Source organism: Phyllobates terribilis, unplaced genomic scaffold (genome assembly GCF_046119375.1).
Source record: "Phyllobates terribilis strain yellow unplaced genomic scaffold, ASM4611937v1 Scaffold_9__5_contigs__length_417890890, whole genome shotgun sequence".
Classification (NCBI taxonomy): Eukaryota; Metazoa; Chordata; class Amphibia; order Anura; family Dendrobatidae; genus Phyllobates; species Phyllobates terribilis.
The window spans coordinates 143324079-143468257 of record NW_027362769.1 but is presented as its reverse complement, the minus strand read 5'-3'; the positions used below and the strand labels follow the sequence as shown (position 1 = coordinate 143468257).

The 144179-nt window shown below is 44.9% G+C and overlaps 2 protein-coding genes across 2 annotated transcripts; one reads left to right on the top strand and one right to left on the bottom strand.

Annotated features, from left to right (window-relative positions):
- Nucleotides 1–54774: 54774 nt before the first annotated feature.
- On the top strand, nt 54775–102673 carry GALNT5 (polypeptide N-acetylgalactosaminyltransferase 5). Its single transcript, XM_073647150.1, has 10 exons — nt 54775–56883; nt 77655–77821; nt 77958–78077; nt 83763–83898; nt 85787–85906; nt 87689–87806; nt 89039–89362; nt 91493–91573; nt 93837–93998; nt 95581–102673. The coding sequence occupies exons 1-10, from the start codon at nt 55088–55090 to the stop codon at nt 95719–95721; spliced, it is 3165 nt and encodes a 1054-aa protein (XP_073503251.1). The 5' UTR covers nt 54775–55087; the 3' UTR covers nt 95722–102673.
- Nucleotides 102674–106055: 3382 nt separating this feature from the next.
- Nucleotides 106056–119396, bottom strand: ERMN (ermin). Its single transcript, XM_073645687.1, has 3 exons — nt 118924–119396; nt 110221–110328; nt 106056–107105 (listed from the first exon to the last, which is right to left on the bottom strand). The coding sequence occupies exons 1-3, from the start codon at nt 119126–119128 to the stop codon at nt 106705–106707; spliced, it is 714 nt and encodes a 237-aa protein (XP_073501788.1). The 5' UTR covers nt 119129–119396; the 3' UTR covers nt 106056–106704.
- Between the last annotated feature and the right edge of the window lie 24783 nt (nt 119397–144179).

Genomic DNA, 144179 nt, shown 5'->3' with positions numbered 1-144179 from the left:
TTGGGGATTGAGGAGGCTACACATACCAGGGATTGTGGGGGCCACACATACCAGGGATTGTGGGGGCCACACATACCAGGGATTGTGGGGGCCACACATACCAGGGATTGTGGGATTGAGGGGGCCACACATACGAGGATGGGGAAATTTACCAGTAGCTGCTGCATTTCCCACCCTAGGCTTATACTCAAGTCAATAGGTTTTCCCATTTTTATGTGGTAAAATTAGGGGCCTCGACTTATATTCGGGTCGGCTTATTTAAAATATACAGTATTTTAAAATCAGTGAGTACGTGGTGCCCATAATACTGCAGGACTGTGGCGTGCATTATGCTATATGGGGGCTGCATTTTACCCTATGGGGTGTGTAGTATACTGTATGGAGGACTATGGGGAGTGCATTATATTCTATGGAGGACCATGGGAAGTTCATTATACTTTATGGAGGATTATGGGGGGCGCATTATACTATATGGAGGTTTATGGGGGGAGCATTATACTATATGGAGGATTATGGGGGCGCATTATACTATACGGAAGATTATTGGTGGTGCATTATATTATATTGAAGGCTATGTGGGGCCATTATAATATTTTGAGGGCTATGTGGGGGGCCATTATACTGTATGAAAGCAATTATACAGTGTGAATGTTTGTGTGGGGTCATTATACTGTTTGGAGGGCTGTGTGGGGGCCATTATACTGTTTGGAGGGCTGTGTGGGGGCCATGAGAGTGTATGGTGGGCTGTGTGGGAGTCACAGTTGGGGGATCATACTGTGTTAGGGTCACCATACTTTGCCGTGGGAGTTGAAGTGGGGTACAATAGGGTCATTATACTGTGCATGTGGAGGAATGCACCATAGGGGTATCATACTGTTTGGGGGGCACTTTTGTTGGTATCATACTTTATGGCGGCAACGAAGGAGGAATCTACGACTTCAGAAGGAGGTAAATTACTATGTAAAGGCTGGAAAGTTATGAGATCTGCTCTTCTGTGACACTGACAAATATTTATTTTTTTGTAGGGGGGGGGGCAATTAGAGCTTCTGCTATGGGGCCCCATGACTTCTATGTACGCCCCTGGCTGTGGCCCTTTTATCCCAAGATTGGTGGGGGATTAGAAGTCAGAACCTCACCGATCATAAACTGATTAAATCTCTCTGAGGCTGTAACCTCAAAAAAGGTATATAGCACAGATATCATAGGAATACTGGCCTTCAACCTTTAATCCTTATACAGGGATTTGGATATACAACAGGGCCCCTGGGTTGCATCTACCAAGTAGCTGCTGGCTAGAGGAGTCATAATTAGTGGCTCAAGGTACTGGATGGACAGAAATAGGAGACAAAACCACAGTCAGGGTCAGATATCAGGTGGTCATTAAAAGGAAAGTCAGGCTAGCGAGGGTCAGAGTCTGGAGGGATTAAGGAAAAAACTTGGCCATGGTCACAAGCTGGGTCAGAATCAGAATAAGGGCATCAGGAATAGCATCAGGAAAATCCAAGAAATAACTGGCAACTACTCACAGTGTTCTGCAAGACTATGTAGGGTCAGGTACGGCCCCATTGGCCACAGAAGGGAGTTGATTACACCTGTTGAGCTGCCACACCAGTATCTCTGGCTAGACAGTGCCGGTGCCTCCGAATAATAACATCTCCTCCATCATCAGCACTTCCCGCAGGGTGAATACAGTGGGTGCCTGGTGACAGAAGCAGACGTCGCTGGAACAGGTCCAGATAGATAGTGTATCCTAACGATAAGTCATCACTCAATGCGATGACAATGTCCCTTTAAAATTAGCTGTATAGTCCCCATAACATTAAATTAAAGCCAGCTGTACCCACCGGTATTGTTGGGATTGCCTACAATCTAATGTATGTTGGGACCCAATAGTTGAATCAACCATCCCTTTTGCGCTCTGGAGCTGTCTGGCAGCGGGTTGCTCTGCTCTTCCCATTGAAAACACATGAACGCTGGCTCCGATCACTTCTGGCTTATTTCTAAATCCTGATATTCATCCCTGAAAGCGACATTTAAATGATGAGATTGCCAATATGCACTCACTCTGGCTCCCAACGGCCCCACACGGCACGATCATGGGCTACCAAAGGGGTTGTCATATTAGCGGGAATCCTGCTGAAGTCCCCCATGGCTGCCATCTTTGTCTTCCTGTGAAGCCTAGCCACAGTAATATTGCAGTACATAGTACATCAAACGATCACAGGTTCAAACCCTCTAGGGAGAATAAAGAAAAAAAAGGTTAAAAATGTAAATAAGTAATGTAAAAATTTAAATCACCTCCCTACTATAAATGCTGTAAAGAGAAAACTATCAAAACGCCACACTACTCAAACAATGTAATGAAAAAGAATCACAACATCATATACACCACAAAATGGAAATATTAAAAAGTTCCGGGTCTAAAAAAATTCCAATACTAAACAATTATTTTTTTATAAAAGTTCTGAATTGTTTTTACTATTTTACTTAAAAAAAAGATAAGCAAGTTTAACCCCTTTACCCCCCAAGGTGGTTTGCACGTTAATGACTGGGCCAATTCTGACCACTGTCAATTTATGAGGTAATAACTCTGGAACGCTTCAATGAATCCCACTGATTCTGAGATTGTTTTTTTATGACATATTGTACTTCATGATAGTGGTAAAATTTCTTCGATATCGCTTGTGTTTGTGAACAAAACGGAAATTTGGCAAAAAATTTAAAATTTCACAATTTTCAAAATTTGAATTTTCATGCCCTTAAATCAGAGAGATATGTCACACAAAATAGTTAATAAATAACATTTCCCACATGTCTACTTTACATCAGCATAATTTTGGAAGAAAAAATTTAGTTAGCAAGTTATAAGGGTTAAAAGGGTTAAAAGTTGACCAGCGATTTCTCATTTTTCCAACAAAATTTACAAAACCATTTTTTGAGGGAGCACATCATATTTGAAGTGACTCTGAGGGGCCTTTATGACAGAAAATACCCAAAAGTGACACCATTCTAAAAACTGCACCCCTCAAGGTACTCAAAGCCACATTCAAGAAGTTTATTAACCCTTCAGGTGCTTCACAGGAATTTTTGGAATGTGGAAGGAAAAAATTAACATTTTTTTTTTGGACAAAAATGTTACTTTAGCCCCAATTTTTTTTATTTTCGTAATGGTAACAGGAAAAAATGGACCCCAAAATTTGTTGTGCGATTTCTCCTGAGCACGCAGATACCCCATAAGTGGGGAAAAAAATACTGTTTGGGCACATGGCGGGGCTCGGAAGGGAAGGAGCACCATTTGACTTTTTGAATGTAAAATTTGTTTGACTAATTAGCGGACGCCACAACGCGTTTGGCGAGCTTCTGATGTGCCTAAAGAGTGGAAATCCCCCACAAGTGACACCATTTTGCAAACTAGACCCCTCAGGGAACTTATCTAGATGTGTGGGGAACACCTTGAACCCCCAGGTGCTTCACAGAAGTTTATAACATTGAGCCGTAAAAATAAAATGTTCACATTTTTCTCACAAAAATGTTTTTTCAGCCCCCAATTTTGCATTTTCATAAGGGTAACAGGAGAAATTGCACCATGCAACTTGATGTGCAATTTCTCCTGAGTATGCTGATACCCCATATGTGGGAGAAAACCACTGTTTGGGCGCACGGCAGGATTCGGAAGGGAAGGAGAGTGATTTGACTTTTTGAATGTAAAATTTAAATAAAAAAGCGCATTTGCTCACTACTTGAGTTTGTATTGGGTACTCAGGTATACACCATGTATCACGGGTGGTCAAATGACATGCTCAAGTCCCCGTTCTGCATGTTTCACAATTATTAGACACCCCAAAAAAACATGGCAGGGATCGCTCGTACATTGCAGGCAATCCCTGCTAGGCTTTCTGGCTGTATAACAGCTGCAAAACATATGGGGCCGAGACTCAAGCATGTCACTCGAGCACCCGTGATACTCTGTGCATACCCGAGCACCCGATGAAAACTCAAGTAGCAAGCACTTGCACTCAACACTAGTCACCATATCGTCGTCATTTTTTTCTTTACTTTTGAAAACATCCCAACCCTTGCACAACCCTAACCCTAGCCCAACCCCAACCCTAACCCAACCCTAACCCTAGCACAACCTTAACCCTAACCCTAGCACAACCTTAACCCTAACCCTAGCACAACCTTAACCCTAACCCTAGCACAACCTTAACCCTAACCCTAGCACAACCTTAGCCCTAACCCTAGCCCAACCTTAACCCTAACCCTAGCCCAACCCTAACCCTAACCCTAGCCCAACCCTAACCCTAGCCCAACCCTAACCCTAACTCTAGCCCAACCCTAACCCTAGCACAACCCTAATCCTAGCCCAACCCTAACTCTAGCACAACCCTAACCCTAGCACAACCCTAACCCTAGCACAACCCTGACCCTAACTCTAGCACAACCCTAACCCTAGCCCAACCCTAACCCTAGCCCAACCCTAACTCTAGCACATCCCTAACCCTAGCACAACCCTAACCCTAGCCCAACCCTAACCCTAGCCCAACCCTAACCCTAGCCCAACCCTAACCCTAACTCTAGCCCAACCCTAGCCCAACCCTATCTCTAGCACAACCCTAACCCTAGCACAACCCTAACCCTAGCATAACCCTAACCCTAGCACAACCCTAACCCTAGCACAACCCTAAGCCTAGCCCAACCCTAACCCTATCCCAACCCTAACGCTAGCACAACCCTAACCCTAGCACAACCCTAACCCTAGCACGACCCTAACCCTAGCCCGACCCTAACCCTAGCCCGACCATAACCCTAGCATGACCCTAACCCTAGCAAAACACTCACCCTAGCAAAACCCTAACCCTAGCAAAACCCTAACCCTACAAAACCCTAACCCTAGAGTTTATTTTTTACTCCTTTCCTCATGCGGTATAAGTGATTAGACGACTTTATTCTTTGGTTCGGTGTGATTAGAGTGATGCCAGATTCATATCGGGTTTTTATGATTGACAGCTGTTGTAGCACCCTGAGGATTCGGCTGCTACAGGGGTATTGCACCTCAACCCAGAGGTGTGATATTCCACTCCCGGGTAAGGATGGAGTGTGGAACTGAGCTCGGTAGGCTGCATGCACTACACACATCCCATTTCCGAGGAGCAGACCGACGGTACTCCCACTTAGAAATGTGCAGGTACGACCGAGTCTGTTCCTGGCTGGAGTGGGAGGGGGGTGGTACATCCCAAGTAGTGTAGGGGCAGATAGGGGGAGCAGCCTGGGTAAAGTTAGGAGCTCATTGGGTGCTGGTCACCTGAGCTCACACATAGAGGGTGTATATAAGGTGGGCACCAACTAAGAACAGGGTCAGTTGCAGAGAGAAAGTCAGGAGCAGAGGAGAAGAGAGACCCAGAGTGAGAGAGGAGAGAGAGAGAGACCCAGAGGCACAGAAGAAAAGGACTCTAAGACCCCAAACTAAATCCCCGGGTGAAGAGTCGGCACAGGGTACCGGAACCCAAGCTGGTGGGGGTAAAAACACTCCCCAGCCAGAGACCGGAGACCGTGGGCAGCGTTTGCCACGGTCACCCACCACATCCACCACGAAGGCATACCACGTGGAGGGTCAGGGAACCCAAGGCCAAGGGTGTCCCAACAGAAGGCCCGAGGGAGCTGGACCTGGGTGGATCAATAGTGGGGACGGCCAGAGAAACGACTGAAGGAGAGCTCAGGGTCACGCTCCGGACTTATTTGGGAGTTGGCTGGATCCAGAACCTGGTGGACGCAGCACGGCTCGGGAGGTCACTCGAAGCTGGAGTGACCAGAACATCAGCAGTGAGTAAACATCCTAAACTGCATAACCCGACTCTGTCTCTGATTGCCGTCTACACTGCATCACCACAACTCCCATCCTCTGCACCTGATCCCCCTGAGGCTATACCCCACCCGTTGGGGGTTATATCACCAGAGCTGCACCTATACCATCAGCCTCAGCGGACCCTGCTGCAGCGGCGGCCACAGTGACCGCAACACAACGGGTGGCGTAGTCGACAAATAAAGAACTTATAACATCTGTAGGACTGCCACATACAACTCAGTTTGACACCCTGGGCACGGACCGGGTCACAGCCACTCGGAAGACTACAACCCCCATCTGATCCGGCTCCGGATATTCCCACTAACGAATATGGCCCAGGGGGCGCGTCAACTTTGGCGTAGTCGGCAGGATTACGTGCCCGCAACACCCGGGTACTGCGTGCCTGAAGAAAAGTGCAAGTTTACCTCAGAAAGAAGTCTCCCGCCGGTTCCGGAGGGTCCACGCCATCGGACCCCATCACAGGTCGTTTCCCGCCGATTGTCCGCCATTTCCAGCTTGTTCCCGCCATCTGCAGAGTTTCCCGCCACTGGGCGACTCTTCCCGCCAAATCCGAAGATTTCCCGCCTTGGAAGAGCAGCGGACGCCATTATGGGCGTGCCAAAGGAGGGCAAGAGGCCGCCTCCCATCGTGGGCCAGGACAGAAAATGGCGCCAAAAGTGGAAACCGCCCCCACCAACAGAGACTGTGATGCTGGAGGTGTCTGTCAGCGTGAAAGAACTACCCCTGGAGCTGACAGTCACCGAGTTGCCCCGGGACCGCCCTCGAAGTGGGAGGAGACGAAAGAAAAGAACGAAGATGGGTGCCGCCTGGAGCAGTCTGGAGCGAGCGCACCCGGAGGCAAGAAGCCTGGAGAGGAGTAGCGGAGGAGCTTACCCGGAGATGGAGAGAAAGCAGAACAGCACCGGCCCGCTGGCCAGGAGTCTGCTAGAGACCGAGGAAGGAGAGCGGAGCAGCACCGGCCCGCTGGCCAGGAGCCTGCTGGAAGAAGAGCAGAGCAGCTGACCCGTTGGTCAGGAGCCTGCTAGACACCACGACCCCACTAGGCCTAGTGGAGGTCCTTGCACAGCTCCCCCGAGACCGGGAGTGTGCACAGACTGCCCTAGAGGGCCTCGCACGGAGGATGGCCCGGGTACAGCGCGAGATATTGGCGGAATGGAGCCGGGAGATGGCCCAGCAAGCTGAGACCAGTCAACGGAGCACGCTACCCTGGAAGAGGAAACAGACCGCCTCTGAGGATGGCGCGGGAGGACCAAAGGCCGGAGACGGCGCCGAGAAGGGAGCCGGACGCAAGGAGGCAGGTAAAGGGGACGCCTATACCCCAAGCCGGGAAACCGCCCACCTGCCCCAGCTCCCCGTCGCAGAGCCCGAAAGTCCCCCTGCTGTGCCCGTAGCCGCCATGTCACCGCTATGGACTAGGCCCCGACCGGAAGCCGCCGCAGCGACCCCTGTGACGTCACGCGCCTCGACCCGGAGCGTGACAAAGCAGGAAATACCACCAGCCTGGTCGCAAGGCCTAGTACCCCCGGGCGCCGCATCACCAACAGCGCCCCCTACCTCCGCGGAGCCTCCGGCCTGGTCGCAAGGCCAGGTAGCCCAGGGCGCCGCCGTATTAACGGTGCCCTTCACCTTCCAGGTGCCCCAGGCCTGGCCGCAAGGCCTGGGCAATCCGGGCGCCACCACCACCGCGCCCGCGCCCGTAAAACCAAGGGTGCCACACCTGGGGGAGGACTTGTTCAGCCAGCTCACATGGCCGGACGGGCGGCCCTTCATCTGGCCCGAAGAATTCCATGAGCTGGAACGGCAGCAGAGACTAGGGCCCTTGTGTGAGCCCCTGATTCCGGCTCCGAAGCCCGTGGCACGGGTCTCGCCTCCTCTGGAAGAAGCCCAATTTGAGTGGGACCCCACCGGAGAAGACCTAATGGGGTTCACTCAGGAAACCAGGGCAGCTGCAGCGGAGCGTGCTGAGTGTTGCCGACAGCAGCTCGAAGAGTTTGCGAGGGAGCGGAGAGAGAGGCGGGTCCGGGAGCAACAGGCCCAAGTATGGAGCGCCGAGCAGAAGAGCCGAACCAGGAGGGACCCCCGTGCAGCGCACAGTCCCCGTACCACCGGGACTGTAATAAAGTTTAACCTGCAGCATGGGTGGGGCTTCATCAGAGACAACAACACCCCCGGCGGCGTCTTTGTCACGCGCAGAGATGTGGAGTCCCATCTGCCGGAGGGGCACAGAGGTCGTGACCTTTATATCGGGGACGAGGTCACCTTTACCCGGCACAAGTGTGCCAAAGGACCTTACGCCCTCCATGTGCATCGCCTGACGGAGGAGGAGTTGCGGTGCGAGGAGGAGGAGCAAGAGGACCCGGACGGGTCTGAAGTTACAACCAGCTACAAGCAAAGAGCAGGAGGAAGACGCCGTTGAGTGCGGCAGAGCAGTAGATGTAAATAGTTACCCGACCGGGTACCAAAGAAACTGTTGCTACATATATATAGTCCCCGTTGGGACCAGCATGAGTGAACTGTTTACCCGTTATTCCGTATTCATACCAGGCTGAGGACTGTGAGCAGCCATTCCCTTCCCTTTACCTGGCCGAGGACTGAGAGCGGCCAACTTCCCCTGTATATAGTTGCGCTTCCTAAAGCGCCCCCTACCGGTTTTATAGGAAAACCAGTTTTCCAGAGAGACTGTCGCACTTTACCCGGTCACACGTTGCACAGTGACCGGAGGAGGAGCCAGAGGCGACGAGAATGTTTTATATTGATATATATATATATGTTGTTTTATATGTTTTATATGTTTATGAAAAATTTGTATGTTTTTGGTGTTATGTCTTACAGCCCGAGGACGTGCTGTGATTTACCAGGGGGGAATGTAGCACCCTGAGGATTCGGCTGCTACAGGGGTATTGCACCTCAACCCAGAGGTGTGATATTCCACTCCCGGGTAAGGATGGAGTGTGGAACTGAGCTCGGTAGGCTGCATGCACTACACACATCCCATTTCCGAGGAGCAGACCGACGGTACTCCCACTTAGAAATGTGCAGGTACGACCGAGTCTGTTCCTGGCTGGAGTGGGAGGGGGGTGGTACATCCCAAGTAGTGTAGGGGCAGATAGGGGGAGCAGCCTGGGTAAAGTTAGGAGCTCATTGGGTGCTGGTCACCTGAGCTCACACATAGAGGGTGTATATAAGGTGGGCACCAACTAAGAACAGGGTCAGTTGCAGAGAGAAAGTCAGGAGCAGAGGAGAAGAGAGACCCAGAGTGAGAGAGGAGAGAGAGAGAGACCCAGAGGCACAGAAGAAAAGGACTCTAAGACCCCAAACTAAATCCCCGGGTGAAGAGTCGGCACAGGGTACCGGAACCCAAGCTGGTGGGGGTAAAAACACTCCCCAGCCAGAGACCGGAGACCGTGGGCAGCGTTTGCCACGGTCACCCACCACATCCACCACGAAGGCATACCACGTGGAGGGTCAGGGAACCCAAGGCCAAGGGTGTCCCAACAGAAGGCCCGAGGGAGCTGGACCTGGGTGGATCAATAGTGGGGACGGCCAGAGAAAGGACTGAAGGAGAGCTCAGGGTCACGCTCCGGACTTATTTGGGAGTTGGCTGGATCCAGAACCTGGTGGACGCAGCACGGCTCGGGAGGTCACTCGAAGCTGGAGTGACCAGAACATCAGCAGTGAGTAAACATCCTAAACTGCATAACCCGACTCTGTCTCTGATTGCCGTCTACACTGCATCACCACAACTCCCATCCTCTGCACCTGATCCCCCTGAGGCTATACCCCACCCGTTGGGGGTTATATCACCAGAGCTGCACCTACACCATCAGCCTCAGCGGACCCTGCTGCAGCGGCGGCCACAGTGACCGCAACACAACGGGTGGCGTAGTCGACAAATAAAGAACTTATAACATCTGTAGGACTGCCACATACAACTCAGTTTGACACCCTGGGCACGGACCGGGTCACAGCCACTCGGAAGACTACAACCCCCATCTGATCCGGCTCCGGATATTCCCACTAACGAATATGGCCCAGGGGGCGCGTCACTGTCACACACTAAAAAAAATATTTTTTGCAAAGACTAATTTTTGCATAGCCATATTTTGAGAGCTATAATTTTTCCATATTTCGGCCGACAGTCATGTGATGGCTTGTTTTTTGCGGGACAAGTTGACGTTTTTATTGGTACCATTTTTGGGCAAGTGACATTTTTTGATTGCTTTCTATTCCGATTTTTGGCAGGCATTCTAAACAAAAACCAACAATTCAGGAATTTTTTTTTTTTTTTTTATGCCGTTCTGCGTGTGGTAAAATGGATAAGGCAGCTTTATTCTTTGGGTCAGTATGTTTACAGTGGTACCATTTTTTTTTTTTGGCGCTTTTACACAATAAAAACTATTTTATAGAAAAAAATATTTTTTTTTGTATCGCTTTATACTGAGAGCTATAACTATTATTTTTGGGCTAATGGCACTGAATGGCAGCTTGTTTTTTGCGGGACAAGATGACGTTTTTAGCGGTACCATTTTTTTTTATATTCGTCTTTTTGATCGCGTTTTATTCCATTTTTTGTTTGATGGTATGATCAGGCATTGTTTTTTGCTTCGTCTTTTATTTTTATTTTTTACCGTGTTCACTAAAAGGGTTAACTAGTGGGACATTTTTATAGGTCAGGTCGTACCGGACGCAGCGATACAAAATGTGTACTTTTATTGTTTTTTTTGTTTTTTTCATAATAATATGTATTTATGGGTACAGTATATTTTTATTTCATGGGGGATTTTTTATATATATATATATATATTTACATTTTTTTTTTCACTTTCTAGCACTTTTTTTTACTTGTACACTATGTCCCACTATGGGACTTTCACTTTTTGCAGCCTGATTGCTTATATACAGTAGCATAGAGATGCAGCAGCATATACTGTATGTATTAGTACACCTTGGGTCAGAAAGGGGTTAATATTGTCGTAATCATACTGACCTGGAGAATTAGGTAATCAGGTCCATTTTACTGCAAAGTGAACACCGTACAAACAAAACCTCAAAAAACAATAACAGAATTATATATTTTCCAGTATTTCACCTCACTTGAAATTTTATTTGCATTTTTCAGTACATTATTTGGTAAAGGAAATGCTGTAGTTCAAAACGACAGAGAAAAACAAGACCTCACATGGGTATGAAATAGAAAAATAAAAAAAAGTCATGACTCTTGGAAAAAGGAGAAGGGAAAAAAAAACGGAAGTCCAAAAATTAAAACTGGCCTTGACAGTAAAGGGTTAAAAAATGAGAGTTGAGCTCTGATTAGTTGCTGTGGATAACAAAGACAGTTTTTCTCTTAGAAGGTTGAGATAAATGAAGTCCAATGAGTTATATTTCAAGCAGTCAAGCAGATGTCATTAGATTTTATAATATAAGATACATAAATTATTATGGATCTCTTGGACCTGATGAAGCTGATATACTTATTTTGAAAATTCCTGCAAGAGAAGCACTATAAATAATTCATTATGTAACTTTTCCTACCGAATATTAAAATAAGCATAAAACACTCATCTTAATATCAGTATTATACAATCTGATGTGGAGTTTCCAAGTAAGTACCCCAGAATCTATTTAATATCATTGCAGTTATTTTGAAATCTAGTGATAGATTCAATTTAAAGAGAATTTATATTAATGTTTGTGGTCGTGATCTACCAACTCAACACAATGTCATTACGGGACCTGTAGTTTTAGAGCAGTGATGTCATCAACATCGTCCCACCCAAAGTAAGCTACTGTGCAGTGAAAACAATGGGGGGCAACACAGCGGCTGCCCTTTCTCCAGACCAATCTGCCCTAAATTTGTCACATAGGTAGAACAGGCACTTGGTGGGGGGTTAACATCGGGTCTCAGCATTTTAGGATCTACTGTTTTCGACATATTAGCAAAAAAACAGCACAAAAGCAAATATTAATTTAAATAATTTTTGGACCGAGTTGCAAAGGAACTAGTCGGACAGGCGGATTCCCGGCGGTTTCTCCCCGCCTGCTACCCTGGAGTGACAGGTCTCTCCCTGTGTGCATGTATAGGGACAGACCTGTCAGTCACTGGCAGCGGGCGGGGAGAAACCACCGGGGATCCGCCCATCTGACTAGTTTCCTGTGTAGCTCAGTCCCCGGTGGCTTTTACAGTGTATATTATTCTCTGAAACGTTGCAGCATTTCAGAGTTAAACATACTGTAACGGCTGAAATCATGCTGCTAGTGTCTGATACATGATGACCATCTATCAACTGTCAGGTTCCCTTCAATACGGAGGTAAAATATTGATCAAATACTGAACGTGTGAACGTAGATTAAGCGTAAAATACAAATAAATACATATAGAATAAACAAAATAACTAAAAATATTTTTTCCTTTTCATGTGTGGGGATACAATTTTGGTATCTTAAATTAGCCCATAAGTGTGAAGTCATAAAACATGTCAGAAGATGAGAAAAACTTCAACTGTGCATGAAATGACAGAGCTAGTATTATAATAAACAGTATGAAATTATACTATATGGACAAAAGTATTGGGACACACTCTGAACTCAGGTTTTCATTCAGTCCCCTTTTCCCCCAGTGTATAACATCCGGCCCTCGCCCCCCAGTGTATAACATCCGGCCCTCGCCCCCCAGTGTATAACATCCGGCCCTCGCCCCCCAGTGCATAACATCCGGCCCTCGCCCCCCAGTGCATAACATCCGGCCCTCGCCCCCCAGTGTATAACATCCGGCCCTCGCCCCCCAGTGTATAACATCCGGCCCTCGCCCCCCAGTGTATAACATCCGGCCCTCGCCCCCCAGTGCATAACATCCGGCCCTCACCCCCAGTGTATAACATCCGGCCCTCGCCCCCCAGTGCATAACATCCGGCCCTCGCCCCCCAGTGTATAACATCTGGCACTCACCCCCCCAGAGTATAACATTCAGCCCTCGCCCCCCAGTGCATAACATCCGGCCCTCACCCCCAGTGCATAACATCCGGCCCTCACCCCCAGTGCATAACATCCGGCCCTCGCCCCCCAGTGCATAACATCCGGCACTCACCCCCCCAGTGCATAACATCTGGCCCTCACCCCCCGATGTATAACATCCGGCCCTCGCCCCCCAGTGCATAACATCCGGCCCTCACCCCCAGTGCATAACATCCGGCACTCACCCCCCCAGTGTATAACATCTGGCCCTCGCCCCCCAGTGCATAACATCCGGCCCTCACCCCCCAGTGTATAACATCTGGCCCTCGCCCCCAGTGCATAACATCCGGCCCTCATCCTCCAGTGTATAACATCCGGCCCTCGCCCCCCAGTGTATAACATCCGGCACTCACCCCCCCAGTGTATAACATCTGGCCCTCACCCCCAGTGCATAACATCCGGCCCTCGCCCCCCAGTGCATAACATCCGGCCCTCACCCCCAGTGCATAACATCTGGTACTCACCCCCCAGTGTATAACATCCGGCCCTTGCCCCCCAGTGTATAACATCTGGCCCCCGTCCCCAGTGTATAACATTTGGCCCTCGCCCCCCAGTGTATAACATCTGGCCCCCTTTCCCCTGTGTATAGCATCCGACCCTCGCCCCCCAGTGTATAATATCCATCCCCCATCCCCGGTGTATAACATCCAGCCCTCGCCCTCCAGTGTATAAGATCCGGCCTTCCGCCCCCTGTGTATAACACCCAGCCCTCGTCCCCCCGGTATATAACGTCAGGTACTTGCTCCCCAGTGTATAACATAAGGCCCCCCGTTCCTGGTGAATAACATCCTGCCTTCACCCCCAGTGTATAACATTCGGCCCTCGCTCCCCCAGTGTATAACATCCCGCCTCCCGCCCCCCAGTGTATAACATCCGGCCCGCCGCCCCCCAGTGTATAACATCCAGCCCTCGCCCCCCAGAGTATAACATCCGGCCCTCGCCCCCCCAATGTGTACAGTGTGTAACATCCGGCCTCCCGCCCCCCAGAGTATAACATCCGGCCCTCGCCCCCCCAATGTGTACAGTGTGTAACATCCAGCCCTCGCCTCCCATTGTATAACATCGGGCCCTCGCTCCCCAGTGTATAACATCCGGCCCCTCGTCCCAAGTGTATAACATCTGGCCTTCGCCCCTGGTGTATAACATCCGGCCCCTCGTCCCAAGTGTATAACATCTGGCCTTCGCCCCTGGTGTATAACATCCGGCCCCTCGTCCCAAGTGTATAACATCTGGTCTTTGCCCCTGGTGTATAACATCCGGCCCCTCGCAATGACTTCTGCCATTACTAATGTGTGAAAGAACTGCCAGTGATGCAGAGATCACTGATACCAGCGCGGTCCTGTAATAGGAGCCACCGGGGTAACAAGTCCGTTCATGACATTTCTTCCTCCTAAATCTTCCCCCATCACCTGTGAGGGATATTATTGAGAAGTGGAAGGAACCGCAGCAACTCAGCCACAAAGTGGTGACCCCGGGGGGCCGAGGTGCTCAGGAGCAGAGGGCAGAAAAGTCACCACCACTCTGCTGACTCCATAACTGAAGAGTCCAGACCTCCTCTGGTATTAACATTGGCACAAAAACTACGCCCCTGCCGGGAGCTTCATGGCCGAGCAATTGCATGCAGCCGTACATCACCAAGCACAATGCCGAGCGTTGGATGAAGTGGTGTAAAGCTGCCACCACTGGACTCTGGAGGAAACGTGTTCTGTGCAGTGATGGATCACACTTCTCTATCTGGTGTCTGATGGAGGAGTCTAGGTTTTGTGGATGCCAGGAGGACGTTACCCCCTGACAGCATTGTGCCCCTGTACAGTTTGGTGGAGAAAGGATAATGCTATGGGCTTGTTTTTCAGGGGTTGGAATAGGTCCCAATTGTAGTTTCCAGCTTTGTGGGAGTAGTTTAGGGAAGACCCTTTTCTGTTCCCCGTGACTTTGTCCAGCGCACAAGGTCCATACAGACATGTTAGGGGAGCTTGGTGGGAAGAACTAAAACAGAGATTATGAACTCTCATAGAAATCCTTTCCAGAAGAGTTGGAGCTGTTATATCTGCAAAGAGACTAACTTCATATTAATGTCTATGGAATTACAATTGGAGGTCAGAAAAGCTCCTGGAGGTGTCCTAATACTTGTGCTCATATAGTGTATGTTTTCCCATGCAGCAGACCAAGAGACGAACATAAATGTATATATGGCACTGCAGTGACACCCAGTGGCCACACAGTAATAAGACAATAATAAGAAAAATATTTCCTATGGCACACTGCCAGGATTCCAAAAGGTGTTTTCTTTTACCATTTGCTCCAATCCAAGTCTATTGTAATGGACAAATGAAAACTACTGAGAATCTCCATCTGAAAATACATTACAGATTATTTTTTTTATTTACTACCATTTAATTCTCATTAGTTCTGTTATCTACCTAGAAAAATCCCAATAATTAACCAAACAAAAGGCTTACAAAAAATTAGAACTATTGATAGTAACTACTATATGGTACAGCAAACATGTAACAAAGCTTTTCTTCACCTGGTGCACAGGTACAGTGGCCATCAACATAAAATGTACACATGCAAACATACCGTATATAACTTTTAGAATTGGTACACTAAAAGAAAAAGTGTTATACATAAATGTACATACTACTGTAATGTGATACATATATATTCACACACATATGTAATACACATGCAATTAAAATAATGCAAAATGCTAGCAAAACCTTTCACAGGCTGCAAAACAAATTACAACCACTGGATGGCGCCACATATATCATCTCGTGACAGAGTATTGCACAAACATGTATGTTTTTTTTCCATCTTAGGATATGTCACACTACACATACAAACACATCACACACATACATATGTAACTAGACACATTACACATATTTGCTTCACCGGCAGCTCTGTCACATCCTAGCAGTGGAGAAGGAGTTAAGCTGAGCAAAGGAATGGGTCCATGTAGATACAAAGCTGACATCACCGCTCAGCGATGGGAGCCATGATGCCGGAGTTCAGCATAGATATGACCTTTGCAGCAACTGATTGGCTGCAGCAGACACATGCCAGCGGCATGTAAACAAAGACATCATATTGATTTTTTTTAATATGGATATTTTTATTTTTTTTAACAAAAGTAACCTTATATCATTTTTACAAAACCATGTTTATACCAATAATGGTAACCTAGTACAATAACGTGTCTACTACACTTCTCTCTTTCTCTTCCTTCCCCCTTCTCTCTTGTGTACCTCTCTCTTCTGTACCTCTCTCTCTCTCTCTCTCTCTCTCTCTCTCTCTCTTTTCCTTTCTTCTTCTTTGTCTTTGTCTCTTTTTGCTCCTTTGCTCTTTCTCTTTCTTCTTTTTCTCACACCGCTCATTATTTCACTTCCACTGAAGGGGCTGCAAGGACTGTTGTGAAGGATGTGATCTGTTGGCGGTGTCGCAATCCGGGACAGGTAGCCGCCCAGTGTCATACATTAGCTGAGCCAATGGACTGCAGCCTAGGCAGACGATGTTCTTACTATGCTTACCCAGCCTGCAGTGTGGACTGTCAACCCGGCGAAGGGCCGCAGACGTGTGCCGTATCCGTTAATGGAGTGATGGTCCTGGGGCTGTTGGACTCCGGGAGTCTGGTAACCTTAATCAGTGTCACCATTCCCCACCAGCTGATCCCTACCAAATCTGTGGCCGTCCGCTGTATACATGGGGACACCAAGAACTACCCGGTGGCCAGAGTGACAGTCGGAACAGACTGTGGCGCCCAATCCCACAAGGTCGTATTGGGGCGCAATTTTCCCTTGCTCTGGGACTTGTGGGGGAAGGGATCCAGACTGAGTCACGGGGACAAAAGCCAAGACCCTAGAGAAATACCCCGGTTGACATCGGAAGTGGATGAGTTCCCACTGTGTGTCCTTGTCGGCGATGAGGACGAGACTGTGACCAAGGGAGTCGACGTCCCTGAATTAGAGGTGCCCGGAGAGAACTTTGGGTCAGCTCAAGTTCGGGACTTGACCTTGAAAGAGGCGTGGTACAATATTACGGTTTGTAATGGTGTTGCTCTAGAGCCAGGGGCGGACACCAGGTACCCACACTTTAGAGTTCAGGGGGAGCAATTATACCGGGTAGCCAAATTAAAAGGTGAAGAGGTAGTGGAACAGCTGTTAGTTCCAGGGCCATACCGTCGGAGGGTATTGGACATGGCCCACTCAGATATTCTGGGGGGACCGCTAGGATTTGAAAAAACTCAGGAGAAAATAGTGAGGAGGTTTTACTGGCCAGGATGTCACCTGGAGATCATAAACAATTGTAGATCCTGCCCCACCTGCCAGATAACCGTGCCCACCTTCCACTTCCGTAGTTCCCTTTGAGAGGATTTCCATGGACCTCATGGGTCCCTTAGTTAAATTGGCCCGGGGCCACCAGTACATCATGGTGGGCATGGACTATGTGACCCGGTACCCCGAAGTGGTACCCTTAAGGAACTCGTCCAGTAGTAACATAGCCCGAGGACTTGTCCACATCTTTGCCAGGACCGGCCTGCCGAATGAAATCCTGACGGACAAGGAACCCTATTGGTGAGCAAGGTGATGAAGGAGATGTGTAAAGTTCTTCAGATTACCCAGCTGTGAACCTCCGTTTACCATACGCAGACCGATGGCCTGGAGGAGCGCTTTAATAAGACCCTGAAAGCAATGCTCAAAAAGGTCGTCGAGAAGGATGGATGTGACTGGGACTATCTGCTACCGTTCCTGCTCTTCTCCATCAGAGAAGTTCCTCAAGCCTCCACTGGCTTCTCTGCGTTCGAACTTCTGTATGGCTGACATCCAATGGGTCTCCTAGACATAGCCAAGGAAACCTGGGAGGCTGAGGTCACGCCTCACCAGAGCATCTTCGAACATGTCGAACAGTTACAGGAGAGAATGGCGAAAGTGATACCCCTTGTGAAGGAACATCTCCGGGCGCAGGAAGCCCAGGCGAGGGTGTATAACCGGTCAGCCAGACTGAGACAGTTCCAGCCTGGGTATTGCGTTCTGGTTCTCATTCCCACTGTCGAAAGTAAGTTCCTGGCCAAGTGGCAAAGCCCGTATGAGTTGGTGGAGAAACTTAATGAAGTGAACTACCAAGTCCACAAGCCTGGCTGAAGAAAGCCGCACCAGGTGTACCATGTAAACCTTCTCAAGCTGTGGCGAGATCAGGAACCCGTGGGAGCTCCTTGTCTGAGAGCCGCTCCCGAAGGCAAGGTATAAGAGGTCACTATAGCAGAGACTATCGCCGGCCCAGAAGCAACAGTGTCGAGAACTGCTACAGCAGAATTGTGATCTGTTCTCAGAGTTGCCGGGGCATACTCAAGTGGTAGAGCATGACGTGCTAACAGAGCCACATATGAAAGAGTGAACCTGAAGCCGTACCGGATTCCTGAAGCACGCCGAGAGGTGATCTCGGCCGAGGTGAAGAGGATGTTAGACCTCGGTGTGATAGAGGAGTCAAAGACTGGTTGGTTGAGCCCAATCGCCCTCGTGCCAAAACCCAATGGATAGTGGAGGTTTTGTAATGACTACCACCGGCTGAATGAGTTATCTAAGTGCGACGCATACCCAATGCCCCGCGTCGACGAGTTCATCGAGAGGCTGGGACCAGCAAGGTATATCACCACCCTTGACCTGACGAAGAGTTATTGGCAGATCTCCATGTCACAGATGACCAAGGAGAAGACGGCTTTCACGACACCTGATGGGTGCTTTCAATACACTCGGATGCCGTTCGGACTACAGGGGGCCAATCCAGACCTGGCCGCAAACACTCTCCAAGAAGCAAGTAAGAGCGTTCCTGGGAATGGTGGGATATTACCGCCGGTCTATCCCAAATTTTTCCACGATGGCCACGCCACTGACGGATCTCCTAAAAGACACCAGATCAACCATGGTGAAGTGGACGGAGGAAACAGAGACGGCGTTTCAACAGTTGAAGCTAGCACTGTGTAAGAAGCCGGTCCTGGTTGCACCAGACTTTAAGAAAGAATTTGTGGTCCACACAGATGCTTCAGAAGGTGGCCTAGGAGCCATACTCTCTCAAGAGATAAATGGGTAAGAACATCCCATTCTCTATCTAAGCCGGAAGCTCTCGTCCTGCGAGAAAAACTACGCTATAGTAGAAAAAGAGTGTTTAGCCATAAAGTGGGCCGTAGATACACTAAGATATTACCTACTAGGCCAGAAGTTTAAGTTGATGTCAGACCATGCCCTTTTGAGATGGTTGAGGGAAAAGAGGGGTAAAAATGCCAGGGTAACTAGATGGTTCCTAGCTCTTCAGGACTTTAACTTTCACGCGGAGCATAGGCCAGGGAAGTTACACAGGGACGCTGATGCCCTTTCTAGAATTCCCTGTCTGGTATTGGAAGGTGTCCAAACCTGGGGCTTTGGGCAGAGGGGGGAAATATGTGACAGAGTCACAGGTGTGATATACGAGGGGAGGTATGTGTCACTCAGGTTGCTAGCCTGTGTGAACTAAACCTGCAAAATTTCTGCCAGCAAGTTATATGCTAGGGGTCAACTCACTAAAGGGTGTGTGGTTTTATGTGAATGGCAAAGAGGGTGGGAAGCCATTCACACTACCTCCCATCAGGGTGTGACTGAGCAAGGTTTAAATGCTCAGTCACCATTTTTTTTTTCTGTTGTTTTGTCTGGAGAGGCAAGGTCTCCAGACTGGAAAAGCCACAGATCAGAGAGGAGCTGAAAGCTGGGACTACAACCTGTGTGGGTGAATCCCACACTGCTATGGACTGTGCTATAGTTTATCTTTTGTTCTGTTGTTTTGCCAGTAAGGCTGGGTTTATTTCTGCTGGAGCTGCAGGGCTTTATGCCACATAATAAAGCCTGCAGAGAAAATACGGTTCCTGAATCTACTTCCGGAAGCAGACGACTTACCACAGCATACAGTATATAACTACTATTTTACAGAGCAGACACTGGCCAGTAACTTCTGTACTTGAAGCTAGCTGGTTTAACCCCTTAGATGCTGTGGTGAACAGACACCGTGGCATCTAAGCGGTAAAATAGGTGGGACCTTCTGTCACCCCCATTTAGCCATTGTGATATGAACGTGGGAACCCGATGGGTTGTTTAATGGCAGCCGGTGGCCCAGTCAGAATGTACGTATTTTATTTAATGGTAAAAGACTGAATGATGCAAAAGAGTCATCAGAGTCGCTTTATAATCCCAGTATTTATACCAGCTACAGATAGGAGTCTTTGGCCATGTTCCCATTTGTAGAAATGCTGCATTTTTTCTGCTTGTGTTCATTCATACCAAAATATGAAAAACAATCCGCTCTCTTCATTGCTTTGTTGCTTTATTAAATGCATTTTATCTTTTTCTAATGCAGAAACAATGTGGCACTTTTGCAATGCATTTTTTAAGAAGTAGTAATTCTGCACTGATCACCTTCCTACCATTTGACATACATTTGCTTCATACGTCAGGTTCTAGTCTTTGATGCAAGCTCAGAAACGGAGCTTGAATCATTGCCTACATTTAATGGGTGTGCTACACAGCCATCATCTGCCACTAACAGCAGCAAGCAGAGCAAAGCTCCACTCGCTGCTGGTAACTTTTTCAATGCTACTGTCAATCTCTGAGAGCAGCATTTACAGCACACAATCTGGGGGAAGCACCATTCCAAATGCTCATTGCCCCCCCCTGAGGGTCTGCAGAACATTCCCTTGCCCGTGGATGGTCTCATTGGAGACCGTGAGTTTTACCATATACTGCAATACTATAGTATTACTGTATATAGTACAAGCGATCGGACAATTGCAGGTTCAGATCCTATAAGGGGACTAACTAAGTAAAAAAAATAGATATATGCATATATACATTTATAATATATATATATATATATATATATATACATACATACATACACACATACATACATACAGTTGTAATGCAGCGACTTGCTGGCATTACGGTAATGGTCCAGGATGTGTTTCACCTGACCATGTACCTTCCCCCTCAGGTGACTGGTCACATGACTGTGACATAGCACAGGTCCTGGCCGCACAGAATGTCTGTCTGATCACATGACTGTGACATCAGCAAGGTCCTGTCAGTGTGTCTGTGTGTGCACGGGATGCATATATAAACCCTGCTTGATGGGAGACAGGTGTGTTCTGTGAGAGAGGCGTAAGGCCTGTTCCCGTGTGTGTGGGACACTGACCGCGTGAGGCCTAGTGAGGCCGAGTGAAGCCTGGTGCCTGAAAGGTCGAGACTGGATCCTGTGTGGATGCTAGTGGCCTTGGAAGGCAGAGGTTTTGATGAATAGTCCTTTGAGGGAACGACGGCTGGAGACCCCCACCTGGGAAGCCGCAAAGCCACAGTGGTGGCGGAGTAATGGACTGAGACAGCTAAACCCGGCAAAGGTAATACCCTGTGTTATATGGACATTAATATGGACATTGCTATGTTATTACCTTGCTGAAGGCTGTACCTGGAGCAAGTGGGCCGGTGGGTCACTTGGCTCGTGAATATTATATATATGTGTGTCGGCGTGCCACTGAGTTGGACCCGGTCATATGCGGTTTATGAAGTAATAAACTGCTGAGCACTGTTTAAAAAACGGAAAGACATTGCACATGTGCATTGATTGTCGCAGCGAAGCGAGCATTCCCCATTGTGATGTCTAGTGCTGCCTTACACAGTACAGACCAAAAGTTTGGACACCTTTTCATTTAAAGATTTTTCTGTATTTTCATGACTATGAAAATTGTACATTCACACTGAAGGCATCAAAACTATGAATTAACACATGTGGAATTATATACTTAACAAAAAAGTGTGAATAAACTGAAAATATGTCTCATATTCTAGGTTCTTCAAAGTAGCCACCTTTTGCTTTGATGACTGCTTTGCACACTCTTGGCATTCTCTTGATGAGCTTCAAGAGGTAGTTGTGGCGCCCCTGAGGGTTCAGTCGCCACAAGGGTACTGCACCTCAGATAGAGGTGTGGTATCTCTTCTTCCGGGTAAGGATGGAGCATCACTCTGGACCCCACTTCACCACTCAACACTACACCACTCCTGTCCTGTAGGGGGCCTGAATGCACCAGGGTGCTGCCCCGGCCCGGGATAGAGGAGATGGGGGGAACCAAAAGATAGGGGGAACCATGTAGTGGGTGAGAGTGGAGGACACACTTTTAGGAAACACTTATTGATTCATATTTAATCTACGGCCATCTTAGGTTCAACGTCTTTGATTGAGGGTCTTCTGTCAGGGTCCAGCAAGAGGCTGTAGCTGGCCGAAGGTTCGCGATCCTCGTACTCTGGCCTTGAGACGAGGAGCGGGTCAGATTTAACCACTGTTTCTACCCGGTCAAGGTCCTGTCCTAAGAAGGCCTGGGAGTGGAGCTCCACAGGCAAAAGGATCCCAGGGGGATACGGACGGAGCGGAGTTGCCACCTGTATTCTCTATTCTGGCCAAGCCAGAGGGATTCCTGCTGCAAAAGGGGTAACCAGCCCCCGACATCTGACTTTGTTACTTCACGTCTCAGTTGGAAGAGGCTTAGTGGATCCCAGGGGGATACAGATGGAGCGGAGTCGCCACCTGTATCCCTCACACTGCGTTTATCCAGTGGGACCCGGCCTTACACCACGTTCGTACCACACACAGTCAGGAGAAGACTCAGTGGGAGAACTTACCAAGGAGAGGAACACACACCAGCGGGGTCTCGACAGGTGCTCCTGATCTACCTGGGAAGTGCTGAACCCCCTTCCTAGTGGCCGCAGTACGCCGTGTGTAGCAGAGAGAAGCTTTGCGGCTGAAAGTTCACATAAAGTGAGTAAAGACCCGGATGACTTCATACACCGCCTCAGCTTGTTTATTCCTGCCCGGCACTGCACCCATCATACTTCCACATAGTCCTCCTACTCTCTCTGCCCTGAGGCCTACTCCGCCTGTGGGGAGTAGTAACATCTGAGCTGCTAGAACACCGGCCTCAGAGGACTGACGCAGCGCTGGTGGCCGTCACCAGGATCCGCAGGTGGCGTAGTCGAAATACCACTCATCCTTGAAAGCCCAATATTTTTATGTGACAGCCCTGGGCACGGACCGGGTCGAAGCCACGATTACATCCCTCCCCGCGACCCCGACACTGACTCGGCTCCGTGTAACCCCAAAGCTCAGGAAGGGCGTCACATTCACCGGAAATGGTCTTCCAACAATCTTGAAGGAGTTCCCAGAGATGCTTAGCACTTGTTGGCCCTTTGCCTTCACTCTGCGGTCCAGCTCACCCCAAACCATCTCGATTGGGATCAGGTCTGGTGACTGTGGAGGCCAGGTCATCTGGCGTAGCACCCCATCACTCTCCTTCTTGGTCAAATAGCCCTTACACAGCCTGAAGGTGTGTTTGGGGTCATTGTCTTGTTGAAAAATAAATGATGGTCCAACTAAACGCAAACCGGATGGAATAGATGCTGTGGCAGCCATTCTGGTTTAGTATACCTTCAATTTTGAATAAATCCCCAATAGTGTCACCACCAGCAAAGCACCCCCACACCATCACACCTCCTCCTCCATGTTTCACGGTGGGAATCAGGCATGTAGAGTCCATCCGTTCACCTTTTCGGCGTCGCACAAAGACACAGTGGTTGGAACCAAAGATCTCAAATTTGGACTCCTCAGACCAAAGCACAGATTTCCACTGGTCTAATGTCCATTCCTTGTGTTCTTTTGCCCAAACAAGTCTCTTCTGCTTGTTGCCTGTCCTTAGCCTATCCCCAAACACACCTCCAGGCTGTGTATGGGCTATTTGACCAAGAAGGAGAATGATAGGGTGCTACGCCAGATGACCTGGCCTCCACAGTCAACAGACCTGAACCCAATCGAGATGGTTTGGGGTGAGCTGGACCGCAGAGTGAAGGCAAAGGGCCAACAAGTGCTAAGCATCTCTGGGAACTCCTTCAAGATTGTTGGAAGACCATTTCCGGTGACTACCTCTTGAAGCACATCAAGAGAATGCCAAGAGTGTGCAAAGCAGTCATCAAAGCAAAAGGTGGCTACTTTGAAGAACCTAGAATATAAGACATATTTTCAGTTGTTTCACACTTTTTTGTTAAGTATATAATTCCACATGTGTTAATTCTTAGTTTTGATGCCTTCAGTGTGAATGTACAATTTTCATACTCATGAAAATACAGAAAAATCTTTAAATGAGAAGGTGTGTCCAAACTTTTGGTCTGTATTGTATGTATATATATACAGTTAGGTCCATATATATTTTGACGGAGCCAACATTTTTCTAATTTTGGTTCTAGACATTACCACAATGAATTTTAGACAAAACAATTCAGATGCAGTTGAAGTTCAGACTTTCAGCTTTCATTTGAGGGTATCCACATTAAAATTGAATGAAGGGTTTAGGAGTTTCAGCTCCTTAACATGTGCCACCCTGTTTTTAAAGGGACCAAAAGTAATTGGACAGATTAAATAATTGTAAATAAAATGTTCATTTCTAGTACTTGGTTGAAAACCCTTTGTTGGCAATGACTGCCTGAAGTCTTGAACTCATGGACATCACTAGACGCTGTGTTTCCTCCTTTTTGATGCTCTGCCAGGCCTTCACTGTGGTGGTTTTCAGTTGCTGTTTGTTTGTGGGCCTTTCTGTCTGAAGTTTAGTCTTTAACAAGTGAAATGCTGCTCAATTGGGTTGAGATCAGGTGACTGACTTGGCCATTCAAGAATATTCCACTTCTTTGCTTTAATAAACTCCTGGGTTGCTTTGGCTTTATGTTTTGGGTCATTGTCCATCTGTAGTATGAAACGACGACCAATCAGTTTGGCTGCATTTGGCTGGATCTGAGCACACAGTATGGCTCTGAATACATCAGAAATCATTTGGCTGCTTCTGTCCTGTGTCACATCATCAATAAACACTAGTGACCCAGTGCCACTGGCAGCCATGCATGCCCAAGCCATCACACTGCCTCCACCATGTTTTACAGATGATGTGGTATGCTTTGGATCATGAGCTGTACCACACCTTCACCATACTTTTCTCTTTCCATCATTCTGGTAGAGGTTGATCTTGGTTTCATCTGTCCAAAGAATGTTCTTCCAGAACTGTGCTAGCTTTTTTAGATGTTTTTTAGCAAAGTCCAGTCTAGCCTTTTTCTTCTTGATGCTTATGAGTGGCTTGCACCGTGCAGTGAACCCTCTGTATTTACTTTCATGCAGTCTTCTCTTTATGGTAGATTTGGATACTGATACGCCTACCTCCTGGAGAGTGTTGTTCACTTGGCTGGCTGTTGTGAAGGGGTTTCTCTTCACCATGGAGATTATTCTGTGATCATCCACCACTGTTGTCTTCTGTGGGCGCCCAGGTCTTTTTGCATTGATGAGTTCACCAGTGCTTTCTTTCTTTCTCAGGATGTACCAAACTGTAGATTTTGCCACTCCTAATATTGTAGCAATTTCTCGGATGGGTTTTTTCTGTTTTTGCAGCTTAAGGATGGCTTGTTTCACCTGCATGGAGAGCTCCTTTGACCGCATGTTTACTTCACAGCAAAACCTTCCAAATGCAAGCACCACACCTCAAATCAACTCCAGGCCTTTAGCTGCTTAATTGAAAATGACATAACGAAGGGATTGCCCACACCTGTCCATGAAATAGCCTTGGAGTCAATTGTCCAATTACTTTTGGTCCCTTTAAAAACAGGGTGGCACATGTTAAAGAGTTGAAACTCCTAAACCCTTCATCCAATTTTAATGTGGATACCCTCAAATGAAAGCTGAAAGTCTGAACTTCAACTGCATCTGAATTGTTTTGTTTAAAATTCATTGTGGTAATGTCTAGAACCAAAATTAGAAAAATGTTGTCTCTGTCCAAATATACATGGACCTAACTGTAATATATATATAAGATAAGATAAGATATAAGATATACTTTATTTTTATCCCGGAGGAAATTGCGGTATCACAGCAGCAGAACACAGATCTCGAACATGACACATATAATAACATAACATTTGGAATGCTTTAGACATTGCTTTTCAGACATTTGTTAAACACCCCCATAGCTGTTGGAACAAACGATCTCCTGTATTTTTCCTTTTTACACCTTAGTTGTATTAGGCGATTGCTGAATGTGCTCTTCTGTTTCGCAAACAGTTCATAAAGCGGGTGTGTGTTGTTGCCCATTATAGCTCTGCACTTCTTCTTAATCCTATCCTCTACCACCTCTTCAAAAATCCCAAGCTGTAGGCCCGCCGTCGCGCTAGCCTTCTCTATAAGTTTGTTGAGCTTGTTGGCGTCAGCAACACGCACACTGTTACCCCAGCAAATTATTGCCGCAAAGGTGGCACTAGCCACAATGGATTGGTAGAACACCTCAAGCATTTTGCCACACACATTAAAAGACCTTAACTTCCTTAGGAAGTACAATCTACTCATCCCCTTCTTGTAGACCTTCTCCATGTGGCACTTCCAGTCTAGCTTGCTATCCAGGTAAACCCCCAAATATTTGAAACTGTCCACCATCTCCACATCCTGACCGTCAATGGTAACAGGTAGGCATACCTTCTTGCACCTTCCATAGCTCATCACCAACTCCCTGGTTTTCTTAACATTTAGTTCTAGATAGTTAGCCGGGCACAATACTACAAAGTCCGCAACCACCATTCTATATTCCTCTTCATCCTGGTCCTTCCCAATACCGCCAACTATCACAGAGTCATCCGAGTACTTCTGGAGGTGACAACGGTCTGATTTATACTGAAAGTCAGCTGTGTACAATGTAAAGAGGAATGGCGACAGCACTGTTCCCTGCGGGGCTCCGACACTGCTCAGTACACTATCTGATGTAGCCGTCCCCCACCTAACAAACTGTGGCCTATCCGACAGGTAGTCAATTATCCAATTCACAAGTCCCTCATCCACCGCCATTTTAATCAACTTTCCACGCAGTAAGAGTGGCTGTAATGTGTATATATATATATACACAGTACAGACCAAAAGTTTGGACACACCTTCTCATTTAAAGAGTTTTCTGTATTTTCATGACTTTGAACATTGTACATTCACACTGAAGGCATCAAAACTATGAATTAACACATGTGGAATTATATACTTAACAAAAAAGTGTGAAACAACTGAAAATATGTCTTATATTCTTGGTTCTTCAAAGTAGCCACCTTTTGCTTCGATGACTGCTTTGCACACTCTTGGCATTCTCTTGATGAGCTTCAAGAGGTAGTCACCAGAAATGGTGACCCCCTGCCCCCCTTACAGTAAAGAAACTAAAAAAGAATATGAAGGTTTCTGGGTTTTTTTTGGACACTACAAAAAAATGACAGAATAAGTCATTAAAAATGTTGCTTGTAATCTAAAATGGTATTTGTTACACGCACGCCGCTAGGTTCAGATAGGGGCGAGACAGGTTTCATGAATTCTTTGGAATCCTGGGGGAACTGTTACTCAGGGTGATTATAGGCTGCAGCTTCTCACAGGCATACGTTAGATTCAATTGCTGACCAGACACATCTGACAAGAGTCTTTTTCAACAGTTTAACAGTGGAAACTAATCTGAAGCACGGCCAGTGCAATTCAGGGATATTACAGCAACAATCTTCATTACAGTACAGTCTGAGTTGCTTGAGCAACCGGCTCCAGTAACAATACAGTAGTTTCTTCACAAGGCACAGTATTACAGTCTCTTCAGTAGCATAATTCAGCATAGATTAGATTTCTTAACAGCACACTTCTATGCATACACAACCACAGGCTTTTCCTTCACAAGGACTCAATAGTAAACAGCATTCTTTATTCTGCATGGAGATGGGGTGGGGGGGTGATGAGGGAGATGATCCCTGTGACACAATTCCTTCCAGTCCTTATCTTCCTGCCCGATAATACTCTGCACTGTTAGTTCAGGGAGTTTATCTGACCTCTGTTTAGTTTCTCTCCTGATCTGAATCCTGTTCAGTTACATTTTCTCAGATCCATACAACATACCACCTTTCTCTTTGGCTTCAACCAGACTACAATAACAAGTTCCCCACAATCCCCCTGGGGCTCTGCTAAAACACTCTCCTTCTCCTGTGACTGTGCTAACCCCTCTAGTTGCTGGATGCTTCTGAAGCACAACACTTCCTGTCTCCTGTGCTTGTGTTATTCGTAACAGTTGCTGGATGCTTTTGAAGCAACAGCACTACTTCTGCATGTCACATATTTATTAAAATGTCAGCTCAGGGCGCAAAAAACAAACCCCCACACAGCTCCATCAGCCAGAAAATGGTGACACGTAAATCTTTTTATGAATTTCTGTTTTGTTTTTTTGACACTTAAAAAAATATACAAGTTTGGTATCGCCATAATCTTTTTTTTTTTTTTTTTGCGCAATTTAACCACACTTGACATTTTTTCACATTTTCTAGTACATTGAGTAATAAAATCAATGGCGCTATTCAAAACTTCAACTCATCCCGCAAAAAACAAGCCATCGGTTATGTGGACGAGAAAATAAAAAAAAGTTCTGGCTCTTGGAAAAAGTGGAAAAAAAAAATCATAAGGTCAAAAATGAAAATTTGCCCGATCAGCAAAGGGTTAAAAATGCACCGTGGGCACAACAAAATGTAGCACAAAAAAACATAACATTTGTGTTAAGTGGAAACAGTCTTATTTTGATTTCTTTATGGGGTTTTCATTCTCTGGGTCTAATCCTAGATAAAAAAAAATGTTTTGTACAATTTTGCATTCATTTTCTTTCTGTCTCATTTTCTTGCATCTAAAATGAAAAATAAAATGAAAAAAAAATGAAAACTTTGTATTTAGTAATCTGTAACCATGGCAACACATAGGTTTTCGTAGGAGCTGTATACACAAAACGGTAAGAGATTTTTAATCAAGACTGCTTGTACTGTAAAAACAGTAACTAATCCCAATCTAATAAGGTTGTTCAATATCATGGTTCTAAAATGAACTCATTAAGACTTTTCTATTAAAATGAACAATGAACAAGTAATTAATAAAACTGTTAATAAACATCCCATTATGCTGCAACAAATGACTAAATCATAATGTTATGCAACAAATTACAGATCACAATTATAGAAATTGACCTGCTTACTTAAATATTGCATAGGGCTAACTAGATTCTTTTTTTTCCCTCTTCTTTCCTAATTAATTCGCTAATTAATTTAATGATCACTTTCTGCATAATTTGAAATTTAAAAATGTCACTGTGTCAGATTTTACCATTCCTTTTTACACGCTGTCTGTTCCTACAAGATACATATTAACAAAACATGACCTCTATGCAAATGATAAGGACCCGCTGCTTTTTTTATTTGGAGTGCTGACGAGCACGTTCTGAGGAGGTGATTATATGATTATTCACAGAGAATCATTCACATATGTGCTGCAGACACTGATACAATGGCTGAAGAAGCAGTAAACGATTGTACTAGGATCAGCTGCGGATTATTTAGACACTATGTATTGTTTAGTTTGCTATTTCTCACCCGATGACGTGGATCCTCAGAGCCACTTAACCAAAAGACCAGTTTTTGAGCAGAACCAACAAGTGTTACTGGAGGATCAAGCAGAGGAGTGGGCTGTAAGGGTACTGCCAAGCTGATGTAGCAAAAGATTAGTAAAGCAGAGATGTATTGGGGAAGAAGATCTGGATCAGCAACGACTGGTGAAAGAAGATCTGGATCAGCAACGACTGGTGAAACAAGATCTGGATCAGCAACGACTGGTGAAACAAGATCTGGATCAGCAACGACTGGTGAAACAAGATCTGGATCAGCAACGACTGGTGAAACAAGATCTGGATCAGCAACGACTGGTGAAAGAAGATCTGGATCAGCAACGACTGGTGAAAGAAGATCTGGATCAGCAACGACTGGTGAAAGACTTGGATCAGCAACGACTGGTGAAAGAAGATCGGGATCAGCAACAACTGGTGAAAGAGTTGGATCAGCAACGACTGGTGAAAGAACTGGATCAGCAACGACTGGTGAAAGAGCTGGATCAGCAACGACTGGTGAAAGAACTGGATCAGCAACGACTGGTGAAAGAACTGGATCAGCAACGACTGGTGAAAGAGCTGGATCAGCAACGACTGGTGAAAGAGCTGGATCAGCAACGACTGGTGAAAGACCTGGATCAGCAATTACTTGTGAAAGAGCTGGATCAGCAACGACTGGTAAAGAAGAACTGGATGAGCAATGACTGGTGAAGAAGAAGTGGATCAGCAATGGATGGTAAAGAAGAGCTGGATTTGCGAAGGCTGTTTAAGAGCTGGATCAGCAATGACTGGTAAAGAAGAGCTGGATCAGAAATGACTGGTAAAGAAGAGCTGGATCAGAAATGACTGGTGAAGAAGAGCTGGATCAGAAATGACTGGTGAAGAAGAGCTTGTTTGGCAAAGGCTGTTAAAGAGCTTGATTAGCAATGACTGGTATAGCAAGAGTTTTTACCACAAAGGAACATTTTTGTTGGAAACGGTGCCTGCAAGGCAATCCTCTGCATGAAACAGGTTGCCCCATATGATAAATGATAAATACGTGATTTCTGGGGCTCCGATTCCAAAAATATGCTCACTAACAAATCATTTTCACAGAAGTCTTCACAACCCCGGTTACATAGCTCCAGAAGTCGGATACCCATATGTTTATCACCGGTCCTGTGGATATGCAATATATGATGTTTAGCGGACAATACTGGCTGGTCACCACATTGTATAGAACAAACATAAATACATGAAGCAGCTAGAGACTCGAACTGTACAGTCCTGTATACAGAGTATACAGAGTATCTGTACATTGCAGAAGTATGTAATGGGATACTCCCCACGTGCATTGTAAGCACAGGTCTATAACACTAATGTCTATCGCACATGAATACATCATCGCAGGAAACAGATCATTGCATTTGTGTCTGAAAACATATTTCACATGAGAGGAATCGCCGCGCAGAATTCCTACTGTTAGTTTAGATAACAACATCGGGTGCCATGTTCAGCGCTCTCATCTCACACTGCTGATAAATGATAGCACATATGGCATAGACACCTGCCGGAAATCAATCACAGCGAGAGAACTGCAGAGGAGTGAAGCTGCCTGCAGATACTGTATATCTGCAGGTAAGGTCACACTCTTACGCTAAGGCTACGTTCCCTCAATGATCTTGGGTGAGCTTTTGATGTTGCAGATTTTCTGCACCCATTAAAAAAAAAAAATTATTTTCATTTTTTAGAAAATACGCAGCATATAAAAAACTCACCGAAAACTCATTGTGGGAACGTAGCCTTAGGGAGAACTTAGGAAGTCTTTGCTCTGCAGTCACTTATCCAGAGTAAACCAGCCACTCTGCTACTTAATGTAACCATCATTTTATTTATTTTTTCATAAATTAATAGTACACATGAAAATAAGAAACTTTGTAACGTATATTATCAGAGAAACCTGCTTCTTTCTCCCCCTGGACTGATCTTTCATTCTCAAAATTCTGAATTCACAAGTAAAAATGTGTCTTCAGTGAATTCAGACTTTTCCATTACTGAGAGAGGTGATGACAGTTAGTGCTAATAAAGTTCTATAGAGAACTGTTAGGAAAGGTGCAGACGAGTGTATTTGGTGTCCGAGTGCAATCCGATAAAACATAGGATCACACTTGGACCAATGTTAGTCTATGGGGCCGTGCACATGTGCGATTTTTTACTCGGACAGACTTTGTCCAAGGAAATAAATCACTGCATGGCCGAGTTTGATCCGATATTCATGCAAGTCAATGATTCCGTTGGATGTCATCTGAGTGCAGTCCGATTTTCGTGTACTCACAGAATGGAGAAGATGGAGACATTTTTTAAGCAATGATTAAAGACCGGATGGTCTGAAATGCGTCTGGCCTACTTTGTCCCATCGGGGGTTGTGACTTTATGCTGACATCCATTATTGAATTTTTTAACATATTTAAATAAAACTTCTGATTTTTATGGGATCTCCAAAGCTGGATACTTTTTCTCCCTCATCTGAGTGCAGTCCGATATTTGTGCAATCACAGAATGGAGAAGATGGAGACATTTTTTTTCCTCCATCTTATCCTCATTCGAGAGAATCGGATCACACGATGCTCACACTCTGATTTGATCGGAGTGTTATTTGCATAATCGGCCCCATCCTCTCGGATGAGAGAATCTAAGGCCGTCTGCACCTACCCCAACTGTCTTTCTGGAGAACTTGCAGCAGAATGTCTGTCTCCGCCTCTAGCTCCTCCCCCTCCATAGAATTCTGAAAGCACCAACTGTCATCTCCTTTGTCATTAATGGGAAAATGTCTTTTCACTGAGCATAAATTTTACCCATGAATTGAGAATGAATGATGAATCCAGAAGGTAAAAGAAACAGATTTCTCTGCTGGGTATATACAGAGTTTCTTATATAACTGTACACTATGGAAATGAAAAAAATGACAATAAAAAATTACTGCATGTCAATCTGCCCGATCAGACACTACACATCTGTTCCAGGATATGAGCAACCTATATTGTTAAAGGTAGAGATGAGCAAATTGATTTGCCAGACCCTGGTCCAGCAGTCAGGTCTGTATTCTGTGGCTGCTGAATGGAAGCCTGGTGAACCACTTCGTAACTACACGCAACCCTGGTGCCTTTTTTGATTAACCGGCCTGGCACGACGTGTGTGTGTGTGTGTGCCATGCCACGATGATGACGACATTATGACATCCTACAAATCAAAAATGAGGGGCGAGCAGGAGTAAAATGCAAATAACCCTTCAAAAGGTGCACTCCACTAAATAAAACGGCGCATTGTCTCAGTGGCGTGCGCCTCCGTGCACCTCGCCAGAAAAGTTACTGGCATAAGTTATGCCACTAAAGTAGTGAATCCTTTGATAAATTTGGCAGGCAGTTGCCATGTCTTATCTTTCCCATGCTCCGCCCACTTTGGCGGAGACTGGTGCAAAAAATGCCAAAAGTCACAAAATTTTTGCGCAACTTCTCGTTGTGCAAAAATTTAGATGTTTTTTTAAAGTGTTTTAATCCCAGAAAACTGGGGTAAGACACATTGATGAATCAGCCCCTCCATCTGGAGCTAAGCGGCGACTTTGAACACAACATTGGTTGCACAGCTAAAGATCACTATATGCCGCTACTACAAGAAAGTAATTTTAACGAAAAAATAGGGCAAGAAAAGCATGGAGAAGTCAATGCTAAAACACAAAGAATACCAGCCATATATGGAAACACATGGAACTTTTTTTTTACTTGGTTGAAGATCCTGTGGACATAGACACAAGTCAAAAGTTTTGATTGGTGACAGTCCAGGTGCAGAGACCCCCATGATTGCTGAAACAAAGGCATAATGCACTCATCTGAGCGCTGTTCTCCTCCGAAACTGAAGACAGACAAATACATAATGATGCATCAAAATCCAAAAATCAGAATTATCACATAAAACACTTTGAAAAGTTACAAAATTTTTGAACAACACAAAGCTGCACAAAGAAATTGAGAATTTTGGGCTGGTGTTAAAGTGGGCGGAGCTGGGGAGGAGCCAGGACATGACTACACCCGCCCAACATATTTATCATAAGTGGCGGCATCTATGACTGGAGTAACATTTCTGGTGAGATGCATGCAAATTTATAATTCCTACACGGTCCACATTCGGACTGGGGTACGAAATGCCATGAACCAGGGCCATAGAATTTTTATTGGGCTCATCCTCAGTGTCGGAGACGGGCAGCTCCCGGCATCTTAGGCCACAGCCCCACTATCAGTATTTGGTTAGTATTCAGTCAGTATTTTTTCTCAGGAGTAGGAGCCAAAACCAGGTGAGGAACAATCAGAGAAAAAGTATAATAGAAACAAGTCACCAATTCTGCATTTATCACCCACTCCTGGTTTTGGCTCCCACTCCTGAGAAAAAATACTGACCGAATACTGACCAAATACTGATAGCGGGGCCGTGACCTTAGAGGAACCATTTATCGTGGCATATAAAAGGGTTGAACACTTTGAGGACTGGAAGTTTATTCAATCAAATGTGTTACCTTTGTTTATTGTTAACCGGGGAAAAGGGATGTGATTAGAATTTTTATATATTTTTTTTTAACTTTTTCAAAAACTTTTTTACTTTTTACTTTGTTAGTCCCCTTAGGGGACTTCAACCTAAGATCATCTGATCGCCTCTACTATGTACAGCAATACCACAGCATTGCTGTACATAGTAAAAATCACTGTCTTCCATGATGTCCAGCTACAGACTGGACATCACATAGTAGATCACATGACAAACACGGGGGCATGCAGCCGGCCCCTGGTTGTCATTGCAGCCCATCGGTTCCCCGCATTTCCATTGCATGGAAGCCAATGGCTGCCCAAACTGACATCTGGGCTGGATTGCAGCGCTTACATACCACTGTTAGCAATTGACAGCGGCATTTAAGGAGGTTAACAGCAGCAATCGCCAGGTTCACTGCCCGCTGTTGTTAGAAGCAGATGTCAGCTATATAGTACAGCTGGCATCTGTCCTCTGTGGCTATGCTTCTGAGCCCGCTCCGAAGTCCCTGACATGCTCCATGATGGATATATAATGGACATGCAGGGCACAACGCTGCCATCTTCTTCAGAAGCAAAGCTGTAAAAAAAAGGGGGCGTATTAGTAGAAGAAGCATAAAATATGGTACAGTTAGGTCCATATATATTTGGACAGAGACAACATTTTTCTAATTTTGGTTCTAGACATTACCACAATGAACTTTAAACAAAACAATTCAGATGCAGTTGAAGTTCAGACTTTCAGCTTTCATTTGAGGGTATCCACATTAAAATTGGATGAAGTGTTTAGGAGTTTCAGCTCCTTAACATGTGACACCCTGTTTTTAAAGGGACCAAAAGTAATTGGACAGATTAAATAATTGTAAATAAAATGTTCATTTCTAGTACTTGGTTGAAAACCCTTTGTTGGCAATGACTGCCTGAAGTCTTGAACTCATGGACATCACCAGACGCTGTGTTTCCTCCTTTTTGATGCTCTGCCAGGCCTTCACTGCGGTGGTTTTCAGTTGCTGTTTGTTTTTGGGCCTTTCTGTCTGAAGTTTAGTCTTTAACAAGTGAAATGCATGCTCAATTGGGTTGAGATCAGGTGACTGACTTGGCCATTCAAGAATATTCCACTTCTTTGCTTTAATAAACTCCTGGGTTGCTTTGGCTTTATGTTTTGGGTCATTGTCCATCTGTAGTATGAAACGACGACCAATCTGTTTGGCTGCATTTGGCTGGATCTGAGCACACAGTACGGCTCTGAATACATCAGAATTCATTCGGCTGCTTCTGTCCTGTGTCACATCATCAATAAACACTAGTGACCCAGTGCCACTGGCAGCCATGCATGCCCAAGCCATCACACTGCCTCCGCTGTGTTTTACAGATGATGTGGTATGCTTTGGATCATGAGCTGTACCACGCCTTCGCCATACTTTTCTCTTTCCATCATTCTGGTAGAGGTTGATCTTGGTTTCATCTGTCCAAAGAATGTTCTTCCAGAACTGTGCTGGCTTTTTTAGATGTTTTTTAGCAAAGTCCAGTCTAGCGTTTTTATTCTTGATGCTTATGAGTGGCTTGCACCGCGCAGTGAACCCTCTGTATTTACTTTCATGCAGTTTTCTCTTTATGGTAGATTTGGATATTGATACGCCTACCTCCTGGAGAGTGTTGTTCACTTGGTTGGCTGTTGTGAACGGGTTTCTCTTCACCATGGAGATTATTCTGCGATCATCCACCACTGTTGTCTTCCGTGGGTGCCCAGGTCTTTTTGCATTGATGAGTTCACCAGTGCTTTCTTTCTTTCTCAGGATGTACCAAACTAGATTTTGCCACTCCTAATATTGTAGCAATTTCTCGGATGGGTTTTTTCTGTTTTTGCAGCTTAAGGATGGCTTGTTTCACCTGCATGGAGAGCTCCTTTGACCGCATGTTTACTTCACAGCAAAACCTTCCAAATGCAAGCCCCACACCTCAAATAACTCCAGGCCTTTTACCTGCTTAATTGAGAATGACATAACGAAGGGATTGCCCACACCTGTCCATGAAATAGCCTTGGAGTCAATAGTCCAATTACTTTTGGTCCCTTTAAAAACAGGGTGGCACATGTTATGGAGCTGAAACTCCTAAACCCTTCATCCAATTTTAATGTGGATACCCTCAAATGAAAGCTGAAAGTCTGAACTTCAACTGCATCTGAATTGTTTTGTGTAAAATTCATTGTGGTAATGTCTAGAACCAAAATTATAAAAAATGTTGTCTCTGTCCAAATATATATGGACTTATCTGTATATACCATGGTCTTTAGTTAAGTGGATAAAATTAATTTAAAAATATTTATTTACAGGGCTGGTGATTCTGCTTCTCAGATACAGAACATTAAATTCCCTGCTTCACTTGTCACAGATGTAAATGATAAAATTCCATCTGCCTGTAGTCAACACTAGAGGGAGCTGAAGAGCTTACTGAAGACTGGTTTTCTTATTGATTTTAAAGAGAACCTGTCAGCTGATAAATGCTGCCAAATCCATAGGTAGCATGTATTAAACATTAGCTATATTATCTCTGCCAGGTACGTTCAACTCTGAAAACTTTGCGGCAATTCATAAAAAACATACTTTAAAAGCCGCCGGGGATTGAGACCGTGCTATAAACTAGTCGGACAGGAGTGTCCCCGGCATCTTCTCCCCGCCCACTGCCCAAGATTGACACGTCTCTCCTATATCAATGTAGCTGAAGGCAGACAAATAGATTGTGGAAATGCAAGGATTTGGAAGCCACTTGCAGGGTTGAAGACAAATCCTAGGGATTTGCAAAATTTCATTACTTTCCATGCTGGTCAAAATGTAAAAATAAAATAAAAATGAAAGTTTATTTTTTCTTTAAGAGTGAAGGATTTCCCTCCATGATAAAACATAAAAGTATATATAAAAAAAGTTGTAGTAATTTTCGTACTGAATAATTTAGGCCTCGGTATAATGTGCAGCTGTTACCAAGGATGTGCCTGTAATTTGGGATACAACAGATCTATTATTTATGTGCATTTATTTGAGAATTTGGCCTGAGGCAGCCTCATCAGCTCCCGCAGTAAGCCGGCCGTGTCACTGATTGCACAGCAGATTCACTACATGCAGGTATTCAATCACAAGCTATGTGAAACGCACATGCTATCAGCAGATCCATGATGGCGTCCGATATTACTAGGACTCGTTTCATAAATTCTCACCTTTTAGCTTTCACAGAAACAGCTTCCAGGCGTGCTGAGCGTTGTAGGTCTTCAACAGCTGGAGGGCCATAGGTTATAACAGCAAAACTTGTACTAGGGCCCAGTATGACCACCCTCAGCATGACACTGTGATGTAGTACATAGATAATGCACAATACAGGGATAACGCACACAGCGATGTCACAGTACAGGGATAACATACACAGCGATGTCACAGTACAGGGATAATACACACAGTGATGTCACAGTACAGGGATAATAAACACAGTGATGTCACACTACAGGGATAATACACACAGTGATGTCACAGTACAGGGATAATAAACACAGCGCTGTCACAGTACAGAGATAATAAACAGTGATGTCACAGTACAGGGATAATACACACAGTGATGTCACAGTACAGGGATAATAAACACAGTGATGTCGCAGTACAGGGATAATACACACAGTGATGTCACAGTACAGGGATAATACACACAGTGATGTCACAGTACAGGGATAATGTGCATCAAGGTATCAGAGCATAAGAATAATACACACAAGACATGTAACATGCATGTACAATGCACATGCACAAATTATGTCACTGAACAGGAAGAATGCAAAAAGTATCATCATTTACAAGGGATAGTACACCCATCAGCCGGAAATAAGGGGCTCCACAATAAAAAAACTTAGAATAGGGCCACATGCATTCCTCTTCCTCCCATCCCATGTCTATACTCATCACTAATTACTTTATCTCTGAGTAGACATTGACCCTCTTAGTTGTGGGTCTCCATAGTTGCTGCTATGACTGCACCCCGGTAGTGACACCCATGATGCAGGGATTCATTCTTATCACCATATTGGTATTGGGGATGAATTTTTCTTTAAGACGTAGCCCTAAAAAACTATGATGTGCTACTTGTTTTCTTGTGGTGGATATTGGGAACTAAACCAAGCATGTGCTGTGATTTCCTTTTTTTGTCGGGAGGCACAAGAATAACTACAAGGTTATTAAAGAGCTCCTTGCAGACAATTGTAATGACTGATTTACATTGTAATTTGCTAGATGATGAAAGTGTAGTTATGTGATTTACTATAGGAGTGGGACAATACAGTGCGATAGACATATAAAGTCGTATATACTCAAATTTTTGTTTTTCCAGAAGTGTCCAACAGGGGGTGCAAATCTCTTTTAGATCAGCAGCTGCCAGTATCACAGTGTGTAGGTCTTGGTGCTCATTCATTGCAAACCTGCATGATTAACTCACAGACATGAGAATGTCTTATAAAAGTGGGACCACTCTCCCCCCAAGCATGCACAATTCTGTACTTCCTAGACAGGAAACATTGTATGTTATGTTATGTTATGCTATGTATACACATTGTTTGTGTATGCTTCAAATTATACTAATCGCAGTAATAATTTCTACAATAACGATACTCCATAAAGCTTCACAATCAGACTTCCCATTGCAGCAAACTGTAAAATTCAATTATGTAGCATTGATTTTATAACTTGTGTACAAAAAACAACTTACTAAAATTGAAATATCCTATACTCAAAAGAGAAATTAAAGCTCTGATTCGAAGGGAATTTATCAGCGCTTTTTTAAATATATAAGAAGTGGTATGTCTGTCCCCCAATTAAAAAGATACCTTTTTTGTAGAGATCTGATGTACCAGTCATGAGAAATCAAGCGTAGAAGTCATATGCAAATCAGGCTGAAGGTGCACTGGGGGTGTGTCAGTGCACTTGGAAGAAGCACGCCTCCTTGGATCCACATAAGAAAATGAGTATTACAGATCCTATATGTCTAGGAGGACATCGGGGAGGGTGTCACACAGATCCCACTGCTGTCACCAGTTTGTCAAAGATGACACTGGGGAAATCGCATAAATCCCACCGCTGCCACCAGTTGTCAATGAGACGCAGCCGTGTGAGTCACACAGATCCCATTGCTAACACCAATTTATGAAGGGACGCTGCCTTCATTCGTCAGGACAATTACACAAATGACTGACAAGTAATGGACGAGGCCGCAACTGCTTCCACTACTAGGCCGGTTATTGGGGAAGTCACCGTGAGCGTATGGTAAATACACCTCCGATTCCAGCTCATGGAATATTAATATATACATACACACACACAGAGGGGGGGGGGAATAAGTATTTGATCCCTTGCTGTTTTTGAAAGTTTGCCCACTGACCAAGACATGAACAGTCTATAATTTTAAGGGTAGGTTAATTTTAATATTGAGAGGTAGAATATCCCAAAAAAAAAAAAATCAAGAAAATCACTTTGTATAAATTAAATATTTTTTTTTGCATTTTTAAGTAAGAAATAAGTACTTGATCCCTCTGGCAAACACTTAATACCTGGTGGCAAAACCCTTGTTGGCAAGCACAGCAGTCAGACATTATTTGTAGTTGATGATGAGGTTTGCGCACATGTCAGGAGGAATTTTGGTCCACTACTCTTTGCAGATCATCTCTAAATCATTACGATTTTGAGGCTGTCGCTTGGCAACTCGGAGCTTCAGCTCCCTTGATAAGTTTTCTATGGGATTAAGGTCTGGAGACTGGCTAGGCTGCTCCATGACCTTACAGTGCTTCTTTTTGGGCCATTCCTTTGTTGGCTTGGCTGTATGTTTTGGGTTATTGTCTTGCTGGAAAAGCACCGCCAAAGTATAATGTTTCCCCCACCATGCTTGACGGTTGGGACCATGTTCTTAGGGTTGTACTTCTTCTAAACACGGCGAGTTAAGTCAATATCAAAGAGCTAAATTTTTGTCTCATCTGACCACAGCACCTTCTCCCAATAACTCACAGAATCATCCAGGTGTTCATTGGCAAACTTCAGACGGGCCTGTACATGTGCCTTCTTGAGCAGGGGGACCTTGCAGGCACTGCAGGATTTTAAACCTTTAAAGGTATAATGTGTTACCAATGGTTTTCTTGCTGACTGTGGTCCCAGCTGCCTTGAGATCATTAACAAGTTCCCCCCCGTGTAGTTTTAGGCTGAACTTTCACCTTTTTCATGATCAAGGATACCCCACGAGGTGAGATTTTGCATGGTGCCCCAGATCGATGTCAATTGACAGTCATTTTGTATTTCTTCCATTGTCTTACTATTGCACCAACAGTTGTCTCCTTCTCACCCAGCGTCTTATTTATGGTTTTGTAGCCCTATTCCAGCTTTGTGCAGGTCTATGATCTTGTCCCTGATGTAGCATCGGCGTCTCGGCCCCCTGACAGGCAGAGACGCCATCCCCCTTACCGCCTGGCCCGGCGTCTTCTGGCTCTCCAGCTGCTGTCGCGCGCAGCTTCCCGGGCACTGTGCTTAGGGCGCGCACGCGCTCCCTCCCTCTTAAAGGAGCCGCGCGCGCCATCCTAAGGAGTCACCGGCCAATGGCCAGAGGACTTCTCATATAAAAGGCACCTCCTCCAAAATGGAGGTGCCCGTGCAAGGTTGTAGCTTTGCGTTCTAAACTCTGCTTCAGCCCTCAGGTCCCGCTGCTAGCCTGACTACCAGTCCAGTCCGCCAGCCTGACTACCAGTCCAGTCCGCCAGCCTGACTACCAGTCCAGTCCGCCAGCCTGACTACCTGTCTCCACCAGCCAAGTGCACTCTCCAGCCCGACGGTCTGCCTACGGTCCTAACCCGCCAGTCTGTCTATGGGCCAGGCTTGCCTGCCTACCCGGAGAATGTCCCTCTGCTCGGTCCTTCCCTGGTTCATGGAGTCGATTGAGCCACCGTGCGACCTTGGTCAGTCCGAGTCGATACCTAGTTACGCCCCTCTGGTCCCTCCTTGCACCGCAGCACTACCCGTATCTGTAACAGTTTGCATGGGCCATGGAACCCGGTGGTCCCCAGGCTCCTTCGCTTGCTGACCTGTACCAGGAGGTTTCTCATCAGAGATCCCAACAGGAAACCATCCTGACCTACCTGCGGTCTGTCAACTCTCGCCTGGACACGCTGTCTGTCCCACCTGTGCCCGCCTCGAGCCGAGCGACACCCGCTCCGGCGGCGCCGCGGCCTACCAGTACCACGGCATCCAGCTCTGGACCCCGGCTCTCTGCGCCTCCTCATTTTGGAGGTGCCCCCGTCTTATGTCGGGGTTTTCTGAACCAGTGCACGCTGCACTTTGAACTACTGGCACATCAGTTTCCCTCCGACCGGGCCAAGGTGGCATTCATCATGTCTCACCTCACCGGGGAAGCATTGGCATGGCTAAACCATCTATGGCAGAGAGGGGATCCCCTGGTGTCCGATCTTCCGGCTTTCCTCACTGCCTTCCGGAGGGTCTTCGATGAGCCCGGACGAAGGACTTCTACTGCCTCCTCATTGCTCCGTCTCCGCCAAGGGAGTCTCACGGTGGGCCAGTATGCCATACAGTTCCATACCCTCGCTTCTGAGCTTGCCTGGAACAATGAGGCCCTGGTGTCCACCTTCTGGGAGGGTCTTTCCGGTCGGATTAAGGACGAGCTAGCCGGCCGGGACATTCCTATCACCCTGGATGACCTAGTGTCACTAGCTACGCGGATTGACATCCGTTTCCTGGAACGTGCTAAGGAGACTACCCAGGAGAGAAGATTTCCTCGTCTTGCTCCTGTTTTCCAGAAACCTGCCTCCCAACCAGAAACTCCCCGGGCACGCTCGCCCGAACCCATGCAGATCGACCAGACTAAGATGGTCAAGTCTCGTCAAGAAACACGCCGGGCCGAGGGGAGCAGTTTCTACTGTGGTAGTAAGGAGCATCTGATCCGTTCCTGTCTGGTGAAGCCGGGAAACTCCAGTGTCTAGGACCGCTCAGAGAGGTCGTCCTAGGCAAGAGTAAACCCTCTCCGTTCTTGACTTTATCCGTTTCTATTTCCTGTGGAGAGAACCGCTTCTTTGAAACCGCCCACCTGGATTCCGGAGCAGCTGGGAATCTCATTTCCCAGTCCCTTGTAGAGAAGTATCAGATTCCTACCAAACCTCTGGCTGAACCATTGGCAGTCGCTTCCGTGGATGGAAGACTCCTTCTGGTGACCATCTTGCTCGTCACTGAGCCTGTAACCCTTCAGGTGGGAATGCTGCACTCGGAGAGGATCTCCTTCCATGTGCTATCCGGCCTCTCTCACTCCCTTTTGCTAGGTCTACCCTGGCTACAGAGACATGAACCCGTTCTGAATTGGCAATCTGGTGAGGTGCTCCGTTGGGGGCAGGATTGCCATGAGACCTGCCTGGTCCCAGTTCGCCCGGCTCGACCTCCGTCTACTCCGGCTAATTTACCTGGTCTACCGGCACCTTACTGGTCCTATGCAGTTGTCTTCGACAAGAAGGAAGCCGAGACACTGCCACCTCATAGGCCATATGATTGCCCTATTGACCTGGTACCCTGTGCCACTCCACCCCGTGGGCATATCTACCCTTTGTCGTTGGCCGAAACCCGGGCCATGTCGGGAGTACATCGAAGAAAATCTGGCTAGGGGATTCATCCAGAAATCTACCTCCCCGGCTGAAGCTGGATTCTTCTTCGTAAAAAAAAAAAAGACGGTTCACTACGCCCCTGTATCGATTATAGAGGACTCAACCAGATTACTATCAAAAATAAATACCCCCTGCTGCTCATCTCAGAGCTGTTCGACCGCCTTAAAGGCGCGAAGATCTTCACCAAGCTTGATCTTCGTGGGGCGTATAACTTGGTCTGGATCCGCCAAGGAGACAAGTGGAAGACGGCATTCAATACCTGGGACGGTCACTATGAATACCGTGTGATGCCCTTCGGCCTCAGTAATGCTCCAGCCGTCTTCCAAGAATTAGTTAATGACATCTTCCGTGACCTCTTATATTCTTGCGTGGTGGTGTACCTGGACGACATCTTGGTCTTCTCTCCGGATCTTCCCACACACCGGAGGGATGTTCGTCAGGTCCTGCTTAGGCTCAGGCAGAATCACCTATTCGCAAAATTTGAAAAATGCCTCTTCGAGCAGACCTCTCTTCCGTTCCTGGGCTATATTATCTCTAAGGCAGTGATGAAGAGACCATGGTGCAAATAAAAGCCTCTGTATGCTTTTATTTGCACCATGGTCTCATGGTTTTAATTTTTTCAAAATAAAGGCTATTTTTTAAGTCACTTTCAGGAGTTGCTGGATAACTACCTCTTCATCACTGCCTAATGTCTCCCAGACGGGATCTTTACAATCCGAGCACCGTGACTCATGAGAAAGCAGGCTGACCCAGGTGAGCTGAAATATTTTTTCTACATTGCCATCTCTAAGACAGGTCTACGGATGGACCCCGAGAAAGTTTCTGCCGTCTTAAAGTGGCCCCGTCCGGAGGGGTTGAAGGCGATTCAGCGATTCCTGAGCTTCGCTAACTATTACCGTCTCTTCATCCCACATTTCTCTTCCCGGACTGCACCCATCTCTGTGCTCACCCGTAAGGGAGCAAATGCTAAGGAATGGACGTCCGAAGCGGAGGAGGCCTTCCTCTCCTTAAAACAAGACTTCTCCTCTGCCCCGGTGCTGCACCATCTGTATTGCAACAAACAGTTCTTTCTGGAGGTTGATGCTTCCTCTTCCGGAGCCGGAGCGGTGCTCACCCAGAAATCTCTGTCCGGGAGAATGGTAACCTGAGGCTTCTTCTCCAAGCTCTTCTCCTCGTCTGAGCGCAACTATTCCATAGGAGACGGATAACTGCTAGCCATCAAATTGGCGCTGGAGGAGTGGCGTTACCTGCTAGAGGGGGCTCTGCACCCGGTGGTCATCTACACTGACCACAAAAACCTGGCATATCTACAAAATGCCCAAAGACTCAATCCGCGTCAGGCCAGGTGGTCTTTGTTCTTCGCCCGTTTCAACTTTACCCTACATTAACTACATTACCGCCCTGCGGACAAGAACGTTAAAGCCGACGCTTTGTCCCGATCCTTCCTGCCTTCCGATCAAGAGGAGGAGCCTATGCATATCATCGATCCCTCCAAAGTGATGAATGTGGCTCCCTTGGACCTGTCTCGTCTCCCACCCGGTAAGACGTTTGTAGCGGTTCCGGATCATAAGAAGGTTCTTCACTGGGGTCATTCATCTAAACTAGCCGGCCATGCTGGTCAGAGAAAGACCTTCCTGCTCATTACCCGGCATTACTGGTGGCCTTCCCTGTGCAAGGATGTTGTAGACTTCGTCACGGCCTGTTCTTCATGTGCCCGCAACAAGGTTCCCAGACATGTTCCAGCCGGCCGTCTCCGGCCTCTTCCCGTACCTGCTGCCCCGTGGCAACACATTGCTAAGGACTTTATTACTGATCTCCCTGTTTCTGCCGGATGTACTGTCATTTGGGTGGTCGCTGACCGCTTTTCTAAAATGGCCCACTTTATCCCTCTGCCTGGTCTCCCGTCTGCATCTGTGCTGGCTAAGGACTTCATTCATCACATCTTTCGTCTCCACGGCCTACCCCTTCACATTGTGTCTGATCGCGGGGTCCAGTTTACTTCGCGCTTCTGAAGAGCTATGTGTAAGCTGCTGGATGTCTCCCTGGATTTCTCCTCTGCTTATGTAGCACCCTGAGGATTCGGCTGCTACAGGGGTATTGCACCTCAACCCAGAGGTGTGATATTCCACTCCCGGGTAAGGATGGAGTGTGGAACTGAGCTCAGTTGGCTGCATGCACTACACACATCCCATTTCCGGGGAACAGACCGATGGTACTCCCACTAGAGAAATGTGCAGGTACAACAGTGTCTGTTCCTGGCTGGAGTGGGAGGGGGGTGGAACATCCCAGTAGTGTAGGGGCAGATAGGGGGAGCAGTCTGGGTAGTGCTAGGAGCTCATTGGGTGCTGGTCACCTGAGCTCACACATAGAGGGAGTATATAAGGTGGGAACCATCTTAGATCAGGGTCAGTCTGTCAGTCTTTTGTCAGAGCAGAGCAGAGGAAGAGAGCAGAAGAGAAGAGCAGCTCCAAGGCCAAGAGAGAGAGAGAGAGGAGAAAGAAAGACCCAGAGGGGGAGAACGAAGGAACTCCAAGAGCCCAAATTAGACCAGAGGGTGAAGAGTTGGCAACAGGGTACCGGATCCCAAGCTGGCAGAGGCTACAGCACACCTTAGCCAGGAACCGGAGGTCGTGGGCAGGACCGATCTGCCACGATCACCCACTAAATCCACCCGGAAGGCAGACCAGGAATAGGGTCAGGGAACCCAGAGACAAGGGTTTACCACCAAGAGGCCCGAGGGAGCCGGACAAAGGTGGATCCCTGGTGGGGAAGGCCAGAGAAGAGGACAGGACAGAAAGGGAGCTCAGGACCACGCTCCAGAATCACCTGGGGGTTGGCCGAGTCCAGGACCTGGTGGACGCAGCGCGGCTCGGGTGGTCACTTAAGGCCGGAGTGACCAGAACAACTGCAGTAAGTAAACAAACCCTGAACTGCACAGCCCGACTCTGAGTCTCATTTCCATCCTCGCTGCACCACCACAACCCCCATCCTCTGCAACTGACCCCCTGAGGCTATACCCCTCCTGTTGGGGGTTATACTACCTAAGCTGCACACACATCACCAGCCTCAGTGGACCCTGCTGCAGCGGCGGCCGTACTGACCGCAAATCAACGGGTGGCGTAGTCGACACAAAAGAACATCTAGTAACATCACAAGGACTGCCACACACTGAGTTTGACACCCTGGGCACGGACCGGGTCACAGCCACTCGGAGACTACAACCCCCATCTGATCCGGCTCCGGGTATCCCCAACAGCACTGGCCCAGGGGGCGCGTCAACTTTGGCGTAGTCGGCAGGATAACGTGCCCGCAACAACCGGGTACTGCGTGCCTGAAGAAAAGTTCATCGTTACCTTAAAAAGAAGTCTCCTGCCGGTTCCGGAGGGTCCCCGCCATCGGGCCCCATCACAGGTCGTTTCCCGCCGGTTGTCCGCCATTTGCAGCTTTTTCCCGCCATCCATGGAGTTTCCCGCCACTGGGAGACGATTCCCGCCATTTCCGAAGATTTCCCGCCTTGGAAGAGCGGACGCCATTATGGGCGTGCCAGAGGGTGGCAAGAGGCCACCTCCCATCGTGGGCCAGGTCGAAGAATGGCGCCAAAAGCGGAAACCGCGCCCACCAACAGAGACTGTGATGCTGGAAGTGTCCATCAGCGTAAGAGAACTGCCCCTGGAACTGAAGTTGCCCCGGGACCACCCTCGATGTGGGCGGAGACAGAAGAAGAGAACAAAGATGGGTGTTGCCTGGAGCAGTCTGGAGAGAGCGCACCCGGAGACAAGACGTCTGGAAGAGAGTCCAGAGAGAGCCTACCCGGAGATGGAGGGAGAGCCAGGCAGCACCGACCCAGCGGTCAGGAGCCTGATGCGGGCCGCCACTCCAGGCAGCACCGACCCAGTGGTCAGGAGCCTGTTGCAGGTCGCCACTCCAGAAGGCCTGCTGGAGATCCTAGCACAGCTCCCCCGAGACCGGGAGTGTGCACAGACCGCGCTGGAGGACCTCGCACGGAGGATGGCCCGGGTACAGCGAGAGACGTTGGCGGAGTGGAGCCGAGAGATGGCCCAGCAGACCGGCACCCGTCAGCGGAGCACGCCGCCAGAGACGAGGAGACAGACCGCCTCTGAGGATGGCGCAGGAGGAATGAAGGCAGGAGACGGCGCCGAGAAGGGAGCTGAACGGACGGAGGCAGGTAAAGGGGACGTCTCTACCCCGAGCCGGGAAACCGCGTGCCTGCCCCAGCTCCCCGTCGCAGAGCCCGAAATTCCCCCTGCCGTGCCCGTCGCTGCATCGTCACCGCCGCCGACTAGGCCTCAACCGGAAACCGCGGCCGCGACCCCTGTGACGTCACACGCCTCGACCTCGAGCGTGGCCAAGCAGGAAATACCACCGGTCTGGTCGCAAGGCCTAGTACCCCCGGGCGCCGCAATACCAACAGCGCCCCCTACCTCCGCGGAGCCACCGGCCTGGTCGCAGGGCCGAATAACCCAGGGCGCCGCCGTTCTTACGGTGCCCTTTGCCTTTAGGGTGCCCCAAGCCTGGTCGCAAGGCCTGGTCGACCCGGGCGCCGCTACCATCAACGCGCCCTCAACATCTAGAGTGCCGCACCTGGGTGAAAATCTATTTGCCCAGCATAAGTGCCCGGACGGGTCTGAAGAATCTAAAGAAGGAGCAGGAGGACGCCGTCGTTGAAGTACGGTAGAGAGAGACTGTATAAAGTTACCCGTCAGGGTATAAGAACTGTTCTAGTTAAAATATAGTCCCCGTTGGGACCAGCCAAGAGTGAACTGTTAACCCCGTGTGTCCCTATTCCCACTGACCGAGGACCGAGAGCGGTCAATCCTCCCTAATACCTGGCCGAGGACTGAGAGCGGCCATATCCCCTTGTATATAGTTGCGCTTCCTAAAGCGCCCCCTACTGGTTTGATAGGAAACTGTTTTATTCCAAGAGAGACTGTCGCACTTTACCCGGTCACAAGTTGCACCGTGACCGGAGGAACCAGAAACAAGAATGTTTATATGAAAAGTTTATTGCTGCTGATGATGTTTTATAAGTTTTATATGTTTATGTTTTATGAAAAATAAATGTATGTTTTTGGATGTTTGTATCTTGCAGCCCGAGGACGTGCTGTGATTTACCAGGGGGGAATGTAGCACCCTGAGGATTCGGCTGCTACAGGGGTATTGCACCTCAACCCAGAGGTGTGATATTCCACTCCCGGGTAAGGATGGAGTGTGGAACTGAGCTCAGTTGGCTGCATGCACTACACACATCCCATTTCCGGGGAACAGACCGATGGTACTCCCACTAGAGAAATGTGCAGGTACAACAGTGTCTGTTCCTGGCTGGAGTGGGAGGGGGGTGGAACATCCCAGTAGTGTAGGGGCAGATAGGGGGAGCAGTCTGGGTAGTGCTAGGAGCTCATTGGGTGCTGGTCACCTGAGCTCACACATAGAGGGAGTATATAAGGTGGGAACCATCTTAGATCAGGGTCAGTCTGTCAGTCTTTTGTCAGAGCAGAGCAGAGGAAGAGAGCAGAGGAGAAGAGCAGCTCCAAGGCCAAGAGAGAGAGAGAGGAGAAAGAAAGACCCAGAGGGGGAGAACGAAGGAACTCCAAGAGCCCAAATTAGACCAGAGGGTGAAGAGTTGGCAACAGGGTACCGGATCCCAAGCTGGCAGAGGCTACAGCACACCTTAGCCAGGAACCGGAGGTCGTGGGCAGGACCGATCTGCCACGATCACCCACTAAATCCACCCGGAAGGCAGACCAGGAATAGGGTCAGGGAACCCAGAGACAAGGGTTTACCACCAAGAGGCCCGAGGGAGCCGGACAAAGGTGGATCCCTGGTGGGGAAGGCCAGAGAAGAGGACAGGACAGAAAGGGAGCTCAGGACCACGCTCCAGAATCACCTGGGGGTTGGCCGAGTCCAGGACCTGGTGGACGCAGCGCGGCTCGGGTGGTCACTTAAGGCCGGAGTGACCAGAACAACTGCAGTAAGTAAACAAACCCTGAACTGCACAGCCCGACTCTGAGTCTCATTTCCATCCTCGCTGCACCACCACAACCCCCATCCTCTGCAACTGACCCCCTGAGGCTATACCCCTCCCGTTGGGGGTTATACTACCTAAGCTGCACACACATCACCAGCCTCAGTGGACCCTGCTGCAGCGGCGGCCATACTGACCGCAAATCAACGGGTGGCGTAGTCGACACAAAAGAACATCTAGTAACATCACAAGGACTGCCACACACTGAGTTTGACACCCTGGGCACGGACCGGGTCACAGCCACTCAGAGACTACAACCCCCATCTGATCCGGCTCCGGGTATCCCCAACAGCACTGGCCCAGGGGGCGCGTCACTTATCATCCACAGTCCAATGGCCAAGTGTAATGTATCAACCAAATCCTTACCAGCTTCCTCCGGCACTTCGTCAACGCTCACCATACGGATTGGGTAGAGCTCCTACCATGGGCCGAGTTCTCCTATAACAACCATGAGAGCGAATCTTCTTCCAAGTCCCCGTTCTTTGTGGTCTACGGTCAACATCCCCGGATTCCGTTTCCCGTCTCCGCTTCAGTGGACAACCCTGCCGCGGAGTCTCTGGTCAGCGAGTTTGCCACCATTTGGGAGGACACTAGATCCGCACTTCTTCAATCCTCCGAGCGGATGAAGAGACATGCCGACAAGAGACGTCTGGACCCACCTCAATTCCATCCGGGAGACAAGGTTTGGCTCTCCTCCAAACATGTTCGTCTCAAAATACCCTCCTATAAGTTGGGTTCACGGTTCATCGGTCCATTTGAAGTCCTCAAGCAAATCAATTCAGTAGCCTACAAGTTAAAACTCCCGGCCACCTTACGGATTCCCAACTCCTTCCACGTATCTCTCCTCAAACCAGTTGTGCTTAATTTTTTTCCCCGACGATCCAGGTACCTCCCCAGCTCCGGTCTCCGCTGAAGACATCTATGAGGTAGAGAACATTCTGGCCACCAAGAGGGTAAGAGGAAAAACCTTTTTTCTAGTGGATTGGAAAGGGTTTGGCCCAGAGGAGAGAACTTGGGAACAGAGGGAGAACATCCACGACCCGCTTCACCTTAAAAAATTTTTCAGGCCTAAAAAAGAGGGGGCGTAAAGGGGGGAGTATTGTAGCATCGGCGTCTCTGCCCTCTGACAGGCAGAGACGCCGTCCCCCTTACCACCACGCTCCTGGCCTAGCGTCTTCCGGCTCTCCTGCTGCTGCTGCCGGCACGCGCAGCTTCCTGGGTACTGTGCTTAGGGCGCGCGCTCTCCCTCCCTCTTAAAGGGGCCGCGCGCCGTCATATAAAAGGCACCTCCTCCAAAATGGAGGTGCCCGTGCAAGGTTGTAGCTTTGTGTTCTAAACTCTGCTTCAGCCCTCAGGTCCCGCTGCTAGCCTGACTACCAGTCCAGTTCGCCAGCCTGACTACCAGTCCAGTCCGCCAGCCTGACTACCAGTCCAGTCCGCCAGCCTGACTACCTGTCTCCACCAGCCAAGTGCACTCTCCAGCCAGGCGGTCTGCCTACGGTCCTAACCTGCCAGTCTGTCTATGGGCCAGGCTTGCCTGACTACCTGGAGAACGTACCTGTTACCTGCCATGCCTACCAGCCAGCCTACCTGGAGGCTCCTACACCAGTTACCTGCCGTGCCTATCAGCCAGCCTACCTGGAGGCTCCAAACAGTTACCCGTGGGAGTCACCTGCTCTCATACAAGGACTGGCCCAGAGTAGCACCTGGTCCCTCGAGTCGATTTAGTCGCCGTGCGACCTTGGTCAGTCCGAGTTGATACCTAGTTATGCCCCTCTGGTCCCTCCTTGCACCGCAGCACAGAGGTTCCACCATCCGGATCCGTAACATCTGACATCCTTAGAAAGCTCTTTGGTCTTGCCCATGTTGTAGAGGTTAGAGTCTGACTGATTGAGTCTATGGACAGAAGTCTATTATACAGGTGACTATGTAAGACAGCTGTCTTTAATGCAGGTATCGAATTGATTAGGAGCGTCTAAGTGGTCTGTAGGAGCCAGAACTCATAATGGTTTGTAGGGGATCAAATACTTATTTCTCAATGAAAAATGCAAATAAATTTATCTAAGTTATACAATGTGATTTTCTTAATTTTTTTTGTTTGGGATATTCTATCTCTCAATATTAAAATTAACCTACCCTTAAAATTATAGACTGTTCATGTCTTTGTGAGTGGGGAAACTTACAAAAACAGCAAGGGATCAAATAATTATTTCCCCCACTGTATGTATGTAAAATACTTAATTTCCACCAAAATTTGAAAAAAAATTATTTCCAAATCAAACAATGTGATTTTCAGGATTTGTTTTCTCATTTTGGCTCTGACAGTTGAGGTCTACCTATGATGTCAATTACAGGCCTCTCATCTTTTTAAGTGGGAGAACTTGCACAATTGGTGGCTGACTAAATACTTTTTTTCCCCACTGTAATGTGATATATATATATATATATATATATATATATATATATATATATATATATATATATATACATACATACACACGCACATACACAGACACATACATAGTACAGACCAAAAGTTTGGACACACCTTCTCATTTAAAGATTTTTCTGTATTTTCATGACTATGAAAATTGTACATTCACACTGAAGGCATCAAAACTATGAATTAACACATGTGGAATTATATACTTAACAAAAAAGTGTGAAACAACTGAAAATATGTCTTATATTCTAGGTTCTTCAAAGTAGCCACCTTTTGCTTTGATGACTGCTTTGCACACTCTTGGCATTCTCTTGATGAGCTTCAAGAGGTAGTCACCGGAAATGGTTTTCACTTCACAGGTGTGCCCTGTCAGGTTTAATAAGTGGGATTTCTTGCCTTATAAATGGGGTTGGGACCATCAGTTGTGTTGTGCAGAAGTCTGGTGTATACACAGCTGATAGTCCTACTGAATAGACTGTTAGAATTTGTATTATGGCAAGAAAAAAGCAACGAAGTAAAGAAAAACGAGTGGACATCATTACTTTAAGAAATGAAGGTCAGTCAGTATGAAAAATTGGGCAAACTTTGAAAGTGTCCCCAAGTGCAGTTGCAAAAACCATCAAGCGCTACAAAGAAACTGGCTCACATGAGGACCGCCCCAGGAAAGGAAGACCAAGAGTCACCTCTGCTTCTGAGGATAAGTTTATCCGAGTCACCAGCCTCAGAAATCGCAGGTTAACAGCAGCTCAGATTAGAGACCAGGTCAATGCCACACAGAGTTCTAGCAGCAGACACATCTCTTCAACAACTGTTAAGAGGAGACTTTGTGCAGCAGGCCTTCATGATCAAATAGCTGCTAGGAAACCACTGCTAAGGACAGGCAACAAGCAGAAGAGACTTGTTTGGGCTAAAGAACACAAGGAATGGACATTAGACCAGTGGAAATCTGTGCTTTGGTCTGATGAGTCCAAATTTGAGATCTTTGGTTCCAACCACTGTGTCTTTGTGCGACGCAGAAAAGGTTAACGGATGGACTCTACATGCCTGGTTCCCACCGTGAAGCATGGAGGAGGAGGAGGTGTGATGGTGTGGGGGTGCTTTGCTGGTGACACTGTTGGGGATTTATTCAAAATTGAAGGCATAATGAACCAGCATGGTTACCACAGCATCTTGCAGCGGCATGCTATTCCATCAGGTTTGCGTTTAGTTGGACCATCATTTCTTTTTCAACAGGACAATGACCCCAAATACATCTCCAGGCTGTGTAAGGGCTATTTGACCAAGAGGGAGAGTGATGGGGTGCTACGCCAGATGACCTGGCCTCCACAGTCACCAGACCTGAACCCAATCGAGATGGTTTGGGGTGAGCTGGACCGCAGAGTGAAGGCAAAAGGGCCAACAAGTGCTAAGCATCTCTGGGAACTCCTTCAAGATTGTTGGAAGACCATTTCCGGTGACTAGAGGAAAAGGAATTTACAAAGATGATACAAAATGGGAACAAAACAATCCGGTAAATCCAATTACATAAAATGAAAAGGAACAACAAAAGAGAATTACTAAACCTGATGTTACAGGAATGGCTCTAATCTTTATGGAGGGAAGCACTTAGATTGATTAAATCGAATACTCACAGCAAGCTGTGTCTTCCAGAATGACAAAAACAGACACCCAAATTCTTCTTTTTATTAGATCAAGGTTACGCCCTCATACCTCCCCTTGGTGAGCTTATAGAATTTTATTAGATCCCTAACTTTCAGGATATTTTTGCCCCTGGAGTTCCCAGGCAGTAGATATTGTCTTCGTGTTTCTTATCACCATTTTACCTTTTTATAGAGATGGATCATGGCATGGATAGCACCATCCATCAGACCAATATTAAGTTGGAGGGGTTCTGCCGGCCTTATGGTGATGCGAGTGAAAGAGAGTTATCTCCGTCTCTTCTCTGCAACGCCAAAAATATATGGTCCATAAATATTGGATCAATGTAAACCGCAATATTCATCAATGGCCACTGGCTCCAGCTGGTCTGCGATCAGTGCTTTGATCAGAGGAAGCTCTTTGGTTTGGAAGCGTACTTCCCCGCCTCTGCTTAAACAAATCTCAGCCTTCTTCCCAGCTATTCTTCCTGCTGTGATTACCTGGTCACTGCAGGAGGCTTCAATGGAGAGCAAAGTGTCAGCTCTTTTTCTCACTTCGTCAGTTATTACTAGTTTTTCTCTCCCCTAGTTATAATTAATCCCATATATTCAGCGTGATGATGATATGTCCCCTCTCCGGAGAGGTCTTATGGATTTTAATTTTTCTCTATGACACTATGCTAGTTTCCAACAACAGAGAAACCAGTCAGTCACTGGCAGTGGGTGTGGAGAAGTCGCCGGGGGGCCCACCTGACTAGTCTCACATGTAGCTTGGTCCCAGGCGGCTTTTAACGTATGTTTTTCTCTGAAATGGTGCGATGTTTCAGAGTGAAATATTCCAAGTTGAAATCATACAGCCAGTGCCTGATATATGCAGCCTGTGGATCAGGAAGCATGTATCAGCTGGCAGGTTCCCTTTAAACTATCTGCAGCCACAACACACAAGTTTTCCATAACTGGAAAACCCCTTTAAGGAGTAGGCAAAGCAGGCACTTTTACTAACGTATGTAAATTGTAAAGTTGATGGCTACATTTCAAAGATGAAAAACTTTATACTTGGAAAACCCCTTCAAGAGCTCTACAAACAGTACACTTCTGTGTTGGTTTTCCTGTCTTGGGGATCCATTGTAGTTTTGTTTTTTTCATTTCATAGTTTAGCATGTTCCAGGTTGTTGTTTTTTTGTTGTTCTATTTTTCATAGTTTTTTTTTCTAAAACACCTGAAAAAATTCTGAAGAAAAAAAAAACAAAACATGAAATTCCAGCCATTTTTCATAAACCTTTAGAAACGCTGTTTGGCCACAGAGGGACCATAAGTTTCACGCATAATGCCTACAGGGAGATAACTGTCCTTGTCAGTCACCAAATTTCACAATACGAAATGTGTACATTATTACATAAACATCCTAGACCTGATCAGGCTGGTGTACTTACTTTTAAAATCCATGTCAGAGTAGCTATAGAATGCAGATGTCACTTTTTTTTCCTGCACAGTTTTGTCATAAAACCTGAAGGTTTTCTTAGTCTCAGCAAAGTGAATGAGAGTCTTGAAGTCTCATGCACACGTTCCCTATTTTCGACATGCAGATTTAAACCTGCAGCATGCCAATTCTTTTGGCATTTTTGCTACAGATTTCAACTATGCTAATGATTGGGGGGAAAAAAAAAACGCATCAAAAGCACGCCCATTTTATGCAGAAATTTCTCAACCAAATACTTAACGTATGCGCCTACCCTTAGACAAGAAATAGAAAAACAAAGTAACAAAATTCACTTTGGAAATCACTTTAAACAAAGTCTATTTCTTAATTGTCCCTAGTCACACAGACCCCATATTGTTTGCAAGTCAGACAAAGTTCTACGTGAGGAGTAAAGTGTGGCCGTGAAGGGGTTAACCTGTGCACTAATTGCTTTTGCAGTCCTCCTCCCATCCACATGGGCTCTTCCAGCCAGGAAAGGGTTACACAAGCCTTGCAAGGTGAGGGCTTCTGCACTGCACTGCTGGCTTTATGCACTGACACAATTTCCTCATATGTGGCGGCTTCTCAAGTTTCAACACAAGGATGGGTGGAGAGAGTACACGTCTGCTGCCCTGCAACCTTCCCAGAGAAGTGTCTCCAAGAAGCAGGATATGGGATGTGATACAATGTAGCCATGCAGTGCAGATGTGCTGCCCTGAAGATCATCACCCCCAGAGTGGTGCCCAAGTGCCAGGAAGAGCGGAGAGGAGGAAAGCACCAAGAAATGCCACGCAGGCAGCAGTGAGCAGGCAACCCCTGTGCTTGTACAAAGAGGCTGCTGTGTGACAGCAAGTACTACAACTCCCAGCCACTGCAAGGATGCACAGGGTAAGGAAGTACTTTAGGGGCAGCGGTAGAGCCCTGGCGTTCATATTCGTCGCCTCTATCATCTGGCTGATATTTGACATGGCAGCTCTGAGGTTTTCTTTCAATGAGGTCAATAGCAAGTTGCAAAAAGAGGAACTTTTCCGCAGGGATAAAGTGGGATCCGAATCCTGGAATCCCCCAGGAAGGGGCAACGAGGACAGTAAATGGAAAGAGGCAAGGGAACCCCTGGGAAAGGACGTTACTAAGTTAAAAGGCATATTTTACCCTCCTGCGGATGAACTTGCTGGACCAGCTCATGCACTTGACAGTAACGCTAAAATTATGGCCAAAAATAGAAAAAGGACTATAAAGCCCAGGATATTTAATCAAACTTTATCTCCGTTGGGGGATCAACGAGCCAAAAACTTGAATCTTGAACTTGGAGCTGAGGAGGGAAAAAAGCTGGAAGTTGCAAAGGTCACAAATGTTCTGTTGTCAAAAGGGCAATTTCCCAATCCTCCAGCAGAAGAAAGGTTAATAGTCAGACTGAAAAATACGCCCCCTGTTGTAAAGTTGGGGGATGTACCCCATCAGGAAGAACCTGTCGGTGCAGGAGACTTTCAGAGTATGGTTAAAAGCAAAGACATGGTAACACCTAAATTTAGAGTTGAGCCTAAAGATGGTGTAGAAAGTAAGGATGATGTGGCCCCTAATGATGGAAAATATGCAGTGGGGCCCCTCGATGTTGTGGTTTCCAAAAATGGAACAGAACCAAAGGGTGCAGTTGTGGTGCAAGGAGTAGGGGCCCCTAAAGATGCCGCCGTGCCCAAGGATACAGGGGACTCTAAAGATGTGGGAAATCCTAAGGATGATGTGGCTTTTAAAAAGGAGAAGGATTCAGAGGCCCCTAATAATGTTGCAGTGCCTAAGAATGCAGAAAAACCTAAGGAAGAAAACGGAGAAGCCCCCAAAGATGCCATGGCCCCTAAACATGATGGAGCAGATTCTAAGGTTGCAGAAGCCCCCAAAGATGGAGCTAAGCACATGGATGCTGTGGCCCAAAATGATAAATCTGCACCCAAAGATGTAGGTCCCCTTAAAATTGCATTGGCGGCCAAAGATGCAGCTGCTCCTAAAGATGCCTTGGAATCCAAAGAAGTAGGAGCCCCTAAAAATGTAGATAATGAAAATGCTAAACCAATAGACAATCTCAATCAACATCCTGATGCAAATGTTGTATTGATTGATAAATTAAATGTCAATAATGACAAAATGGATAAACTGCCGCCCAAAAATGTCTCTGCCGACGTTTTACCTAATGATGCAGTCAATAATGATTTACCGAATAGTGATGCCAAGGGATCCAAATCACTGAATGAAACGGTTAAAAAAGTGAACCCGGGATCTAATATTTCTCAAATCAGTGCAAATGTGAAAAACTCCAACTTGCTGCTCAATATCAAAGAAGGGTTTTTAGGAAAAGTGGCGGATAAAGAAAAGAACAGACCGGGTAATGTCAAGGAGAAAAGCTCAAGTAAAGTGACCAACACCAGCTCCGACCATGGAGTAAAAATTGAAAGTGAAGTAATTAAAGTGAAGCCACTTACCGCCAAACATAAAGTATTAACTATTGATTTAACTATGAGTCCAAGAAATCCCAGAGCACCGGGCCAGTTTGGGAGGCCCATGGCGGTCCCTAAAGATAAGGAGCAAGAAGCAGGCAGACGGTGGAAAGAAGGAAACTTCAATGTCTACCTTAGTGACATTATCCCACTTGACCGAGCTATTGAGGATACCAGACCCAAAGGGTAAGAAGTTTCTCAAGTGCCTGAGATCTTGATTTCCAAATATGCAGATATTTATGTAGTGTGTGTGTATGTATGTATGTATATGTATGTGTGTATATATATATATATATATATATATATATATATATATATATATATATATATATATATAATATTATGTAATGTAATTGGCAGCAATATACTCACTGATGCCATTTATTTGTATAGAAGTATAAACTGGGCATGCTCAAATTTGAGCAAATGTCATTGTGAAGGGAGGAGGAGGAGGTGAGCTGTGACATCACCTACTGTGAATGGTGGATCCTGTGTTTTCTACTGTATATAGAGGTGTAAACAGTCATTGTACAGGGGGAGGAGGAGGTGAGCTGTGATATCACCTATTGAAAATGGTGGATCCTGTGTTTTCTACTGTATATAGAGGTGTAAACAGTCATTGTACAGGGGGAAGAGGAGGTGAGCTGTGATATCACCTATTGAAAATGGTGGATCCTGTGTTTTCTACTGTATATAGAGGTGTAAACAGTCATTGTACAGGGGGAGGAGGAGGTGTGCTGTGATATCACCTATTGTGAATGGTGGCTCCTGTTTTATCTACTGTGCACAGAGGTGTTACCTGTAATGATCAAATTGCTGAAAGGTCTTTTGAACATAACAGGAGGTTTCAGTCTAGTGTTGGGCTTAGTGGCCAATGAAAAAAATGGCAAGATTTCTATCACTTAGGTAGTAGCAATGTAGAATTGAAAAAACATTTAATAATAGAAAATAATATACAAACTGTTATGGTAAATATTTATAGTTTGCTTTGATTATTATTTTAGACAATTAAATTTACATATATATCTAACTAGTAGTACCAAAACAGTGCCACTTTTGTCCACTGACTGTTTCAGGTATTGCAGCAGCATTCAAAGGAATACTAGATTCAGCCCCAGGAGATGTATATTTCTGGAAGAAAGCAGATGTTTCTTTTTTCATCTCATACAACCACGTTAGGAAAATGTGTAGGTGTGAGACGGTTATAGACTGACGATCTTATTACAGTATGCTGTAGTTCAATGGGAAAAACAGCGCAGTAAAAGAAACCACATGTGCAAAACTGCCAAGTGCTGAAGTTTAAATGATGTAAGAGCAGCTCAGAATATCACATTAACCTGGTTTGTGAATAGGAAACTGATCGCTGCGGTAGATTAATGCATCAGAAAGGCTGCTATAAAATGTATAAATGATGCTATAATACACCGTGACACCAGTCTGGTCTATTATTTATGGAGAACGTCCAGCGAGTGCTTGTTTCTTATATGCACATTATACAAGGTATTTTACACTATTGTTTATAAGAAACTTAAAAGGGGTTTTCCCATAAATAACATTATATGTGATGATTGTATGAATCGTAGGGGGTCCAGCCACCGGGCCCCCAACAATTTATGAGAATGGTGGTCTCAAAGTTCTTCTGTGTAAATGGAGCAGTAGTGAGCATGTGCGACCACTGCTCTATTCGCTTGGTCGCACATGCTCACTACCACTCCATTCACACAGGGGACTTTGGACCCTCATTATCAGATTTAGTGTTGGTGGATGATGAATATTACTTGTGGGGTTAACCTTTTTAAAGGAAGAAGGTGACTCTAGTCCAGCATTACTGCCTAAATTATGAATGGAAATTAATGGTCCTATGTGATAGACCTGTTGGAAATTTAACCAATGCTTCCATGATAAAGCAAGTAAAGCTGCAAAAAGACTCAATGTGACTCTATGGAATTAGATGCACAAAGTGTGTACAGTAGGGGCTCATAGCTGTGTATGGGCACGGTATTTGGCAACTGTGTAATACGACCATAACCGCCCAATATAAAGTGGCTTGAGCACTATAACTCCTATTCAAGACTGACTATCAGTCTTGAATAGGATACACTGATATACAACGCGTTTCACTCCGAAGGACAAGGCTCGTCAGTGCATTACACTTACACCCATTGAGTTCAATGTGAACTGTGTAACACTTCACTTCCGCTTTTGATGCAGCTTCAATGAATTTAAACACCCTATGACGGGTCCCCACTAGTGAGGAGTATGTTCGGTTAACCCTTTCTGCGACTATGCTCGGGCAAGTATTCTTGTTTCTTAAGCATTCCTCACATGTATTAAAGCTGTCAAACAGTCGCAAATCATGCACACGGGAGTGATTCAAACATAACACCGAGTACGCTGAAGATACTCGGTACTCGCCCGAGCATACTCGCCGAAAGGGTTAACCGACCATACTCGCTCATCACTAGTCCCCACTAATTTCTGGGCGTCCCAGCAGCTGGATAATTGCTAATTGGCTTATTGTCTAGGATTTTTTTTCTACAAAAAAAAGATGGTCCAATATAAACAAAGCCTTTTAAATGGGGTGTACCAATGGCACAGCTTTGAACCTATCCACAGGGTAGGGACTATTGGGATCTCAACCGATCAGGGGAACTGCAGTCCCAACTCCATTTGAATGGAACTGATGATGAACATGCATATGGTTACTCCGGGGTACTCGGCCACTCCAGGGCGCTGCACTCTGCTACCTCGACCAATCCCCTGGACTTTGCATAAAGCAGCTATGCTCAGATGGGAAACTTGGGGACCCCATGCTTTCTTGACCGATGGGGGTCCTAGTGGACAGACCCCCTGGCAATCACATGCTCAGAACTAATCCTGTTGATGGGCGATGTGTTGCCATTTTGGTACCGCGCATGTTTCGTTGGCCAACCATCTAGTAGTACAGTCTGACAATGCAGCGTACTCAATGTATGTTGTAAAAATACTAGAAAAGTATAAGAACTTGTCCAGCACTCGACGTCTGCATTCCCTTTTAATGTTTTTAGTATGGCGAACTGCAGAGATGAACAGAACTTGTTTTGGTTCTTTTTTTTTGTCTTGATGCATTTCCTTGTGATTATTGCTATGGTTTACCGGTAAATCACTAGTAGCTGCTGCGTTGTGTGACCTGCGCGGATCTTCACCTGGAGCTACAGATGAGATCTGTGCAGGTAGAAGTGACCTAGTTCTGTCATTTTGGTGTCCCGTCTATTTATAACGCTTGATTGTGTATCTGGAGATGATCTGACGTAATTAGAGGTCGTTATAGAATAAAGGAGCTTCATAATTTTGTAGGACGGAGAAAAAGCATCCAAGTCTTATAGGGAACTATGTGCACCTTGGACTGAAGAGTTAAAACAGAAAGGTCATTCTCTGACGACACAATCGTTAGTGTCAGGTGTTTATGTTAAATTATTTTTACATTTATTTTGACTTTTTTTTTTTTCTATTCATCATTACCCAAAAATTTAAAGGAAAAAAAATTCACCATGAACACTAGGCCTAATATTAAACTATTACACCTTGTTCTTTATATGGATATTAGCAGCAATAGACTGATTCTGACCCAGTTTGTTTGTATAGAAGCGTTATCTAAGGGCAAAAGAGGTAAGCTGTGACATCAGTTATTGTGAATGGTGGATCCTGTTATCTACTGTATATAGAGGTGTTATCGGTACAGGAGGGGGGAGGAGGTGAGCTGTGATATCATCTTGTGTGACTGGTGGATCCTGTTATCTACTGTATATAGAGGTGATATCAGTCATTGTACAGGAGGAGGTGAGCTGTGATATCACCTATTGTGAATGGTGGATCCTGTGTTATCTACTGTATATAGAGGTGATATCAGTCATTGTACAGGAGGAGGTGAGCTGTGATATCACCTATTGTGAATGATGGATCCTGTGTTATCTACTGTATGATTTGTAAGACTGATGAAAACTTTTCTGTAAAGAATAAGACAAGTGAGTCTAGTATAAGACTTTGTGCACTGTTCTGATTTTTTTTTCATATACATACAGTACTATGCAAAAGTTATAGAAAAGTTTGAAAAAAATCCAGTAAAGAGAAATTATAAAATTATAAAAAAAATAGATGGTAGTAACCTTGACATAGTGATTGTTTTATAGTTCTTTTCTAATTGAATTGTTAACAATCCTCCTGCCGGCTTCTGGGATATTTTGTAGATTGTGGTTTTCTATGGTGTTTTATGAGTCAGCCGTAGTGTGCTGTAATTGTTCTCACTGCATGAATTTATTCTATAATTACTCTTAATGCTTCTGAGCTTTGCCACCCTCGTCCATCTTCGTGGAGGGTTTTTTTTTGTTGTTTTTCCTGTTTTACAGGCTTCTGTGAATGCTTACTAGCTGGCTGCTCATTGTGGGGCTGCAATGTGTTTGCTTTCAGGGCAGACTTTTCTCCTCGTACGTGGTGTATACAGAATTCTGAAAATAATAAAACTTTGGAGAGGCAGGTTCCACACGTACAGTGTATGAGAAAACCAAGAGCAAACAATGATCTGGAGCCCTGCGATCTGTGCGCTATCGGAGCATATCCTTATTGACATAGCTCTCTGGTTGGAGGTACGTTTCACCTCCAGCCCTTTCATTCAGACTTGCTATATCCTCTATAGGCGGAGTTCGGGTCACATTCCTAACTTAATCTGAATATTTCCATCTTAAATCCCGAAAAACATGAGCCATGGACATCAATAAAGGCAGACAACATCCAAAATTGAGACTATTATGTCGGACTTAAACGACAGACACCACCCAAAAAAAAAAAAGAGGCCAAATGGAGTCCTAAATTGCATGTTTTGGGCTCCATTTGCCTAATTGAAATCTATGGCTCTGTTGGCACATCTAAATCCTGTTTTCCAGGGGTTCAGACAGAAGCCCCCCCACAGTCAGGAACGTTGTCTGAAGCAAGTTTTACTCAACCATTTTTAGATGCTACTAATGACCTAATCATTGCCCACTTTGACTTTTGTAACATCTATATGAACTTCCAATGAGTAGACAGTTCCTGTATCTACTGTACAGCATAGAAGTTTATCTCAACCAATACAATTTTTGGCCTAATCCTTAAGTACGGGCTACTTACTAGCAAAGGACTACCTATGGACACCTTATCAAAGCTGATTAAACACAAACATGCCATACTTCGTTAAACATTCTGTCGAAAGCTCCATTTATATTATGTTCTTTGCCAAGTTTTGGAAGAGGTGGTGCAAGAGATCCTGGAACGTGCACTTCTGAAAAACATTTTCACAACGCATCCACTTTTTAAATGCCACTCCCTTTCCACGCCCCAATTTCACACCCCTGCGGGATACCGCTCCGTCTTGTGATGGACCATCCTGCTGCGACATGCAAGAAAAATGTCAGGATTACTTCTTTCCAAGAGGTATTGGTAGGCTTTAGCAACTCCGATGGGGCAGACCAGACGCTTTTAGACTTTTTAGGGAAGGTAGCAGGTAAAGCTCCTAAACCACATGCTAGAAGCCATTTATAGGGGTCATATAGACTGATAGAGGCCAAAAGAGTGACCTTTTGGCCTCTGGCCAATGTACTGCAAGAAAAGCAATGGGACATAGTAGACTATATTTTTCCATATAATGATATTCAGTAAAAATGTGTACTGTGCAGTATACTTTTTTTTTTTTAATAGACCGCTAGGGGTGAAAGATGCCGGTGTATAGAGAAGCTCTGGAGAGGGACAGAAGCGCACACAAAATTGGGCAATTCCATCTGGTAAAGGATAAGCGATGGTAGCGCTCACCTGAAGGCGTTGGCTGCAGGCACAACACCTCTAAAAGTGTGGAAAGCTGCTGCCCCGTGGTTGGATGAAAAGGTTCTTCCAGATGTATAACGGTGAAAAAGGAAACTTACATTTCGACGGGCTGCGTGAAACTGTCACACTTGGTTTTTATACCTTGAAAAACGCGCTAGCCTGATGCAGAAACTAATTGGTAATAATAAAAACCAAAGTTGGAATCCCAAGGCTCTTCATTCCTAATGCGCAGCCCGCCTAAATGTGACAATTTCCAATTTTTCCTGATGTCATTGTATGGCATCCATTAAATGTATATATAATGAATGCTTCATGATGCTTCCATTCAATGGATGTCATACTAGTCGATGGAAGCCATAAAGGGCCGTTCGTCATCCATTGCAGATATGTCATGAAAGCTTATGAACAGCTGATGAATTATGTCTTAACATTCCATCACAGCTTCCATTTACCTCAGGGACGGACATATCAATGGTGCAACCTGTGCAGCCACACAGGAGCCCAAGAGGTAAGGGGGCCACTACCACCTCCAAAGCAGGTGGAATTTTGTACTTTGAGCTATTAAACTGCAAAGGGCCCATATGCTGTTCTTGCACAGGGGCTCTTTTCGGACTATGTCCACCAGTGGTTTGAGTTACTGTGGGAAGGTTTCTCCTTCATTATCACACCTTTCCGTGCACCTCTGCTGACTTCTGTGCCCATCCCATGATACCATTTCGAAAATTCACAACATAAAAAAAAAAAAGAGGAAAAAACTACCAGCTGATCATCCCTCCTTGTTCAATAAATGTCTTTTCAAGCTTTAATATCATCGCAGCTTTTCATTTTCAAGCACTTCCGTAACACTTGGCTTGATTAATAAGGACCCCTTCACTGGATAAACTGTGGTGTGACACACCCGGCCTAACAACTTCAACCTGTAAGGCAGTTTTGGGACTTTAGAAACTTATATGTCTCTGAAAACTCAGGTCCAAACTTATTTGGCACTAAAATAAGGGCAAAGATGGGACAAGGTTTGGCATTAGTCCACCTTGGCTTTTAGCACCATCGTACTAACATTGGCAGAAATAGACTTTTGTAAAATAATTGTTCTGTAGAGAACGTCTTGTACTTTTGTGTCTTAACAAGTTTATACAAAAATGTGAAAAGTATTCACTGATGGAGCTTTTTGAACTGGGACCTAGGCCATCATCATTTGCAGCCAAGGCACAAAGGGGCTTGCAAGTCTACGGCCATCTGGGCAATCATATGCTATATTTGTCAAAACAAGGTGTTACCCAAGGGTTCATCTCTTCCTGTAGCCGGTGCTTTCGGAAGCCTTTCTAGTTGGTAAGTCGAGAGATCCAGAGCCCTCTTCCGAACCTCATGCCCCACACAGGCTTCCAGCTTGGAAAATTCAATGAGGACTTCTGACAACTCTACTAGAATTAAAAGTATGTGCCGACCCCTATTTCGACTCATTCCTATGACATTCATGGCAAAAGTTTTACAAAACCTGTTCACTGTTTCTTATAATTCTGCATTGTGCCAATCCCTTGTTTTTCCTCCAAAAATTGACAACTGGGTTTCACCATTTTCCCTACCATAGGCTTGTGTCGCTATACAGCAAGAGTATCAAACCTGCGGCCCAGGATTTCCATAAATGCGTCCCAACACCAAATCGTAAACTTAGAAGAATGCTGTAAGCTGAAAGAGGCTGTGAGCTACCTGGAGGTCGGCAGGACAATAGAAAGGCAAAGCAACCATTTCAAATCAGGCCACAAACAGAAAACCTACCCCATCACCCCCTTGGCATTGACCTCCCTCTTGGCTGCCCTAGACACACTCTACATTTATTTTCGGATTGGCTCGCTGGAGGACCCTTTGCTTAGCACGGGCCGGACCTATTTTGGGAGTGAGGGAAGGAGAGAATATTTAGTCTCCAAGTCTCTCATCCCCAAAGGGGCCATTTGTTAGACCCTTCAAGGTGTCAGATATTGAGTGATGGTTACTTGCTAGGCCATCTGTCTTGCAAAAAAAAAACAAAAAAACAGAAACTGCACTGATAATGCTAGTTCTGCATAATCGGTACAGTTTCCAAGCTTTGGTGACATCATGGTGGCATGACCAAAGCTGATTGTGTGGCCCAACTCAACTCTAATTCCGATGTGGCCCAGAGATGCCTAAAGGTTGGACAACTCTGCTATACAGTCTGATACTGTTTGTGCTGGTAAGACAGTTAGAATGTGTACGAACCCCTCCCCCCAACTAGTTACACCCTGATGTCAATTAATAACAAAAGAACGGCACAACACAGAAATATAAGAAAAGATGCTTCAAAATTGTTGGGTTGTATGGAATACCAATGTGGTATGTCAAGAGGGCTATCTGGTCCCAAAAGGACATGTGTAAATGGTTTTTCTTTTTTCTTTAACAAGACCACCACTTTAAAATTGTGTAAATCCATGCTTTAAAAATGACTTTTATATTATATTTGTATGCATGTATAATTACGGATCACTTTCTAAGACCACTTGGTCAGCAGTGTGGTTAAAAAGCTCCTATACTTATTAGACTAAATTGGGTTATACCAGCTGATATCAGGAAGATCAGTCAACAGTCTAATGTGTACGGGGGGGGGGGGGCTCCCCTGATAGTTGACGTTGAGGGAGACAAGAATCTGGCATATCAGATTTCCAAATTTCCAATGGCCAATCCTTTTGTTCCGCCAGGAGATAAGCCGCCGCTGGAGGCGTCTGCCAGTGGTTTTCTTGGAGAGAACAAGGAAGCGCTTGGCAGGGATTACTGTTCCTTTTTATGGAGAGTCAGTAGAGGTAGTCATTGGCTGATCGATCGTTCAGTTGAAAGCGATCTAATGTGTATGGGGGCCCAAGGTGATCACCGATCTACAGACTACGTAATATCCTACCGATCACGTGGTCAGGACTGCCAGAGAAAGCAGAGTATAACACTCAACTTCTTTTGTAATCACATTGCCCTGTTCTAAGGAATAGTGGTGGTCCCAGAGGTTGGACTGTCACTTAACAGAAAATTATCACCTGTCCTGTGTATAGATTATGGCTATGACAATACTTCTGTCTTTGTTGTTCTGCATTTCCCCCAAAAACATTTTTTGAGATAGAAGTTTTCTATCTCAGTAATGTTTTCTGCAAATAAAAAAGGTTCTGGAAGATGTCAGATAACGTCAAAAAATGTCAGCGTCAGTGACAGAAAACGTAAATAAATTGTACATATAATAGAAGTCCTGTCTGTGCCGAGATGGTGCGCGGTCACCGGCACATGGAAGCTGGAGAATTCACATGAAAACTGTTGCTTCAGATACAATGAAGCGAAACGTAACCCACCTGTTATCTAAAAGGAACATTGTAAAACAGCGTTGGGAGAATGAAACATCAGAACAGAGAACAGAGCCCTAATTCTTTACCAGTCCTGAAATGGATCGTTTAGTTACCTAATTCCCAAAGTCTTTGTTGTCTTTATCTGAAGCCTTTTATGACGTGCTTGACATGGTTTATATACCACATGAAAATACATGTAGATCTGATATTTTTCTTATATTATTTTGATCTTTTTGATCTCTTTTACTTGTCTTCTCTTTTATTATTTTACTATTATCTATTCTTTTCTTTTAGGCATTCTAGACATTTTTTTTTCACTCTTTAATGTACACCTCCCTTAATTTTTCTTCTGTTTACTGTCCGTTGATTTTTTGAGGTGTAATTACAGGTCATATTCATTGCTCTCTCCTTTGCAGAAGCACCTTTTTTATATATATATATATAACAAAACACTTCTCCACAACTCATGTTTTTACACACTTCACTTTTTGTAGAAAAACAAATATTTTCATGGAGTTTTTGTTTTTTTGTTTTTTTTAATCTTAATGTTACATGGAAGTCTAATTTAAAACAAATTGTGAATAATATTCTACTATTGCTGTATAATAGTTAAGCAGGGTAAACTTAGACCAGGCCATCCGAAGATGCGCCAAAGTGATCACAGCGTGCATCTTGCACCGTTGACTAGCTTCGCACCACCTTTGGTTGGCTAAGGACGGTTGCACACATGTTTCATTGTCTGAGTAAGGACCCTGATGTACAGATCGGTTGTGGGTCTCCTGACCCAAACCTACCAGCCTCATAGGTGCTTACACAGGTTAGGAGATCCGCTGTTTGTTCGTACATCATTGTCCGTATTCAGGCTGTGAAATGTGACCCTGAGAAACCAGCTTGACTTTGGGTCAAAAGTTTGAGCCCAAATCTCGGTGGACGGTGAAGCTTATTTAGTTACCATATTTTTCGGACTATAAGACGCACCAGACCACAAGATGCACCTAGGTTTTAGAGGAGGAAAATAAAAAAAATAATTAAGCAAAAAATGTGTTCATGATGCACTTTTAAGGGGGAGGGGGTCTTCCGCTGACACTGGTATAGGGGGTAATGTCCCCAAATTCTGACAGTAGTCCCCATCCTGGTATGCCTGGTATCCCTCCATCCTGGTATGCATGGAACCCCTCCATCCTGGTATGCATGGCACCCCTCATCCCTATCCTGGTATGCATGGCCCCCCTCATCCCTATCCTGGTATGCATGGCCCCCCTCATCCCTATCCTGGTATGCATGGCCCCCCTCATCCTTATCCTGTTATGCATGGCCCCCCTCATCCTTATCCTGTTATGCATAGCCCCCCTCATCCTTATCCTGTTATGCATGGCCCCCCTCATCCTTATCCTGTTATGCATGGCCCCCCTCATCCTTATCCTGTTATGCATGGCCCCCCTCATCCTTATCCTGTTATGCATGGCCCCCCTCATCCTTATCCTGTTATGCATGGCCCCCCTCATCCTTATCCTGTTATGCATGGCCCCCCTCATCCTTATCCTGTTATGCATGGCCCCCCTCATCCTTACCCTGGCATGTATGGCCCCCTCATCCTTACCCTGGCATGTATGGCCCCCTCATCCTTACCCTGGTATGTATGGCCCCCTCATCCTTACCCTGGTATGTATGGCCCCCTCATCCTTACCCTGGTATGCATGGTCCCCCTAAACCCCATCATGCTGCACATAAAAAAATTAAACACTCCTACTCCCCTTTCTTCTCTCCTCCAGCGCTGTGTCTGGTCTGCCCCACTGATCTCTCCATGTGAGTCGCGCATGGTGTCACTGCCATGCGCGGCTCACAAGGAGAGATCAGCTGCCGGAAGTCACTGCTCCCCACGCCGGGATTCTGTGCGCAGGGAGCAGTGACTTCATAGCCGGCACACAGCATAGCCGCAGCGCGGCTCCTGCTGCTGCCGGGCTATCGCATGTGCCCGCTTATTAAAGGGCATGAATATTCACCCCTCCCCATGCCCATGGGCGGAGAGAGGTTGAATATTCATGCCCTTTAACAGTGGGCACACGAGATAGCCGGCAGCAGCAGGAGCCGTGCTGCGGCTACACTGTGTGCTGCTATTAAGGAGCAGTGAATATTAATTTTCTTTAGCAGTGGGGACAGTGTAGGCTGCAGCAGGCGGCTGCTGCCTCCTGTGCCCTGCTCCTCCACCGCTACCGTTCCCCCCACACCCCACATATATATAATATATATATATATATATATATATATATATATATATATATATATATATATATATATATATATATATATACACCCCTCCCCCCAACATTCGACGCATCCCCCATTTTCCTCCAAAATTTTGGAGGAAAAAAGTGCTCTTATAGTCCGAAAAATAAGGTATGTTCTCAAATATATCTACAACACAATGCAACATCTCTTAGAAATGTCTAAAATGTGACAAAATTTGATGTAAGATCAAGACACGATCGCATCAATAAATGTTACCCATTTGTGATGCTAGTCACTGCTCACGGACAGGCCATGAGGCAGGGTAGTCAAACTTTTCCGGGGTCAGATGCTAAGAGAGCATGTAGTAAACTAAATGAGGAAAAATAAAGATGTAGTCAGGTCATGGTCCGAGGTCAGAATACCAGGAAGATAGCGGATCAGAGTAAAGGGGCTAGGCAAACTGATGGTCAAAGTAAGGTCCAAGTTTCGGCAGCAATAGATCAACAAACAGAGCACAGGAATACGAGGTAAACCACTGAGCAAATGCTATGACTGGAAGAGATCTGGGACTGACAGCTTAGCTACGTAGCTGGGTAATCACTTGGAACAGGGAGCACCAGAAGGAAGCTTAGCATCTCCCAGTCTCAGATTGACAGCTAAGCCGTCCAATCAAAATACCGGCAGCTCAGTACACCCATGCACTAGATTGGACGACTGAGCTGTCAGTCACTGCTTCCAAGACACACCGAGCGGAGGAATCGTGACACCATTGTATAAGCTTTATATACTGTTTTTTCCACTGGCTTCTTGTTAAGGCTTAAAAAAAAAAAAGAAAAAATTATAAAATGATACAAAATGTAATAAATAAAGTAAAAAAAAAAACCTGTTGTTAAAAAAGGAATACAAATATATGAAATTCATCTTGCAGACCAAAGAATGCAAAAAAAAGAAAAAGTGCGAAGTAGACCTTAAAGGTTTTATTGCCATCTCTTAACATTTATGGCATATCCACAGGATATGCCATAAATGTCTGATAGTTGCAGTTTCCAGATGTTGGACCTGCATCTATCACAAGAATGAGGCCCTATTTTGCATCACAGAAGAATTAAACATATATACCCTCTAAAAACAATACTTTTATTTTTATACTATTTAAAAACACACCTATGCCCGTGTATATAAAATAGAATATTTCTATAGTTGTCAGAGATTTAATAATTGCACATCTCCCTGAGGAGGATAATTGCTCCAACATATAGCAAGGACTCGTAGCCCTAATATGTCTCTAAAATGATCCTTAAATCACCACCTCTACACTAGATTATAGTGCAGAAAAACAAAGAGATCCATTATTGTAATTAAAAATAAATTTTATTACATCAATAAATTAAAAACATGACAACAACAGAACATAGAGTAAAAAAGCAGAGTGCCCAGTAAGGTGGACAGATTCCTGCACAACAATCTAGTATACCATAGGCTCCAAAAAATGACTATCTTAGTATAACAATATTACAGACCTCCTAGTGATAAATCTCTGTATGCCATTTATAAAATGCTATGTATAAGTAGCTAAATATAAATAGATGAGGGGCACAAGACCCTTTACCTAGACTAATTTAATGAAAGTCCCATGGGAAACATAGATAGACATTCATATAAAGGAGCTAAATACCTAATCCCTGTGGTATCAGGAAATAAACCATGATACAACGTACCTAAAGTGAGAGCAGAACTCTGTCCCTCCTTCACCCCAACGCGCGTTTCGGCTTCTTGCTTCTTCCGGATAAAAAATACAGAGATAGACAAAGATCAATTGATAGACTTCTCTTTCGTTCAAAGTATGCCTCGACGCGTTTCCCCCATCAATTAGGTTCATCAGGAGGCCGATACCAGGATTTTATGTCAAGGAATGATGAAGCTGCATGATGTATATTGCAGGAGGCTGATGGCTGACACAGATGGAGTGTCAGAGACCAGGTTTAAATATCCCCCTGATTGATGTGTGGATAGAGAAACATACACCCCCATAGAAAGGAGTCCTATGCTCTATCATAGGCTTCCCTGTCCCACTGGCGCTACTGCGCATGTCTGACAGTTATACCTAAGAGGTCCACGATACAAAATAAATGTGCAGGCGCCCTGACTTCAGAGGGGATGAAACAAGACGTCTGCACGCTATGGTGAATCATCGCATGTACTGGCTGCGTACCCAGGAAATGACGCGTGCGCTCCACCGTGGAGCGCACAGGGGAGCGCATGCGCGTCATCAGCGACTGAGTAGCACTTCAACCGGAAGGCATCTATGTAATATCTGGTTTATCTTTTTTAATTCCCAGAAATGACATCAGCGTTTCAGCCTGGAACGCATATGGAGATTCAACAAAGGATTTAAATTGGTGTGTCCCATGATCCAGACAAATAGATCCAATAGCTCTCATTACTCAAATATGCCCAGCCATTAACATAAATATAGACATGTCTTAATTGATTCAATAATATCATAATGAATATATGATTTTATATATATAAATATATATGTATATACAGGACCGACAAAAGGTCCAGGGCTGCAATCACTCATTTTAAATGTATAAAATTTTCACATGGATTAAAAGTAGTGGGGAATGGTGGGATATTATTAGTAATCATAGGAAACTGAATGAGTCTAGCAGGGTATATAACCCAATTAAATGAGGACCATAGATAGGAAAGGAAGGGGAAGGGGGTGTAGGAGGAAAAAATGCCATATGAAAAAGATAAGTGACACACTTGTACCCATGATATATGTGACGCGCCCCCAGGGCCGTGGGGTGCTCGGCAGCCGGGCCTATGGCTACTTGCAGGGGATATCATGGTGGCTGGCCCGGTCCGTGACCCAGGGCGGTCAGTGCAAAAAGGGGATATTTTTGGGATTGTTCGTGACGCCACCTGTGGATTGTGGCTAGAGGGAGCCGCCGCTGCGGAGCAGTCCTCTGGAGCTGGTGTTACGGCAGCAGGGGTGGTGTGGCTCTCCACAGGTAGAGCTAACTCCAGGGCAGTGTAGTTAGTGTAAGGTGCGCTGGGTGTTGTAGTGCAGAAAGAAAGATGGCGCTGATGAAATAATGGACGGAGGCAGTGCGGTGCAGTCATCCGTGTCTTTACTCACAGTTCTTTAAGGCAGTTCCACTGGTGCACAGTACTGATGCTAGCCGCCCTCATCGCGTTGCGTTCACCGGGAAGGGGTTCAGTCCTTCCTCAGACAGGTTAGGCGTACCTGGCAGAACCACACTTTCTCGTGTTCCTATTTTGACCGTCTTCACACTGGGTCTTTCTCCCTCCTGCCCTGCGCTGCCCACTCTCAATCCTGTTTGGATACTCTGAAGTCCCTCCTGTCCATCGGAGTTACACAGACTTGCTTGACCCTCAGGGGACTAGAATGCGGCTGCGATCCCTCTGTCTTCTGACAGATGCGGGGCGTACGGGTGCCTTCCTGCACTCGCCGTACCCCCTAGGATCCCTTTAAAACAGAACGGAGTCTACTCCCTCCTCCCCTCCTGGGCCTCCAGACTAGGCCCTACTTGTGGAGCAGAGCTCCTAATGAGACTCTGCTCCCGGGCTGTTCTTCTGAACTGTCCTGAGCTGTTCTTCTGAACTGCTCTCCTCTGACTGATCTGCCACCTGTTCTCTTCAGACTTGGGCCTCACTGGCTAGGCCCGCCTCTGCAGCAGAGCTCCTGTAGAGCCTCTGCTCCTCTCACTCTCCTCCTCTGACTGAACACACTCTCTAAGATGGCTTCCCTATATATACTCCTACCAAAGTGCTCCCCCTAACTACTTCCTCCACCCACACCCACTACTGGTTCCCCCTACCCCAGCCAGGGTCAGGGCTCAGCAGAATCATACATTGCGTCTTGCCCTTCGAGCCGGCCTGGAGCAGTGTAGTGTTGGATGCAGGTGTTTGGGGTTCCGGGCGGCACTCCCTCCTTACCTGAGAGAAGGAGACACCACACCTCCGGGTGAGGTGCAGTACCTCTGTGGCGACTGAACCCTCAGGGGCGCCACATATGTGCGGCATATATTCTCAGCATAACGTGCCATATTTTGAATCGCCAAACATTCGCGATTCTCTCCATTTATTTCTAAAAGAGTTGCAAAAATTGACTAACGACAATTTTTTTTTTTTAAATGATATCCCAGACCCCCGGGGCCTCCCCTATTACTGGTTCTGCCTTGTTAATCTATTCTAGCACAGCTAATTATAGCCGAATTTCCTGGTGACTCATTGTATACCCGCGCCTGTGTCACATACAGGTGCAGATGTGTCAGTGTAAATACCTGAGCTACAACCTTATCACCCTCAGTGTATGACGTCTCCATGACCTAGGAGAAATGACGCATCTAATCGCACCTTGTGCGAGGGAACTCCTGCTGTATATATAAGATTAATAAATGGCTGATATCTGCTTCTACAATAATGGCAGTCCCGGTAGTTACTGGTTATCAGAACGCAGTTATCCGCTCTTTTATAAAAATATGTTTTGTTTATCCATGTACAGTACAGACCAAAAGTTTGGACACAGCTTCTCATTTAAAGATTTTTCTGTATTTCTCTGCTTCTGTATGCCAGGCTATCCCGAGACCACCAATCCTGAGAGAGTGAAGGTGCAAGATCCCCTGTGTGTATGGAACGGCTCTGTGCATGCTCAACCAAAGCCCCATTTGCTTTTACAGGACCGATGGTGTTTGCTATTTGATTTGTCCCATAGAAGTGAATAGAGCAGTGGTCACGCATGTGCACTAATGTACCATTCACTCCACACCATTCTTGTGATGAGTGAAGGTCCTACTGGTCAAACCCAGGACAACGCAATTTGATCCCAGCAATCTGATGGACCTACACTTATTATACATCAGAAGAAATGTCAGATCCTGGGGAGCCAATATCAGGACTAGACTTTAGGGATGCATGAACTGGTTAAGCAAAGTAGAATTAAATATAGTTATTTCCAGTAAACCTAATAATTGTGACCAGGGCTGTGGAGTCAGTAAGCCAAACCTGCGACTCAGACTCCTCAATTTCCCTTACACCGACTCCCACATATATTGCTTATATTTAAGTGAAAAATTTATTGTAGTACAATGTGAACATCAGACATTTAATCATTTTTATGATACAATAATCAAGATATTTAGATAGAATATAATGATGGATAGCTGGAGGGACGGATGGAGGGATAGAGTGTGATAGACAGATGACAGCTACAGACAGCAAATAGTACATTGCACATATCGCACATATAGTTCACACACATTGTACAGAGAGCACATAATAATCGCCTACAATATTAGCATTAGTTACCTTCCTGTGACAGAGATGAGCTGTAGTACTTTCACTTTCTCCAGCTCGGGGCCCAGGAATCGGATCCTATGCAGGGCAGGCGCCCCTCCCCCTCCTCTCTCTGGTGAAGACGGCAGAAGACAGGACAGAGGAGGGGAGAATGAGCATGTCAGTTTGTTCGGTGTTTTTTTAATCTGCTTTTGCTATTGAAAACATTATCTATGAAGCATAGAAGCATAGAAGCATAGAATGGTAGAGTTGGAGGGGACCTCCTGGGTCATCTGGTCCAACCCCCTGTTCAAAGCAGGATTCACTAAATCATCTCAGACAGATTTCTGTCCAGCCTCTGTTTGAAGACGTCCATTGAAGGGGAACTCACCACCTCTCGTGGCAGCCTGTTCCACTCATTAATCACCCTAACTGTCAAAAAGTTTTTTCTAATATCTAATCTGTGTCTCCTCCCATTTAGTTTCATCCCATTGCTTCTAGTCTTTCCTTGTGCAAATGAGAATAAAGATGATCCTTCTACAATGTGACAGCCCTTGACATATTTGTAGACAGCTATTAAGTCTCCTCTCAGTCTTCTTTTTTGCAAGCTAAACATTCCCAAATCCTGCAACCGTTCCTCATAGGACATGGTTTGCAGACCAGTCACCATTCTGGTCGCTCTTCTCTGAACTTGCTCCAGTTTGTCTATGTCTTTTTTAAAATGTGGTGCCCAAAACTGTACACAGTATTCCAGATGAGGTCTGACCAAAGAGGAGTAAAGACCGATAATGACTTCACGTGATCTAGACTGTATGCTTCTGTTAATACATCCCAGAATTGTATTTGCCTTTTTTGCTGCTGCATCACACTGTTGACTCATGTTCAGTCTATGATCTATTAGTATACCTAAGTCTTTTTCACATGTACTGTTGCTTAGCTCTATTCCTCCCATTCTGTATATGCTTTTTTCATTTTTATTGCCCAGATGTAGTACTTTGCATTTTTCCCTGTTAAAAACCATTCTGTTGGTTGCTGCCCACTGCTCCAGTTTATTTAGGTCTTTTTGAATCTTCCCTCTCTCTTCTCTAGTATTAGCTATCCCTCCTAGCTTTGTGTCATCAGCAAATTTAATCAGTTTACCCTCAATTCCTTCATCTAAATCATTGATAAAGATGTTGAACAATACAGGTCCCAGGACGGAGCCCTGTGGTACCCCACTTGAGACATTCATCCAGCTGGATGTGAAGCCATTTACAACCACCCTTTGAGTCCGATCACTAAGCCAGTTATGAATCCACCTAACAGTTGCCTGGTCCATTGCATACTTGGTCATTTTTTCAATAAGGATGGTGTGAGATACTTTGTCAAATGCTTTGCTGAAGTCAAGATATACTATATCTACAGCATTTCCCTGATCCACCCAGTCAGTGATTCTGTCATAGAAGGAAATTAAGTTAGTCTGACATGACTTGTTAGTTACAAACCCATGCTGACTCTGGTTAATCACTTCATTCTTATCCAGGTACTTACATACATGTTGTTTAATAATTTGTTCAAAGATCTTTCCTGGTATAGAAGTCAGACTCACCGGCCTATAGTTCCCTGGGTCCACCTTCTTCCCCTTTTTGAAGATAGGAACAACATTTGCTCTTCTCCAGTCTTCTGGGACTTCTCCTGTTCTCCAAGAATTTTCAAAGATTATGGAGAGTGGTTCTAAAATTTCTTCTACGATCTCCTTCAGTACTCTGGGGTGTAATTCATCTGGACCTGGAGACTTGAACTCATTTATGTTAGCTAAATATTCCCTCACAATCTTTCTGTTTACAGATAACTTGGATTCCTCTATTCCTTTAAAAGGACAGTGAAGATTAGTTGATGTTACATTTTCTTTCTGAGAGAAAACAGATGCAAAATAGGAGTTAAAAAGTTCGGCCTTCTCAACATCCTCTCTTACCATTTCTCCATTTTCATCCTGTAAAAATCCTATAGCATCTTTGACTTTTCTTTTACTTTTGACATACCCCCAAAATCCTTTTTTATTGCTTTTGACATCTCTTGCAAGCCTTAATTCATTGTCAGCTTTAGCTAACCTGATACGTGCCCTACAGGATCTGCAGACTGCATTATAATCTTCTTTAGATATGCCTCCCTCTTTCCATTTAATAAACATTTCTTTCTTTCTTTTTAGCATGTGTTTAAGTTCTGTGTTCATCCATCCTGGTTTCTTTAAATGCTTCCCATTCTTCCTACTTTTCGGGATTGTTAACGATTGTGCTTTGAGAATCTCATTTTTAAAAATTTCCCATTCTTCCTGGACATTTTTGTCCTTAAGGACATCCAGCCATTGGATCCCTCCTATTCTCTTTCTGAGTCTCTTAAAATCTGCCTTTCTAAAATCTAACCTTGAAGTTTGAGTCTTCACATGTCTTCCTCCTCTAGTTATCCAAAATTCTATAATAGCATGATCGCTGCCTCCTAGGGTCCCAGCCACCTTTACCTCCTCAACCATTTCCTCCCTGTTTATAAGGATTAGATCCAAAGTAGCAGATCCCCTTGTTTTCTCCCCTACCTTTTGGAAGATAAAGTTGTCAGCAAGAGAGGATAAGAATTTGCTTGACTTGTTAGTTTTACTTGAGAGAGATTCCCAACAAATGTCTGGATAGTTGAAATCTCCCATGACCACTACGTCATATTTTTTGGAGAACTTGGTCATTTGATACATAAAGAGTTCATCCATATCTTCAGCTTGCCCAGGTGGCCTGTAGTAAATGCCTACAATGGTGTCCTTTCCGTTGTTCTCTCCTTGTATTCTTACCCAAACAGTTTCCACAGAACTCCCAGTCTCTGAAGCTTCAATCTCTGTGCAGATATACGCTTTTCTAACATACAATGCGACACCTCCTCCTCGTTTATCAAGTCTGTTTCTTGCAAATAAGTTGTATCCTTTTAGCCTTGTATTCCAATCATGTGTATCGTCCCACCAAGTTTCAGTGATTCCAATGACATCATATTCCTTTTCCTGCATTAGTAGTTCTAATTCTCCTTGTTTGTTGCCCATGCTTTGTGCATTTGTATAAAAACATTTTAGTTTGTGATTGGTTTCTCTTCCTCCCATATTTTTATTATTTAAATTGTTTTGTCTTTGTTCTTCCTTTTCACTTCCAGTAGCAGAGATCTCAATAGTATTTGTCAGCTGTATGGCTTTTTCTGGCCTTTTGCTTCCCTTCCCACATTGTTCTAGTTTAAAGCTCTCCTGATGAGTGTAGCAAGGCGACTTCCAAATACATGTTTTCCAGTCTTCGTAAGGTGCACCCCATCTCTAGCAAGTAGTCCATCGTATAGGTAATTCATTCCGTGATCCAGAAATCCAAATCCTTGTTGACGGCACCATCGACGTAGCCAGTTGTTCACCTGTAGAATCTTATTCCACCTCATTGTTCCATGGCCATCCACTGGGAGGATGGATGAGAAGACCACCTGCGCTCAAAAACCTTTCAGGTGATGCGGTTTTTTAAAAAGCTGATCTGCTTTTGCAGCTGAGAAGCGTATCCTCAAAAAAAACGCAGCAAAAACGTTGTGTGTGAATGTAGCCTTAGATCAGGAATAGAACAGCCATTTATAGGACATTTCATAACTTTCCCAAATTCCTATGAAAAAATATTCCCCACAAACTGCATTGATCTACTGCACCCAATCTATTATATATTTTAGGAGTCGGTCCATTTTATACCGACTTCACCAAAATGAGCACCGACTGACTCCACGACTCCGACTCCACAGCCCTGATTGTGACTAAGATAGCAAAAAAAAATGATCGGAGTCAAAAATGTTATACTTTGAGGTATTGATTTTAGTCCAGAAGGGTATTGATCTTTTGGTTATTAAGTGGTTAAAGATATATACTATAAATGATTGAGAGGTGAGGTCTCACTCCTGTTGGGGTTTCCATGCCCCATTTGCTATATAAAGCCGGTTTCACCCATCTGACATCTAGTCCGAATATGGGCAATGGGTCCCTTGACCTCAACTCAGGTCAGGAGACCTGTGGCCGGTCCGAACATCTTGGGTTATACACAAACATGAATGTTGGACGCTTGAAACCACCCTAAGGCGTCCACCATAGCGGGCTGCTTGCACATGAAAGTATGGGAACAGTCATGCATATCGCCTGCAGTAACCTATACATAAATGTCTATAGTATTTATAAAACACTAGTGTATATATAATTGAGTTTCAACGTGATCTTTGCAGATGCTCCAATCAGTTGGTCCACGATGATCTTCCCAACACCAGTATCATCATGTGTTTTGTGGACGAGGTGTGGTCCGCCCTCCTCCGTTCAGTATTTAGTGTCCTCAACCGATCTCCTGCTCATCTAGTCAAAGAGGTCATCCTCGTAGACGACTTCAGCACCAAAGGTCAGTGTTTTACAAGGTCATAATAAGGACATTTTACGTCATCTCATGGGCAAAGGAGTCAAAATACAGCAGATACGTCCGATTTTTGAATGCCTGATGATTTTCACGTTTTTTGTTGTCCTTTTACTTTCTTCAGCCTACCTCAAAGACAAGCTAGATTATTTCATGAAGAATTTCCCCAAAGTTCGGATACTTCATCTAAAGGAAAGACATGGGCTAATTCGAGCCAGACTTGCTGGTGCAAATATTGCAACAGGTAATAACACTTTGTAGGGTTTATATCCATGGAAATTATAAAGGTTACCAGTGCTGTAATCACCACTGATCGGCTAAGATCTGTACCATCAAGTGTTCAATTTCCCCACAGCGCCACCACAGGTGAACTGAAGCATTACACTATTGAAAATAATTGAGCTGTGTAATTGTAATGACTGGACATGTTGGCTCCTCTGCAGTGTGAGTGGCTCTTCGCAGCCAATAGATGATGGTCCTTGACCCCTTTCCAACATAGTACGTTATTATTATGCCCTATATCAGGATCAGGTGTACGAAGGGAGTAGAGGAGTTGAGCTAGCTCCATACCGGTCAGGTGCCACTAACTTCTGTTTAACTATTTAAATGCTGCTCTCAATCCCAATATTCCAATGGTGCTCCAAGGTAGCTCAGCCTGTGCCATGGTGGTGCAGTATGTTATTTGGATTCCCTAGAAGTTTTAAAAAAAAAATAAAGCAAAAGTTAAAATGATTAAACAAATATTTTTAAAATATAATAAAAATTTAAATCAGCCACTTTTCCCATTTAAAAAAAATATATAGAAAAACAAAATTGGGGGGCATTGTTGTATCGTAATAGTGCGGTCTATCAAAAATATTATTTTTTTTTTATCCATCGCCAGAATTGCTATCTTTCAATCCCACAAAAAAAAATGCAACAAAATGATGGCAATAAAAACAGCTTGCCACCCAAAAATCAAGCCCCCCACATATCCATTGACAGAAGAATAAAAAAAATGTAGAGGTCTCAGAATATTGTGATGCAAACTTTTATTTTCTTCAAAGTTCTGATTTTTTTATTTTTTATTCCAGCTGCTAAAATATAAACAAAAACCTTTAAAAGTTTGGTATCGCCTTAAATCAGACTGAACTGAAGAATCGAGCTGTCAAGTCATTTTTTTACCGCACAATGAACAGTTTAAAAATAAATGGCTGGACTGCATTATTTTTAACCATTTCATCCCACTCGGACTTTTTTTTTTTTTTTTTGTCAGTACAATATATGGTAAAATAAGTGGTGTCATTCAAAACTAAAATTCGCCCTGAAAAAAAAAAAAAAAAGCCCTCAAATGGCTGTTGATTGAAAAATCACAACAACAAAAGTCATGGCTCTTGGAAGTAGGGAACAGAAAAAAAAAAAGTGAAAGTGCAAAAGCAAAAAAAAAAAAATTGCAGTCATGAAGGGTTTAATGGGGAACCCCTTTTGTATTGAATTAGTATTTGCTCATAATAAGGCTCCGGTAATATGGGCTGGTGGTAGATAACATTGCCGCCCAGTGCCGACATCATCTGGAGGTCAACAGGGGATCAAAAATTACGGGAAGTGCGCTCAGTGTCAGTAAGTAGCCGCCGGACTGCCCGGACATTAGAGGACCGATAGAGGCTTCCCCTGCTTGGAAATTCCTGGCATTAAACACTCAAGAGCGGTGCAGCATGTCAGCGATTGTCAGGATCCAGTGATGGATTTCTATAGTCAGCGAAAAGTAGAAGAATTTCCAGATTATTTTCCTAAACCCTATTGTATAAACCTGTGAAATATTGCTTTGCTCATGAGAAGGGTTTGATGACTAAATGAAAAATGTGCTAAATTGTATATTAATACCAACTCATATTAGATATTATATGTGTGTATATAGCAGAGATGACTTATGTGTAGCAGATCGGAATCAGATATAGCAAAGCTCCACTGGATTCTTATCACTGCCATGTTACCGTATCATTATGACTTGGCAGTTGTTGTTGTGATGCATCAAAGAGAAAAAAAATTAAGCAACTATGCAAACAGTCCCGATTAAAAGTCCCTTTGTGTCTACAGCTTCTATAGTGGCTTGCGAAAGTATTCACCCCCCTTGGCTTTTATCAATTTTGTAACATTACAACCTGTTGTGACAGAGTCACTGGTTTTCTATGCGAGGGGAGGTATGTGTCACTCAGGATGCTCTTCTGTCTGAACAAAGACCTACGGAATTTCTGCCAGCATGTTATATGCTGGGGGTTACCTCTTTAAAAGGGTGTGGTTTTATGGGAATGACGTAGAGATGAGAGGGAAGTCATTCCCCATACCTCCCCTTAGGGTGTGGCTGAACAGGGTTTAAATGTACAGTCAGTTTGTTTTCCTGTGTGGAGTGTGGGGTCTGGAGATTGAAGTCTCCAGGCTGTGTGTGGCTGATGCCAGTGAGCAACACCGGGGGACTGGTGTTACTGAAACCTCACAGGACTATCTGCAGCCGGCAAAGGCCTTGCTGGCTAGAGGACTCTGTTATATTTCATCTTTTGTTTTTCCGTTAACCCCAAGAGGGACTGTTTATTTTTATGGGACTTTGCTGGAGTTTATGCCGCACAATAAACCCACAGGAAGTTTATCCAAACCGTGTGTCCTGTGTCTACCTCCGGAGAGCCGAGCAAGTCGCTTTACCACACTGTGTTTAAATATTTTGGGAATTTGATATGTGTGTGATGTATCAGCACTAAATAGTCTCGTTGGTGAAGTGAGAAAAATATAGGCATAAATTAAATTTATGGGATCAAATAATTAAAATTTGGCATGTGCTTATATGTTCACCCCTTTTGCTCTTAAGCCTCTAAAATTTTCTGGTGCGAGTAATTACCTTTATAAGTTACATGATTAGTGAAAGGACGTCCACCTGTGTGCAATCTAAGTATCACATGTCTATCACTATATACACTTTACCTTTTCTGAAAGGCCACAGAGGCTGTAACACCATTAAGAAAGAGGCACCAATAACCAAACAACACCATGAAGACCAAGGAGATCTCCAAACAAATCAGGGACAAAGTTGTTGAGAAGAACAAGTCAGGTTTGGGATATCCCAATCTCTGATGATCCCCCAGAGCACCATCAAATCTATTATCATCAAATGGAAAGAACATGGTACCACAACAAACCTGCCAAGAGTGGGCTGCCCACCAAAACTCTCAGCCCGGGCAAGGAGGGTAATAATCAGAGACCAAAAGGTAATCTTGAAAGAGCTGCAGAGTTTCCAAGCAGAGACTGGAGTATCTGTCCATATAACCACAATAAGCCATATACTCCATAGAAGTGGCCTTTATGGAAGAGTGGGCAGAAAAAAAGAAAAAAAACTTTACTTACACACAAAAATTGTAAGGCTCATTTTGAGTTTGCCAAAAGCCATGTGGGAGACTCCTCAAATGTATGGAAGAAGGTGCTGTGGTCAGATGAGACCAAATTTGAACTTTTTGGCGCCAAACCAACACAGCTCATCACCCCAAGAACACCATCCCCACAGTGAAACATAGTGGTGGCAGCATCATGTTGTGAGGGATGTTTTTCAGCAGTTGGGACAGGGAAAATGGTCTGAGTCGAGGGGAAGATGGATGGCGCAATATACAGAGATATTCTTGAGCAAAACTTGTTTCAGTCTGTCAGTGATTTGAGACTGGGGCGGAGGTTCACCTCCCAACAGGACAATGACACAAAGCATATTGGCTAAAGTAAAACTTGAGTGGTTTAAGGTGAAATGTGTAAATGTTTAGGAGTGGCCTAGCTAAAGCCCAGACCTTAATCCAATTGAGAATCTGTGGTCAGACTTCAAGATTGTTCACCAGAGGAAACTATATAACTTAAAGGAGCTGGAGCAGTTTAGCCTTGAGGAATGGGCAAAAATCCCAGTGACAAGATGTGGAAAGCTCATAGAGACTTATCCAAAGCAACTTGCCGCTTTAATTGCCACAAAAGGAGGCGCTACAAAGTACTGATTTTAGGGGGGTGAATAGTTATGCACACTGAAGTTTTCAGTTAATTTGTCCTATTTGTTGTCTGCTTCACAATAAAAAGAACCAAATGTTCACAGTTGTAGGTATTTTCTGTACATGAAGTGATGCAAACCCTCAAAAAAAACAATGAAAATCCCGGATGTGAGGTAGCAAAACACCGAAAATGCTAAGGGGGTGGATACTTTCGCAAGCCACTGTATGTGTCTCCATGGTTACAGACTACAAACAAACCGTTTGTAGTCTGGTTCTGCAATCACGTGCCACAAATGTCTTAGATGGTACAACCCCATTAAGTATTAAATTAAATCCTGCTGCTCTTTTTTTTCTTTTTTTTTCTTCTTTTTAACATGTATCTAAAAATTAGACTAAAATTTGCAAATAGTCTTCATTTTAGTATTTTCTGTCTACAATTCCAATCCAGCTGTATTTGTTTCCATAGTAATACAAACAACCCCTATAAAGTCTAATCATATAGGACTGAGGGATGGAAGAGTGACTACAGGATTAGACCACAAAGGGTGTGCTGGTTATCTGCTACCATAAACTAAAATATAATTTTACCATAAAGGGGGAAAAAAAAATAATCATTTGGTATTGATGTGTCCACAAAAGGAAACATATAGTAAAAGCTACAAAAAGAAAACAAAATAAAAAACACATTCTGTATTTTTGAATCGCTGCACTTACACCCAAAAAATGCAATACATTTTTTTTTAGAATATAATATATTATATATATATATGTATATATAATATTAGTGTAAATAAAAACACCAGCTTGCCAACACAAAACAACAAGCCCTCATACAGGTCCAAAAATAAAAAAGTTACAATCTCAGATAATGACAACACAAACATGTGAATTTTTTTACAGCCACTAAAATATGGAAAAAAAAAAAACTATACAAGTTTGGTTTCGCCGTAATCGTACTGGCTGGGTTCACATGAGCATATTAATAATCGTCCCGAGTTTTCTAGATGAAACTCGGAAGATTTATTTATTTAAATTTAAGTTCATGTGTTTTTTTTTTTGGGGGATTTTTTTTAATTTGTCATCCGTTCAACATCCGTGCTTGTTGCAAATTTACAAGACTAAATACAGTTCCCTACATAAAAGAATTGCAATGTATGGCCACAGCCCCACTATCAGTATTCGGTCAGTATGTTTTCTCAGGAGTGGGAGCCAAAACCAGGTGAGGAACAATCAGAGAAAAGGTATAATAGAAACAAGTCACCAATTCTGCATTTATCACCCACTCCTGGTTTTGGCTCCCACTCCTGAGAAAAAATACTGACCGAATACTGATAGTGGGGCCGTAGCCTTTCTGTAAAAGTCAGATGCTACACAGTAGCTCAGTATGGGATGTGATTATATTTTTTTTTTATGTCCGAGTCTCATCCTACATATGGAAGAAACTAATGCAGCTGCAATTTTTTTCACGCATAGATTCTGTCTGTGAAAAAAAGAAAAATGTTCATCTCTTCTGCCCCATTTAACAACTTTAGCCAAAAATGCAACCTAGTGATCCCTGCCTGACCTTAAGAATCATATTCCTTTTTTTTTTTTTACCGACTAAAGAACACCGTAAAAATAGAATCCAATATCCAACATACAATGGCGGAATTGCAATTTCCCCCCACTTGGAATGTTTTTCCTGTTCTTTTCTGCAATTTTTATTACACTAATTGGTGTAATTCAAAACTAAAACTCGTCCCTCAGAGAACAGACCCCACACAGACTTGCTGATTATAAAAGTTATGGCTTTTATGGTAGGAAAAAAACAAAAAAACAAAAGCCCAAAAAATGACAAGTCGTCCGTCATAAAGGCGTTCAAGAACATGGTCCACGTGGGGTGTGCGAACATTCCCTTTAAATCATTCGCAGTGTATAAAAGTTCTTCTTTATCCTTTTAGGAGACGTGCTGACGTTCTTGGACTCGCACGTTGAGTGCAATGTTGGATGGCTGGAACCTCTCCTGGAACAAGTGCGGATAAACAGAAAGAAGGTGGCGTGCCCGGTGATTGAAGTCATCAATGATAAGGACATGAGGTAATGTTCCACTGTTTGTGGAGAACGCAATTACCCAAGTGACACTTTATTGAGATTATTTTGGAATATTATTTTAGATTATTTTAGGCACCGCTCTCCGTCAGCAGTCTCCGCTCTGATCTAAAGGAAACACTTTCAATGGAATCAGCTTTCCATAATCAGTTTAATCCAAGACACATGGATGGATGTGACTGAGGGACTGTTGCAGATTTCAGCTTTCAGCAGAATCATTCAGCAGTCAAACATTGTGGGAGAATGAACTTTAATACTTGGGAAACGCAGCAAAAATATTAATTATTACAAGATGGATGAAAACAGGAAAGAACTTTCATAAATTGGGGAGACCATGCAATGGAAACTCTAGGTTATCCACTTTTGGGGATATTTTTATTTTACTTAAATGCAATTATTTTTGGCTAAACATCATTTTTGCAATTGGGTGTTACTAAAAATATTTGCACAGTTTGCCTTCTATAGCGTCTGTGTTGCACTGCAGAATGAGATGTCTGAGAAACAGTCAGCGAGCTCATTCTGACAGTCTGATGGGAGAGTTTGTACCTCTATTATCTGTCATTTGCTGAGCGCCTCTCAGCTGATTTATGACCGCAGCAAACTTGAATGTGCACAGTCGCAAAGAGCCTGTAAAAGCCAAACGGTCCAACATTTTTAACAACATCTAATTGCAAAAGTGATTTTTAGCCTAAAATACATGCATTAAGCAAAATAACAAAATAAAAAAAATTCTGTCCCCAAAAGTGGGCACATCTGCTGTCTCATGCCAATAGTCCCTCTTCACATAAGCCTGTAGCTTTTGTATATTCTAACAGGAACAGATACACTAATTTACATTAGGCCATAAATGTGTATTTGAGATTCCTATCACACAGATGCCTCTACATTTTATTGGTGTGATTTAGGCTATGTTATTATGCAGTGGGTTTTTTTTTTGCTTTGTTTTTTTCAGCCAAAACCTAAACTCTTGGCAATAAAAATGTAGCATGCAAAGCACCGTTTTACTGCTTTTTTGCGTTTATTTTCTGTGGATGATATGTGTGCTTTGTCTAGAGTACATGTTATATAATTAAGTTAGGTTTTGCTGTGTTTTTTGCACTTTCTCATTGCTTTCTATGGGTGAAAAAAAAATTCTGCAAAAAAAAAAAAAAAAGCACTGAAAGAATTGACACGCTGCATGTCTCAAATTGCGTCAGAAAAAATCAGGAAAAAGAATAAGCATGTGCATGAGAGTTCTGAAATCTCAGCTTGTTTGCATAAAAAAATGCTGCAAAAAAAGCTTCGTGTGAACATAGCCTTATACCTCCCTGGTGGGGCACACTCATGAATAGTCCACATGAAAAAAATTGCAATATACTCCATTGATTGCTTACATTATGCGCTGGGTATGTGTGACATGAAGCGGGGCGGTAGCCATGGGCGAGGAACTCGTGTTTCACGCCGCAACACACTACATGAAAATGGGGGTCCTGGCTGGGAGTGTGGACTTTTGCTATAGTGGGAATACTCCCCTGCAGACCACATGGTGCCGTTGTATTCGGCCGGCCAGGACCAGATGTTACAGAGTTCAATGAGGGAGGTCATAGTGTGTAAATATGAAAAGAGTGACCGCCCCTTCCAACCTGAAAACTGGTGTGTACTGGTGCATACTAAGAGTAGCCATCTCTATACATAACTAACAAAGTAGCACTCTGTAGTGCTATAGCATGCAAACCTGAAATATAAGAATTCATATTTCATACATTTCATGTTTGCATGCTATAGCGCTACAGAGTGCTACTTTGTTATAGTTCGTAAATAAATGTATTTTTACTGAACAATAACTTTTGAGGAACTTTGTACATTTTTATTCTCATCACTATCACTTCTCCCCCAGCTATATGACCGTGGACAACTTCCAGAGAGGTATTTTCACTTGGCCGATGAACTTTGGCTGGAAGCCCATCCCTACAGAAGTTCTCCAGAAAAACAAGATAACGGAGATGGATCCAATAAGGTGAACACTTCTCCTTTTTTTTTTTACGACTTTCGACCCACTAAGCATGTCGCGTTCTCTATTTTCTAAGATACAGAAATTCACAGATCTACAATATTCGTATTACACATCAGGAAATCTGTCATTTACGGCCAAGCTCACATACAATAGATCACAGTCAGGGCAGGAGGACACCGACTCCTTGCCCAGAGGAACACTACAAACCTTGTTAGACAGTTTAATGATGGCATCCGGTGGAGGAAATTACAAGAGGAAAAAAATAAATAATAGATCTTGTATTTAACAACAAAGAATTTTATTGTCAGTTTTGCACAATTGACCACGTGCAGAATTATACGGTCAAATGTACTTTATGATGCGGCATTAAAACAACGTGATAATGGTTGATCCTTCTTTTTTTTTTTTTTTTTTTTATCTTTTCATTATAATTCAAGATTTAATAAGAGTTTGGGAAGGGAAGTGACAACCCCTCTAAGCACATCTACCATTCAGGAAAGAGGTTGTCAATTGTCAAAATATTTTTGGTGCCTTTTTCATGAAATGAATGACTCTGTTTGATGGCAACCCAAAGCAGATTTCAATGGAAAAGTTCATCAGTGTTGTTAGACTTTTTCATTGTCCAATGCTGAGTCCTTAAAGGGTATTTAGTAGGTGTAATAATAATATTAGCAAATGCCCCCAATTAGAAATGTAGTATAGTTCTTCTGATTCACTATGTCCCTTACCCCATGTACAGGGCATTGCAGTAGATTAGGTATGATTACAACCACTCATATAGTGACAGTTAGTTGTTAGTGGTCGTAAACCATGGATATCTAAGCTACTGCAATGCCCTGCACATCAGGTAAGGGACATAGTTAATCAGAAGAACTATGCTAAATTTCTAATTGGAGGTATTTGCTAATATTATTATTATTAGGCCATGGCCCCACTATCAGTATTCGGTCAGTATTTTTTCTCAAGACTGGGAGCCAAAACCAGGATTGGGTGATAAATGCAGAATTGGTAACTTGTTTCTATTATACCTTTTCTCTGATTGTTCCTCACCTGGTTTTGGCTCCCACTCCTGAGAAAAAATACTGACCAAATACTGATAGTGGGGCCGTGGCCTTACAACTACTACATATTGAGATAGGATTTTGGAGATGGGAATACCCCTTTAAGCCAGTGACTAACTGCAGCAATCAAATGCCTAACCTGACCAGTAGGGGAACTATGCTGCATGCTTTAAAAAAAAAAAAAAAAAATAGAAATACCCCTTTAATGTATAGACAATGCGGTTGTTCACCTCTGATTACTTATTTTTAATGAAATCCATGCATTAGGGTTTCATGAAAGATTTTGCACCGCTTGGTTTTTACAGGCTGTTTGTTTCCCTCCACGTTCAACTTTGATGTGGTCTGTGGTAAAAAAAAAATCAGCTGAGAGGAGCCCACAAAAAGACAGATAAGAATTAGAAAATCTCTCATCAGAATGAGCTCACTGGTGAGTTCTCAGTTAACTCATTCTGCTGCCGGAAATACACAGTGCAACCAAAAGGCTATGGAAGGCAAACTGTGCAAAACTTTTAATGAAGCCCAATTGCAAAAATAATTTTTAGCCAAAAATACATAAATTTTTAGTTAGAAAAAAAATGTCTCCAAAAGTGAATAACCCCTTTATGCTCAATATGATTCCTGCTCAAACTAGACAATGATACTGCCCTCTATAGGCAGGAAAATAAACTTCTTTAACCCAAACTATTACTATATATTTGCTAACATCATCTCTTTTATTTTTTAGATGCCCAGTTATGGCTGGAGGGTTATTTTCCATTGATAGGAAATATTTCTACGAACTTGGTACTTATGACCCCGGCCTGGATGTTTGGGGAGGAGAAAACATGGAAATATCATTTAAGGTATTTTTAAATATTAAGAAATATTTTTATGACCCATTCCCCACTCATATCATGTGATACATTCGGGAGATGTGCTTCATTAAATCTTAGAGCCTTGACCAGAAGAGATCCAGATTTTATAATAACTTTTGATTGACTTCAGAATATTCCAAGATTTGATTTTCAATGGTATATTGTAGAAAAAAAATGTAATTTTAGTAAAAATGTTATTAATACCACAGCCAAGTGGTTACCTTAGTACCTTAGCATGAGGCTGCTGCAAAATAGTGTTATATAGCTGTATAAGCTGTTAGCTTTAAACTAATGAGCAAAGTCATATTAAATTATATCAGGAAGAGGAAACAGCACCCCTACTGTTCATGTCTGGTATTGCAGTTCTACAATATCAGGCACATCTCATTGACACAAGTGGCGATCCAAGGGGTAATGTTTCTCCTTGAGGAGAATAACATGCCAAGCCTGTTATGCCATTGTGAGGAGACTTTTAAGCTTTGCAATGCTCCTCTTGGAAATTTAAATATGCAAATTGCCTCTTCAGAGAGAAAGAGGACTACAACTCTAGCGCCACCTATTGGAAGCAGCGATCCTAAAAGTCAATATCGACCCTTTACCGACCATTAACTCCAATTTGGGACAATTCTTTTAAAAAATAAAACTATACCCTATGATTGACTGAATTCAGAATGGAGATCAAGTTTCATCATTCAGCCATAGATAATCATGCAGCAGGAGAAATGTAGCGTGAGGCTATGTTCACACGATGTCTTTATGAGGGGATCTTGAAAGACACTTGCAACACTTTTTTTTTTTTTTTTTTTTTTTCAAAGAAGTTTTTGGGGTTGTTTTCTGACGAGATTTTGAAAAACACCTGGTTATAAAAAAGAAAAAAAAAAGTGCATCTCTTGGAAGTTGATCCTGATGGAATCCGATCCAAACTAGGCACTGTCAAATTAAAAGGCTGCAAAAAAAAGTTTTTGTAGAAAACCTCCAAAACGTCTTGAAAAAAATTCTTCAAAACCGTTTCAGGAAAAGAAAAACTCCTCCAAAAACTTCCCTCAAAAAAGTCCCCTTCCCTAAAGCAGTTTCTGTTTGAAAAACTTGTAAGTTTTTAAAAACTTTAAAAAAAAATCTGTGTGAACAGAGCCTTATATCTTTTCGAGACATGTCTTTAGCAGGGAAGAGGGTGAGGATCATCCCTTTTATTTATATATTTGTCTTCTCCTGTATTTTAGGTTTGGATGTGTGGTGGAGAAATTGAGATCATCCCTTGCTCCAGAGTTGGCCACATCTTCAGGAATGACAACCCGTACTCCTTCCCTAAAGACCGGGTGAAAACTGTGGAGAGGAACCTGGCCCGTGTCGCTGAAGTCTGGCTGGATGACTATAAGGAGCTCTTCTATGGTCATGGATATCACCTTCTACGAGAACGGGTGAACATTGGTGACCTGACGAAGCAGAAGGAGCTGAGGAAGAGATTACAGTGCAAGAGCTTCAAATGGTACATAGACAATGTCTACCCAGACCTGGACGCCCCTCTGATCAGAGCTGGAGGAGTGGTAAGTGCCGCTGTGCACATTTATATTATATACAGTGTGTGTGTATGTGTGTATATATATATATATGTGTGTGTGTGTGTGTATATATATATATATGTGCGCTAACCTGGTCAAAGGTCATTGTGAAGGCAGGAGGAGGAGGTGAGCCGTGACATCACCTATTGTGAATGGTGGATCCTGTGTTATCTACTGTATACAGAGGTATTATCAGTCATTGTACAGGAGGAGGAGGAGGTGAGCTGTGACCTCACCTATTGTTAATAGTCAATCCTTTATTATCTACTGTATATAGAAATGTTATCAGTCATTGTATAGGAGGAGGAGTAGGTGAGCTGTAATATCACCCATTGTGAATGGTGGATCTTGTGTTATCTACTGTATATAGAGGTGTTATCAGCCATTGTAAAGGAGGAGGTGAGCTGTGACATCATCTTTTGTTAATAGTCGATCCTGTGTTATCACTCATTGTACAGGAGTAGGAGGAGGTGAGCTGTGATATCACCTATTGTTAATAGTCGATGCTGTGTTATCACTCATTGTACAGGAGGAGGAAGAGGTGAGCTGTGACATCACCTATTGTGAATGGTGGATCCTGTTATCTACAATAGATAGATGTGTCACATTTCACTGTAATCCTGTCTGTTATGATAATGAGGCTTTGGAAAGTCTTCTGTAAAGAACACGAAATGAGTTTGATAGAAGACTAGTGGCCAGTATGAAAATTACAAGAATTTTGATTATTTTTTTTATAGGGAATTCCCAATCTGTTCAGCAATTGCTGAGGTGAAAAAAAAAACTGGAGACAATAAATGTACAAAAGTAAAACCGGTACAAGGCTAGTGTTAGGGGATATGCTAAAAGTATTGTGATAGCACCACTTTAAATTTATCTCTAAAAACAACTTCCACAGGACCTTTGTTGTCATATGACTTGTATTAAATATATTTTCCTGATATTAAGAAAATGTCAATAGTCCTGGATTTACGTGCTCTCATTTTTCAGATTATCGGGATTCTTCTTTAATTATAAAATATATATAAAAAAAATGCAAGTTGTATATGTAATGTATGCAATGGCCACTAGGGGGCACAAGAGTACACTTACATTAATACATAGAGTAAATGTTTGCAGAACTTTTTTCTTTTAATCACTTCTGTCATGATTCAGGCCGGGATGTATTAAAGGATAAATGAGAGTTGGCAATTAATACACACAAATAGTTTTGCAATAATTGACTTTGCGGCACACTACTTCTTATGTGAACCCAGTCTGAATGGTTCTGGTCCGTACAGGTTATCGCAAAATCAATCATATAAGTCAATAGCAAAAAGGCAATTCTGATGAATAGGGGCATATGATGAGAACATTGTTCTTCCTCTGTATAAAGCGCTGGTAAGGCCGCACTTAGAATATTGTGCACAGTTCTGGGCTCCGGTGCTCAGGAAAGACATATTGGAGCTAGAGAGGGTACAAAGGAGGGCGACTAAGGTAATAAAGGGAATGGAGGGACTAGAATACCCAGAGAGGTTGTCAAAATTAGGCCTATTTACGTTGGAAAAGAGAAGGCTTAGGGGAGACCTCATAAACATGTATAAATACATCAGGGGGCAGTACAGAGATCTCGCCCATGACCTGTTTATACCAAGGATGGTGACAAAGACGAGGGGGCACACTATGCGTCTGGAGCAAAGGAGGTTCCTGCACCAGCATAGAAGGGGATTCTTTATGGTCAGAGCCGTGAGACTCTGGAACTCTCTGGGAGAGGAAGTGGTGATGTCCAACTCACTTAACGAGTTCAAGAGAGGCCTGGATGCCTTTCTTGAGAACAATAAAATTACATCTTATGCTTAGTGATAGTTAATTAATCCAGGGATTTAATCTGACTGCCAGATTGGTGTCGGGAAGTGAATTTTTCCTCAATGATGTAAATTGGCCTATACCGCATGGTTTTTTGTTGCCTTCCCCTGGATCAACGCTGCGGAATAGCTGCAGTGCACAAGAAATAGGCTGAACTGGATGGACGCTTGTCTTTTTTCGGCCTTATAAACTATGTAACTATGATGTGTTTAATTTTTTTCACTTTTATCAAATTAAATTAAATGTGATTAACTTTCATCTTTTGTATTTTAGGTAAAAAACATTGCACTGGAGAAGTGCCTGTCCTTGGAAAACTCGACTGTAGTCCTTGAATCATGTGATGCCAGTAAGCAGGTTTGTGCTTTTATGTGGCTGTATATCAGATCTGTATATAAAAAAAATGAAAGCAGGCCTGGACCATATTTTCTAACAACTTTGCTGCTCCTCTGTTATTCCTCCCGACGGTATCTGACTGTGCAGGGCCACATCCTATCCAGAAAAACTGCTGAACTTCAGGTAGTTAATACCTGTCTTAGGGTGCAGTCAGACGGACGTATAAATTGGACCGAGATCAGACTGCAATGCTCGGACTGGCCGGCGGCTCTCCCCACCCGAGTGTGGCAGCTTCATGTATTTCATTGCAGCTGTCGGGAGAGCCGCCGGCCAGTCCGAGCACTGCAGTCTGATCTCAGTTCGATTTATATGGCTGTCTGACTGCGCCCTTAGACTAACGCTTCCTACAGGGAAATTATGGGGACATAACTAGAGATGAGCGGATCGATTTGCGGGACTCCGGTACTGCTTGCATCCGCCTCGTCATATGACGGTGCGCCAGCCCTGGCTAATCAAACGCCGCGCTGGGAACGCCGGAAGGTAAAAGAGTTCATGGGCCTCTCGTCTAACCACCAGGTGCAACTGACCTGAACGCTATCGGAGTATCGATCCGCTCATCTCTAGACATAATCCATATAACTTGTGCAGCTAAATAGCACCTAACATTTCTTGAAAAGTGACCCTTTGATTTGGGGTCCTGCTTTGAAGAAGACTTGTCACCACTCCTGACACGTTTGTGACCTTCATAAAATAACAATTCTGAATTATCCTCTCTTCGACCTCTACATTGTATTATTCCTCTGTTATTCCTCCTAGAAATGTATCAATAAATGGATATTTTCCTTGTCAAAGGGATGTATCCCTTCACAGTCTAAGGGTTAACGTCTCTCCTTGTGGAGAGTGACCTGCCTAAAATGCCAGTGTAAGGAGACTTATATGCCATGTAATGATCCTCTGGGAAATTAAATATGCAAATAGCCTGTTCAGAGAGGAAAAGCCAAACCAGAATCTCAGTTTTCAGACACATGTTTCGGGAGGGTTGCCCCTCCTCAGTGCAAAGCACGAGATCTGATTTGGCTGTATGAGAAGCTTCTGACTGGAGTCTAAGGGGTAATATTTCCTCTTGTGGAGAGTGACATGCCAGTGTAAGGAGACTTATAGGCCATGCAATGATCCTCTGGGAAATTTAATATGCAAATAGCCTGTTCAGAAAGGAAAAGCCAAACCAGAATCTCAATTTTCAGACACCTCGTTTGGAATGTTGCCCCTCCTCAGTGCAATGCATGACATCTGATTTGGCTGTATAAGAAGCCTCTGACTGGGGTGTAAGGTGTAACATTTCTCCCTGTGGAAAGTGGCAAGCCTAACATGTGAATGTAAGGAGACTTCTAGGCCATGCAATGCTCCTCTTGGAAATTAAATATGCAAGTTGCCTCTTCAGAGAGGAAGAGGACAATTTTCATCGTTAATTGGACTCTTTCACAGTATGCTGAAACAAACCCCCAACTGGTAACACCCAGTTGTCTTACCAAAGGGTGCAGCAGCCATTGTGTGAAGTGAGCCTAGATGTATGAAAACATTGAATATGTGGCATTCCTGCTCTATAGACTGCACTTATAAAATTAAGGTACTTGTTGCACAAACTGGCCAATAAATGGGATCCCATCAGCCATGACAAGGCGACCTTTCTCGACCTTTCTCTGGAGGGTCCCTAACCTTTTCTATCAGTCATACCTCTCCTGGGCTAAAAGTCTAGACAACTAAAGGGCAGGTAGGATCCAGCACTAACGGAAAACAGTCTTAAGCCTCATTCACATGTCGAGTTGTTTTGTACGACTGCTATCTGTGGTTTTCACGGATAACATTCATTCCTGTCAGTCTATGGGGTTGTGCACATGCTTTTGATTTTTCGCGGACTGTGGTAAATTGCGGAGACATGTCCTATTTTGATCCAAGCTTCGGATCAAAATCGGCAATCAAGTCTATGGGTCTGTAAATAAATTGGACAGCACTTGGATGCCATCAGAGTGCAGTCTGAGTTTCACGGACTGTCAGAAAGGAGAAGGTGGAGATCAACTTTTTTTTTTAACAATATTTTATTATTCATTTAAGGAAACCTTCAAGCAAAAGTATTACATTTTCTAATGTTGTGGGCAGTGCGTGACCTCTGTGTCCTCGTTTCTCAGGTCTTGCACTTGGTAGAACACAATGTATCACGTTATGTATTTGGTGTTTCTGTTACGATTTGGGCGATGAGCCTCATCTCTTCCTATTCTCACCGCAGAACCAGCAGTTTAACTTCACCTGGTTACGGCTGATTAAACAGAAGGATCAGTGCATTGCTCACGATGACCTCAAGAACATGGTGGCTGCGGTACAATGTGACAACCTGGACGGCAGCCACCGCTGGATACACAGGTCCATGACCTCGTTACAGCCCGTGCTGGTGAGTAACCCGATGGGTCACAGGTGTGAGGGATATTTACCTTGTGTGTGAGCAGATCCCGTGCCAGGGAACCAGCCCTGCTTCACCCTGCGCCCATATCAGCCTGACACCAGCGTCATTAAGATAAAGAAGGCAAACACGGCCCTGCAGATCTGCAGCTGGGAGTCCTGAGAGTCCTCCCCGGTGCTGCCATGTGCCGGACCCTCCTGAGCCTCCTGTGCCAGCTGGTATCTCACAGAACAGTTTATTCTTGCCTTTGGCAGCAGCACAATCACAGGTCCTTCACTTTCGAGCCGTTCATATGAGTGACTTGAGATTGCCCATATTTTCCCGATATATAAACTTCTATCGAGTTGTCCTGAGTGGTCACACATGGTCCACGTGTCCATCAGTATCGTCAGGTTTTTATCACAGTCGGTGTCTGGGAGAAATCCTGGTATATCTCCGTGCCCAAAACTCCCAGATAGACAATGGATTAAGGGATAGATGGAAACTATATAGAGAAAAGTATGTGCCACCTCCACATTACACCTACAGCTTTTATGACCTCCCATTCTACATCCATAGACATTAATATGGAGTCAGCTCCTTTGAAGATATAACGGCTTCTGCTCTTCCGGGAAGACTTTCTTCAAGATTTTGGAGATGTCTGTGGAAATTTTTCCAGAAGATCATTTGCGAGGTCGTACTGTGATGTTGGAAGAAAATCCGGGCTCACAATCTCCCCTTTTGTTCATCCCTAAAGTGTTGGTTGGAGTTGACGTCCGGGCTGTGTGCAGCCAGTCATGTTTTCCCACCAAACTCGCCCAACCATGTCTTTATAGCCCTTGTGCACTGGGAACAGTCATGGGGAATATAAAAGGGTCTTCCCCAAACTGTTCTCATAAAGCTGGAAGCTACAATTGTCCAAAATGTCTTGTGCTAAAACATTAAGATTTCCATCACTGGAGCCGAAGCCGAGGCCTTATAACAAGCCCATAGTATTATCTCTCCTCCACCAAACTGTACAGCGGGCACAATGCAGTCAGGGGGTAATGTTCTCCTGGAATCACCAAACCCAGACTCCTCCATCAGACACAGATAGAGAAGTGTGATCCATCACTGGATAGAACACGTCTCCTCCAGAGTCCAGTGGTGGCGGCTTTACTTCTCCATCCGACACTCTGCATTGTGCTTGGTGATGTAAGGCTACATGCTGCTGCTCGGCCATGAAGCTCCCGGCAGGGGAATAGTGTTTGTGCTGATGTTTATACCAGAGGAGGTCTGGACCCTACAGTTATGGGGTCAGCAGAGCGTTGGTGACTTTATGCCCTCTGCTCCTCAGCACTCTGCCCCCCGATCTATAATATTACTGGAGTCTGCACTTTGTGGCTGAGTTGCTGCGCTTCCTTCCACTTCTCAGTAATATCACTCACAGGTGATGGGGGTATATAAGAAATGCTAAAGCTGAGGGCCACGCAGAGGTCCTCATGTGGGTCTTGAGCTTCAGGTTGTTGAATACTGACACTGATAATCGCTCATGTTTCATCTCTTTTTCTTTACTAGTTTTGCTGATTTTTGACTTTTCCGTATTCCTTTACAGGCGGATCATATAGTTGTAGAAAACGCAAATCATCCAACGTGTTTGGAGGTCGATCCTTCTCACGCGAGACTCCAAATCGGCGTGTGCAGCCCATTAAATCACCTCCAGAAGTGGAGATTCCAGACGTACTTCGGGCCATAAAGAAGAAATTGTTACTGAAGAATATTCTATATTGTGGGAACGCTGAGCGGAGCAGATGGACAATAGTGTTACATACGACTTGGTATTTTTTTATTTTTTTTACAATAGGTAGAAATTGGATCTACCTTTTAGGACTTTGGAAAAACTTCTTCTATTTAAGGTTCCCTAAAAATTGGAAAAAAATTACCAAAAACGTTGGTTAAATGAGGGTTCAGGGATTTCTACTGATTCTGTTTTTTTTATGCTACAGGGGGCAGTGTTGTTACCAAGGGGATTATGGGGGGTAACTCTGATATTATTTATTCATCTGTGATTAATTTTGTTTTTAGGTGACTGGAATTCGGAATTCTAATGATACGTAGTGGAATATTGATCGGGGTCCGAAACAAAAATAACCTGATAGGGCATAAGGACAGGAGAACTCCTGGTGGGAGACGTGCACATGGGAATATGATTAATAATATTTTAATTCATGTGTGAATAAAACTAATTGTTTCTATGAATGAATGATTGAAATCTGCTTTAAATGTGGGTGGGGGGTTTCTTCTGTTGGACCCTTAAAGCTCTTTATTTTTACTAGTTTTTCTTAAACTGAATGCATTGCTATCTTCTTTCCGTGTGTTTTAGCTCTATATTTATGTCATCAATACATCTATTTTTACTTGGAAATACCACCAACCCATTTTGTTTCTCCACTTATTATTTTTTTTTTTTAAGAACCTTTATATTTTTAATGTAAAGATATTTCATTTATTGCAATAAATCATTGGTATTTTAGTGCAGGATTTATTAGGTCAATATCCTATGCATTCAGCTTAGAAACTAAGGCTATGTTCACATGCAGCCTTTTTACTGCAGCTGCTTTTTACAGTTTCAACAAAAGCTATGAGATTTCAGAAATCTCTTGCACACGCTCATTTTTGAGGGTTTTTTTTTTCCAGATTTTAATTGCAGCATTTTTGAAATCTGCAGCATGTCAACTCTTTCAGCATTTTTTATCCGTAGAAAGTAATGAAAAAGTGAAGAAACTCTACAAAGAAAAAATAATAATTTTTCCAGCATTTTTCGTGAATTAAACTAACTTCATTAATAAACATGTAATACGCACCCAAAAAAAATACAGCAAAAACACCCCAAAATGTGCATTTTGAACACAGCGTTTTAGCTGCAGAAAAAAAAAAAATGCAAGAACAAAGCATGTAAACATGGCCTAAGAGTCCTTCAAATGGTTTTAATTTTTTTTTTGTAGGATAATGTTTACTGCATTGATGTTGAAGAATGTTAATTATTGCCCTTGGGGTTTACAGAAACTCTTCCAAAAAATGTTTTGTTGTTGACCACCAACTACTACTACGGCATGTAAGGAAACAGCGCCACCTGCTGCTTATCCCCAATTATGCATACTGTAACTCAGGCCTTTCATTTCTTTAGTTTCCGAAGAAAACTTCATCTATAAATATTGCAGTTTATGCTGCATAATTGATTTTTTTTTTAGAGTTTTGATAGGGTTTATCTATATTCAAAGCAACTTTTATTACATTTTTAAGATTTTTTTTTTATACCAGTTCTCAATTTTTCTGCATCTATAATATGCAGATGTGGTATCGTTAACGCTATGAATGATGAGGCCCATTTTATTATTGGCTGCAAGAAATAAATACGTCCTGCACTAAGTATCATTTGCTTCCTCATATTGGTCTTGGGAACACAGATATTCCTAATGGCTATGATTTAAAGGGTTATTCCCATGTTTATGAATGTATATTGGCGGATAGTACATGTAAAAACAAGCACTTTTGTAATTTACTGTTTGTTAAAATTTGCAGCCGTTCTTGAGATATTAACCCCTTTTTTTTTTCTCTTCTCATTGTCTTGAAGACTGATCACCATTGCTCCCGCCACCATGGCCAGCTCTCAATATAAAGGAGCTTTACTGCACTGCAGAGGTTCTGCTGTCTACCAATGCTGGTCGATCTCCAAGGCAACAAACTGCAAACAAATAAAAGAGAAGTGTTAAAGAAGTTGGCCACAAATTTTTATTATGCCCCCAATGTATCCCCCAGAGGCCCATAAGTGTCTTTGTAAATACCTTCTGTTGCAGTTACTACCTGTGAGCGGCGCTATCACTGGCCGCTCACAGGCATCACGTGACCCTCTGCTGATGTCGCGTCAAGTGAGGCGTGACATCAGTGACGCGCTCCCCACCGTGGCTGCTGGGTTGTGAGCGTCACACCCAGCATCCACCACGCGCTTTCCCGATGAATGAGGAGAGGCAGAGCGCGTGGTGGATGCCGGGTGTGACGTGCTTGGTAACCCGCCCGCAGACTGGCATCCGTTGTGAAACGCAGAAGTCAGAGACCCCCGGCTGCATCCAGAATCATGACGTGACATCAGCAGATGTCAGAGCCGGCTGCAGCCGGGGGTCACGTGATGCCTGTGAGCGACCAGTGATTTCGCCGCTCACAGGCAGTAACTCCAACAGAAGGTAATTACAAAGACACTTATGGGCCCCCGGGGGGGATACATTGTGGGGGGGAATAATAAGTAGTAGACAACCCCTTTAATATCTCAAGAACAGCTGCAAATTTTAGTAAGCAGTAAATTGCAAATACCCATTTGTGAAGATGGCAATAACCCTTTTTAAATGGATCATTTGAAAAAAAGATATTTATAATTGGAAATCAGTTTATCAATTCGGAAACAATTTCTATAACCCTCAGCGATGAACAGTTAAAATGGGAAGTCATATCTAGCCAAAGATTTCCTCTTTGGGAGATTCCTATAGGTTTCTTGAATGCCTATCTTCCTCCATTATTTCCCTTGCAGTCTTTGCTTCTTCTTCCCTGCACAACGTACTACACATTCACAGCTGTGATATTCCAATCCAAATTTTGCAGATGTAAACTGCCTGTTCTAGCTACTGCAGGTCCTGTATCATGATTCTCCCAAGCAGGGCTTTATTTATCCTCTACATAGTATTTTTTTCCATGTTCCACATTCCTTATGTTCACCCATGTTCTATTCAAATCAAGATGTCACTGAAGACGAGAAGTGCCTGTTACAGTTCCTTCAGATCCTGTATCTTGATTCCTTAAGGCAATACTTTATCCACTGCGTAGGTTTTTTTTTCCCATGTTCCATGTACTCTGCTCACCCATGCTGTATTTCAATCCAGATGTTACAGAGGTGAAGTGCCTGTGACAGCTCCTGCAGGTTCTGCATCATGATTCTCTGAGGCTGAGTTGTATTTATTACATAGAGTGCATGAAACAGGGTAAAGAACAACTATGTTCAGTCATGTTGAATTTGAATCCAGATGTTACAGAAGTGAAATGGCTGTTACAGTCCCTGCTGGTTCAGTATCATGATTCTCCCAGGCAGGGCTTTATGTATCCACTACATAGTAATTATTTTTCCAAGTTTCATGTACTCCACGTTCACCCATGTTATACTCCAATCCAGATGCTACAGGAGTGAAGTGCCTGTTACAGCTCCTACTAGTCCTGTATCATAATTCTCCCAGGCAGGGCTTTATTTATCCACTACATAGTTAGTTAGTCATTTTTCCAAGTTCCATGTACTCTACTCACCCATGTTATATTCTAACCCAGATGTTAAAAAAGTGAAGTGCCTGTTACATCTCCTGCAGGTCCTGTATTATGATTCTCCCATGCAGGATTTTATTTAACCATTACATAGTTAGCATTTCTTTTTCCATGTTCTGTGTACTGCATGTTCACCCATGTTATATTCTAACCCAGATGTTACAGAAGTGAAGTGCCTGTTACAGCTCCTGCAAGTCCTTAATCATGATTCTCCCAAGTAGGGCTTTATTTATCCACTACATAGAGTACATGAAACATGGTACAGAGTTACTATGTTTACTCATGTTGAATTTGAATCCAGGGTTTACAGAAGAAAAGTGCCTGTTCCAGCTCCTGCAGGTTCTGCATCATGATTCTCCCAGGCAGGGCTTTATTTATCCACTACATGTTAGTAATAATTTTTCCAAGTTCCATGTACTCCACGTTCACCCATGTTATATTCCATATGCTGCAAAAGTGAAGTGCCTGTTACAGTACCTGCAGGTCCTGCATTATGATTCTCCCAGACAGGGCTTTATTTATCCACTACATAGTTAATAATTATTTTTCATAGTTCCATGTACTACACGTTCATCCATGTTATAATTCAATCCAGATGCTGCAAAAGTGAAGTGCCTGTTACAGCCCCTGCAGGTGCTGCTGTATCATGATACTCCCAAGCAGGGCTTTATTTATCTATTGCATAGTATTTTGTTTTCCAAGTTCCATGTATTCCACGTTCACCCATGTTAAATTCCAATCCAGATGCTGCAGGAGTGAAGTGCCTGTTACAGCCCCTGCAGGTCCTGCATTATGATTCTTCCAGGCAGTGCTTTATTTGTCCACTAAGTAGGTAGTAATTATTTTTCCTTGTTTTGTGCACTCTGTGTTCACCCATTGTTGTATTTCAATCCTCATACTGCAGATAGTAAGGTGCCTGTTATAGCTTCCGCAGGTCTTGTATCTTCCAGGCAGGGCTTTATTTACGGTTCATAAATATTTTTCCTTTTAAACATTTGTCTCAGATATGGAGTACAGTCACCATCTGAGGGTAAAGAGATCCTGTACGGTTATAGTATAGCTTGTATATGGTTAGAAGCAGGAACACAAGCAGCCGATTGTCCCACAGGCTGAGAAAAGCAGCTGCAGATTACAATATGAACTGACTCTTAAAGTAGAAAAATGCAGAAAAAGGTAAAGAAAGCTGCGTTGTTACATCTGTCTGCACAATGTTTATTTGTATGTTGTGCAACAATTGATATACAAACAAAGATAGAGAAGCCTTAAACAGGAAACAGAGGAAATCCAAAAACGGCAGATTTTGAGTAGGAGGTTTTTGGGTTTAGATTTCTAGTACTGACCTGTGCTCACATACATGGAACCTCTCAGAACGTTTTTTTTTTTTACTTAAAGGTAAATTCCCATCTCCAAGATCCCATCCGAATATGTAGTAGGTATAATAATAATATTAGCAAATAGCCCCAATTAGAAATGTAGTATAGTTCTTCTGATTAACTATGTCCCTTACCCCAAGTGCTGGTTATTGCAGTAGCTTAGATATTCATGGTAATCATGGAAACTTAAGCTATTGCAATGCCCTGCACATGAAGTAAGTGACATGCGAATCAGAAGAACTATACTACATTTCTAATTGGCAATATTTACCAATAATATTATTACACCTACTACATATTGGGATATGATCATGGAGTTGAGAATATCCCTTTTAAATGCATGTATTTGGGGTTAAAAAATATTTCAATTCAATTTTACATTAAAAATTTTGGTTTACTTTAACGGGTTCTTTGTTTTCCAGCACATGGTCATAAGTCAGCTGAAAAATAGACCAATGAAAGCCTTACAAACTACCCCATTGGACCTCCAGAATGAACTCACCGGCTGATTCTCATTTAAACCATTCTGCAGCCTGCATTAGTGTGTGCAACTCCGCGGCTGTAGAAGACGAATGGTGCAACGTTTTTTATGAAACCCAATAACAAAAAAATATCTTGCATTTAAGTAATGCCCAACAATTCCCAAAGGCAGACAAACCCTTTAAGCCATTGATTCAACTTCTCATTAACAATGATGTGATCAACTGTTATTAGTATTGCTAAATCGTGGTAATCGATACAAGAGGCTTTAAGACTATTATACACACACAAGTTTTAGCAAGAAAGAACTACCTGAATTTCACCAGTGGGTGAGTTTTCACCATTTAAAGGGTTAGTCCTTCTCACATTTGCATTAAGGTATGAGCGGGGCAGAGACGTCACATCTACTCTCAACTGCCAGGACATGTGTGATTGGCAAGTATTGTGCCCCTTTCCCATTCGAATGGTAAATCCAACGGCCAATCAAACGCACTTCCTGGCCGGTGTCGGTAGAAATGACGTTTCCTACCCTGCTTACCTCTCAATATGGAAGTGAGTGGAGCCTCACTAACCCTTTAAAGGAGTAATCCCATCTTGGATATTTATGTCATATCCACAGAAAATTTCTGATAGATACAAGTCCCAGCTCTTGTGGGTCCAGTCTCGCACCATGGGGAATGTAGAGGTGGTGAATCATGCACAGCTCTCCCTTCTATATGATTTGCCATAAATATCTGAGATAAGATAACCTCTTTAAAGTGTCTTGGAATGGGAAGATGGTCTACAGACCATTGGTGTTGGTAATGGATCTGTCTGTTTGTGACCATCTCTAGACTTAGTAAGAATAATTGTAGTGCAACCTCTCCAAAAGAACCCGTCTTTGAGTAGACCACCACGTGACAATTAGGATTTTCATTCATTTCCGTCATATCTTACGTATATTGACCATCTTCTTCGGGAAGACCACCTCTTAGAAAACTCTGGGCTGTGCAATTCCATGTGATTGTCTCAAAGGTGTTACACAATAAGGTTCCTTAGATCTAATGCTGGGAAGACATCGCAGCTGAACGTTCCAGGAAACTTTCACTCACAATGGAACTTTAGCAATTCCTTAAGAAGACAAAGAGTCAAAAGTATCACAACGATCATTGCAACCTACAACAAAAAACTGTTACAATGAATCTTGTATGGACTTTGGTAGAAACAATTCCAGGACGTTAGGAAAATATATCATTAAAGTGTAATATTGAACTTCCACATTAAGAATAAAGTGTCCTGCACCCCCTTTTTATTTATGGATGCTTGACTTACATTTTGTAAAGCATGCAAGGTCAAGAAATGCTCCAATCTCATACTGATTCATTTAAGTGGAACTTGTTGATATGAAGGGAATATTTAATTTTGGTTACCAAAAAAATTTGTGTTTTTTAGGATCTTTGTTTATTTTAATGTATAAATTGGGGGAAACATGAAATAAATTATTTTTGGACAGAAGTCATCCTTGTGCAATCATTTCTCGCATCTGTTATGTAACATTATTTTCACTTGTAGAAGATAAGAGATACTTGGCACTCCAAGTGATGTAACAGATCTTTATTCAGGCAATCCAAATACAGAGTCGGTAACGTTTCGGCCCTGAGATATGGGCCTTCGTCAGACATGCCTAGCACCAAGCGATTCGGTTCACCATTCGATAGCGCGGATACCTTACCCTATACCTCGGTTTGTTCATGCTGCAATCTGTGTGTGATGAAGGCCCATATCTCAGGGCTGAAACGTCACTGACTCTCTATTTGAAATGCCTGAATAAAGATTTATTACATCACTTGGAGTGCCAAGTATCTCTTATCTTCTACATGTACATGGGGTGGAATCCTTCTTGAGCACCGAATCCCCTTTTTCAAGGGTGCCATCCATATTCCTACTCCTATGTCATTTTCACTTGTAGGGTAGATTTATGGGAAGCAGAGTGGGATCCCAATACTCTCCGTGGCGGCTCTCATAATGAAAGAGTGAGATCTTGATCTTTGCATTAACCGAGCGCTGCCCCGTACTCTACTAAGCCGTTGCCGCTCTAATGATAGTTAATTACCGTTCAGTCGCCACTTACTAAGTGGATGCGTCAGTGATCGGTTAAGGCAAGGAGCGAGATCTCACAAGATCTCCTGGTTTCAGAACAAGGAGGACCACAGGCTTGTGGGATCCTGCTTTCAATGTTGGGATTCCGCAACCCATAAGTTTGACCGACTTTTGCTAGAAAGTCATGCACTTTCAGGGGACTTTATGGAGTATTCAGAGCCGTTTTTCTACTGCGTAATATTTGGAAAAATCCCCAGTCTGGGGCTGCACAATCTTTTATTAAATAAAAGGGAAGCCCCAGATTGGTAATAGGTTCTCTGTAAGTGACGTGTCTCCTTTCTCATCCATAGAACGGGGTCCTGATCTTGAACTGTTCAAGGGCCCAGTGGACACAATCTTGGTTTGGTCAGCGCTCTGGATTTCTTATATGGAGCTCTGAATCCCTGTCATCCCAACATAAAGTTAAGATAACGTGTTAGCTACTTGGGTGAGCGCAGATTTGTAGAGATAATCTTGAATTAAAGGAGTTGGCCCACAATTAATATGGGATGAAGATGGCCGAGCAACTCTGCTATCTAGCCAGTCCCAGAAACAATGAATGGAGCGGCACATGAGTTACTACTGCTCTACTTAAAGGGAATCTGTCACAGGGGTTTTTGCTATGTGATCTGAGAGCAGCATGGTGTAGGGACAGAGACCCTGATTTCAGCGATGTGTCACTTACTGGGCAGTGTTTTACTGTTTAAATAAAATCCAAGTTTTATCAGCAGGAGATTATCACTACAAGACTAGGCGTTTTATGCCTCATAGTCCAACCCGCCCCCAGCATTGATTGGCTGCTTTTTGTCAATATATAGTGTACACAGAAAGCAGCCAATCAGTGATGTGGGCAGGGTTATACACAGCTCAGCGTTCCGAGCTCTGCTTGATCTGCAGCAGAGAAAATTGTGATTCTATCACAACTGCTGCACCCAGTAAACTAAGTGATACATCGCTGGAATCAGGCTCTCTGTCTCTACATCTTGCTGCTGTCAGATTACAGAGCAAAAACCTGTTGACAAGTTCCCTTTAAATTGGAAAACGGAACTTGGTGATCAGTTGGGATCCCTATCGATCATAGAGTTACCATTTAAGCTTTGGAGGAAACATTGTTGGGTTTTAAGCTTGGAAAGCAATTAGTTTCCTGCTTGAGGCCAAGACTGGAAAATGCATCTGTTTACTAAATCCCATCCACATTAACATAATACTGTAAGCACGCAGCTTATGGCTCCACGTATGTACAAAGAGGCTGCTGTTCTGCTGGCAGAAGATACATTTATTCAGGACCCTACAATCAATGCAGCTCTGTTAGTGCTCGATAGAAAACAGAAAAAAAACACAAAAACTCTGATTGTTTATAGCACGAAGAGTGAAGAAAGACGACTTTATGGAGAATATAAGGCAAATACATTGCTGCTGCAAATTCTCAGATTTTCATCTTTAGATGCTGCTTAAACATAACCTCTAGAATTACCGTATGTTACGCGTTATAATTTACATTAGAGGGTTTCGGTTGACTAATATCTTAGAACATTTCCTGCCATTTAGACATTTTTTTTTAAAGAAAATGAGGCACGCTCAGCTGCTCTAATTCCTGTGGTTACAGCAGTGGCTGCTACATTGGTCTTCCCTGAGAGAGGAAGAATCAGAAGTCCTTGACTACCTGCTAGCTATAATGTTGAAATGTTAGTTTGATTGACAGCTGTGTCTATCGACCGTCTAATTTTAACAATGAGAAGACAGAAAGCCACTACCAGACCCCGTTATTTTTTTTCTTCATTTGCATACTAAACGCAAAGTTAAGCAACATTTTAAATAGTCTTCATTAGATTATGTCTACCATTTTGCTGCTGTGCAGTGCCTGTAAGTCCTTTATGTAGCTGAGTGATCTGCAAAAAGATACAAATCCATCAAAGCTCTTGTTCCTGCACCTGATCTCTCTCTCTGTTCTTCATCCCTCCTGTCAGTGTTAGTGAGAGCAGGAGAGAGAGTGAGAAACACAGCTCTGCAGTGGAGAGGGGAGAAAGTATCTCAGGGAGGGTGGAGAAAACAGGTTGTAGACAAAGAGAAAGGCACATTGAAGGGAACCTGTCATTTGATTCATGCTGCCCAAACCATTTGCAGCATGAATCAGAGCCTGGTTGCAGGAGTGCAGCCAGATATGTTTTTTAAATAAAACATAGTTCAAAGAGTTGGCAGTGAACCCGCGGAAGAGACGTAACTAGTTCGGCACTGACCCTGGCCGGCTTCTCCCTGCACCAGCCTATTTGTTGGTATATTTATCACATGTGTGTACATAGGAAGAGACCTGTCAATCAAATGAAGGAGGTGCAGGGAGAAGCCAGCTAGTGGCTGCATCGGACTAGTCACATCTCTTCCTATAGTCACCGGCTGCCTCTTCAAACAATGTTTCTTCTGAGAAAAACATACTTGTCTTCAATTGTGCAACCATTCTCTGATTCATGTTGCCTACGGTTTGGGCCGCAGGAATCAGATGACAGATTCCTTTTAAAAGGAACAAAGTCCAGTATTGAATCTACACTACTATACCAAAGCTCAGATCCAGCCTACATTACTGACAGAGACAATCCCACTAGAGAATTATTTGAAACTTGGATCAAACTGCATATCAGGGGGACTGAAATTAATTTTATTAACTAAAAGTAATCACTAACATGTAAAAATCATTTTCCTATGGTAAAGGTGTCCATAGACTTTAAGAGAAAGACAAAAAAAAACAGAAATGCAGACAGATATGTCAAATTAATTATACGACCTGTAGCAGGTACTGCAGGGGAGTTTATTTAATCAGTTTGCACATTAGTATTACATTCATACATAACGTATTCCTTATATAGCATAATTATTTTATTCTACATTTTCCTTTTTAATACGGGACAGTAAATGTAAGCAGCTTATACGCCCACATATAAAGATGTAATGCAAAAGCCCAGGCGCAACAGCTTCTCTACCTTCCGTTAATTTAATCAAACAGGAAATAATATCATAGACCACAAAACCCGGGTTACAAATATTGCATCCAATTTCTGGTTATATAAATTAGATTAATAGATTTTATTCTTCCTGGATATCAAAACGGGAAGTCCATGTTAGAAAACTACGAAGAGTGGCTGAACGTCGCCCAACAGTCCTCGAGTCTCATAATCCAGTTATGGTTGAAGCTGTCGCTAGATTTCGAGACCATGGTGCAATGAGTTCATCGATATGGTGCTTGTTACTTTTACTATGTTTTTTCTTCATTTTTACCATTTTGAAAAGTTCAACGGTTGACTGATTTCCTGCCTTGAACGTAGGGTAAAAGTTGGGCAGATCAGGGTGAAGGCACTTTTGGTTATTGGACGATACGGTGGTGCAAATATAAATGTATGGAGCATTCAGCTTTGATATCACAGATTAACCATCGACTCAAACTCATCAATCCGCTGCTTCGTGTTACCTCTCCGGATTTTGCGGTACGATACTGTGTCATATCTGGAGTAGCTGTGTCTGGAGATATCTGGTCTGTTTCCAGCCATGTCATTAGGGTCAAGAAGATGTCTGCCACTCGGACTAACCATTCTTCCATTTTCATGCTCTTCATATGACCCATCCCCATAGTCGGTGTCGGTCTCTATGGATGTATTCTCTTCTTCTGGTTCAATCAGGGTGTTGTCTGTGCCAGTTGGACTTGGGTGGTGGCTTTGCTGATACAACAATATATCTGGTGTTTCAGCTTTTTTCCCGTCTTGATCATTGTCTTGGTTACTTACGTATTCTGGACTTGATAGAATCTTCTCACTGTCTACTTCTGTGTAAAAATGGAATATCATTTAAAGAACACAATGTTATTTGTTTTTGTTTTTTAGGTAATTTAGATGAACATGTACACATCGATATAGAATAGGGAAGGATTCTTTACAGTTAGGGTAACGAAACTATGAAATGGAATGACTTGCTATGTCATGTTTTAAAAAAGAGCTACGTCCCAACCGCTGCTTTTTTCATTCTGTATGGGGCCATCGGAAGAATGGCAGCCCCATAGGAAATTAATGGAGCAGCGGTTGAGCATGTGCATTGCCGATCCATTCTAACAGATTCATGTTTCTGCCAACCGGTGTGGATCTCGGCGATCGGACCCCTACCGGTCAATCAGTTATCACTGGTGAATGGCTTTAAGGTAATATTGATGGATTGTAGACTTAAAGGGGTTGTCCACTCCAAAATTTTATTTTTAGAAATGGACTCATGGTGGTCTTAAATGATAAGAAAAACAATATACTCACCTTCCAAACCACTGCTGCTCTTCTACAACCCCTGGCAAAAATTATGGAATCACCGGGCTCGGAGAATGTTCATTTAATGTTGTTTAAAAAAAAGCAGATCACAGACATGGCACAAAACTAAAGTCATTTCAAATGGCAACTTTAGGGTTTTAAGAAACACTAAAAGAAATCAAGATTAAAAATGTGGTACTCAGTAAGGGTAATTTTGTTCAGACCAAGCAGAGGGAAAAAATTATGGAATCACTCAATTCTAAGGAAAAAATTATGGAATCATGAAAAACAAACACACAAAAGAACACTCCAATACATCAGTAGTATTTTGTTGCACCACCTCTGGCTTTAATAACAGCTTGCAGTCTCTGAGGCATGGACTTAATGAGTGACAAATAGTACTCTTCATCAATCTGGCTCCAAGTTTCTCTGATTGCTGTTGCCAGATCAGCTTTGCAGGTTGGAGCCTTGTCATGGATCATTTTCTTCAACTTCCACCGAAGATTTTCAATTGGATTGAGATACGGACTATTTGCAGGCCATGACATTGACCTTATGTGTCTTCTTTCAAGGAATGTTTTCACAGTTTTTGCTCTATGGCAGGATGCATTATCATCTTGAAAAATGATGTCATCATCCCCAAACATCCTTTCAATTGATGGGATAAAAAAACTGTCCAAAATATCAATGTAAACTTGGGCATTTATTGAAGATGTAATGACAGCCATCTCCCCAGTGCCTTTACCTGACATGCAGCCTCATATCATCAATGACTGTGGAAATTTGCATGTTCTCTTCATGCAGTCATCTTTATAAATCTCATTGGAACGGCACCAAACAAAAGTTCCAGCATCATCACCTTGCCCAATGCAGATTCACGATTCATCACTGAATATGACTTTCATCCAGTCATCCACAGTCCACAGTTGCTTTTCCTTAGCCCATTGTAACCTTGTTTTTTTCTGTTTAGGTGTTAATGATGGCTTATGTTTAGTTTTTCTGTATGTAAATCCCATTTCCTTTAGGCGGTTTCTTACAGTTCGGTCACAGACATTGACTCCAGTTTCCTCCCATTCGTTCCTCATTTGTTTTGTTGTGCATTTCCTGTTTTGGAGACATATTGCTTTAAGTTTCCGGTCTTGACGCTTTGATGTCTTCCTTGGTCTACCAGTATGTTTGCCTTCAACAACTTTCCATGTTGTTTGTATTTGGTCCAGATTTTAGACACAGCTGTCTGTGAGCAACCAACATCTTTTGCAACATTGCATGACGATTTACCTTCTTTTAAGAGTTTGATAATCCTCTCCTTTGTTTCAATTGACATCTCTCGTGTTGGAGCCATGATTCATGTCTGTCCACTTGGTGCAACAGCTCTCCAAGGTGTGATCACTCCTTTTTAGATGCAGACTAACGAGCAGATCTAATTTGATGCAGGTGTTAGTTTTGGAAATGAAAATTTATAGGGTGATTCCATCATTTTATCCTCAGAATTGAGTGATTCCATAATTTTTCCCTCTGCTTGGTCTGAAAAAAGTTACCCTTACCACATTTTTAATCTTGATTTCTTTTAGTGTTTCTTAAAGCCCTAAAGTTGCCATTTGAAATGACTTTAGTTTTGTGCCATGTCTGTGATCTACTTTTTTTCAACAACATTAAACAACTGAATGAACATCCTCTGAGCTTGGTGATTCCATAATTTTTGCCAGGGGTTGTATATTGTTGTGACCTCTCCTGGTCTCCTTGCTTCCTCTTCCAGTGATTGGCCAAAGTCTTGATGTTCTCTTGGGAGAGTATTCAATGAGATTGTTTCTTCCGGCTCCTATGTACAGTGGTGGCAAAAAGTATTGTGTTTTTTCATTGTAGACAAATTAAATGAAGATAATAATACGAAAGAATTTGTGATTGCAATCATTTTCAGGAAGAAACTGAGTATTATCTGACAGAATTGCAGGGGTGCCAATACTTTTGGCCACCACTGTAACACCAAGTCTGCAGCCAATCAGTTGCCTCTGATAGATAGCAGTGGCGATGTGACGTCCCCTGCCAGAAGAGGAAACAAGGAGACCATTGGGAGACATGTCCAGTGGTGCGGAGTAGAGGTCAGAGTCCATTGATGAGCATATCCGCACATCAGTAAAATACAACCCTTTAGTATCAGAGTCAGGCAGCTGCTGCAAAGGCTGACAAAACCATGGAATGTAAAAGAAGGAAAGATGTGCAAAATGTGAACATAGTTTTCTCTTTACACAAATCAATGGTCAGGACGTGCGTGAACCTTGTAGGGTGACCAAACTATTATGAGAATGGGTGAATTACGGTGACATAAAATTATTTATTTAGGAAAAAAAATCACTTGGGGCAATCTAATAACTATGTCCGACTATATGACTGGACACTGCAGCTCTGTCTAGGGAACATTGTCCAAACAAAAGAAAATTTCTGCATTAATGTAGATGGCATTTCTGTACTGCAAAAACAATCCATGGGAATCTATATGACCAGATGATGAAATTGTTAATCCTTTGAAAGGGGCCAAGAGGAGATTGGATGCCTTTCTTGAAAGTTAAGTAGGAAAATTCAGTCGTAATTCTTCCCCCTAAGATAAGACACCTAAAAGAATAAACTTCATTTTGCAATTAATGAACCTACCTATTCTTGCTTGACATCCATCTTCCTTGATGTCTCCAAATTCTTTCTCATGGTTATCCAGTACATCTGGTACTCTTTCCAAACTACTATTATTCTCATCGTTTCGATCTGCAAAAAAATAAAATAAATCATATAGTGGAGACCATTTTTTTATGGACCCATAGACTTATATCCCTGATTTTGATCCGACACTCGTTATTTTCTTTTAAGGTCAAACTTAGATTGGCCATTACAGGCACTTTGCTGACAAGAGGAACATGGTATACATGCAACTGGTAGGCGCATGTTCACACTGTGGCCATTTAACAGAAAAAAACTAAAAAAACCTAAGATAGAAACAAAAGGAGCATATATCCTGCTGGAAGTAAGCAAATAGTAATAGTATATGTACATAACATTGGGAACTTAGTAAACATATTGTTTGATCAAAAAAGTGTAAAAACCTTCCCACCACGACAAGGTGACCCCAATCGGGATGGTCCTATTCTCCAATATTAAAACCTCACCTAGTATCTGACGACCTCAATGTAGATGAAGCAGAGCAAGACTGGGGTTCAACTGGTCAGACACCCAGCCATGGGAAGCTATTTACGGAAAATGAAATTTCTAGCTCAAAAAAGGGGGAGCCACAAAGTGCAAGACACTACAGCAAAACCAAAGACATCACCCAGAGAATAAGTTGGTATACATGCAACATATAGAATTATGTTCACTCTGTGCACCTTGTCACGGTGGGACGGTTTTTATGTTTTTTTTGTTTTTACTTTATTTACATGTACCATTATTATTTTCTTACTTACTGCAAGGTTTATGCTTATTTTGTATCTATCGTAGGTTTTGTCTAAGAGGAGCATTAAGCAGTGTATGTAGCTGTGGTGTGTCACCTCCAGGCACTGTGTACTTCGGGCCGTGGGACCTGATAACTGATGATAAGTGGCAGTTCTGGGTGTCAGAGCCACGCTCATATGATATTGAGTTCTTGATGTAGATTTCCATTTCTGGGTGTCTATAGTTGGGCCCCGAACCTGCTCGGCCCTTATTCACATTGAGGTCATTTTTGACTCATGGTAAGGTTTTAATACAAGAGGTTAGGACCATCCCGACTGGAGTGCACCTTGGCACTGGTGGGATGGCTTTTACTCCTTTTTTTTTAGTGTTTACTAAGTATTCTATGTTATTTATATGCACTATTACTTTTTGTATAGGAGAAATAGATCCAGCTCACCAAATGTCCAAAATTTAAAATTCAAAAAATTGTATTTTATATATATTAAAAAATCCATCTTGATAGTGTGAACAATCAAAAATCCATATCTGGAATTAGGGAAACATGGGATACAATGCTGATTATTACTTTTTACTTACTTATAGCAGGGTATATGCTCATTTTGTTTTTATCTTAGGTTTAGTCTCTTTAATGCCCAGTGTGACCATGATCCTTTGCCTGTGTGGATTGGATGGGTTGTTACCGACATCTGGTGAGAATTTCATGTCAATTGCACCTTTAGAAATAGATTTACTTAGAAAATTGGTGACGTGTTCAATACTTATTTCACCCGCTGTATGTATATCCTCTCAAAACTAGTTGTGATTTTACCCTGCAGGATGCCAGAAATATTGGGAGCTGTTTGACAACGCTGATTTTTTTTTCATTGGAAACAAAACAATGGTCGAGAAGTCTAAAAGGGGTCTTTGTTCTATTGTTTTGTAAGTAACAATGGTGCAAAATTCAACTGACCCCATCTGTTGATGGAGGATTGTGTGTGAGGCTCTTTCATCTGCTCCGTGACTCCCATTTAAACCCCATGGACGCCAGGCAAAGGATTTCTAATGTTTTTTTTTGCATGTGCATTTAAAATCCAAAAACAAAAATTGAAGAGTGTCAGACAGGAGGGCTCCCCCTGGTGGTTCAAATATCCAAAATATTAAAAAGGACATTTGTGACCGCTCCTGACTTGTGGTTTAGTAAATACTTGTATTGCCCATAAAATACAGAGCGGATCATTGTGGGTCATTTTATTCGTAGCTCTTTGTTGTGACATTACTCTGCTATTAATTCTAGAAATTTATAAGTAAATTGACATATTAGTGTTACCATACCTTGTCAAAGGAGTGTGGCCTTACACAGTGAGCACTAATTGGACAGTGTCATTATAGGGCCACACACCCCCAACTGATAACACCCAGTTGTCAATTTATTTATAAACTTCTTAAAGCAATAACACAGGAACACAACACAGCGGTATAAAATAAATACTCTAGAATTGTGATACTATTATTACTACTATGTAACACAGGTACTTTAGATGCAGTGATACAGAAACACAGTGCAGCCAGGACAGGGTTAATAAACAAGGGGGATTTACTGTAACAGGGTCAATCTCCACGCAGGGAGTAACAGGGGAAATATGGGGACAACAAGGAAGTAGCAGGTAATATGCTATAACTGACAATCCACAGTTGGGCTAGATGTAGCAGAGTCGACACGGTTGTATTCGGCAGTTTTACACTTAGCTGACTCTTGCTCCTCACAAGTCAGGTGCTGGTGTTGCTTTCTTCAGGCTTCCCCGCCTAAACAATGCTCTGTCTTCTGGCGGCAGCGGGCGGTCTACGGTTTGACCCGCTGAGCCCCTAGTCCATAACACTGCACCTCACTTGCTCAGCTACAGGGATCCTGCGCTCTTCTCCCTCTAGTCGGGCTTGACTCCCACTGTCCACTGCCCCTTTTCACGCGCAAAAACTCCTTTTCCACCCGCTTCCTAGACATGAGCTCAGCTCCCCGGTCACCTGACTCCTAAGCTCCCTCTCTGGACACACCCCCAGCTTCCCGGTCACCTGACTCCTGTCTCGCAGTCTGTCTTCCCCCTGCAACAAGAGGCACGACAACGGCAGTTCCGGAACCCGTGTTCTGAAAGTACTTACACCCCGGTCTTCCCCCTTACAAGTATACAGGTATTTACTGAAATAAATATGGCAAGAGATCTGATAGGTCCTCTTCATACGGGTGTGTAGGAAAATGGGGCATCTCGGTTTCCATATATTTGGCTTATAAATTTTATAATAATAACAATATAATACTAAAAAAAATGACATACACAAATTTACAATTAACTATAGGGTTGTTGTGATGGGTCGGTGTCATAACAGGCACAGCTTATGGACAAGAGTGCTGATATTTGTAGGAAAAAATAACCTTTTTAGAAATACTGACATGTGACGCCTGGTATATATGTAAAGTATTAATCTTTTCCAAAAATGGAGCATGATTTTTTGATTTTTATTTGGTCATCTTTACCTTCTTAATCTTTGCCTTTTGTTCTGTTTTTATTTCAGAACTGGTGTTTTACAAGTCAGAAGTGCAGAACACAGAAATTAGTTTTCTCAACCTATAAGTTTCAGACATAAAGTAACATTTGATGCAGCTTGTGGTTTGTAAGATGTAATGGATTAGGGCTTTGTGCAGACAGTAAAGTTCTTCCACACCAAACTTCCCCCACCATATCTTTATGGATCTTGCTTAGTGCGCTGGGCACAGTCATGAGGAACAGAAAGGGTCTTACCCAAACCGTTCTACAAAGCTGAAAGCTACAATTGTATTGTATCTTCTATGCTGAAGTATTAAAGGGGGTTGTCTGGCCTTGGGGTACAAGTCTGCAGTTGCTCTATGTGACTGCAGACTTGTGACTCCTCACATCACGTGCACTGTGCGCTGTGAGGATTCTCTGGCGCCGGGAGCAGGTGGGCGGGTGACCACAAGTATGTGAATTGCATGTATGAAGTCACGTGCTCACTAGATGGGCATAGCCTCACTCAATACAAGTGAATTGAGTGAGGCTAGACACGTCTAGTCTGAATGTGGCTGGGAGTATGCAAATTGCACTTCTCCCTGTCCCGGCACCAGAAAATTCTCACAGCACACAGTGCACGTGATGTAAAGGCCCCGTCACACATAACGAGATCGCTAGCGAGATCGCTGATGAGTCACGGTTTGGTGACGCAATAGCGATCTCGCTAGCGATCTCGTTATGTCTGACAGGTAGCAACGATCAGGCCCCTGCTGTGAGATCGCTGATCGTTACAAAGCTTCCTGGACCATTCCTGGGTCGTTGCGCTCCCGCTGGGCAGTGTGCATCGCTGTATTTGACACCTTGTCAACGACCTCGCTAGCGATTCAGAACTGAGACACATTGAGGTGCATAAATTGGACTTTTCTGCGTTCATCGTCCCTGATTGGTGGTCGCTACTGCGTCCTTGTTTTTCAGATCCCACCAGCGTTCTCCGGCTGTGACTCCACTTTGAACAAATCAGACATCTTTAGCGAAGTAGGTATTGTTTGAGGTCTCAAATGAGTTTCCATTTTTAATTCATTTATAGGACATCTACCAATTATCTGCTATCATTGCTCTTCAGGGAGGGAGGGCTTGGCTTCAATAGCGATCTCGTTAGCGATCTCGTTATGTGTGACGGGGCACCAGGACCGTTAAAATACTGGCAGCAGTTGTCGCGGCAGGTCTTCGCATCATGGGTGTTTCTGCCATGTCCCACTGGTTGAAGGCCTGCAATTGCAGGATCGTTTGCACGCTATTCACCGAGCTCCACTTCCCCATTGGCTCGGTCCACAGAGTCCACAAAGCCAGGCGGACAGTACGTAATTGCATCACGTCGATGAAGAAAGTTTTGAAGCGTGCAACAGGCCAAAAGAACAGTGTATTGATTTAAGCTTCATGTTAATTGGCGTATGAAAAACTCTGAAGCGGTTGGCCACGACAGCGTGTCAGAAAACGTGCTGTGTGGGTGTGTGTGCACGAGACCCCTAAAATATCTGCCCATGCAAAAGCATATATATACAGATAGAAGCCAAGCCCTCCCTCCCTCCCTGAAGAGCAATGATAGCAGATAATTGGTAGATGTCCTATAAATGAATTAAAAATGGAAACTCATTTGAGACCCCAAACAATACCTACTTCGCTAAAGATGTCTGATTTGTTCAAAGTGGAGTCACAGCCGGAGAACGCTGGTGGGATCTGAAAAACAAGGACGCAGTAGCGACCACCAATCAGGGACGATGAACGCAGAAAAGTCCAATTTATGCACCTCAATGTGTCTCAGTTCTGAATCGCTAGCGAGGTCGTTGACAAGGTGTCAAATACAGCGATGCACACTGCCCAGCGGGAGCGCAACGACCCAGGAATGGTCCAGGAAGCTTTGTAACGATCAGCGATCTCACAGCAGGGGCCTGATCGTTGCTACCTGTCAGACATAACGAGATCGCTAGCGAGATCGCTATTGCGTCACCAAACCGTGACTCATCAGCGATCTCGCTAGCGATCTCGTTATGTGTGACGGGGCCTTAAGGATTAGCAAGTCTGCAGGCACATAGAGCACCTGCAGACTTGTAGCCCAAGGCTGGAGAACCCCAGAACAAAGGGAATGAGGCCGACCTTGAAAAACATTATCCCCCATCTCCTCCAGGCTTTAGACCTGGCACAATGTAGTCAGCAGGTAGCTAATGTTCTCCCAGTATTCATGAAATTTAGATAGAAAAACAAGAACATGTTTCCAATGCTTCAGAGTCTGCGCTTTACATTACTCTATCTGACTCTTGGTATTGTGCTTAGTGATGTAAGGCTTGCATGCTACTGCCATGAAGCGCTCAGTAGGGGCATAGGAGGGTCCGGCTTCTTATTGCACCAATTTAGTTGATTGACAGGTCTTTCCTGTGTGTGTACATAGGTAGAGACTAGACAATCATCTGGAACGATGTGTGAAGAAGTTGCGCGGGGGAGGTGTTGGACTAGTCAGTTCTCTGGATCTCTAAACTATGTTTACAGTGAAATGCTATAATGTTTCATAGAAATACACACCTATGTGCAATTGCACAGCCAGGTCTGATTCATTCATGGTGATTTTGGTAGCATTAATCAAATGATAGGTTGCCGTTAACACCGGAGGAAGTCTGGACTCTGCAGTTATGGGGTCAGCAGGGCATTGCGGACTCTTCTGTCCTTTCCTCCTCAACACTCGGCCCCCCGCTCTGTAACGTTACGGGGTCTCCACTTCAGGGCTGAGTTGCTTCGGTTCCTTCCTCTTCTCAATAATATCACTCACAGGTGATGCGGGAAGATTCAGGTGGAAGAAATGTCATGAACGGACTTGTTACCCCGGTGGCTCCTATTACAGGACCGCGCTGGTATCAGTGAGCTCTGCACCGCCGGCTGTTCTGTTCTATCACATGTTAGTAAATATACAAATGGTAATTTATGTTTGAGTAACAATGAAACAAAGTCTGACAGTAATTGATGTGAGTGAGAAAGTGACCAGAAGAAGTGAGAGAATAAAGGGGGATTTTGATCTGTCCTAAAATTCAAGAATTTATGAGTCAGGGAAAAGTGCTACAAATTACACCAATTTTATAAAAAAAAGTAGAGAACACGACTTGCTACATATAAGGTACAACTCAGTAGTTATGGGCAGTATGGTGGCTCAGTGGTTAGCATTGCAGCCTTGCAGCTCTGGGGTCCTGGGTTCAAATCCCACCAAGGACAACATCTGCAAGGAGTCTGTATGTTCTCCCTGTGTTTGTGTGGGTTTCCTCCAGGTTCTCCAGTTTCCTCCCACACTCCAAAGACATACTGATAGGGAATGTAGATTGTGAGCCCCAATGGGGACAGTGATAGTGATGTCTGTAAAGCACTGCAGAATATGTTGGCGCTATATAAAAATAAAGATTATTATTTTAGAATATTGACATGCCGTGGCTGGAATATCATGTACAGTAATAATTTGTTCTTAAATATAAACTATTTGATCATTTGTCTTTCTTAGGCCAGGGTCACACCAGAGTAGATTTTCTTTTCCAAGAGAATTGGGTCAATTATGCAAATGACACTCTGATCAGAGTTAGTTCTGAGTGTGATCATAGTGTGATCCAATTCTCTTGGATGAGGAGAAGATGGGGAAAAAATATTTCTGTCTTCTCTATTTTGTCATTTAGTGAAAATTGTTCCCCACTCAGATGTCATCCGAGTGCAGTCCGATATTTTCCATGGACTCATTGACTTGAATGGCTAAGTGCGATCTGACAATCGGATCCAACTTGGGCAAGTTACGATTTTTCCTCGGTCCAAGGAAAAAATCTGACATGTGCACGACCCCATAGAGTAACATTGGTCCGACTGATCGCATATGGACCTATAATACGTGTCATCTGCCCAAGCTCTTAGTCTTTACGTTTTCTTTGTATTTTTTACAACTGATGTGGTCAAAGTCAAAAGTGTCAAAAAAAAACACAGAAATTTGGTTTCTAGACCACAATTTTAGTCATAAAGTTACATCTGATGCATCACGTGGTTTGAAAAATGTAATTGTGTGTTTAGGGTAAAGTTGGCTGCTACTTAGAGCTCCAGTGATGGGGTCAGGAGAAAAATGTATGGACTGAAAAAATACGACCAAGCCTGAAAATGTTTTTCAACGGCTGAAAGGCAAATACTCAGTATGTCCTATACATCTGAATGGGACTTGCAGCAATCCAGGCACATATTGCAGAAATATCCCAATTAAAGGGGTTGTCTGGTCTTAAGCTACAAGTCTGCAATCAGTCTATGTGACTGCATACTTGTGAATCCTCTCATTGCGAGCACTGCACGCTGTTAGGATTCTCCAGTGCCGGCGATGGGTGCATGGTCTTAAGTATGTGATTAACATGCATATGGTCACATGCCGACTAGATGAGAGTGGCCTCTCTCAATGCAAGCTAGGATGGAAACAGTCTAGTCTGAATGTGTCCGGAAGTATTGAAATCACATACTTGCGGTCTCATGACCGTCCGCTCCCAGCGCCAGCAACAGAGAATCCTCACAGTGCCTATTGCACACAATGTAAGGATTCACAAGTCTGCAGTCACATAGATTGATTGTAGACTTGTAGCTTAAGACTGGAGAACCCCTTTAAGATATATGGAATGGATTGTCCATAAAACCCATGACTGACTAAGAAGAATGTGCCTGAAATCTGTGTGTTGTATTGCTGTGTGTTTACTCACTTTTTACACCTAATTAACAGTTGGAAAAACATTAGAAAGCAATGGATGGCTAAAAGAGATTGCAAACTGCGCCAGACTAATTAATAGAGTGCGCTATTAATTAGCCATAAAATATCAATGTAATGCAGGTGAGCCAAGATGAGGAATAATAAAGCAATATAATATAATATCCAGCAAGAATTGACAAATATATCTATGAAACTGCTTAGCTATCTTTTTTTGTCCACCAAAGGGAAACCAATCACAGCTCACCTTTCATTCTATCAGTGTTGGTTAAAAAATTAAAGCTGAGCTCTGATTGGTTCCTTTGGGCAGCAAAGGCTGTTTTTCATAAACAGCGCTCTGAGTGCGCCACTGCGCTAAATTTGCCACAGTTTCTGCTCTTCTGATTTACTTTTATCCTGTCTAAATTTAGTAAATTAGTAAAAAAAATAATATTCCCATTATTTTCAGTGATAAACTACTTCACAAAAAAATTGTGGACAATTAAATTGAAGTAAAATAAAAAATGTCCCCGATAACCCTTTAACACATACTAATCAAACCTATGCTAGAAGGACACTGTATTTGCAATATGTAACACATGGACAAGTTTGAAATATACAATTATACTATATGAAGAATCCTATTGAATACATTCACTTTAGACCCAGATACTCTACCTTCGTCATTTCTGTCATTTAGGTCCAATGATGACGTAGTAGTAATTTTGTCCTCAGGACTTCCACTTGTAAAGACTGAATCACATTGGCTTGTATCACATACGATGGCGATATCCATCTGATCGACCACATCGGTAATCTGCACCGGTATTATTTCAGGCTTCTCAGTCCCGTTATATTTAGGCGCCTGAGCTTCTTCTGCCATAATCAAAGCCTTCAAGATAATTGTAAATCCCAACAATAAAAGGAAACTGTAATAAATAGTCCCGCGTGTCGGGGTTAATACTCTTCTTTCGAGAGCATAAAGATGGAAAAACAACGGCTCAATGACATTATGAGGGTCCTCAGATGTTGGGTGATATTTGTCTGGCGGAGATGTCCTCCACCCGTAGGGTCTCCTGTGAATTATAGTGGACACATTTGCCTTTCTTATAAGGGGAACACGTAGCCCAATCGAGCTTTTGTCTCAGCAACCCGTAATTATTCTACAGCCTTCTGACCATGAGAGATTTTCTATTCTTGCAAGAAAGCCTCTTTTGTTCTTTCCTGGTAAACAGCGGCACCGATTGTTCTTAATCTTTAATCCATAGCAAGTGACCACTGCTAGTCATATTAAGTGGTGAGCCACCAGGCTTACAATTCACACTGGTTATGTTGTTTTATTAATCCGTCCAGGAACGTCAGTCGACAAGGGCTTCATATTTGTATTGCTAATCATTCCAGTGGTACCAGTAAACTTTTGATAGAAGATATAATTTATCCTACTCAATTAGCCCAAAAAAAAATAAAAATCACCCATGAATATCAATCGTTCATTATGTCCAGTTACACCATGATATCGGAGGGGGGTATATATTATCTGATAACTAGGAAGATTTGCAGTTTAGAGTTTAGCTGAGTAATGACTCCTTCAAGTATTTGGCCATATTTGGGATATTATTATTATTTATTATTACAGCACCATTTATTCCATGGCGCTTTACATGTGAAAAAGGGGTATACAGTTAGGTCCATATATATTTGGACAGAGACAACATTTTTATAATTTTGGTTCTAGACATTACCACAATGAATTTTAAACAAAACAATTCAGATGCAGTTGAAGCTCAGACTTTCAGCTTTCATTTGAGGGTATCCACATTAAAATTGGATGAAGGGTTTAGGAGTTTCAGCTCCTTAACATGTGCCACCCTGTTTTTAAAAGAACCAAAATTAATGGGACAATTGACTCCAAGGCTATTTCATGGACAGGTGTGGGCAATCCCTTCGTTATGTCATTCTCAATTAAGCAGATAAAAGGCCTGGAGTTGATTTGAGGTGTGGTGCTTGCATTTGGAAGGTTTTGCTGTGAAGTAAACATGCGGTCAAAGGAGCTCTCCATGCAGGTGAAACAAGCCATCCTTAAGCTTCAAAAACAGAAAAAACCCATCCGAGAAATTGCTACAATATTAGGAGTGGCAAAATCTACAGTTTGGTACATCCTGAGAAAGAAAGAAAGCACTGGTGAACTCATCAATGCAAAAAGACCTGGGCGCCCACAGAAGACAACAGTGGTGGATGATCGCAGAATAATCTCCATGGTGAAGAGAAACCCCTTCACAACAGCCAACCAAGTGAACAACACTCTCCAGGAGGTAGGCGTATCAATATCCAAATCTACCATAAAGAGAAAACTGCATGAAAGTAAATACAGAGGGTTCACTGCACGGTGCAAGCCACTCATAAGCATCAAGAATGAAAAGGCTAGACTGGACTTTGCTAAAAAACATCTAAAAAAGCCAGCACAGTTCTGGAAGAACATTCTTTGGACAGATGAAACCAAGATCAACCTCTACCAGAATGATGGAAAGAGAAAAGTATGGCGAAAGCGTGGTACAGCTCATGATCCAAAGCATACCACATCATCTGTAAAACACGGTGGAGGCAGTGAGATGGCTTGGGCATGCATGGCTGCCAGTGGCACTGGGTCACTAGTGTTTATTGATGATGTGACACAGGACAGAAGCAGCCAAATGAATTCTGATGTATTCAGAGCCATACTGTGTGCTCAGATCCAGCCAAATGCAGCCAAACTGATTGGTCGTCGTTTCATACTACAGATGGACAATGACCCAAAACATAAAGTCAAAGCAACCCAGGAGTTTATTAAAGCAAAGAAGTGGAATATTCTTGAATGGCCAAGTCAGTCACCTGATCTCAACCCAATTGAGCATGAATTTCACTTGTTAAAGACTAAACTTCAGACAGAAAGGCCCACAAACAAACAGCAACTGAAAACCACCGCAGTGAAGGCCTGGCAGAGCAAAAAGGAGGAAACCCAGCGTCTGGTGATGTCCATGAGTTCAAGACTTCAGGCAGTCATTGCCAACAAAGGGTTTTCAACCAAGTACTAGAAATGAACATTTTATTTACAATTATTTAATCTGTCCAATTACTTTTGGTCCCTTTAAAAACAGGGTGGCACATGTTAAGGAGCTGAAGCTCCTAAAACCTTCATCCAATTTTAATGTAGATACCCTCAAATGAAAGCTGAAAGTCTGAACTTCAACTGCATCTGAATTGTTTTGTTTAAAATTCATTGTGGTAATGTCTAGAACCAAAATTAGAAAAATGCTGTCTCTGTCCAAATATATATGGACCTAACTGTACATAGCAAAAACAATTACAGTAATCTTGAAAAATACAAGTCAGCGACTGGTACAGGAGGAGAGAGGACCCTGCCCTGAAGGGCTCACAGTCTACAGGGGATGGGTGAAGATACAGTAGGTGAGGGTAGAGCTGGTTGTGCAGCGGTATGGTGGAGCGATGGTTAATGCAGGTTGTAGGCTTGTCGGAAGAGGTGGGTCTTCAGGTTCCTTTTGAAGGTTTCCACGGTAGGCGAGAGTCTGATATGTTGGGGTAGAGAGTTCCAGAGTAGGGAGGAAGCACAGGAGAAATCTTGTATGCGATTGTGGGAAGAGGAGATACGAGGGGAGTAGAGAAGGAGATCTTGTGAGGATCGGAGGTTGCGTGCAGGTAATTCCTGGGAGACTGGGTCACAGATATATGGAGGAGACAGGTTGTGGATGGCTTTGTATGCCATGGTTAGGGTTTTTAACTGGAGTCTGTGGGTAATGAGGACCCAGTGAAGAGATTGACAGAGAGGAGAGGCCGGGGAATAGCAGGGGGACAGGTGGATTAGTCGGGCAGCAGAGTTTAGGATAGATTGGAGGGGTGTGAGAGTGTTAGAGGGGAGGCCACAGAGCAGGAGGTTGCAGTAGTCGAGGCGGTAGATGGTGAGGGCGTGCACTAGTGTTTTTGCAGATTCGTGGTTGAGGAATGTGCAGATCCGGGAGATGTAGTTGAGTTGGAGTCGGCAGGAAGTGGAAAGGGCTTGGATATGTGGTTTGAAGGTGAGATCAGAGTCCAGGGTTACCCCGAGGCAGCGAGCTTGTGGGATTGGGGAGAGTGGGCAGTCATTGACTTTGATGGATAGGTCAGTTGGGGGCAGGGGCGTACCGTACATAGAGGCAGCTCACGCAGCTGCTATGGGGCCCTGTGAGACAGGGGGGCCCGATGTGAAACAACATCAGACCCCTCCAACCCGCATCACAGTCTCAACAGTATCTGCATCCTAAGGATGCAGATACTGTTGAAAACAAACAGGTTCGTTCAGAACCTCCAGAGGTTCAGTGGGCTGGAATCAGGACCCACCTCTTCACCTCTGGCTGCACTGTGACTTGTCCGGCCGCGCAGACGATGCCTCAGTGTCTCTGTAAGTGCAGGAGATGAGGCGCTGCCCACCAGCTCCGGCCTGTAGTTACAGCAGATGGGCTGCTCCAGCATGGCCCCTGCTCTCCCTGTCTCCCCTGCTCTGTAGGTATCTTACTGCTCCGATCTCCCCCTCCTGACTTCAGCCCTGCAATTTGCAAGAACATTCTGCTGTCGGGACCTGGGAGATGGGAGGCTGCACCAGAGAAATGCATCATGTGGAATCATCTGCAGAGAGGGTAAGTCCATGTCTAATGTGTGTGTGCGCATATATGTGTATGCATATGTGTGTGTATATATGTGTGTGTGCATATGTGTGTGTGTGTGTGTGTGCATATATGTGTGTGCATATGTGTGTATAAATATATATATATATGTGTGTGTGCATATATGTAGTGGTGTACCGCCAATGGCGGCAGGCCACACAACTGCTATGGGACCCGTGAGCCGCACCTCACTGGGCCCTGCTTCCGCCTGTTAGCACCCGCACTGCCCGGCCGCTCTCCCGAATAGAATAATGGGAATGGAAACGTCTTCTGATGCTCCCTCGTCCATCATCATTGGTCGCGCTGACAGCCGGAGAGGGGAGGAGGGGGGGGGCCCAGTGAGAGCAATGATGATGGAGGAGGTAGCGTCAGAAGACGTTTCCATTACCATCATTCTTACTCGACGTATGATGTCATTAAAGGGCGCTCGCTGCTCTGAGATGTCCGGCACTTCACACTGCATGTTGAGGGGACTGGAGCATTGTCTGAAACCAGGAGAGGTGAATATTGTATTAATTTGACCGATGGCCATAATACAGTATGAGGACTGCATTATACTGCATGCAGGACCAGGGGGTGCATTATACTGTATGGAGGACCAGGGGGTGCATTATACTGCATGGAGGACCAGGGGGGTGCATCATACTGCATGTAGATCCATGGGGGTGCATTATACTGCATGGAGGACCATGGGGATGCATTATACTACATTGAGGACCATGAGACTGCATTATACTCCATGGAGCACCATGGGGGTGCATTATACTGTATGGAGGACTATGGGGAGTGCAGTATACTATATGGAGGAGGGCTTCGGAGCCCATTTTGGTGGAGTCAAAGTCGGTATAAAATGGACCAACTCAGACTCCTAAAATATATAATAAATTGGGTACAGTAGTTCAATGCAGTTTGTGGCCAATATTTTTTCATAAGAATTTGAGAAAGTTATGAAATGTCCTATAAATGTCTGTCCTATTCCTGATTTAAGGGTCTGGACTTTTAGCTGAGATGCATCTGTGCTACAGTAAATTTATCACTTAAACATGAGCCATGTATGAGGGAGTCGGAGTCGTGGAGTCAGAGTTGGAGTCAGTGTCATGGAAATTAAGGAGTTGGAGTCGGAGGTTTGGCTTACCGACTCCACAGCCCTGGTATGAGGGCTATAGGGAATGTCTTATACTGTATGGAGGACCATGGCGAGTGCATTATACTGAGTGGAGGACCATGGTGAGTGCATTATACTGAGTGGAGGACCATGGTGAGTGCATTATACTGTATGGAGGATCATGGCGAGTGCATTATACTGTGTGGAGGACCATGGCGAGTGGCTTATACTGTATGGAGGACCATGGCGAGTGCATTATACTCTGTGCAGTGTGGAGAGGTGTGGGGCCATTATATTGTATGTAGGCCCATTATACTGCATGGAGGGCTGTGTGGGGGTCACAGTTGGGGGATCATACTGTGTTGGGGTCACCATACTTTGCCTTGGGAGTTGAGGTGGGGTACAATAGGGTCATTATACTGTGAATGTGGAGGAATTCACCATGGGGGTATCATACTGTGTTTGGGGGACACTTTTGTTGGCATTGTTGGCATCACACTTTATGGGGCAATGAAAAAGGAATCTAGGACTTCAGCAGGTGGAAAATTACTATGTAAGGGCTGGAAAGTTGTGAGAGCTGCTCTTCTGTGACTCCGACAATTATTTACTTTTTTTGGGGGGAAGGGGGGCAATTAGAACTTCTGCTATGGGGCTCCATGATTCCTATGTACGCCCCTGGTTGGGGGGGTTAAGTGAGATGGGGGAAAGATGATGAATTTTGTTTGGTCCATGTTAAATTTTAGAAATCCAGCAGAGAAAAAGGATGAAATAGCGGACAGACATTGTGGGATTAAACTGAAAAAGAGAAGGACAGCACCTCCAAAAACATATTTTGATCTAATGCCTCTTGGCAAAAATATATAAAACTGAACATGAGGTTCTTAGTTTAACATTCTGATCAGACTGTATGACGTCATGGCAAACCTCTTAGTGAGTCCTAACATTTCCTGCCTGAACGGGAGCGGAGCCGTGCGCCAAACACCGCCACAGCAATAATGCACCAGCAGGGCGGGCGGCCCGTTGCCTCACAGCACCCATGCTGCAAGACCGAGTTGCAAGAGGTTTGCCATGACGTGGCAGTGGGCTTCATACAGTCTGATCAGAATGTTAAACTAAGAACCTCATGTTCAGTTTTATATATTTTTGCAGAGAGGTATTAGATCAATGTATGTTTTTGGAGGTGCTGTCCATTCTCTTTTTCAGAATAAGATATTGTGGGATATTTATTTTTTGTTAGCAAAATGTTCTTTATTTTTAATGTACTCGGCCGCTTTTGTGATCTTTCATCCTCCATGATTGGTGACCCCAGGGGCCGGTCGACGCCAGCGTAGGATGCACATCCAGCTGAAGTGTATTGCAACACAGGGATCCTCCGGCTCCCTGTACTGCAATACATGCCATTGGCCAGTCAGAGGCCGGCAACTGATGTCGGCGAGCCAGGCTTTAGCGTCGCATGGCAGTGGCGTCATGTGTCGCCATAGCAGGCATGCTGATATTAGCTGCCTTCCTCTGCGCTGGCAATAGAAGAGGATGCCGCACATCATGGAATCAGAGGAAGGTGAGAATAATGTGGGGTTTTTAATGCAGAGTCAGAATGGGAGACATATATACCAGAAAGGGGCCCAGAATGGGGGACACATATATACCAGGATGGGAGACTTACGGTATATACCAGGAAGGGGCACAGGATGGGGGACATATATACCAGGATAGGGGACATATGTACCAGGAAGGGGCCCAGTATGGGGGACATATATACCAGGATCGGGGACAGGATAAGGGGCATATATAGTAGGAAAGGGCACAGGATGGGGGACATATATACCAGGATAGGGGACATATGTACCAGGAAGGGGCCCAGTATGGGGGACATATATACCAGGATCGGGGACAGGATAAGAGATATATATAGTAGGAAAGGGCACAGGATGGGGGATATATATACCAGGATGGGGTACATATATAAACCTGCAGCAAGGGGCCAAGGATGGGGGACATATACACCTAGAAGGGTTCCAGGATGGACTGACATATATACCAGGAAGGAGCCCATGATGGGGACATTACATCATAATGTGGGGGTGGAGGGGCGAACACATATGTCTTTATAGAATTTAGAACACTACAAGGGTAATATATTTGACCAACATGCAGGGGGGGGCAGGTCTTCATTTTGCGCCAAGGCCCACCGGACTCTAGTTAGGCCACTGGTGACACCCCCAGACAAATGACAGAGTAAATCAATACAATAGCCAAACTTTAAAGACTAACCATCTTTTTTTTTATTTATTTACTTTTTTGATAAATCAATAGTACACGTGAAATAAGAAACTTTGTAATATATCTTATTAGAGAAATCTGCTTCTTTCTCTTCCTGGGCTGATCTTTCATTCTCAATATCCTCAATGCATGGATAAAAATGTGTCTTCAGTGAATACAGATTTTCCCATTACTGACATGGGAGATGACAGTTGTTGCTCATAAAGTTCTATGGAGAAGGAGGAGCTAAAGGCAGACACAGACATTCTGCTGCAAGTTCTGAAACGACATTTACAATTTAATTTTTTAAAAAGTAGCTTAAAGTTCAAAAATAAATTATTAGTTTGGATTCTGTAAAAAGTTTTCATTAAAGAGTATTCATAACTTCAAAATTTGATGCATATTTACAGGATTTGCAAAATATGTGTGATAAATGTGGGTGCTACCTAAGGTAATAAAGCCCATGTGAACAACTCTGGCACACTTTGGTGAGGTGGCCACTAGCCATCTCTTTCAGGTGGAAAATGAATGAGAGTTACAGAAACAGCTGGGCAGCCTCACCAGAAATGTCAATGGTTGAGGAGTATCCAGACTTTAAGAGATTGGTAGAAAATTGCATTTATTGATATTCTGAAACCCCATCCGTCAGAACTGGGTGTTGTCTCATCATGACAATCATAAAATCCCTTACTTGAAGCTAACTCAGAAATCGGATATTTTTGCCAGGGGAGTTTTTTTCCGGCTTTAAATGTCACTTAAAGAGAACCTGTCATCAGGATCAGGCATGATACACTAAAGATATGGGTATAATGGCGCGATGCTGCTGATTTAATCGGTACCTTGACTGTAGAAATCCGCCGCCTGGTTATTCTTTAATCACCATTAGAAGTTTTGGTACAAAAAGCTGTTCGTGCATCAGGGAGGTCCTGTGGGGTGGGACTGTGGGAAGGGTCTTCATCTCTGCCACAGCCCCTCAGCTGCCCCTGGTGTAAGTATCTTCATACTGTTTGAAATTCCACGCCGACGCCATCCTAGACGGTGGTGGGGCTTGTGCAGATCGATCTGGTTGTAGGCTTCAATAAAATGGCACCACAAATGTTAAATACTAGTGATGAGCGAGCATGTTCGCCACTATTCGTTACTCGCCCGAGCATCACAGTGCTCGAGATGCTCGTTACTTGGCGAGTATTTTTTGAATGTTCGGGCAGGAGCTCGGATCCCCGCCCCGCATGTTTGCCGCATATTAGGCAACCAATAAACATGCAGGAATTGTGTTACAGTCACTGTAATGCCATAGCCATGTGGTTGTGGCATTACAGTGATTGGCTGGTCGCATAACGTCATCGGGTCTATATAAGACCCGGGACCCTATGCTCGTCACAGTCTACAAGTCAAGGTAAAATGGGCAAGGCGCAAGGTAATGGACGGGGAAGTGGATGTGATGCTGATGGTGCACACAGAGGCCGAGGCCGTGGGCAAAATGAAACTGTGCCTGCTGAGAGAGCACAACAAGCACCCACATCATGTCGATGTCGATGCTACCACCACCACCCTGTCTTCCACACGGTCCAGTCACAGTAGCCGTGAGTCTGGACCACATATTCCTCACCCTGATCCTCCTTCCTCTCACCATGCCGAGTGCCCGGAGACAAGTGATCCCACACTTGGGAGTAGGGAGAGTTGCAGCTGAGCGAGGGAGAGAATTGGCGGTTATTTTAAACAGAGATTCCACACCACAATTATTAATCTACTCCAACAGTCCTTGTAAGGGCTCATTCTGATGAATATTAATCCTGCTGATAGCAGTAGTTAGGCAGAGTTTGTGGCAAGCTAGTATAGTATAGAATAGGGTCCATTGCACGTTCTTTCTGCTGCTGGAACTCATATCAATATCCCTAGATATAAGGGCTAATAATATTCTTTTTGCTTTTAATCCTGCTAATTTTGGTGAAAAGCAATATAATACACAATTTTTACTGCTCTATTTGCTTGTTAGTAGCATAAAGCCAGATTTGGTTGATTTGAATAGCATTGCTGTATAGTGCAAGTAGAGAAACTTGTCCATCATCTCAGGTGGTCAAATATTACTACAGTATTAATCCTGATTTTTTTTTGCAAGCTTCAAAGTATTATACTCCATTTAAAGTCTACTTCTCGTGTGTCCAAAATATATCCACACTTCTTCGCTGACCAATAGCATCGCTATACCGGCACTGCCCAAAAGAATTGATCATCAGACGTGATCAAATACTGCTATTTAAAACCTGACATTTTTTTGCAAGCTGCAAAATATTATTCTCCATTTAAAATCTGCTACTTGTGTGTCCCAAATATATCCAAACTTGTTCACTGCCAATTGCATCACTATATCGGCAGTGCCCAGAAGAATTGGTCATCAGACGTGATCAAATATTGTGGTATTAATCCTGACATTTTTTTGCAAGCTGCAAAATATTAAACTCCATTTAAAATGGGCAAGGCACAAGGTAAGGGAAGGGGAGGTGGATGTGATGCTGAAGGCGCACACAGAGACCAAGGCCATGGGCAAGATGAAACTGTGCCTGCTGAGGGAGCACAACAAGCACCCACATCATGTCGACCTAGCTTCCTGTCCTACTTTCTAGGGGGCCGCGGAACACCACTCTTGAAGCCAGAGCAGTGTGAAAAGGTTATTGGTTGGATAGCAGATAATGCGTCCAGTCAATTTTCGACACGGTCCAGTGTCAGTAGCCGTGAGTCTGGACCACATATTCCTCACCCTGATCCTCCTTCCTCCCACCACGCCGAGTGCCCGGAGACAAGTAATCCCACACTTGGACACTCCCGAGAGCTGTTCATATTTCCTTTTATAGATTCTGGCCTCTCGCCCTGCCTGCTTCAAGCAGGACAAGAGGAGATTGTGTGGTGCCCTGCTGCGCACAGGTTCCACAGAACCCTGTAGGGTGCATGGATGGACTTCTCCACAAGAGGCCCTCACACATTCACACACCTCCACCCTACCACCTCAGACCACCAGAGGGAGCCCCATTAAGGATATATATAGGGAGGGTGGAGCCTGGCAGCTCAGTTAGTTCAGTGAGTGAGTTACAGATTGTGTTGACGCTAGGAGATCAGTGAAGAAGCAGCACGCAGGCTGCTGTGCTTAGGCGAGCCAAGGCCTACAGCACGAGTTGAAGCTTAGTGAGCGCCCTGAGTGTGGCTGACGGCAAAGAGGAAAGGAGAGAGGAGATGAGGGGGCAGAGGAGCATACCAGGCTCACCCTGAACTATACACCGAACACCGGGTCCGTGCTTACAGGGTCCCTTTATACCCAGTAGGGACTACCAGATACCTGGAGGACTACAAGTCCCAGGTTGTCCAACGCTGACTACTGTACCAGGGCTAGGAGTCACGGAGACCCCAGCGACCAGGGAGAGTGATCTCCAAGAGAAGGCCCTACCACCAGGTCAGCAGGTTCAAGAGAGAGAGGCAGTAATAAAGCCAGGTCTAGCTCCATTCAGGTCAGAAGCTTAGCAAGTGAAAGCAATGGATCAGGAGGCCCTATACCTGCTCACTGGGGAGAGTCCAGAAGTGCACCCTGCGTACTGAGTACTCTGGACCATACCTGCATCTACACCAGTAAAGGTACCGAAGCGAACCCCCGTGTGAGTGTCTGTCATTTATCCCTGAACCGTCCTGGCCGTCTCTCACCTGTTCCACCGTCCATTCTCCCACGCTGCCCTGAGGCCCGCTCCACCTGTGGGGAGCCGTTCCATCATAAGCTGCCCTAACATCTGCCTCAGAGGACTGTCGCAGCGCTGGTAATCCTTACCAGGCACCACAGGTGGCATCACGAACTTTACAAATCCCCTATAGATATCCCCCTTTTTGTTGACCGCCCCGGGACAGCCACCGTGATATCCCCCACCGGCATCCAGAGGCCCGGCTGCCGAGTACCCCACAACTCTAGGGCGCGTCAATTGCATGTAGCGATGCCCAAATATTTGAGCAGTCACGGTCACACGAAGGCGACGGTGGGAAGAGCAATTACTGTCACAAGCGGTGGATGATGATGATAAGACACAATTGCCAGCAAGTCAGGAGGAGGCCCAGGGTGCGTACGTGGAAGACGAGGTGATGGATGATGAACTCACTGACCCAACCTGGCAAGGTGACATGCATAGCGAGGACAGCAGCAGAGGGGGAGGGAGGCGTAGCACCAGAACAGGCAGGAAGAAGCAGTGGGGTGGCCACAGACAAAAGACGGGTAACTGTTCCCCAAAACGCCTATACGAGGGAAGTTGCCAGTCCAACTGCTAGGTTTACCCGAGTCTGTCTCTTTTTTAGACTGTCCAGGTAACCCAAAAAAAGCCATTTGCAACATCTGCCATGCCAGCATCAGCAGGTGCAGCAAAACTACCAGCCTGACCACTACCAGCATGCTCAGGCACATGACAGCAAAGCACCTGACTAGTTGAGCCAAATGCCAGGCTCCATATGTGTCTGCGGGTGACACCACTGCCTCTGTCGCTGTTGTACATGCACACCAAGCTTCTGTCCATGATGCAGGCAAAGATGCCTCCCACTCTGCACCTGTCGTTGCACACTTGCAACCAATACCATCAGCAACCATGTGCACATCCTTGTCCCAGCGCAGCGTTCAGTTGTCCCTACCCCAATCCTTGGAATACAAGCAAAAATATGCAGTCACCCACCCACAGGCTGCAATATTAAACTGCCACAGTTCTCGAAGATTTCCGAAATTTCATGGATGCGGCTTTCTCTCTGTACTCAGTCCCCAGCCACCAGTATTTCTCTCTCCGTGCCCTCACCAACACAGTTACTGGGCAGGTCCACCTAACCACGGACACATGGAAAAGTGCTTGTGGCCAGGGATGGTAGATTTCACTGACTGCACACTGGGTTAATATTGTGGAAGCTGGGACCCAGTCACACCCTGGGACAGAACACGTCCTCCCAACGCCGAGGATTGTGGGCCCTGGGAAATCATGGTTGCCCCCAGAATCTACAGCTCCTGCACCTCTTCCACCTCCTTCTATTCAGCCTCCATCTCAGAAATGACCACATTAGTCGCAAGCTGGAAGCACTGCAGCACTGCCTTGGCCAAGAGGCAACAGGCTCTGTTGAAGCTTATCTGCTTAAACATCAAACCACACACTGCTGCAAAGTTGTTGAAAGCTGTGACAGAGCAGGCAGATCTATGGCTCTCACCACTAAACATACAACCTGGTGGCAGCTCTGAAGCTTGGCGAACTCGCACACATACCATGCCTGGTCCATGTGCTCAACTTAGTGGTTCAGCGGTTTCTCAAAACCTACCCAGATCTACCTGAATTGCTTGTGAAAGTATGCCACGTGTATGCCCATTTCAGAAAGTCAGCTACAGCTTCTGCCACCCTGACAGTGCTTCAGCAGTGGTTGCGGCCTCCACCTCACCAACTGGTGTGCGATGTCACCACGCGTTGGAACTCAACTTGCATATGTTGGGAAGGATTTGTGAGCAGCACAAGGCAGTTGTTGAGTACCAGCCTCAACACGCCCGTCTGTATTCAGGTCAGCCTCCGCACATAAGAGCTGATGAGTGGGCATGGATGTCTGACATTTGTGCTGTCCTCCAAAACTTTGAGGACTCTAAGATGGTGAGCGGTGATGACGCCATAATTAGTGTCACCATCCCACTTGTCTGTCTACAGAAACTCTCGCTGCTCACAATTAAAGAAGATCATCTCATCTCAACGCGGATTGGGTGATAATGAGGAGGAGAAACAGGAGGAGGAAAGGGAGCTGGTTTCCTGCGCTACAAACGGTACTACCCACACCACATTCATACCGTCTGTTCAGCGTGGATGGCCTGAAGAGGGGGAGGATGAGGAGGAAGACAAGGAGGAGGATGAGGAGAAGAACAATGACAGTTGTCCTCTTGGTGGGGACAAGGAAGTATTGGCTGTTGGCAGTCTGGCACATATGGCTGAGTTTATGCTCCGCTGCCTTTCCCGTGACCCTCTCGTTGTACACATTTTGGGCAACAGTATTTACTGGTTGGTCATACTTCTTGACTCGCGCTACAAGGAGAACTTCCTATCTCTCCTTGTCACAGCAGACAGGTATAATAAAATGTTGCAGTAAGAGAAGACCCTTTTTGAAGAATTATTAAAAAAAATTCACAGCTGACAACGCTGGCGGCAGAGGTCACAGTTCCTTGGACAACCAAGGAGTACAGGCAAGTGAGACACAAACCAGATGCAGCAGAGGCAGGGGACACTGTCAAAGGTCTGGGACAGTTTTCTAAGACCCTCCCAGCGCCTAGGCCCTGATGCGCTGGGTACTCTAATAAGGAGGGAAAAGTTTTGGAAAATGCTGAAGGAGTACCTTTCTGACTGTACCAGCATCCTCCGTGATTGCTCTGTGCCTTACAACTATTGGGTATCCAAGCTGGACACATGGCATGAACTGTCTCTCTATGCCTTGGTGGTCCTGGCCTGCCCTGTCGCTAGCGTTTTGTCAGAGCGGGTTTTTAGTGCTGCCGGGAGTATTGTAACTGATAGGCGCATCCGCCTGTCAACCGAAAATGCTGACAGGCTGATGTAGCACCCCGAGGGCTCGGCTGCTACAGGGGTATTGCACCTCAAACCAGAGGTGTGATATTCCACTCCCGGGTAAGGATAGAGTGTGGACCAGGACTCGGTAGGCTGCATGCACCACACACACCCCATTTCCGAGGGACAGCTCAACGGTGCTCCCACAAGATAGAAGTGCAGGCACGACAGCATCTGTCCCTGACTAGAGTGGGGAGGGGAAAGGACACCCAGTGGTGTAGGAGCAGATAGGGGTGGGTCTCTGGGCATAGGTAGGAACCCATTGGTTGCTAGTCACCTGGGCTCGGGTGTTAGAGGGAGGTATATAAGGTGGGCACCATCTTAGGACAGTGTTCAGTTCAGTCAGGAGGAGAAGAGAGAAGGAGCTCAGCCAGGAGGGCTGACAGGGAGCTGTGGCTCAGTCTGGGCCCAGCTCCAGAGGCAGGCCTGGAGTGGAGGCCAGAAACAGCAGAAAGAGAGATGAGAAGGAACGGAAAGAAAAGTAAGAAAGGAACTGGAACAGAGGAGAAAGGAAGCAAGGAACACAGAGAAAGGCCCAGAGACATGAGGACAGAAGGAGCCCCATATGCCCAGAGGAGATACAAGGTGAAGGGTTGGCAGAGCAGGGTACCGGAACCCAAATTGGTGGAGCGACTAATCCTCAGCCAAAACCGGAGGTTGTGACCACATCTTGGTGCGACCCCTCACTACATCCACCAGGAAAGCATACCACATAGGGTCAGGGAAACCGGAGAGAGGTTTCGCCAACAGAAGGCCCGAGGAAGCTGGACAAATGTGGGTCACTGGTGGGGACGGCCAGAGAAAGGAAAGGAAGGGAGTCCTGTGCCACGCTCTGGAATTGCCTGGGAGTTGGTCGAGTCCCTTGCCTGGTGGACGCAGCATGACTCGGGCGGTCCTAACTGCGCACATGTGACCTGATAAAGAACTGTGAGTAAAGCATTGAAAACTGCAACTGCACGTCTCTGTGATTCCTCGCCGCACCAGCACCATTAGCACTGGGACGCTCACACCACCACTACCATCATCTACACTAGCTGCCCTGAGGTAATACTTCTCCCGTGGGGAGTTATCCCATTCTTGGCTGCGCATACAACATCAGCCTCAGCGGTCTGCAGCGCAGCGGCGGTCCCCACTGACCGCAATCCATGGGTGGCGTAGTCGGACATTTGTTACAACATTAAGACTGCCACTGGTTTGACCACCCTGGGCACGGACCGGGTCACCACCACACGGAGACTACAACCCCCAGCATCCTACAACAGGCCCGGTTCCGGATTCCCCTGCACAGCACAGGCCCAGGGGGCGCGTCAACTTTGGCGTAGTCGGCAGGATCATTACCAACCCGCCACAAGCGGGTATTGCGTGCCTGAAGAAAACTGCACATGTACCTTAAAAAGAAGTCTCCCGCCATTTCCAGAAGTTTCCCGCCGTCCGGAGTCGTTTCCCGCCATCCGGAGCCGATTCCAGCCATCGGACGCCATTTTGGACCGTTTCCCGCCATCTTCATCCGTTTTTCCCGCTCTGGCAGAGCGGACGCCATTATGTGCACACCAAAAGACAACAAGAAGCCACCTCCCATCGTGGGCCAGGTCCCAGAATGGCGCCAAAGGAGGAGCCCGCCCCCACCAGCAATGTATGTAGCAGTGGGGATGTCCATCAACGTGGAGGGGCTGCCCCTGAAGGTGATTGTCAGCAGATGCCCCCAAGACCAACCCCTATGGGGGCGGATAGGAAAGAAAACTGAGGGGCTGGGTGCGGCCTGGATCAGTCTGGACCTGCTGCACCCGGAGATGGAGGGAGCAGAGAACTCCACCAGCACCCTGGCCCGCAGCCTGCTGCAAGTGGAGCCACCTTGCAGCCTGACAGAATTGCTGGCCCAGCTGCCTAGAGACCCGAACAGTGCGCGCGCAGCGCTGGAAAACCCGAACAGGAGGATGGTGCGGGCGCAGCGGGATGTGTTTGCCGGGTGGAAGGAGGAGATGGCCCGGCAGCACGAAGGCAGCCAGCGGAGGACCCCGCCGGGACTGGACAGCGCGCTTACCGCTGGGCGCGGAGAAGAGGGACCGGCAGCTGCAGACGACGCCACGGAGGAGGCCACGGAGACCGAAACAGGTAATGGGGACGCCACCACCCCAAGCCCTGGGAACACCAGCCTGCCCTCACCCTCCGTTGCAGGACCCGAAGCCCCGGGGACCGTACCTGACATCATGTCTCCACCGCTGCCAGCTAGGCCTCAGGCTGCAAACGTCACGCCCCGCCCCGCGCTGTGCCCTCTGAACCCGGGCGCCGTAAAGCGGGAGACGTCACAGGCCAGGACGCAAGGCCCAGCACACCCGGGCGCCGCTGCCTCACCAGCGCCCCCTGTCTTGGCGGTGCCACCCCCGGGCGCGACCAACAGACGACCAACGGCCTGGTCGCAAGGCCGAGTGCTAAGAGGGCCCGGACGGGTCTGAAGAGTACAAGCAACGAGCATCAGGAGGACACCGTTAGTGAATAAACGGTAAAATTAACTGTAAATAGTTACCCGTCAGGGTATAAGAACTGTTGCTGAAACTGTTACTGATTGGAGTGTGGTCCCCGTTGGGACTAGTGTGGAACTGTTAAAGGACTGTTACCTGTGTGCCCCTAATCCCTAACCAGGCTGAGGACTGTGAGCAGCCACTCCCTCATCCCCACTGGCCGAGGACTGAGAGCGGCCATCCTGTAAATAGTTGCGCTTCTTAAAGCGCCCTCTACTGGTTTTATATAAAAACTGCAACCTCTACCTCGAGATTAACTGGACTGTTGCACCTTTACCTGGTTGCGAGTTGCACAGCGGCCAGAAACCAAGAATATGTTTTACTTGAAAATGTTTTATGTAAAAAAGTTTATGTGCTGCTAAAATAGTAATGCCAACGTTTTATATGGTGTTTTTGCAAAAAGAGTTCCGGTGGCATTAGTAAAATGTTTATACCAGTAACGTTTAGAAGGAAAAGAGTACCTCCCATAAAGGGATGGGTTAAAAGTTATTGTCTTATATACGAATGCATTCTAAAAATTTTGTATGTTGAAAATTGTTTTATTCTATTCCAGCCCGAGGACGTGCTGTGATTTACTAGGGGGGAATGTAGCACCCCGAGGGCTCGGCTGCTACAGGGGTATTGCACCTCAAACCAGAGGTGTGATATTCCACTCCCGGGTAAGGATGGAGTGTGGACCAGGACTCGGTAGGCTGCATGCACCACACACACCCCATTTCCGAGGGACAGCTCAACGGTGCTCCCACAAGATAGAAGTGCAGGCACGACAGCATCTGTCCCTGACTAGAGTGGGGAGGGGAAAGGACACCCAGTGGTGTAGGAGCAGATAGGGGTGGGTCTCTGGGCATAGGTAGGAGCCCATTGGTTGCTAGTCACCTGGGCTCGGGTGTTAGAGGGAGGTGTATAAGGTGGGCACCATCTTAGGACAGTGTTCAGTTCAGTCAGGAGGAGAAGAGAGAAGGAGCTCAGCCAGGAGGGCTGACAGGGAGCTGTGGCTCAGTCTGGGCCCAGCTCCAGAGGCAGGCCTGGAGTGGAGGCCAGAAACAGCAGAAAGAGAGAGGAGAAGGAACGGAAAGAAAAGTAAGAAAGGAACTGGAACAGAGGAGAAAGGAAGCAAGGAACACAGAGAAAGGCCCAGAGACACGAGGACAGAAGGAACCCCATATGCCCAGAGGAGATACAGGGTGAAGGGTTGGCAGAGCAGGGTACCGGAACCCAAATTGGTGGAGGCGACTAATCCTCAGCCAAAACCGGAGGTTGTGACCACATCTTGGTGCGACCCCTCACTACATCCACCAGGAAAGCATACCACATAGGGTCAGGGAAACCGGAGAGAGGTTTCGCCAACAGAAGGCCCGAGGAAGCTGGACAAATGTGGGTCACTGGAGGGGACGGCCAGAGAAAGGAAAGGAAGGGAGTCCTGTGCCACGCTCTGGAATTGCCTGGGAGTTGGTCGAGTCCCTTGCCTGGTGGACGCAGCATGACTCGGGCAGTCCTAACTGCGCACAAGTGACCTGATAAAGAACTGTGAGTAAAGCATTGAAAACTGCAACTGCACGTCTCTGTGATTCCTCGCCGCACCAGCACCATTAGCACTGGGACGCTCACACCACCACTACCATCATCTACACTAGCTGCCCTGAGGTAATACTTCTCCCGTGGGGAGTTATCCCATTCTTGGCTGCGCATACAACATCAGCCTCAGCGGTCTGCAGCGCAGCGGCGGTCCCCACTGACCGCAATCCATGGGTGGCGTAGTCGGACATTTGTTACAACATTAAGACTGCCACTGGTTTGACCACCCTGGGCACGGACCGGGTCACCACCACACGGAGACTACAACCCCCAGCATCCTACAACAGGCCCGGTTCCGGGTTCCCCTGCACAGCACAGGCCCAGGGGGCGCGTCACTGACTGTTGTCAAAATGAACAAGGGCTGGATTGGGCCAGACTTCTCAACACCACCGGATGATAGCAGCAGAACATAAACTCAAATCCAGTGTTTTTTTTTGGAGGGTCTATTCCCATACACCCCTTCACACCCAAACATCGGTATATGCTTCAGGATTTCGTCTATTTTATGTCATCCTCCTCCTTATCCTTCTCCTCATCCTCTACCACTAGATCACCAGGGTGACCATCATACAATGCCCACATCATTTTTTTAAGGGTATTTATGATGCCCGTAGGAAATATTTTTAGAGACCTACCTCCATAGGCGGATTATAATGAGGGCAATCCGGGCGACCGCCCGGGGTCCCGAGCCTGCAGGGGGCCCGCGGCTCAAGGCGGGGTGTCTAATGCCGGATTGCCCTCATTATATGTGCAGGCCGCCGCGACACATACCGGTAGCAGTGGCGGGAGGGGGGCCCCGGACCGCTCCCCCAGCAGCGGCTGCCGCTACTTCTTCTTCGGCCGGGCCAGCACTGCAGCAGTTAACTTCCCTGTGCTGGCCCGGCCGCGTCACTGCTAGGAGACACGGCCCTGTGCGCGGCCGTATCTCCTAGCTCTGACGTCACGCAGTGCGCCCCGGCCTGCACTGCTGCAATGGAGAAGAGAGAGAGCAGGCAGGAGGAATGGAGCCGGGGGATGGTGAGTGTGTGTGTGTGTGTGTGTGTGTGTGCAGATGTGTGTGTGGGCAGATGTGTGTGTGGGCAGATGTGTGTGTGGGCAAATGTGTGTGTGGGCAGGTATGTGTGTGTGGGCAGGTGTGTGTGTGTGGGGGCAGGTTGTGTGTGTGTGGGCAGGTGTGTGTGTGTGTGTCTGTTTGGGCAGGTGTGTGTATGTCTGTGTGGGCAGGTGTGTGTGTGTTTCTGTGTGGGCAGGTGTGTGTGTCTGTATGGGCAGGTGTGTGTGTGTGTGGGCAGGTGTGTATGTGGGCAGGTGTGTGTGTGTGTGTGTGGGCAGGTGTGTGTGTGTGGGCAGATGTGTGTTTGTGTGTGTGTGTGTGGGGGCAGGTTAGAAAGTCTTGCCCTGTTGAACACTACACCTGACTTGAGGCCACCACCTCTTGGTTGTCCAATGTTCTTGCTTCTCTAGGGCTCTTCTCAGATATTCATTATACCAGCTCCCCAGAATACCAAAGCTAGGATGGGTGACCGCGAGCCCTGGTGGTGTTCATAACTGCGGCCACCCAGGGGCAATACTCCATAACAACAATCCCCTGAGGTGGTGTAGGATGTAAGGACCTATTCACACTACATTCAGCGCTGCATTCAGGTCTTTACACAAGGCTTACAACTGAATCCCTGAAATTCAGGATTGTGCTGTCTGAAATGAGACATCTGAAAGCAGAGCAAATGGAGCCTAAAGATTCAGACTTTAGCCTCGGTTTGCCTTTGTTCAAATCAATGGCTATGTCAAGGCACATCTGAATGCCATTTTTCAGGGATTTAGATAGAAGCCGGGAAAAAGGAGATGAATGCATGGCAAAGTTCAGTGTGAATTGACCCTTATATCTTGAGTCTTGATATTGATACCACATGCATTTTACTTGTTTTTAACTTAAAAAAAAATACACACACACAAATTATACACACACACACACACACACACTATACATACACACACATTATACACACACACTATACATACACACACAGATGTGTGTGTGGGCATGTGTGTGTGGGCAGGTGTGTGTGTGTGTGTGGGCAGGTGTGTGTATGTGGGGGCAGGTGTGTGTGTGTGTGCGCATGTGTGTGTGTGGGCCGGTGTGTGTGTGTGTGGGCAGGTGTGTGGGCAGGTGTGTGTGTGTGTGTGTGTGATGTCTGTCTGTGTGTGTGTGTGGGGGGGCAGATGTCATTGTGTGATGTCTGTTTGTATGTATTTTTGTGTTTCAAATGTGTTTATGCGTGTCTGTATATGTTTGTTTGTGTGCATGACTGCATGCGGCCTCCTGCTGAGTATAGTTGGCGCCGTGCGGCCTCCTGATGTCTCTGGGGGGGGCGCCGTGCAGCCTCCCGCTGTGTATATATGACTACGTGCGGCCCCCCGCTGTGTATAGATGGCTACGTGCGCCCCCCGCTGTGTATAGATGGCTACGTGTGGCCCCCCGCTGAGTATAGATGTCGCTGTGCGGCCTCCTGCTGTGTATAGATGGCTACGTGCGGCCTCCCGCTGAGTATAGATGGCGCTGTGCGGCCTCCTGCTGTCTCTGGGGGGAGCGCCGTGAGGCATCTATACTCAGCAGGAGGCCGCACGTAGCCATCTATACACGTATACTCAGCAGAAGGCCACACGTAGCCATCTATACGGTGCCATCTATACACAGCGGGAGGCCACGCGGCGCCTTCTATACACAGCGGGAGGCCGCACGGCGCCATCTATACACAGCGGGAGTCTCAGTGCTTTGCAAGAGCAGTCAATAAATTCTGCTTGACTAATTCTGAGCACCATAAAGTCTGGTTCGCTTCTAACCTGCTGTCTTCATTTTCAGCTTGCTGAATTCTAACTCATTTACTGTCATTCGAGACGATGCCTTTGCTGGTCTCTTTCACCTTGAATACCTTTAAGTGCTCCACTTAATGTCATATTTTTGATTCTGTTCTTCTTCATCTTTTGGCATGTGCAATTGTATGAGCAAGTATTCATATGAATTTATGACCTACTTAAACCTTCGAGGACCTTAAATTTTATTCAATCAAATTTTTTTCCAGTTTAAAACTATGGGACATATATGTGCCTTGGTCCTCAAAGGGTTTTTAAAGGGGCTGCAAACATAAATACGAAAAAAATAATTCAATTAGTGCTTTTTGTGTTCATTTAATTTTTATTTGATGTCCATTTTTTTTATATACCTTGAAATTAAGCCCTACCCCATGGAATGAAGCCCTACCTACATGACATCTGAGAGCTACATGGATCCCGCTTGTGAGGTGCCTGTCCGTCACTACTATTCAGTTTTAGGGTCCACTCACTAAGCCATATATTCTCTCATGCAAGAGAATAGGGCCAATTATGCTAATGACACTCGGCTCAAACTCTGTCAGAGCTTCAGCTGAGTGTGATCCGATTCTCTCGCAGCACAGATATGGAGAAGACTAGATGGTGGCCCGATTCTAATGCATCGGGTACTCTAGAATAGGTATGCGGCCGACCGGGAGCAATCAGCAGAGCTGTGTTTAAATTTTGCGCCAAAATCGCTGATTGGTCGAGGCCGGCAACCGTGACCAATCAGCAAAGCGGTGTTAAAATTTGGCGCCTATATCGCAGATTGGTCGCGGCCGGGGGCCGCGACTAATCAGCAGAGCGGGATTTACATTTGACGCCAATAATGCTGATTGGTCGCGGCCAGTGAACGTGACCAATGAGCAGAGCGGTATTTAAATTTGGCGCCATTTATGGTGATTGGTCACGGCCGGGACCAATTAGCACAGCGGTGTTTAAATTTGGCACTAATAATGCTGATTATTCGAGACCGGTAACCGCGACCAATCAGCAGAGCGGTGTTTAAATTTGGCGCCAATTTTGCTGCTTGGTCGCGGCCGTCCACCGCGACCAATCAGCGAAGCAGTGTTTAAATTTGGCACCAATATGGCTGATTGGTCGCAACCACCGGCCGTGACCAATCAGCAGAGCGGTGTTTAAATTTTGTGCCAATACTGCTGATTGATCTCGGCCGGCGTCCTCGACCAATCAGCAGAGCGTTGCTTAAATTTGGGGCCAAAATCGCTGATTGGTCGAGGCCGCCGGCCGCAACCAATCAGCGATTTTGGCGCAAAATTTAAACAACGCTCTGCTGATTGTTCGCGTCCGTCAGCCGCGACTAATCAGCGATTTTGGGGCCAAATTTAAACTCCGCTCTGCATCGCTCTGCTGATTGGTCGTGGTCGCCGGCCTCGACCAATCAGAAGAGCGTTGTTTAAATTTGGCGCAATCTCGCTGATTGGTCGCGGCCGCCATCCGCGACCAATCAGCAGAGCGGTGTTTAAATTTGGCGCCAATCTCGCTGATTGGTCGCGGCTGGCGGCCGCGACCAATCAGCAGAGCGGTGTTTGAATTTTGCGCCAAAATCGCTGATTGGTCGCGTGCGGCGGCCGCGACCAATCAGCAAGCCGTGTTAGTGAGGACTGGAGAGCGTGTTTAAATTTGGCACCAAAATCGTTGATTAGTCGCGACCGCGACCAATCAGCAAAGAGGTGTTTAAATTTGGCGACAATACTGCTGATTGGTCGCGGCCGGCGACCGCGACCAATCAGCAGAAAGATGCAGAGCGGGGTTTAAATTTGGCGCCAAAATCAATGATTGGTCGCGGTTGGCGGCCTCAACCAATCAGCAGAGCGTTGGTTAAATTTGCCGCCAATTTCGCTGATTGTTCGCGGCTGGCGGCCGCGACCAATCAGCAGAGCGGGGTTTAAATTTGGCGCCAATAATGCTGATGGGTCGCGGCCGGCGACCGCGACCAATCAGCAGAGCGTTGTTTAAATTTGGCACAAAAAACGCAGATTGGTCGCGGCCGGTGGTTGCGACCAATGAGCAGAGCGGTGTTTAAATTTTGCGCCATTACTGCTGATTGATCTCGGCCAGCGACCGCGATCGATCAGCAGAGCGGTGTTTAAATTTGGCGCCAAAATCGCTGATTGGTCGCAGCTGGAGTCCGCGACCAATCAGCAGAGCGTTGTTTAAATTTGGGGCCAATCTCGCTGATTGGACGCGTCTGGCGTCCGCGACCAATCAGCAGAGCGTTGTTTACATTTTGCGCCAATACTGCTGATTGATCTCGGCCAGCGATCGCAATCAATCAGCAGAGCGGTGTTTAAATTTGGCGCCAAAATCGCTGATTGGTCGCAGCTGGAGTCCCCACAGTATCCGCATGGTGTTACAAAGGTCCGGACATTTGTGTTAAAAATCGGTGATTGGTCGCTGGCGCTGCACCGATTTGGGCGCCAAATTTAAATATCGGCCGCGACCAATCACCAATCTTGGCTCCACATTTAAACACCGCTGTTCTGATTGGTCGCGGCCGATATTTAAATTTGGCGCCCAAATCGGTGATTGGTCGCAGGCAGCGCCAGCGACGAATCAGCGATTTTTAACACAAATGTCCGGACCTTTGTAACACCATGCGGATACTGTGGGGACATCAGCGGCTAGGGTGTGAAGGGAGGACCGGGGAGCGGCGCTGCGGGTCGGGATACTTCTGCTCCGAGCGCCCGCTCATATCCCCGATTCTCGGAGCGGAAGTATCCGCACAGGCAGCGCCCCTGACATCCATGCGGCTAGGGTGTGAAGGGAGGACCGGGGAGCGGCGCTGACATCCAATTGGTCGCGGCCACTATTTAAATCTGCCGCACAAATCGGTGATTGGTCGCTGTCTTGGCCCGCGCCCAATCACTGATCTTGGCGCCAAAGTTAAACACTATTGTGCTGATTGGTCGCGGACGCTGACCGCGACCAATCACCGATTTGGGCGCCAAATTTAAATATCGGCCGCGACCAATCAGCACAGCGGTGTTTAAATGTGGAGCCAAGATCGGTGATTGGTCGCGGCCGATATTTAAATTTAGCGCCCAAATCGGTGATTGGTCGCGGGCCAAGACAGCGACCAATCACCGATTTGTGCGGCAGATTTTAATAGCGGCCGCGACCAATTGGATGTCAGCGCCGCTTCCCAGTCCTCCCTTCACACCCTAGCCGCTGATGTCCCCACAGTATCCGCATGGTGTTCCAAAGGTCCGGACATTTGTGTTAAAAATCGCTGATTGGTCGCTGGCGCTGCCCGCAACCAATCACCGATTTGGGCGCCAAATTTAAATATCGGCCGCGACCAATCACTGATCTTGGCTCCACATTTAAAAACCGCTGTGCTGATTGGTCACCGACGCTGTGCGCGACCAATCACCGATTTTGGCGGCACATTTAAATAGCGTCCGCGACCAATCATTACAGCGGTGTTTAAATGTGGAGGGAAGATCAGTGATTGGTCGCGGCCGATATTTACATTTGGCGCCCAAATAGGTGATTGGTCGCTGTCTTGGCCCGCGACCAATCACCGATTTGGGCACTAAATTTAAATATCGGCCGCGACCAATCACCGATCTTGGCTCCACATTTAAACACCGCTGTGCTGATTGGTCGCGGCCGATATTTAAATTTGGCGCCTAAATTGGTGATTGGTCGCGGGCAGCGTCGGCGACCAATCAGCACAGCGGTGTTTAAGTTTTGCGCTAAGATCAATGATTGGTCGGGTCCGAAGACCGCGACCAATCATCGAATCGTCTTGGTGAGGACCGGGGAGCGGCGCTGTCTGTGCGGGTACTTCCGCTGCGAGAACCCGGGACATAGCGGGCGCTCGCAGCAGAAGTATCCCGACCCGCAGCGTCGCTCCCCGGTCCGCCCTTCCGCATGGAGGTCAGCGGCGCCGGCTTTCCTTCCGCTGCTACCGGCCGGGAGATGAGCGCCTCGCGCCGCTCCTCTCCCGGCTGCATCTCCGTCCCGCAGATGGGTCCGGCGGTCTGGTTCCTTCTGCTGGTACTGGCCGGGAGATGAGCGCTTCGCGCCGGTCATCTCCCGGCTGCATCGCCGCTGAGCTCCGTCCCGCAAATGAGCCGCTAACGGCCGCCATCTTTTTTCAGAAATCCCACGGCGCTGATTGGCCGCTGGTGGACCAATGAGCGACGCGGGATTTCCTGGACAGACAGACACACAGACACACAGACAGACAGACAGACAGACGGGATAAGACGATTATATATATAGATGGAGAACTTAATTTCTCCATCTTCTCCATAGTCTCTGTGAGTGTTCATCGGACTGCACTTGG

Excerpts from the sequence above, each read along its gene's own strand:
- ERMN (XM_073645687.1), bottom strand. The coding sequence starts at position 119,128 with ATGGCAGAAGAAGCTCAGGCGCCTAAATATAACGGGACTGAGAAGCCT. Across the intron at positions 110,329-118,923 it reads AAATGACAGAAATGACGAAG|ATCGAAACGATGAGAATAAT; the intron begins GTAGAGTATCTG and ends ATTTTTTTGCAG. Across the intron at positions 107,106-110,220 it reads TGGATGTCAAGCAAGAATAG|AAGTAGACAGTGAGAAGATT; the intron begins GTAGGTTCATTA and ends ATTTTTACACAG.
- GALNT5 (XM_073647150.1), top strand. The coding sequence starts at position 55,088 with ATGCACAGGGTAAGGAAGTACTTTAGGGGCAGCGGTAGAGCCCTGGCG. Across the intron at positions 87,807-89,038 it reads ACATGGAAATATCATTTAAG|GTTTGGATGTGTGGTGGAGA; the intron begins GTATTTTTAAAT and ends CCTGTATTTTAG. Across the intron at positions 93,999-95,580 it reads CCTCGTTACAGCCCGTGCTG|GCGGATCATATAGTTGTAGA; the intron begins GTGAGTAACCCG and ends ATTCCTTTACAG.